Source organism: Sylvia atricapilla, chromosome 9 (assembly GCF_009819655.1).
Source record: "Sylvia atricapilla isolate bSylAtr1 chromosome 9, bSylAtr1.pri, whole genome shotgun sequence".
NCBI classification, from domain to species: domain Eukaryota; kingdom Metazoa; phylum Chordata; class Aves; order Passeriformes; family Sylviidae; genus Sylvia; species Sylvia atricapilla.
Genome location: NC_089148.1, coordinates 100976 through 245154, shown reverse-complemented (window position 1 = coordinate 245154; position 144179 = coordinate 100976). Strand labels below are relative to the sequence as shown.

General features: G+C 38.2%; 1 protein-coding gene across 1 annotated transcript; it reads left to right on the top strand.

Moving 5' to 3' along the window:
* Positions 1 to 41792: 41792 nt before the first annotated feature.
* OLFM3 (olfactomedin 3) lies at positions 41793 to 103070 on the top strand. The gene is made up of 6 exons (XM_066324567.1): positions 41793 to 42129; positions 89151 to 89297; positions 91666 to 91821; positions 92571 to 92790; positions 100312 to 100418; positions 101739 to 103070. The coding sequence occupies exons 3-6, from the start codon at positions 91675 to 91677 to the stop codon at positions 102414 to 102416; spliced, it is 1152 nt and encodes a 383-aa protein (XP_066180664.1). The 5' UTR covers positions 41793 to 42129; positions 89151 to 89297; positions 91666 to 91674; the 3' UTR covers positions 102417 to 103070.
* The last annotated feature ends 41109 nt before the right edge of the window (positions 103071 to 144179 follow it).

Here is a 144179-nt window from a genome sequence, read left to right as displayed (position 1 = left end):
TAATTCCAAAGATACTACTGCAAAGTCTTTTAAGCAGACTGATATAGAGCTACTCAAAAATAGCTTCTTCATGTAGCATAAAATCAGCATTTTGGATTCCACATATTGGAATCATACCATCATACCTGCTTCTCTTACATCTCACCAAGGAAAGCACTGCAGGCTCAGTAAAAAAAGTCATGGAACCATGGATAACCTGGCAGTGACATCAGAGTACCATTTTGTGTTGCTCCTAACAGAAAAGACTGCTCTGACTCTAAAGTTCCATCATGATGCTGAATGCATGGAACACAAGAAAAAAATTTAAAGATTTCTTCTTAAAAAAAGGAAAAAAAAAAAACCCAACTGCTTCCTCTCTCCCAACAGGCTGTTTTTCATGTACTGAATGAAAATATCTATTCCACATAGGAGTATAAATATTTCACAGCATCTACCATTCCATTATCTGAAGACTACCACGAAGATCCCAATTGTCTTTTTAATGATTGACTAGAGAGGAAGTTCTGTATAACTGAGGGGTGAAAAGGGGGTTGCACACAAGCTGTACTCTCTTTTCAAGATTAAACTTAATGATTAGATCCAGCAGTACTTAAAGCTCTACATATTATAGCACTAGCTTGTTAATACAGTAGGAATTAAGAAAGTATTTACAAATGATTTCACTGCTAGGAAATGCTCTACAACATACAATAGTATAGGCTTACCAAGGAACCAGTCTCAGACTGGGAAAAAAACTAAATCCAGGGAAAATTACTAGATACTACATTGTTAGTCTCTGGGCAGTCTCACGCCTGTCTAGTATATTTATAATGCTAAAGTATTCCTATTGATAAGTTCCCATTACTTACAGATATGAGGCAGAGGAAGCGCTAAATGGAGTACAGCTGATCTTTCCCACTGAGCTGAGTAAATAATTACACGGTCCTTGTGATACCAGTGGAGCTAATGGAGCAGAAAAGAGGCCAATTCTTTGCTCCTGAAACTGGGTACATCATCCGAGCAATGAAGGTTAACTCATCTGACATTCCTTTTGAAATACCTAGTGACTAATATTAAACAGGCAAAGAATGGGTTTATGCAGGACAAAAATTAAATTACTTCCCTTGACTTTCTAGCCAGTCCAGACAATGGTCCACAATATGCTGCGCATCTGCCACCTCTAATTCTTCCACAGGACAGTATATCATCTCCTTTGCTACTCCTCTGCCTTTCAGAAGTAGGAAAGAAACCAGATAAACAATGACATAAAGATGATAAAATGCCTGTCCTAGTTTGTGCCTGTCTGGTAGTAGTTCTGTGTTTGTGCCAGACTACACCAGCTAATGCTCAGTGTTCTGTCCATGTATTGCCCCTTTCCTGACAAACTACCTACACATCTTTCACTGAGCTTTCACAATGAGAGGGATCAGTGTACTTTCCCCATTTCTCTGATGAACCATTTCACAGTTCCTTCTTGTGAACCACAACTTTTTCACTGAAGTTGATAATGAATTGATACAAAATGTGAACAGTTCAGATAATGGCCCATATTCAAATTGTTACCTGAGCATTATGATTATTGTCCTCTTGCAAATTTTTCCATTCCTGTGTGATGTACTTAATAAGTTCACTACATCTTAGAAAGCAAAAAACAAAAAATGTTGTTTCAGATGCCCATGAAATTATTCAGTGCTGTTTTATTGAATTCCAGATTGTGGCAGTTAAAATAAGATAAATTGATTAAATATTGTATATTGTTTTTCACATTCTGCTATTTTCCATCATTAAAATCCCATCAAATCACTTTTTGACATCTCACTTGAAGGCCCATCTGCTGTAATTTTATCCATAGTGTAACTGGTAGCATGAACACAGGAATTTATTGTATCCCCAGAAAGCAATTCAAAGCGCTAATCTTAAGAATCAACTGGGCTAAACTTTGCTTAGATAATTTCATCTGAGTACATTGACACAGAAAAAAAGAAAAACAAAAACCAAAAAAAAAACCCAAGAAATGGGAAGGCAAGTTGAAGTCAGTAACATCTGATTGATACTGGTAAAATGCAGAGTAAATTTCATCCAGTAACTTTTCATTAACTCAGTTTTATTATGAAAAATTCTGAGTAGCAAAAAAGCCAAAAGAGGAAGGAAAATACTTCCTTTAATTCAGGGACACTAGAAGCTCCTCCTATTGGGGAACTAAAGGTAATTTGAAAATCAAAGTTGCAGAAACAGCCCAACAGCAGCAGGAGACACTCCAAGACTTTCCAGGATTCCCAGTTCTGTCTCCCCATGTTGTGTAAGTGGCTGTTCTGAGCTCCTTTTCTCCTTTTCTCTCCCTTTATCTGCAGTATATTCAATTCACTGCCACTCTACCACTTCATTCCATTCTCCTTTTACTCCGTTATCAAGGCATTCCCTTCCTCCCAGCAGTCACTTTGCTCGTTGGAAAAATGCCTCACCCACTTTGTGTCTGTCACAGCAGTTTGGGTTGAAAGCTGAGACAAACTCTGCACGTTTCTGTGTTTGCCCGTGGTGTGGCAGTGCCTCCTCTCTGCTGGTAATCAGGGGCTACCAGCATCTACCTCAGTAACTGTACCTGCAACAACCCGGGCAACTCCACACTCGGAAGAGCTCCTGGGCACATGTTCCAATATAAGTGCCATGGCAACTCACTGTGTCTCACCAGTGGTTTGTAAAAACTGAGCAAGTGCTGGTAGGAGGCTGCTGAGTGGTTAATTATATGCTTTGTGGATGCTGAGAGCTCTTGAGCTCTAATTTATACTGCTAGTCTAAACAGTATTGGCCAGCATTTACCATTTTGGCTAAGCTCTGTCAGCATTCATTTATAAGGGAACAAAAGTAATGCAGACTGCAGATACAAACAGAGCCATGGCCCATTTCCTTCTAAATAAAAACTGTAAATTTCTTTTGGAAAAGATTTAAAAAGAGAAATTCAGCTGATGGTGTTTTGTGTCAAATTCCAGAAATATACAGATCTATTTCTACTAAGCAATTGTGTGGTTTTTTTTCTATTATGGACTATGTTCATTTGGAACAACAGAGAGCAGGATCTTTAGGCTCTTCTATGAACATGTCTGTTCATTACATTTTTGTCAAAAGCTGACACAAAACCACTTAAGCATTCACAGATAATGAATAGATCAAGGTAGAGAAACTATCAAAAAAAAAAAAAAGTAATAAGTTTCAAGGCCTTAAGTTTATTTGTAAATCTGAAAAAAGTCCAGTTCTACACACTAGTTTCAACTACTGTAATTTCTGGTGGTCTTAAAGGTGTAGACAAAAGAATTAATCTTAATGCAGGAATTAAGGATTACTGGTGTCTTAAAATGTCTCCAGACCTTTCCAGAAGTAGGTAACAAGGATATCTTCAATGCCTTCACTGAGTTATATTCTCACGTAATTTCAAGAGAAATTCAAGTCAGAGATGTGCAAAGCACAAAATAAAATAACACTAAATTGAACAATTCACTGGTTTGGTTTGAACACAATGCTGATCAATTCCAAACACTCTGAAAACCATGAAGAAGATACACTTACATTTATTTTTGTATTTATCAGTTTAACTCTCCCAGACAAATCTTAATGCTAGTATCCACATAGACAAGAAAATATTTTCCATGGACTCTTACTAAATCAAATTATTTACTCTTATATGCACCTAATAAAGGTTAACCATTCTGTAAAAATTACTTTTTATAATAAGCCCTTCTTTTCCTTCATGTAGCATGAGACCCACTAAGATTTATGGTACATTTGTAAAGATGCTGCCTTCATATTGCCTCTGTCATAGTCCAGGCTGTCAGAAGGGTCCTCAGACTTCCTCTTACAGTGATTAATCTTACAAAGGTCTCAGGCAACAACTCTGGGGCATGTCACATACATGGGACTAGGCTTAGACTAAAAAAGTGTTTTCTTTTAGCATGATGAAACATGGAAAATACCCACAAAGCCTCAAGTCTTTTTCCAGCTGTGATCTATGTTTTGTGCTGGTGCTGATGCTTCTCCATTGTTAGCACATTAAGGCATCATCTTAATTTTTCATTTAGTATATTCAGCTTCTAAATTTCAAGCACTGTGCAGACAGCAAGAGCAAAAAATCTCTCATGTAAGGATTACCACTAAGGTAGTCAATAGCCAATAGAGCCCAAAGGTAAAATAATCAATATCCTAAAGTTGCATTTAGCTTTCTTACATGTATTGTAATCAAATGATTATACATACACATACACACAGGCTGTACTCTTGAGACTACTTTATCTATTCAATTTTTCCTTAATTTAGAGGGGAAAGGTTTTGTCTTCCCTTCTGGGATGTCATTATGAGAATGCTGCAGACATGCTAAAGTTTTCAATTGATAGTAGAGGCTGTGGTGCGTTTTTATCTACTCCTACTGAAACATATCACTTAATACCTACACTAAGTTGCTGCAGAAGGATTAAATAAATGAGAATCAAAACATTGCAAACAGCCAGACAATAGTAGACAGTAACAATTTAAAAAATTAAAAATTGCACAGGCAAGTTTGAAGTACCCATAGCACTTATAAATTACTGCATATATAATCCACAGGAAGTCCATCAAAAGTTTCAAAATCCTTTACATTCCTGACTAAACCTAAACAATTCTAATGGCTTCAAAAGCTGTTATGGCACTGAGTGAGGGGTCACTTAATATCACTTTTTCTACCAATTAAATAAAACAACTGGAGATGTAATGATTCTCAGAAAACACAACTCTCTATAATTGTCCAGTGTATTAGAACAAGAAATTCTGCATTTTAAGAGCTTTCCAAGTGATTTAGGAATTAAGGTCAGAGTTTTTCTTTTCTTTTCAGGAAGAATTTATGCTTCAATTAAAAAAAAATCCATCTTTGAATGTATCTTTGTCACTTCAGCCTTCTAGTCTGCAATCAATTGCAGCTGACTCTTCAGTGTAGTTGTACTGGGGTCTAACAAACCTCAAGTATAACTGATCACCTCCCTTATGGTCATGACACAGCTGGGCCTAAGATATTATTTAGTTCAGATATTTCTTTAATTTTGGCTATGTGCAGCCAAATCCTGAAAGACTTCAAGTACCTGCAAGCACTGCTTCAACTAATCAGTCTTGTTAGCCTCATAATTGCTTCTTCCAATCTTATTGAGGGGGTTTATTTTGCCTTGCTGGATACACTTTACACCAGGAGCTTCACAGAAAATGTAATTATTCATCATTTTTCATTTGTTCTAAAATAACTAGTTAGCATGAATTCTACTCTTAAATGGTAGTCTTAAGGAACCAAGTATTTTTCAGACTTTCAACTTAATGATACACTGTCTACTTTGATAATAATTCAGAAAAACCTTGCAGTGAAAATGTTTTATACCAGAGTTGTTGAAGCCAAGTGTGAGGAAGTGCTAAAACTTTCCTTAAGTTATAACATTGACATCCCACAGGAGCTGAGAAACAGGGGTGAAAAACCTTCAGCAGAAGTTTCACAAAGCAAAGAAATTCAGAGAACAGAGAAACAGTTACTTCTTAAATTACAATGAATCATACCCCATCATTAAAACTACCTTTCGTATACTTTATTGTTCAGATGAATAAAGGAACTCTGGAAATCATTAGCAATACCATATAACTGCTACAAAATACTTCCAAAAATCTTGCTGGAACAAGATTAAAATTGCTAGGTGTACCCTTTAGTTCCTGTAATAGGTTGTCATCATTTAAACACTGCAAGTCAGTATTGTTCAAGTTCTAAACTAATAATTAATATATGCATGGGAAATAGTGAATACCTACCAGATACAAATTAGCATAATATGATTTTTTATTAATAAACTGTATCTACAATGTTATTCAAAAGAATGTATAATTAAATGTATACCATTTGTATTAAAGTCACTATTTACACATACATACACATAAACAGAAGAATATCAAATTGTAATAGCTCTTTCATTTACCTGAAAAATGTTTTCTTAAATTAAAATTTCTCACTTACACAACAACTTTATGGCTTTTTCCTGTCTTAATAAAAATTTGGACCCTTTTTCTAGATCAAGAGTTCTGCTTCCCCCGCTCAGCCATGTATGTTTGCATTCGCTGTATCAAATGCTCTGTTTGGATTCACTATTCTAAGTATTTCTTCAATATGTGATTTTTACATATCTATTAAAAAAACTGTGTGGAAAAGCTAACATATATATGGTGTACTTACATTCTCCCCTAAACAGAGATTACAAGCATTATATTTTTTAAAAAATTAAATTAAAAAATACAACTTTCAATAAAAGCAATCAGTACTTATTCCTGACTTCATTTCTTTATCATTCAATAACTGCTTGCCCATAAATTAACAACATTTGCGTGTTGGCTTTCATCCTCACATCAAGAGGCACACAGTAATTCATAGCAAAATAACTTCAGTATGTAAACAGTGCCCAACTTTCAGTCAAAGCAAAACTTCTGCTGGCATAACCTGACATCATCAGAGGCACCAAGCTGGACTTCAGCTCTGCTGCTGGAAAAGTAAGGTGGCATAAGATTAAAACTGTATTTTTAAAAGTGGGGAGTTTAACACATAATATCTCACGCACATAAAGCCACAGCTTACTGTTTGTGCAAGCATTCTGTTCTGTAATAATGATCTGTATTTAGCACAGTATTTTCAGTTATACTCTGAAGATTTTTTTTTATCCAGCTTGCTTTCTAAATATATTAACATGAATCTGTTTGTCCCAGATGGATTTACTATAATAAGAATATAAATGATTTATGGATCTAGTATTTTTCTACTTATCCCTTATAAAACTTTGAGACAGGAATATAAAATCTTGACAAGTGTCTCTACAAGAAATCAACCTGAGTGTACATCATTTTGGATATTGCATTTGCTCCTCTGCTCTTCTTCCAGTAAGGGGTTTTTAAAATCATTTTTATGGTTTAGTCTGCTAGAAAGTCATACTTTTATATCCATACTTTTATATCTACTAGGCATAAGGAATATGCCTAGTAGAAAGAGCAATATCTTGAAATTCCCTTTCTGTAAAATTCTTTATTTTTTTTAAAGAAACAGAGATGACAAAAACAGAGTTACTTTGACAACACCCCTGTCATCTAAATCAGCCAAGTGATTAAGAAATTAAATGACTTAGAAACCAGATCACAGGACCTGGAATTGCTTCAAACTGAAAGAAGGCAGAATTGCATTAGATATTGGGAAGAAATCCCTCACTGTAGGGGTGGTGAGGCACTGTAGCAGGGTATCCAGAGAGGTTGTGGATGCCCAATCTGTGGCAGCGTTCAAGGCCAGGGCAGATGGGATCTGAGCGACATGGTCTAGTGGGACAGGGCTCTGCAGATGGCAGGAGCTTGGAACTAGGTGATTTTTAAGACCCCTTTAAACACAAACTACCCCATAATTCCATGACATACTCAAGAATTGAGATGCCTAAGGTTCTCGTAACTCCTGAAATTCTGCTCATGCACACAAGCTATCAGAGAGAAAAGCACCTAAGCACATGCCTTAATATAAATGAAACAAATCATGGGTTTAATGGAAAACTAAATAAATTTCTAATTCTTATTTTAAACTCAATCCAGAAAGCCTGACACTTTCAAGTCCCTGGAAAGATTCCTGTGTATGAAGCTAGTACTGGCCAGTGGCTACTTTAGAGCTTTGTAAACATCCATAACTATTACCAGGGGCACTACTACTTTATAGATAATCTCCAGAGCTGGCAAGTCTTTCCTTTCTCTGTTTATAACTGCAGCGCACCTATCCATCACATTCCATAGCCACATGAGTGAAGTATGACAATTCAAACATGCACCACAGCTTCTGTTTTAGAGAAAAACAGTGGCTATTTTTGTCTATGTGCTGTAGTGAGTGATCCAGCTAAAAAACGAGGTATCAATAATGTGATGCTATTCACAGAAATCTTATCACAGAATAACACTTGTCCTGTTATACAGATAATAACTAAAAAGTCATTATAAAACTCCATCTGATGACTGAACCATGTGGGAACAATCAACATATGCCACAACAGAGAGCAAAAGGAGAACTGTCTACTTGCTAGCAAGAACTGAAAGGTCCATAGTAATTATGACCTCTGTAAGCAATCATTAACCACATTAGACACTCAAATCAAAGATAATTTAGTACTAAGGGCTAAGAGATTCCCTTTATCAAAATAATTTGAGAGCAAGGTACCTAAAAGCATGTTTTCATAGAACTTATTACTATTTTATTCCAAGTTCAACTGTAGCCTATTAACTTCTAGTCAACCTAGCTCCCAATTTCCAGTGACATGAAAAAATCTTAAGCACTCAAAAGATTGTCCTGTTTGTTCAGCTTTGATACTAGGGCCAAAAAGTCATTTTTCTTTTTGTATTTCTCTGCAAAAAACTTCTGCCTTATACACAGACTGTCACAGCTACTGCTCCATGACTGAAGAAAGTGGAAGCCTTAGGAGTATATAAATAGTGGAAATATTATTCTTAGTTCAGCATCACACTGCAGTAAACTCAGCAAGGGAAACTGCCACTGACAGCTCCTGACTCAACTTCTTACCACACTGCACTGTGATCTGATATACAGAAGGAAACAATGCAGCCATTCATAATTGACCCCATTGCTCAAGGTAAAGTCCAGTTACATCTACTAACACACTGATTACACATAATTCATAAATGCAGTAGAAAAACAGTTCAATCTCACACATTTAAAAGAAAATGACACTACACACAATTCTGTCTGATCTTTTTTCAACTAATTTTGAAATCTGAGTGGCTTTCTTCAATTTGGGAATCTCGAAATTTAACAAATATATTTGATTTCAGTGTCAGTTTGGACTGTATTTAAATAATGTGGAGATGTATGGACTTATTTTTGATTTGGATGCTATTTATCCCTTTCTCATGTACATCCCTTTCTCTTCCCTACTGCAGAAGTCACAGCCCACAGCTGGGCAAAGACATATAAACTCTTTGTGGTCATGCTCTCAAGCAAATAAACTGTCCACACACCTGGACTTGGGACCAGCTAGACAGTAGAGAGCTGAATGTCTCTTCAGTTCTTCTCCAGCTTGATTTATGCAAGTTGCTTCTCCTGCACCACAAGTGCCTTACAATGGCTTTAACTCCTTCCCTCAGATAAATGCTATGTTATCTGTAAGAATTTCATATTTTCCACATAACTTATGGCAGCTCTTTTTCTCATTCCCTGACAGCTCTGACCAAGTTAATTGGTTTGATTCCTGACTAAGAACACAGCTATGGGACAGATATGATGTCTTTCACAGGCACAGAATGGCTTCCCAGAAGAATGCAGACTTTGAAGTCCAAGAAGCTTCTCTGTCCTGCTCAGAACAAATATCAGTCAAACTCAGGAGTCTGGGTACCATTCACTAATGGTCACTATTCTCCCCTGACAACCATTTTGGGTTGATCTGAATTGCACAGTCACTTTCTGCAGCAGGAGGCAGTCACAACAAGCCGCAGTTAACTCCCTGTGCTTTATGCCAAAGTTTCACATCTCTAATGGATCTGCATTGCCTCTCATAACATCAGAACTGCTGCTGACTTGCACCAATGTCTCCTGCTGCCTGGACCATTCCCAAAATTATTTTCTTGCTTAAAATGTTAGCTAGAATGTCTTTATTGTCTTTCAGCAAGTAGTATCTTAGCTACATACATAGCTCTTTCACAGTTTCAAAGTGTATGTAGTTCAACTTTACATATTTTTGCTTTCCCATGAATTATTTTCTATTAATCTTCATGTTCCTGCTTCACTCCTGCCCAAAACAGAAGGTATTAGTCCAGATTCCGTTTTCGTGTGCTGTACACAAAGGAACTGTGACCTCACTGGTCTGTGAGTTTTATCTTCATCCCTTATTTGTAAACTCAGGAAAGTCAGTAAAACATTTCTTTTGAAACTGCCATAACTTCTGCAAATGTGATTTACTGATTAGATGGCAAAGAATCAGTCATTGACTTCCTTATACACTGGCATTGAAGATCATCACAAGAGACTTACACTTACTTTCATTTATTAGCTTCCTAAGTTTATAGGAAGGCTTTCTGGTTCATTTGTTGTTAATAGTAGTGCTGAATTCCAAACCAAAAAAACTATTATAAAAATCAGACTTCAAACACATTAAATGGAAAAATACACTTTGTATTCATTGAAGAATGAAATGCAAGTGATCATGAGGATAGATACAAACTATACTATTCTATGAACAAGTTTCCTTCCTCTCACCGATGAGAAATGTGAGCTATATAATAAAGGCTAGAGTAGCCTAAAATAAGCACAATTGAGATCAGAAACTGCCTCCAGTGAATTTAACCTAAAAGTTAATTAATCAAAATTATGAACAGATAGTTCTTTCTGGTCTAATTTTTGCCTGGTTTAAAGCAGACCAAATTACACTCAGACCACGGTTGTATTTATATGGCTGGATTTTCCATTGGAGTTTATACCATAGCCACCAAGCCAAAGGAAGACTCTAGAAACAAGAGAGAAAAACTTAAAATAATGTTGAAGTAGTTAAATTAATCATCTGCAAATCAAAAAGCAGCTGACTTCATTTCCTAAGTCATGGAAAATGAGGCAATCATGAAGAGTGCTGAGCCTTTACATCAAGCAATATAAAAGGTGTTTATGTGCTCTAGCAGCTGTTGCATAAGTGCTTCTCAAGGATAGCCTGCAGGTTTCTTCCTGAATATTATAGAATTTTATAATTGAATTGAATCATGTTAATAACCTAAAGAACTTAATTTAAAAGTGGTTTGTTGGGCTGCGTACTAGAGGCAACTTAACAAATTCATGTTTTTCTCTCCATTCTGTTGATGAGTCACATAAAGAAAACCATAGCTTTTCTCACACAGAAAGTGAGAAAATTATAATACTTACCTTCTTCTTTCTCGTCTACTAATGAAAACTGAAATATAAAAACTAAGTACAATGTTATTTATAAACTGACACCTTAACAGAAAAGAATGACAAGCTCTTTTAAAACACAGTGATTTTGATCTTCTGTGTCTAAAGATCATTTAGCAACATTAAAGTTTACCTACATGATAACCCAGCATAGTATGACAAGCTCTCATTTACCCTACACTTTAAGCTCCTTATCTGTGATACCTTTGTTAAAACCATGGCAGCTACTTGAACTAAAAGCAGCTGTTTGTTAGACTTGCTGCCATAAATCCATCCTTTTCTTTTAAATTAATCACATTAGTGTTAGGAACATTTTCACTGCAGTATTCCAGTTGAAACATCCTCTTGTTTGGCACCGCATACTGGGAAAACATGAAATTGCCTTCTGAGGAAGATGAAATATTAGCCAATTTTTCTGAAAATTAATAAATAAGTTGGAACACACTTTGATGCCCTTCTACGATGAATATTAAACATGTATAAAGCCTGATTCATTCATAGTTAAAACAGTCATGAAGTTTTTAAGAAGCAAACTCATTCTAAATATAAATCCAGCTGAAGTCCATGGCATTGTACAAGGGATTTCCTAAATGCATGAAAATAAGATTCAGACTTTCTTATGAATACGGCATTTAGCCATTAGAAATCTGGGTGACCCTTGCAGGCGTGACTGTCAGTCTGACCCAGTAATTCCTTGCATTAGTATTACCCTCATGCCACCTTGGAGAAAACTCCTTTCAGAACAAATTGTCAGCTCCCTTTTAGGACACTGCGATAAATTCTAGGCTCTGACATTGATTTGTAGATCTTTAAACCGGTCAGTGATTTGCTGCAGTCAATGGCTTTGGCTGCAGAGTGCAAAACCAGAGCACCTCTCACAACATGCAGCTGGCTCAATATTTCCCAGTGTAACTGTAATTCTTTTTATGGTGAGGAGATGGACTATAATTCATATCATCTCCCACAATCCCTTCTTCATAACACACCATATGAACAAGAAAAAATGATTTTTAGGTTGTCACTGTCAGTTCTCTAGGGAACAATCTATTTCTACTGCTTGATGGTAAACATGTGCCATAGACCTTAGAATTTTGAAAACATTAAATTTAAAATAACCTTTCTAACATCTACTGGAAACATATGGCCAAAACTAAAAGCTATCAAAATGCTTCTATTTTCACCTTCCTTGTGAATACTCCTGCTGGGGGTACAATAGATGTTCACTATATGTGCATATATATTATGCATATTTTTAATTTCAATTATTACACAATTTTTCATTTACTGTGAACAGACAAGGACTTCAAGATTCTGACAAGATCTCTTTCTAAGGAACTCTCAATTCTCTAAGCAAATTAAGAGATGAAGGAAAGAAAATCATTGCAGGACAAGATCTGCTGACCTGATAGAAATAGAGACAGGCTGGAAAGGACAACTGTATTGATAGTACAGAAGTACAGAAAAAAAGATAAGACAGTATTACACGTGGTTATATTCACCTGTAAATATCTAAAGTATCTGCAATTAAAAAGAAATGTACAGAAGGATATATTTGGAGCTCAACTAGAATTTGGCAGAATACGGTACTCCCCAAAATATCTGACCTGCAGTGTGCAGTGTCAACTCAGTTACTTTGGTGCAATACATGTTGTTATAGACCATTTCTCTGACAGGCTCCTTCTAACCTCAAACTTTTTTCTTACTCTCCTAGCAGTTTAGATTTATGCATATTCTTCTCTAGAATCACCAAAGTATTTTTATTAACTTCCCAAGTTCAAGAGAATTCTAATCTGCTTCTCCCAATTTCTTCCAAGACTCACTTTCTGTCACAAGTAACAAGGAATATAATTTTCTTTAATTGCCACTACATCTCAATTTGGACTTATATGGAAAATTCTTAGGGGTGAGAGGATGACCTGATTTTGATTGTTTCAGAGTGAGGGAATCCTACCAAAGGAACCAATTGCCTAGGGTTTCCAATTTTTAAGCAAATTTCTAGTTAAAATAACAAAAGCAACTTTGCTTTTCTAGGATTCAAACTTAAGTCCAACCAGAAGTCCAAAATAAGCATTTCACTTAAATACGATTCTTCATAAAAAGCAACTAAATGCAGCCCTGTTTACTATGACTGGCCTCCTCAATTCTATAAAATTTTAATATTTGCAACTACAGAAGCTCATTTACAAATATTATTTTAAACTATATCAACTCCAGTTACAGTGTTGCAATACTCTAAAATAAACAAAAAACAACAAACCATCTATAAAAGTAGTTAGATATAACACAAGTAGGAAATACAGATATACTGGAGCATTAGCCAACACATTTGCCCTTGTAACTCTGTTGGTTACCACCCTAAATTACCTGCTGTCCTAGGGCTCTGAACAACTCATCTTCTTACTAACCATCATTTCTCTAAAAGGCACAAAGCTGTGATCATAAAAAGTTCTTAAGTGAGCAGACCACTCTAGTAACAGGAGTAAGCCCTCAGGAGTGAGAAAAATAAAGTATTTATCATTCATGCTTTAACATATTTCACCTTTTGCTAAAATTCTTTTTCTCTTGAAGACTGCACAAACTTGGAGAAATGTACAGTCAGATGAAACTATGGAAATTCACAGTCAGAACACAATGACAATGTCTGTTGTGTTTGCAACAAAATGAGCTGGTTCTACACCTTGACATATTAGCCTGGGGACAGAAACAGTATTATTCAGGCAGATTTGCCTGCAATAAAGCTCACTGTCAGGTGAGCAATGAGCTCACAGGGATGTTTTCTCTTACTGTCTTGCAGCAGAATTATCTGAGGTCATGCTACTTGGATGAGCAGAAAGTTCTAAACACCTACAAGGACACGCAGGGCTAGGACAAACTTTAAACTGAGAGGGAGTAGGTTTAGATTAGACATTAGAAAGAAATTCTTCTCTGTGAGGGTGGTGAGGCACTGGCATGGGTTGCCCAGACATGCTGTGGATGTCCCATCCCTGGAGAAGTTCAAAGCCAGCCTGGATGGGGTTCGGAGCAGCCTGGTCTAGTGGGAGATGTTTTTGCCCACACATCTTTAAGACCGTTCCAACACACACTGTTCTATGGTTCTAAGAGTTCATAATCTACATGCACTCACTCCATGTGACTGTCACCAGGGATAACTGAAAATTAACCAGTTTTAACTAGCAAGTGGCTACCAAATGTTCTGGTGGAGGAACTTTCCCCCAAAAATGAGGAACTAAAAGCATATGAAAGAAAATTTTCCTTTGTAATTTCATGGCATTTGTAGTACCGAAGAATTTGTCATCTAGGTAAAAGCAATAGGGAATTTGTTGCATCTTTTTATTTTGTCTAGATTTTTCTTTTAAAGCTTTTACTTGGTTTCAGGTTTGAGAGTATTTTGGCTAAAATAAGCATTATTTTAAAAATCAAACCCACAATGACTAAAATTAACACATTAGAGAAAGCTGCTATTCAAAGCACAGTGTTAAAATGTACAACATGAGAGAGCCCAGCTGAGAAACAGAAAAAGGGCCAATAATTATGGAGGCAGGTAAAGAAACTAAAAACTGGGAAGAAAAGATAATGCTACAGAGATTAGTCATAGGAAGTGCTTAGACATAAAATTTGTGTCTGAAGGTGATATCAAAGCTGTGCTTGCTCCAGATCTCATTTAGCAATTGTCAAGCAAACGAATATGAAATGATCTCATTTTAAATTGTGACAGAGTTCAGCACACTCCATGTTTTAAAGAAGCTTTCAGCTGGATACATATGGAAAAGTCTAAGCTGAAATAAAAAAATTGCTACTTCTTCCCCTTTTCAGTGTCTTTACCATATATTTTTATGTAAATATTTTTACATGTTTGTAGATAGAGATGTTGAAGGAAAAAAAGGAGATGTTGACATTGGAAAAAACCAAGAAGAGTCTCAACAGTTACAATCTTGCCAACATAAAACACAAGAAAAACAAGTGATGAGCATAAGGCTAGTAATTTTTATTTATTAAAGAAGAGCATTGCAAGAAAGATAAAATGAAACAAGCAGTAAGGAAACAAGATAATATTTTTTGAGAGTATTAAATTACGCAGTTAGAAGTGATCTTTTGAGACATGTGTATTACAAATACACAGAGATTAAATAAGCACCTGGTGCTAAATTTTATATCTCAGTATCCATAAAATTTTTCATGGGAAGCCATTTCTGTATTGATCCAGACAGGGCTTTTGCTTGCCATACTACAGCAGTTTCTCTTACTATTCATCTAGGTTGCAAAGAAGCTCTTTGCTCTGCAAATCATTAGTATTCAGATGCCAAGTGACCAGCTCATGGTGAAATCATCTTAGATGCTGAGAAAGCCACATACCACCAAGTTAGAGTCCTCACAGTCCAAAAATTCAGTAGTATAAGGCACTAAGTAGTACAAGCCCATAGAGTGTAAAAATGAAACACTTCACACTTTAACAAGATCCTGAAACTAAGAAATACGGAGAAAGGCAAAAAAGCCATTCTATTCCTTTGACATAGTGAACACGAAGGTCCACAATCCAAACTACATGGAGAAGCTAGCAGCACCCACTGATTCTCAAGGCCTGAATTTTCTCTTTTGTCCTGCCCAGTCAGATCATCTGAACAGCCTCTTCTTGAAGCTAGAAAGGAGAGAAGTATTTTTTTCCTTCAGAAGTGAAGCTCTTTCTCTGCTTGAACCCAGGGAATTCACACAGGCCAACCATGACATGTTCCCCTCTGTATTAGAGAGGGTCCTTTGGCAATCTGTGCTCTCAGATACTAACAAAACCCCAGAATGTACCATGTTTTCCAAAGCAAGTACCTGAAAATTTTACATTAGAAAACCTTAGACTGCAGGAAAACCACAGACTAAATTTGCTATGAAAATAAATGAAGAAAAATGTGCTACACTGCTTTTGCAAGAGTAGATGCCTGCTTAACCCATAAAGTAGAAATATATTGGGCAACTTATAATTAATATTTGCTTCTCTTGAATACAGGCACAGGTATTCAAAATTAACACAAACATACCCTGTCATCACGTATAACCATTTTGTAATGCAGATAAGACATAATAACAAACGGGCCAGGAATATAGAAACACCTACAGTGGGAGAGGAAAAATAGGGAAGGCTGGCTTTACCCACTATGCTTCCATCTCCTCTCAGCAAAGAGCTCTATAGCCTGATATCTCAATCTCAGTGCCTATGAGCACATCCATTAATCCTAACTGTGGCACCACCATTAATTTAGGATAAGCTTGTTAAAAAGATTTGACTGCTCTGAAGTGCTGACAGTTATTAAAAAATTTTACAAATGAGGCACTGGCAATATGTCTTGTTACTAAATGTCACTCTAGTACAGTTCTCTTTGAAGCTTCAAAGTGGCCTGATTTACCAGATTCTAAATACTCTCATTGCTGAAATCTTTCAATCTCTTATTCCCTAACTTGCACATACTTACATTCACTTGCAGCTGAGCAGATAAGAAAAACATTGCTGCAAAATAAACTGTGAAAATACTGAAGCTGAAGGTTTGGAAACTAATTTTCACCTCACCAAAGTTTACAAGTCTGCATTTCTAGAATTTAGAAGGAAAATACTAACTTTTTAACCATAGTCTCACCCTGTCAGTAAGAGACTTTTTACTGAGTTCTGATCTTCTGCTGGCACTGTAATCATCAACTGACTCCATAAGAGAGTGCAGCAGTGTTTCTTCTGCTTTAGGCCTCTACAGCAACAGCAGCAGCCACCATGCAAGCCCCAGCGTTGATTCCCAGAGGGGCTGTGCTGTACAGCATCCCTCTTCCCTATCTCCTTCCTCCAGCATTTCTCTAGCATGCTCCAGGGCACCTCTATCTCCCTTCACACCTCCCTCCAACATGCAGAGTCTAAAGCACTGTATTCACAATATTTTAAGCATCTTAAAATATTACTTATATTCCTCACAGCTATTGCCTTATGGCTTAGCATAAAGTGGAGATTTTACATAACAGTTTACATAATAGTTTTAGAAAAATATCAATAATATTGTGGGACCAGGCACAAGGAATTTAAGGAGAGAAAAAACACTATTACTGAAAAAAGTGTGTCAATTTAATCTCTAAAGGTCAGGTTAAGCCTGCAGGATATAGGATATCTGCTGCCTTACACCAGCTAACTTCTACACCTACAGAAAACTTAACACAAGGGAAAAGGGGGATATGTGCGCAACTGACAACATAGAAGGGTTTCCTTGGAGAATGGAGGTAGACCCCAGACGTGGCCTGTGGTACACCATCAGAACACGCTATAAATCTCTGGAAAACATAGCAGTTACTGCCCATGCCCACTATGACCTAAAATCACCTCTATTCAATTAATGGGTACATTCCTTCATCGTACAACACTTTCCTTCCTACAGCACTCAGTCAAAGTGGTACAGTGTTAGGAAAGAGAAAGAACAGGCTCACTTCATGCTCCTTTCTGCAGCTGATGATGTGGCTCCTTGTGGCTCCCCACAGTGTTCTGACAAGTGGGGCCTCAGGACACCTCCAGTAGCATGAAGGAAGAACACATAAGCAGTAAAGAGTTCAGGGACACATGGTTTCAAAAAGTTTCTGCTATTGTTTATGCTGCTCTTGTGCAGCCTTTGCAGCCTGTTCTTGACACTGTCTATGCTTCTGTGCAAATGAAATTTTAATAACAATGTTATGAATAGCAAGTCATTAGAAGCAGAGAGAATAAATTAATAAAATAAATTAATGAAAAGCAAAGGCAAGAGAGAATTTCAGGGGTGAAAATGCAGAGCTTTGCTTACTGATGTTTTTCTCTTGCTACATCACTTGGTTCATTTTTAAATGGTCCCTAAAGCATTAAAGAAAATCATGCATAAAAGCTTTATACTGGAGGTGTGTTGTGGACTAGTTGAGTGTATGTATTTGTTGCATCTGCTCTTCTCTAAAAGGTCTCTTGCATGTAATGTACTTGATCAATCCTGTTCACAGAGTGCTGTTGTTTTATTTTTGTGGAATCTCCAAAGAAATTCTGTTTAATCCTAATGCCAGTATGGATTTCAGCAATTTCTGCATTCCATATTCCTTAGAATTAGGTTCCTTATTTGAAGCAGAGGAAAAACTATTAAAGAGAATGAATGTTTCCTGCTTTTAGAGGTAATCTTCCCCATGCAAGGCATCAGCAATAAAACAACAAAACCCAAAGTCAAACTGGCATAAGGAACTGTGTTTTCAATTAAATTTGTATCAGAGTGGCATTGAGGGAGAATGAGATAGCAGTGAGAGCTCAACGATATAAGAGGTCAGGTTATACATAATTAATTTGTTAATCTTCTTGGCATTTCAGTGAAATGTGTTATTTTCCCAAATACATCCAGAAGTATGACAAGCTGTCTTTTCAAGTGGTTTTATGTGCCTCTGCTCCACATTCTGTATTTCAGTAGGAAATAGAAAAGGATGATGATATTCTAACCACTTTTAAACATCTCTCTCAGCATTCTGGAATTTGTTTACTTTGACATCTGCTATTTAATGGCATGTTCATGTTCAGTCAGAATGTTCAACCACAAAAATCTAAAAATACCAAATGGCCTGGGGTTTTTTTCTTCACAAAGAAATCACAGGAAATTGACTCAAAAAGTGATTCCTCACAATCCTTTATGTCTGATGTTCCAGGTGTTTCCAGTATTTGGGGTTTAATTGACAGTTCAGAGGTAAGAATGGAGGTCTTTTGATTCATTTAACAGAACTGGCTTCTTTGTTTTACTAATTATAAACTAAAATTTGTTCAAGGTGTGCTTTAAAATGTAGAAATAGATAATTCCTTAATACAGTGAGGTGTTAAAATCATTTTGTGAGTTCAATATGGGAAATCATCACTTAGATGATGACAGATTTTATGAGGAACACCCCAATATATGCAGGCACTCCTGGACTGCTTCGTTATTTTGTGAGACATTTTCTTGTTTTGTACTTCTCAAATTCTCTCTGAGAAAATAACAGCTATGAAGATTATTTAAAAATATATATCTAAGGAGGAGCCAAATTATAAAGTGGATTTATTCAGGTTATAAATGATTAAACACATATATAACTGAAAAAATACTATAGCTCAGAATGCTCTCTGTCTGCACATAACATCGAAAGAGAAATCTTGCTTCAAATACAAGGAGCAAAACCTGTACCTCGTGGAATATTACAAACAACATTAATAGGAAGAAATTGATGTTGACCTTGAACACAAAAGCATCTAGTGCTCTATGTCAGTGCTGACTCATGGGATGATGTTGACCTGCATTAACATTTGATTACCTTTTGGCACTGTTTTTAGGCTAAGCCAAGATAACATTCAGGCGTTACTAATTCCTTCACTGTGCGTGTTTAAATAGGAGCAATCTAGATGAAAATCAGAGAAAGGAACAAGTTAAACACGCAACAAAATGTACTTACATTTAGATTGAAGAGATACGTTAAATATTCATCATGACATATGTATTTAAAATAGCAGTTTTCTGTTCTCAGCTGTTGCAATCTTTTGTTATGCAAAATGTGAAGTTACATGGCCATTTTTTAATTAAAATTCTGACCAGGTAACTACCTTCAATGCTCTGTCGTAGCTAACACTAGAAGGTGTAGGTAGTAGAAATTATTTCAAGGAGATTATGAATAGATAGATAGATAGATAGATAGATAGATAGATAGATAGATAGATAGATTCACGATCAGTTTATACCAATTTATATCAATTTACCACCTAAGGCATAAAGTTTTAGATTATTAATAATCTTTAGCTGGTTTAGGCTAAATTGTTTCATATCTAGCATGACAACTGCATTACTGCCAGACTGTCAAGCAAGTGAAGAACTTCAGGAAGCCAGAAGTCTGAATGTCCTCAGAATTACACAGGCATTTAAGAGGGAGTCTAGAGGGCATAATCTGGACATTGTCATACTCTGAGCCTAGTGGTTTCCTCAGTCTTCACTTCAAAAAACTCTGGTCTAGAGACTTTTCCTCCTTCCTCACTAATGTTCGCATCAAACACTCATATGGTCCTAGACTCAGCAAACAAAACTGAAGAAACAAACTAAATAATAGTGTCTAGGGAAAGCAGACACAGAATCCTATCCTAAAACCCCAAATACTCAACAATTGTCCTCAACAGCCAACTACCAGCTTCATTGATCTTTTAGTGTAGCTTTATCCCCTTTGGTGTTGAAACTACTTTTGTCCTGCTACAGTTAACCTGCATTTAGTAGATCCATAGCTCCAACGCAAGACAGTGACCTTCATCTATGAATTGTACTTCATAAGTTTTTTAAATCCTATGCACAGAGAAAAAGAAACAAATGCTTACAGAGAGAAATTACATTTTACAAGTGGAAGAGACAGCTTCAAATTAACGTTATTTCATCGATAAACACACGCGGATAAATACAATACTAAAGCTTCTTAAAGCTTCTGTGATGGTTGAAGAAAATTATTACACTACTACAAATGTATAGAAATGTAATTGGATGGGAAGTTGTTGTTTTTTTTTTTTTTGTCTAAAATTAATTTCATAAGCAAATGGAATATATTTAGATTGGTTACAGAAGAAATGCAAATCTGCCTTTGAGTACCAAAGTCTTTCAGTCTTTGTTAATGAAAGCAGAAAGAAGGCAGGAGTCAAGAAGAGGAGACAAGGGAGAGAAAAGGAAAAGAATAGCTTCATGTTACAATAAATAAACTTTTAAGCACAATAATTTAAGCTGATAGCTGTTGAATTTAAATAGAGGCAGACACATCACTTCGAGCCTTGTGATCAGCTGCCAAATGGTGTGGTAGACTTCCAGGGTGAAAAAGACATCAAAAAACAGTGCTCAAAGACAGGAAAAATCATACCTATTACTTGAAAAACTTTCTGTAAAATCCTTAGAAAGAATAAAAAAATAGTTCTTGAACAGCTGGATAATAAATATCAGCTATATAAACCATAATGCTCAGTGCCAAATGGACTAACACATTTCCAGTACCTGCAAAATCATGTAAGACTAGGCAAGTCTTGCTGCTCTACTACAACGAGCAGGAAGATTTATGTGCACCAAGTGAAGTGTCTGTGAAAGAGAAGCATGAATATGAGAATGTCGTCCATGGCTTCTGGTCCCTGAAAAGACAAATCCAAAAGTGTGCTTCCCCATAATCCAATTGTTCCTCATTTTATAAATGGTAACAGGAAAATATTTGGAAATATCTGTATTCTGTATCTGAGTTGGTTCTACTCCAATGAATTCAATATTGTAAAACAAAGTATAGGCTTGATGTACATAAAACCCCACCTTATGTTCTTCAAAAAGGCACACAAGGGAAGGAATAAAATTGCTTCATCAAGCAAAAAGATTCAAAACCTAAGAACTAACTAATAGTAATCATTCCTGGATTTTTAAATACAAGGTCAAACCCATACTTAGCCTTTCATCTTCTTCATAGTATCTACTTTCTATAAATTCCAACTCTCCTTCAGTAAAACACAAAACTTGAAAGGCTTGGATTAATGTTAGCACAACACTTCATTCTAGAAAATGCATAAATTATAATGAGGAGCCACAGAGTATTTGCACAACCTCTCCAGGGAGGCAAAACCAAGGTGCCTCCTTCCTGCTTTCCTCAGGAACTTTATTTGCATACTATTTGCCAACTTCAGAGTCGAAGGTATTTGGGTTTCCTCTCCACATCAGATCAGCAATTTCCCCTCATCATCCTACAAAGAGTGAAGCATGAATACCTCTCTCAGCTTTTTAATTAATTTACTGTATTTTGAGATATCTACAAGGCTCATTTAGTATCCACATTTTCTTCATGTAGCTCACTACAGGTACAACCTTCGATCTTTACTACAGTACTGGAGATCTGATAGGCAGCTAGTTTAGTTACTGCAGTGTAAGGTATCCTTTGAGTTGTTCAAACTGGTCCAGAAACTGTGCCTATGTACACAAGAGTGAGCACTGGAATTGACACTCCCTCTGAAAAACCTTAGTTCTAGTTCTGACTTCCTCTCAAGTACAAAGAAATGACTGAATACACTAAAAACAGTGATGCATTATTTTATTCCATCCATTCTGTTGTTTTATCCATGTTGCACCAATAATTTGATTTCTTCCTTTCAAATTTTAAAAACTATTTTAACTGTACATTAGGATGAGAGAAAAGTAGGAATTTGAAACAATTTTCTCCCCAGAAAGTTTTCCAAGTTGTAATGATCAGTAGTCAATATCTAAATTATAGATATATATACAAAGATAGAACATAGATATATATGCATAACGTAAATGTAAATAGCGATGTTTCATACACAAACTAATTACCAACATAGAATTAAGTTCACAATGAAATCATAAGAAACAGAACTAAAACAACAAAACCACAGGAACACGGAGGATTTAATGAAAAGGACACTATTAGTTCTTCTCTTAGTATTTATCCAGTGATTTTTCCAGTTCAGAGACAATTGTGTATTGTCATGCAGAAGTCTGGAATATCAGAGGCCAAATGAGAAGGAAGACATTGAAGCATGGACAGCACAGTCAGTCACTGTGACTGGAAACCGCCAGAGAGAGAAACTGGGAAATAGCTGGACAAAAATCATAAGGCAGGGAGATACAGCAGGGGCATGAACTGAGAATGCAGGGATGATTGTCAGGGTTCATGTGCTGCAGTATAAATAGGAATAGCCTGCATTCAAGGATACACTGACAACAGAAATGATGACTCAGACCACTGAATAACAAGAAACACAAATTTTCCTGGAAAAGAAAATCAGACACACTACCATATATGACACCATATTTTTGGAGGGACTGGGAGTCATTTTCTAATCTATTAAACTGTAGGAATAAAAATCTCATTGATTATACTTTTCTGAATAGGTCATAACAGGCAATGAATCAAATCTCTAGCAGTTTTTCATGTCTTTAACTGTTATAAATGAGTGGGATAAGATATCCAATTAGAAAGAAAGAACTTGTTTTGCATCAATGAACTGCCTGTAGAGAAAAAAATTCTATGTATTAGTACAAAGGACTATGTATTTCATACTACAAGTCACCTTAAAACAAACTGAAAAAAACCAACTTGCCACACATTTATCACAAAGATATTATGGCAATTTCAACAATTGGAGAAATTTTCTACCACCATCAACCTCTACACCCAATTCTATGCAAACAGTTTATGAAAAAAGCAGTACAAGTCTGCACAAAGGCAGAACTGAGAAGGAAAAAGCTCAACAGGCATACATATACTGATATGGCATTCCCTTTTTCCCTTAAAAGACTAAATTAGCAAAGCATTAAAGAGGTCTTAAATACTCTACCACACGTTGCATCAGAAATGACAGAACACCAGTGACAGAAGTAAATGGAAGAAGGGTGAGTTCTGTTAGCAGGTAGAATTTTAGAAACAACTGCATGATCAGTAGTCAATAGCAGGAGGAATACTTTATAGTAGCATTAGTAGCAGCAGTAGTACCAGTACCACAGTGTTAATAGCTAGTATTAATCTCAGTCAGATCAGCATTTGTCATGATGGATGCATTTTACCAAGGGTGAGAAAAATACCTTTCTCTCACCCTTGGTAAAAAGAAGAATATGTTATGTGAAAGATTCTTAAAAGAACTCATAAGATATAAAGTTTTCACCACAGAGAGAAAAGATTTCCTCTTCTGTCATGAATGTCAAGCATTTCTGAGTCATTACAAGAACAAAGAAGGTGCTGTAGAAAAGGCAGACAGACTATCTTCCCCCTCAGTCCCTCTTGATCCTTTTAGACCCACCTTTCATTTCCCTTTGGGTTTTTTTAGGAGAGGCATTGTTGTGACTGTATAGCTGGAATAATAAAGTGTTTCAGGAAGAGCACTTGAACTCAAAAAGCCAGTCATCAGCTGAAAAGGAGGGAGCTGGTACCCTGTAACCATGCAACAAAGAACGCATGAACATTAATTTCAATGATTCCATCATTTTGGGTAACACAAAACATACTGCTTTAAAGCAAACTGTCCCTGTAATCTCTTCCTTACTTCAACCTGAAAATTTACCACTGAAATCACTTCAGGTTAGTCTTAATTTTTACATTCTCTTTGAATGTGTATTTACAAAGTCTTGAGATAGAAACTTTCCTTGCAGACAAGCAGAATAACTGGGGGCTTTTTATGCATAAAAGCATACCGAAAGCAGCTCTCAAAAATTTTTCCTAGAGTTGTCTTATATCTGGACCTATGATTAAAACTGGTCTTGTACTTTGGGGAATAATTTCAATGATAATAAGCTTTTTTAATTTTTCCAGTATGTTCCTTCTTTGCTTGGGAACTTTTTTTTCTGCACAAGAGAGATATGGGGATGAAGGAAGCAACGTGACTATACTTAGATAACTGTTTGTATAAGATATTGTTAATGTTTACAGAACCATACAAGGGGTTTTTTTTTAATAATAAAGTTACTCAATTAAAAATAATTTAATGTGCTGGATTAGCAGGGTGTTGGGAAAATACTGAAACAGTTACCTGGCAATTGATCAAGTAGCCTATTCTCAAAGAACAATACTAGCAAAAAATTAGCTCATAAATCTGAAAAGCTGATTACTAAAACTGTTGTGGGAGCTTTATTTTTTAGAAGAATATTGAATTAATGAGAAATAATACAATGGGAGAATTTAATTATTCTGAATAGAAAAATTTTCTACCCTGGCCTCTCAGGATAAGTGTGATTATGTAGGTCACATATCTAAAATTACTTTTATGCATATTTCATTAAAAGCCACATCTTTTCATTAACGATAGGAAGCAATAAGCCCTCTTCAGATAGTACTTTCTCTATAGTGCCTTAAAAGAAACCTATTTCCTCTGTGGTTATGGAGCTGTTAAAATGAGCCATCAATAAACACAAAACCAGGCATATCTCATTTTCAGGTTATTGCTTTCACACAACAATAAATTGTTTTCTTTCCCACTCTCTCCAAGCCCTCACAATCATTTCAAGTGTACAGTAATTAGACATTGACCAGGATTCTTAGTCTGCTTGTACCCCTGGAGGGTTACTATCAAACTGATGCAAATACCAGGTAAGCATTTTCATGTTCATCCAAACAATGAAGTCTTGATTCTGAGTTGCTTTGTAAGAATTTTCAATGAAATTTTACACATAAAAATGAAATTAAAGAATCAATAATGAAATTATTGAGCAAATATATTGATTTTTTTAAAGCTGACAGCCACTTTGCTGTTTACAGATAGGAAACATTTTTACCTCTCATTTTAGTGTTTTTCTGCTGTAATTTTTAACTGGGTTTCAGAATTTTTTTCAATATAATAAAAACATTTCTCACAAGATTTACATATGTCAGTGTTTTCAGTTTTTTAATCACTATCGTCACCTTTTCTTAGCTGCAAGACTGAGATTTCGTGTACTGCACGTACTTAGGAGAAATGGTGGAAATGTTTGATTCATTAAGCATCAGAAAGATTAATTACAACCTAAATGATATTTTTTCTGCCTAGTCTTAAAAAGCCAATATGCATAGTGGAGCATTAGAAGGTTGATAAGGTATTGTCACACATAATGCCAAATTCTGGATGTGTCAGCTAAGTAACTGTGTATGTAGTTTATCCGCTATATTTCACTGCTGAACTGAACCACGTGTCTTCACTGGAGAAGACACACAAACTGAAGGTTTATGGATTAATTACACACTATCAAGTCCACTTAGAGTCCTAAATAATTGCTTGCAATTTTGAGGTGTAGGGGAAATAACTTCCCAGGTATTCCTGAACTCTGGTTTTCACAGTTGTTCACACCCACATATAAGGAACAATAAAGATAAAACTGCTGTTGTTAAATTATAAAGCCACAGTTTCTACCACAACTTGATATATATCTTGGGTATGGTACTTCTGAGTCTGAAATGTTTGATGGAGCTTCAGAACTATTCCTCCAAACATCAAATATCAAAATGAATTCCATGATTATTTTTAAGCAGAACTATTTCAGTCTTCAATGAACAGTGTTTTACAGAAAAGGTAGTCGGAGTTGTTAAACAGAAATCAGGAAATAAAGACATAATGCAAGTTTACCTAAGCAAAACATTAGTTCAGCACTGCCTCAAACAGCACAGATCATGGTATATTATTTGGTTGTTTCTCTTGGTAAGATAATTGTCATCAGTGCCTCTACGGTTGAGGCTGCACAGCCTTCCCTTGAAGCTTTTTATCCAATTCCTCCCTCAGTGTTCTAACCCTCCTCAGTACCTTCTTGACTGCCATTGTGGTCTAGTGGCTTATTAAGGTTCTGGTTCCCTTCTGACCAAACTGTGCCAGTAATCCATTACCTGATGAAATGTGGCATTCTGAACTATCTTCTCAATAGACAAGACACACAGAAGGGCTTTGGTTAGTGTGAAGTTTCCAACCTGCACTAACTTGAGAGGAAAAGCTTCCCATTCCCCAGAGAGACTAACATACTTGAAGCTGACAAAACCCCAGACACACGGAAGGGTGGAAGCTGTACTCTTAGGGTGGGACAGAGCTCAAGCCAGAGAGCATAGAGGATTTGTAGACACAATCTTGTGCGCAGAAACCTACTGCACTTACCATCAGTGTTATTCTCATGCCCCATACCACCAAATACTGTCCACTCAGAGAAAACCTTCCTTATCCCTTCCTTACATCAATGTCATTTATAGTCCTCTTCATACAGGCACATGCTAAACGTCTGAAACCGTGAGAGCCCCTCAGATGGTATCTCAAGCAAGAGGAGTCTGCTTCCAAAGGACTCCTGGCTTCCTCCAACAAGAATACAGAGGGCAAGGATAGATAGGGTCTACACTTGGGTCTAGTACACCCAAATGACATTAAATTTGGTCACCATTTCTCCTGACCCATTCTTCCCCTCAGGAATTCATAGGCCTTAGCAGATCCCATACTAGCCCAATATTTTAGTGATTCATACACCAAAAAACGCAGTTGGAATAGGTAAAAAATATGAACTTCTTTGGAGTTGCAAGTGATTCATGAGCTAATGCCCTAATTAAATTTCTACAAGAGAGTGAAAAATTATATGGATTTTGACATGTTTGTTAAAACAAAGACCCTAATGCTATATGCTTACACTTATGGATTTTTTTTTTGTGATGCTTCTTTTTTCCTAATTTTCATGTGTTGTTGATATTTTGAGTATTTAATCTGGCACAGAAATAACTTTTAGTCTGTACAAGACCATACGCCACACTTAGAGAGTAGAGCAAACACAAACAAGGAGCTTTCATCTAATCTTTTATTTAATTTGCAATGATCCAAACCACTGTAATATGAAGGAGTACCATACAAACACCAACAAATAAAATCAGCAAAATACTCCAGAGAGCACACCTGCATCATCAACTACATTGTGTCTGACCTCACCCACATATAAATTGTGACTGGGCACAATGGGGGTAGCTTATCACAGGGCTCAAAAGAAATTAACATTTTTCTAGCAATTATGCATCTGAAATTTTATAGAAGAAACAAAAATGATACCCAGGATCTGTGCACTCGACTGTTTTTAACTGGCAACAATGGTTAGACTTAGTATAACTAGACTTAGTGTAAAATACTGGAAATATTTGATAGTTCCTGGTCTGAGCCTAGTAGAGATACCAGAAGAAAAAACTGCACTAGTTTTTATAAACACAATTAAAAATAGAGAGATAAAATCATTGAGTTTGGCACCACAGGTAAAAAGTAAGAACTGAGTAAACTTTGCATTGTCCAGGTAGACATGGGTAAATTCCAGCTAGTTGTACTCATTCTTTGCTACACCTAACTGAGGTTTAGCTCACATATATTTCCTGATGCTACTTTGTGATAGCAAGGCAGCATATGTGCACTCTTCAAGAGCTCTTTTCAAACAGCTTTTGAGAGAGAAGAAAAGAGAGTCTTCCTTCAATTCTGACTATGACTCAGATGTTGAGATAAAAAAGGGACAACAAAAACATAAACACAAATATTTTCCAGTATAAGGAACACTTCATCAACTGAGCAATTAAACTACATTTTAAGATCACTGTACTTTATACGAGGGATAAAAAACCCAACCATATCCTAAGGGGTTGTTTTCTTCTGCCTGAAAGTTAAGTGACATTAAACATTTCTAAGGCTCTGTGTTACACAATAGAAACAGCTTTCTTAGCCATGTATGCATGTTATGTATGTCATTTACACTGACTGATAGCGACTTAAATGTCAGCATCCAAGCAAACCAAGACTCTTGAGAATGGCATATTGCAAATTAATGATGAGTAGATTTCAAAAGGTTCCTCAATTTCAAGTCAGCTCACCCTCTGTAAGTATGGAATGCCATATCCATAAAAAAAAGTGTGTCTATGACACAGGGTTCTATCACAAGTCCTTGCTAAATAAGAGTAGATTATAAACATTACAAATGCAATTACACAGGATTTTTTTTTTTTTGCATTTTCAATTTTAGTTGGTTGAAACTCAAACTTTATAACATAACTCAAAATAATACAAATTCAGTGAAGCATGTGGTTTTTCATGTGCTTAAGGTTGGGGCTTTTTAAGATAAGTAGGTAATCAGAAATTCTGAAAAAATTAGATAATTTTTCTGGATTTTTTTCAGTTTCTGTTTTGCTTGTCACTCGATATTTTTTGATTCGGTCATTTCCCTCTTTTTTACCTCTGTTCACAGCCTTTCCCCTTCTGTTACCTTCATTTCCCTTCTACTGCTATGTGTATAATAAATATCTGCACTCCATAAACATTGTCTAAAATATTACTCCAAACTTTTTCTAAAAATCTGTAACTGATGAGGCCAGAAAATATCAAGACTAATCAAAAAGATTTCCTTCGAATTCGTGTTCTCTTAGATACCAAAACCCACCATTTTTCCTCACAAATAATGAAAATCTTTTACAAAACCCAGGAATACTATTTCAGTTAGTCTTTCCTCTGTGTACATAAGTTCTACACATATAAAAATAAATTAATATAAACAGTTTCACATGCAACTTTTCTACCAACCCACCTGAAGACTACAGCTGAAATTCTGAAATATAAATAGTAAAATTTTATTTAAGTACTTCTAATATCTTCTTACTAGCCTGGAGAGCTGTGCTATCTTTACAGTTCTTTGTTGTGTTATGCAAAGCTTTTTGAGAAAGGACCTAATGCTTATATCTGGTTTTGGATTTTATGAATGCCTTTGATCCTGCTTTGATCTTGTTTCAGTCAGTCTCGCAGAATGAGAACCCAGGCTGCATTAAAATCCTTAGCATGTTTCTAAAAGCCATCATTTAATACTTTGGATAAAGCGAGATCATTAAAAATCTTTTAGCAAGATTTCTATAGAGCTTTGATTGAAAAATGTAGTTTTTAATTCTTAGATTAATATCAATATAATTCATAGAATTAATTTGCTAAATCTAGTTAGGCAACACATTTTCTCAATTTAAAATGAATAAAAAAATCAAGATCCTCTAGTTCAGTGTTTTTGAACAATCAAAAATATGCACAATGCCTTTAATTTCATTTAGGTGAAGGCAACTAATTGGGAAATTACATTTTAGAACATAGCTAACCTCATTTCTACAGAATCATACAAGGAAATGTCAGTAACAATGGCCTCATGCCCAGGAAGCCTGCTCTTTCAAAGGTAATTGTATTCCTCTACCTAACACAGAACTTAAACATGTTTGAATGAGTGCTAGTTACAGGTCTATAAAATAACACCATTTAATACTATGCTAATATATTTTGTCGCAGACCCATATAGTATACAGATATTGATCAATCTGAAAACTGATACATTCCAGATTTTTTTTCCTAAGCATTTGTACATAGAAACTGGATTATTTCACAAGAAACTATTAAACCAATGTCATTGACTCCAACTGAAGATTCATAATAAAAGATCAAAAATACTTCTAATTCAAAATGTGCTTGGCTTGTTCAAGAGCTTCTCAATATCAAATGCATAAGAGATTCCTTTGGCCCATGACTAGTTCAGAAGTAAAGATATGGTGATCACCTTGCTGGCAAACAGAACAGTGAAATGTAAGATCTCTCTGCAAGCAGTGCTTGTATAGGTCTCTCCCCTGTACCACCACTAATACTTTTCCCCCGAATTGTAATGTTAAAATAATTTCCTTGACAAATCTATCACTCTCAAATTGGGATTAAATTAGATAACATTTCATTTCAAAAGAATAAGGGGAAGATGAAGAATAGAAAAAAACAGTGTTTTTTTCTCTTGTAGAAAATAATCAAAAAACCTCTAAGCTAGTCAACCCAAACATTTTCTAACATAGTTCATGCCTTGCCAGTCTGCTACTGCTCAAAAAGTCCTTCAAAAAGCATCACATTATTTTTCCTCTTCTGGACAATTATTTTCAGATATTTAATGTACTTTGGAACTTAACCTTCATACCTTAGCAAAGAAATTCTATGTCTTGGCAGAAGGAAACAACATCATCTCAACTAAGGCATTTGACGATGAGGTCTCAGCCTCTGTCAGAGGTTTGTCTGGAGCCACTGTGTATTTATGATTTCTAGCACTGTGCACTTTGTGATTTCTAGCATCCAGTTATTAAATTAAGTCAACAGATGGCCATAGAAAATATTTTATTAAGGCAGTAAGGGCTTCAGTAACTTTCCAAATAACCAATTCACATAGAGAATTTAGAAGTCGTTAAAAATTTACAAGCTGTTATCATTCTCTTCCTGATTCACCTTGCAGTTCTGCTCACTCAGAAATTTCCCTTCTTCTTCATTCTATGCTTAACTGTATGTAGTCATTAAAGTATGAAAGTCTACACACAAAAACTGACTACAATAATTTGGATAGTTTATCTCATTTCTCCAAGGCAAACAGAATTTCAACTGGATTTACACGTAAACTATTCAGCAGTGCCCTAGACAGTGCCAATAACTTCTAATTCGATTGCAGGCATCTCAGCACAGCAGAGTGACAGCTATAAAGGAATCAAACTGAAGATTACAGTGGTCCAAACAGTTGGTCTTCTTGGCTGAATGAATTAATCAAAACTAATGGTCATAGACTGTCTGTAAAAAAAACTTTAAAGACTTCCTAGACTAGAGGCAATTATTTTCCTTCCTTCATCTCGTTCTTTCAATGTTACATTATATTCTGAGCTGTGGTTTTATGTGGGCATTTATTTTGTAACAAGATCAAACATGAGAAAGCAAATATTTGTCTTTAAATGCAAATGAAAGAAAAATAGATGTCATTATGTGAATAAAGCTTTTCTTTCTCTCCAGTCCTCTTTTATCAGTTCAGAAATTAATACACTTGAACAAAGATAGGAACACTGATTTATGCATTGTATTTCCTAAATTCTGTCAAATATGTTATGATAGTTTGTTCTTGACTTTTACAGAAGATCCACCTGACTCACATGCCATATTAACCACAGAAATGAATTGGAAATGGTTGGAATAGTTGGAAAATAAACCCATTATGTCCCATAATAAAGGAATTAAATTTTCCAAGGATGGGTCTAGAAGGGGAGCCCCCATAATAACGCAGGATGAAAATAAGATATGATTTCTTTATGGTTCTACTGGAAACCTAGTTGAAGGTTACATGCATCCTTATATCACCATATAAAAATTTTAATAAGGCATCAAAAAATCTTCAGAATTCTGCATCTATATTCAACACAAAAATCTGCAACCAAAACATGGTTAGTTTAGAACTTAATTCTAAAAGCTGGAGAGGAAAAAAATCCCAACAAACCTAGTTAAATGAAGACCCTATTTTTATAAAGATCTACAAACTTATTTCCTCTGAACTGTAATAAATGCAACCACTTCATGGCGACGGAAATACAGACAGGCAACATTCTTATTAACTTCACTGGCTGATGTTCCTACCAACTTTATCTATGACTATAACCATGCATATAAATCTCTTCAGGATCAGGAGCTTATACTGCTTCAGAGAGAACTTAAATTGTTATGAATAATTTTCTCATTAAATCAGTGAGCAAAATCAGCATGTTCCTCTACTGCAAATTATCTGTAACTAGATAAAAATATCTACTCATTGGGAAATTTTCAGTTTTCTGAACAAATTTTAATTGCAAGATTTCTTCTAAGGTATACTAGACCTGGAACAAACCAGCAATATGCACTCATAAATTGATAGTCGCCTGTGTGATTGATTTTTTTGGGTCACAATACAATGATCTCTTTACATTAAATTATTCCAGTATTTCACTAACCTTTCTTACATAAATGGAAGACAGTGAGATATCAATTTTTCTTCGTATCTACACAAATACCATCAGTAGGCCTTAAAATTCAGTTTCTACAAACACACAAATAGAAGAAATGTTTCTTGAACAGCTAAAAAGGAATATTTGCAACATTCAGCAATTGTCAAAGTCTATAACATTCTTCACACAGAAGAGTTCACCTTAAGGGCCCTGGACAAAATTCAGCATAGCTGAAAAATTCAGACAGCATTTTAGATTTTTGTCATAAGTGTTCCATTAATTCTGTTTCTGCAAGTCTGACAAGAAGACTGCAATGAAAAACAGCATGTAGATTGGAAAAACCAAGGGTTTTTTTCTACCTAATATAGCAATTTGTTTTATATAGTTATCCTACGCCTTCATTATTTATATTCAGAATTTGATGTCATTTGATGTCATTTATGCCACACCTGATCTGCTATAATAAAACAGAACCAGCCAAATTCAAGTGACTTGAGTATTGCCATTAAATAATCACAGACAAACATTTGTTGGTCATTCTTTTTTTCTTTCTCTCTCTCTCTCTCTCTTTCTCTCTTTCTTTCTTTCTGTATGGCCTTTCATGGCCTAATCCCAGGCCCTGATCCTGGTGCCACTCTGATATGCATTTGTGGAAATGTCTTATTTGTGTTTTATTTGAAACACTAGGCTTCTGAACTGTACTCTACTGGCTTTATACTTTTTCTTTCTTTCAACATGGTGGTATTCTAGGAGAAAAATTATCTAATTCCACAATTAATTTCTACCTGCTGTGACAGTCAATCCTCAGGGTAAATATGGTATTTTATATAAACACACTGAAAGCTTCCATTGTGATTGACCTTAAAGACACAAGTTAATTACTTTGCTCATCAGTATGGCATGGCAGCTAAAAGATGTGAGCAGATACACAGTTAACGTGCATGCTGCCATCTGCTGAATATAACAAGGGATTTGTGCTACTCTCTCTGAAAGGAAAGCCATGCTGCTTCCCAAGAAGTATGTTATCAAACTCCTCATTCCCAAGTTAAATAAAGACTGTTCATGTTCTGTAAAAGAATTGGTAGTATCTCCTGGGTTTTTTCACCCATGGGTTTAAAACTAAAAGGGAGACCATCTAAGCAAATTCATTAAAACTTTGGAGTTGAGTCCACTGCTTAACAGCTGAAGCTAGGTTATATCCAAAATTAACATTAGATTTATATGAACACTCATGCAGTGCAGATGTGAGAAAGGAATTTCACAATTTACATACCTCATTGTCCACTCTGATTTAAAACACTCTCTCCTGGCTTGGGGCAAAAAAATAGTGGTATTATTGTACAAGCAAAAGTTCCTGTAAAACAATGGTCAGGGACAAGCACAGAGAAGCAACTTTTTAAAATTATTAATTATGAAAGAGTTTGATGCCACTTATACAAAGACAACAGCTACCTTCTTTAAAAAAGGCTTCCAAAACCACAACATCTTCAACTTGTACAGTACTGTTCCTCTAATTTAAATCCATATTAAACTGTTCTACATAGCAATATTTATATATAAACTTTATAATATATATCATATTGGTCAAAAAAACCTACACAAATTGGAAATGCAGCACCTATACTTTCTCAGACATGCTGAGGAATAAGATAGGTGTCTGGCTTCAAGTCCTGCTCACAGCAGAAGAGACAAGCCAGTTTTGTAGACCACCATTCACAATAGTTACAGATAATGCAGACCTCAGGAGGTCTCCAGCTCAAACTGCTGCTCAAAGCAGGGTCAGCTATGAAATCAAACTTCAAAGTTACTCAAAGTTTTGTTCAATCTGGTCTAGGAAACCTCCAAGGACACAGATGGTAGGGCCTTGCTGGGCAACCTGTTTCACTGCTTGGCTTAATAGTGAAAAAGAGTTCCCTTATGTCTTAAAATGTGAGGTATTAGTAGTTTTTACACTCCCTGAATATAAAATACTGTAGGTATGATTCACTTTTTAGACACACCAGTTATAAATCAGGGGTAGCTCTATAAAAGATAACAAAATTACTGGAATGGAAACCATGTTTGAGGGAAAAACATGACATTTTGCTCCAAAGCACAGTTTTATTACAATTATTTTTATGGCCTATTTAATCCAATTGTTCCCTGTACAATTTACAGATAGGCTGCTATCTTACAGAAAATCAAATAAAATCTTCATAAACTTTCTTCTCTAAAGAGGAGACACCATGTTTACTTTGACCAAGCATCAAGGCCAGAGCTATGAGTGGAACTGGAATGAATGGAAACATCATATCCATCCCTCTGTGGCTGTCACCCAACAGGACAGGAAGAAAATCAAAACAGTATAAAAGCCAACTCTCAAGCATTTGAGGTAACACTGGGCAAATGGAATAGGATAAAAAAGGGATAATATGTCCCACATGAAGGTTATAGACTCCTAAATGTGACACTGTAATGAGAAAAAAAAAAAAAAAAAAAGACACTGAACATTGTGGAATGCAGAAGTAGCTGAGCTATTCAGCCCAGCCAGCACAATTCCTTATTAACTCACTGCACTGCTTTGAGACCAACTTTCTAATGCATTCCTTGGATGCCACCTTCCAAAGTATTTCGCCTCCTAAAAAGCTGCCTACCTACTCAAACTGATCTCAGAGAGCACACTGACAGGCTCCTTCTACTGCACCCACATCATTATTCAAAATCTCATCCTAAAGAAGCACCTGGGGGAATTCAGTAAGCATTATCTTGAAAAATTATATATTTTTTAAAATAAATTATATTCTAATATCTACCTTAATTAAAACTGAAGTATCAAGTAGGTGTCAGCTTACAAAAAGTACCCTAAAAAGCACCTGAGCTTGTCATCAGCTATAACAGCCCTTGGCTATATGGGACAGAATCACGAATATTGCAATAGTACCACAAATACCACCACACTGGTAGGTTCTCTTAAAAACTAAAACTTTTTAAAAATCAAAGCAATTAACTACTGTATTACAGAAAACACCCACCTCTTAAGCCCATTTGTCTTTGTGACAAGTTCTTATGCAAAGTTTTCCTTCTCCATTCCAGCAGAAGTTTCTGCACTCAAGAAAGAGATACTACATAAACTGATTTTTCATTTGGGGAAAAATATCAGGTATGATGGTTAATTCAAAATCTTAAAATGAAACAGAACACAAAGTCTATCAGAATGTTTGATTTGTAATCATGACCTAATCTTTCCCTTAATGCACCCTTAGTAATTAGGATAAAGATTGCAACTCAACTTTTGGCAGTGATTATTATTATTTTATTTCTTTGAGACCCAGTTCTGTAAGATGCTGTCCTAGGAAGTCTACAATGATCAACAGCTAAGGATACTCTGGCCTTTCAATTCCCACAAACTTCATGTTGCTACACCAGAATATTGCAAGCAGCCCTCTTTACTATGACACTTTGGTCAATAAATATTCATATAAATGCTATGAGACACAAACTAGTTTGCCTGCTTTATGATATTAGAGAATATGCCAAATAAATTCATACATGTGTCACCATACAGAACACTGGCCCTTTGTTACTTCTGCAGTTGTATTTGCAAAGTACATTAAAAATACATAAATTAGAGGAGGTATTTAATATTGAACATTCTACAGATTCCTGTCACTGGGAGGGAGACTTAATCAGCTACTTAGGCCAACTTTAATTGTGACGTGACAGGCTAAGGATTATGTCTTTTAGAGATAATATTAAATTTCAAATATTGCCAAGCGGGTGTTCTAGCATTTAAAATTGTATTAGTCTATTAATTTTGAGTCATTCTATCAATCAATTTCTAGATTTTTCTATTTGCCCCTCTATTCTGAAATAAAGGTATTTTAATCTTAATTCTCCAAGTTCACTTATTTTACAGGATCATATTTTTGTGATCTTGTGGAAGATAATCTTAATTCCTAAATTTTACAATATTTACAAAATTATTATTACAAATATTTAAAAAATTACAGAAGTCACACATAACCAACAATACAATTAAAGGCTACTCTGAAGGGATCTGCTGTGAAGTACTTGTCCATACTGGAAGGGGAAAATGCCAGAACACTTCTGAGCAGAGTTCCATAACTTCCAGGAAAAGCATTTTCATAGAGCAACATTCTTTATAAATGCTGTCACTTTTACAGAGAATACCCTTCCTACGTTTCACAATGATGAAATATTTAATTATATTTTCTCATTTTCTATTCATAGTGATTCAAATAAAACTGAACTATAAATCTGAATATTCTTTAGCTATATTGTATCATACACTAAAGATTAGGTTAACTCCTAAAAGGCCAGAAAGAGGATTTAGTTTATAGATTTGGTTTCAATGTGTTTATAAATCCTGGAATTTAAAAGTAAATAAATAAGCATGGTATCTGAAGGAAAAACCAAAGCCAAATCACAGAAATGTTTAAAAATATTGCTCTTAGCTTTATATATGATTCAAACTTCCACAGAGTTAAGTCTTCTTTATTTTATCTGAACTGTAAATATGTGGGAATACATTACTAAGGCCACTTCTTTCTCCAATGTAAATTAAGGTCAAACTTAAACTTCAACAAAGTAAATCTAGATACTGATTAGCTTTAAACAAAGAGTTAAAGAGGTGCCTGACTCACTGATTCTTTGTTAAACCTGTCCACATCACCCAGAACCTAAACATTTGTGTCCATCTGTCAGGTATTGGTGTTTGTTGAGGGAGGCACGTAACACTGATGCTGACTTCACAGCTCATCACAGCACAGCTCACACTGGATCAGCACCAGCTCACTGGGAAATAACAGCGCTGCACTTCTGCAGAAAACTTGGATTTTAAACTACTTCCAGTACACTCTGTTGGGGGTAATTTGTCCGTTTTTCACTCTAAAGAATTTTTCCCCATAAGTTATGAAGGAGACCAAGTGTTGGATAAAGATTTTCTTATCTGTTAAGGAGGGGGCAACTGCCTTCTCTATAAGAAGCCAGCTGTAAAACCCAGTGGAGCAGTGCTGCTTATCAGATGGTGCCATGTGCTTATCCAGATGGGGCAGTGTTGCTTATCTCTTCATTCTTCCATTAACTCCATGGGGATATCTTTGTTAATGGACCATTAACGTCACCAATGACATCACACATTACACCATCCCATTGTGAGATGCTCTTCCCAAGGAGGAGGAGCCAAACCATCTTGCCCAGATAAAAAGGAGTGAAAAGTGTCACCAGACATGCAGTTCCCACAGGACTCCCAAAGGAAGACTGGACCCATCTCTGGACCCTTGGTTCCACAGGATCACCGCGGCTTCCAACAGGACCACATCTGCCACTCCAGGAGGGCTTAATTCCTTTTTCCAACACCCTGACCAACAGGGAGTTAGGTTGTACTTCTGACTCTTAGAGTTTTTCTAGGATTTCTTATTTGTTTGTTTGCTTGCTTATTCTTCTGTACTACAACATCTGTATTTTAATATCTCTAGTAAAGAACGGCTGTACCTATTCCCAAATCTTTGCCTGACAGCCTGTTAATTGCAAATTTATATTAATCTGGAAAAGAGGAGGACGGGGGCTTACATTCCAGGAAAAATTCCAATCTTCCTGGCAAATACCTGTCTATCTAAACCTAGACAACTCTTACAGAGATATGCAATGAAAGGCAATGTTCACTTAAAAGTTCCTACAATAACTCTGAGTAAAAAAAATCTTTTGAAAGACTCACCTCCAGAAAGCAGAAAAACATCAACTCATAAGTTCATTGGAATAATTATTTAGTCACCTTTTAATTCTGATAATGTACAAAAAAATCAAAATTCATTTTTCAGGTAACAGTAGGAATTCAAAAAAATTCTCTATTTAGAAAAATAATCATCACTAGGACAGTTATACTGTCAAATATGCTTCTAAAGCCGCATTTTGACTATTTGAAGTAATACAGACTTGGATTAGAAAGCAAGTCATAGTATTACAGATTCCAGAAAATTACTCTGGCTAATATGACTGATAATTATAATTGTACTTCAATCTGATGGCAAAAACTATTCAAATATTAGCAAATTTAATCATTTAATGTAGTCTCACCGTGAATTTCATCCCACATGTACAATATCTTTATATTTATTTAACATCTTTGTACTCTCCACTGGATAAATTAAACTAATTTTTACTAAGTGTTATAATCATCTGATTTTAAAGAACTTCAAGTTTTCCATTTCTGTCATGTTCTTTACAAATGTAAACAGATATAATGTGCCAAAAAATTCTGTACTATTGATAGCTTAATTTTGTTTGTACCCTTTTCTCTCTCTTTAGCTTCCTTAAGACACCCAAGTCTTTTATGTAGTGAAGAACAAATTTGTCCTCTTCAAGAACCTTTCAGAGCAGTTAACATCAACAAGGGTCAGTATTCAATCTTCTTCTTCTTCTTTCCAATTCTCTAAACTTTTGATTCCCACAATCAGGAGAATGCCTAAAATTCAAAATCCAGACCACCTTCTTAACTTAGTAGAAAATTCAACACCCATGAAATATTAGGTATAAGACCAAGTTAATAAAGAATTTTCCTGCTTGGAAAACATTTGTTAGCAGTGCAATTCAAAAGTTTTCAGATGTTACCTGCTACAACTTTCCACAGATGCACACATACAGTGTCCTTTTTCGTAAGTCTCATCACTACTTTCCAAGCTGCCAAACTGGATTGCAGAACTTCAAACTTATTTATTTATGCATAATTTGGTACCCACAGCCAATTTATCAACTTCACTTTCTGTGCACCCAAGTGAACAAGTCTCTGTCTTACTCCAACTGCCAGCAATACATCTTGCAATACGGTGTGAAGAAAAGTTGCTCTAACTTCAGCCACAGACTGAGAACATCCTCCCCCATCTAGACAAGCTATATCCACAGCGTGCCTCCATTCCACTAATCCTCTGTCCCTTGGTGCGTGCAGGAAAGCTTTTGGGTGTCTCTTTTCTTTTCTCTCACAATCATGTATTTCACCCTGACTGCAGCAGTCAGTCTCCATACAAAGACCTCCACAAGAAATGTCATTCATACAGAGTTTCATAGGATTTTAAGTATGATCAAAAGCTTTGCTAGAGAGAGATCTTCACAATCAGGTATTCCCTTGCCACTTCAGGGCATATGCAGAAAACAAAAACTTCTCATGAGAGCTTGAATTTTGTTATATTTTTCAGATAAACTTTAATGAACTGACTTATTTCAGGTACTAATTGCTAATGATTCTCACCAGTCTTCAGACAGTCTTTTCTGGGGAAAAAAAAAAAAAAAAAAAAAAAAATCTTGTCAGGTTGCTAGAGAATAGAGATTAAGCCTATTACATATTTCCATTTCTTCCAAATGGATTATTAAAATCAAACAGAAAAGAATTGGGTCATTTCATGCTATCCTTTTGAAAACATGTTTTGGTACCTTTTCATATATTAAACAAATTATTAGTTTGTAACACATAAAGTATCTGAGAAGCTCAGGAGTTCTGAAGGCTTATGTTTGTAGGGGAATTGCTGGTTTTAGTTTCCAACTTTACTCTTTCAATATTTTACTGATTTCAAGACAGATATTCCAGCAGCATCAGGAAGGGGAAAAACATACTGCATCACCAAAGCTCCTTTACAAAGTTTTCTTTCTGTGATAAATTTAAGAGTTCATATGCTTTTCCCACTTTATCTATGATAGACCGAGGGAAAAAAAGAAGGTGAGAAAAGCATGGGGAAAGTAAAGCTAGGGAAATTAGAGAACTAATCACTGAAGTGCTCTAGAAAAGATTTAAATACCTTCAATCTTGCCTTTGTGGCTTTGAATCTATGGTCTTTTTCATATGTAATTCTTTCTGTCGAAAGCACCACTCACTTTGTTCCTTGGACCAACCTGAGGTTTTCAGTGCATTGGTACCATTATTTTATATTGAATTAGTATGAATCGATGTGGCTGTCCCCTTTTATTTTTTTTTTTTTTTGTGTGCTATTTAGTAGAAAATATGCCTTTTACATACTTTCTACAGGAGGGTAAAAAAATCTCCTTTCTGTATCTTTATATTTTCATTGTAGAAGGTAATTCAAAAGCAGTTGCATCAGAGGGGAGTCTCTTCCATTGTTGACCCTGGAATGTCAATGAAAGCTCATTCATGATTTTCATTCCATGCCATAAGGAACATAATTTGTAGACCTACCTTCCAAGGAAATGAAAGATTGTACCTCTGTAAAAGATACTGCTGATCTTAGCATAAAAAATACATTTAATTCACTCACAAAACAAAATCTAGTTATTGTAATCCTAGAAGCAATTAAAAATGTAATAAAACACTGGAATCACAGGAAAAGTCAGCATTTTTGGTCTGGGTACATTAGGCCAAGGATATGTAATCTTTTTAGATAGACTGTGAGCATAAAATTCCATTTGTCTTTCAGCAGTGGTCTTAGCTCCTGAAGGCAAACACCAATCTTGGAGACTTGGAGACAGTGATAAACCATGTTTTATTCACACTTAACACCCCTCCCAAACCTGAGGTTTTGTTTTGCCTGGATTTTGGTATTTTAACACTTAAGTTTTGCTTTTTAAAGACTATTTTAAGCCCCTTTCCCTTAGTTAAGATTATATAGCTCCTAAAAAAATAAAAAAAAAAAAAGATGAAAAAATTGTCAACTGTAAAGCTAACATATTTTTACCACACAAAGCTGAAAACCACACTTATAATAATCTTGATTGTGTCATAAGTAAGATTACTCTAAGATTACCAGTAAGATTACCATAGATCGTGAGTCTTCTAAAGAAAAAGAATGGAACCATTAAGATTCTTCGCCCTGTTAACAGGACAGTGCCGCTGTTTACACTTTGGGCCTTGCTCAGCTGTGCTGAACGCACAGCCCTGAGGACGCCAAATGCCATCGCTTCCCGTCCTGCGAAACGGCCGACAGCGGCCGCGCCCAGAGCCCCGGCTGGCAAAGCATCGCTGTCTTCACTGAAAAGGGGCTGCCTGATGTAGGGAAAAGGAAACTCCTGGTTGCCCTTGGGAAGGCTTTCACGGGCTCCTCTCAGCAAAGGACTTCCACTACCTGCACCTGCACAGGCTTTTCCACCTCAGCTCACAGACCAAACCAAGGAGACGCAATGGTCCCTTGCCGCCCATGGCCAGCTGCTAAGCATGGGTGGCTCTACCCTCACCAGGACTCAGTCCACCCTGACTTCACTTTCTACACGGAGATTCGATAGGGATTCCCCCGAGGAAAAGCCTCTTCCCGAAGCTCCTCACATCAACCCATCCTTGCCCAATGTGCCAGGCGCTGCTTTGGGGAGAGCGGCTCCTCCCCGCCTGGAGCTGCACTCCACAGAGCAGCGCAGCCTTCGCCGGCCACTGCCGGGGGCGATGATCCCCGGCCCGGCGCGGGGTCTGGCGATGATCCCCGGCCGGGTGCGGACTCGGTGGGGCAGTCCCTCACAGAGGGCACGGCGCCCCCCAGCGGCCCGGCCACGCCTCCCCTCAGCCCGCGGCCGCTGCCCGCAGCCCCCGCGCCCCCCGCCCGCCCTCCCGCCGGCGCTGACGTCACATCCGCTCGGCCGCCCGGCCGGCCGCGCTGGCTCCGCCGTCTGCCCGGCCGAAGTTTAGCGGTGGGCTGGCCGGGGGGAGGGGAGGGGCGGGGTGGGACGGGGCCGTGGAGCCGCTCCGCCAGCTCGGGCAGCGCCGTCCTCGCCCGCCCTCCCCGCGCCGAGGCTGCCCGCGGAATGAGCGTCCCCCGGGCGGCTGCCGCTGCCGCCTCCACTCGGGCTCCGGCGGCGGGCAGAGAGCGCGGCTGCCGGCGCGGGTCGCTGGGGCGGAGAGCGGAGTGAATGACCAAGAGGAGCGGCGCGGAGAGGCAGCCCCGGGATCAGGTGCGGGCGCCCGCCAGCATCCTCAACCTCCTGCTGCTGTCCTGCTGCCGGTCCTCGATCCCTCCAAGGTAGGAGCCGGCCGGCGCCAAGTTCCCAGCGGCGGAGGCTGCCCGCACACGGACGATTGCGGTAGCGGGCGATGCGCCGGATGGCTCCGGGGAGAGGATGGTGCGTTGTCCTTGGCTGTCCGAGCGGCGGGGAGGGAGAGCAGAGCTGGCGTCGGAGAGCGGCTGGGGGCCGCGGTGCCCGCCGTCAGCGGGGCCCTGGGCCGGGCGCCAGCGCAGCTCACCCTCGCAGCCGCCCACGGCCCCCGGCAGCAGCCCCGGCTCGGGGGAGCTGGGCTGTTCCCGCCGCGCAGGGACGGGGCTGCCGTGCCCGGTAGCTGTCCAAGGCCGGTCGCTGTCCAGCGCAAACCAGCGGCGATCCATCCATCCCGCTCCAGGCAAGGAGGCATTTATAGCGCCGGGTGGACTGCACCGGTTCTGGGGAAGCAGCGAGGCGCTGGAAGCAGGATCGGCAGCCTCCGACTGGAAATAAATTGTTTAGGGTGAAACTGGAGGCGTCACGGGAAGACACTGAATTTAGTACTATAGCCATGCTCCGCGCTGCTGCAGTTCTGTTATTTACAAACGTGTTCGAGTCGCCAAGATATCGCAGCTGAAACTGAAATCCTGATAAAAGTAAACAATAGGGTTTTAGCCATGCGGCTGGCTGGGGAAGGAGATTTCAGATTAAGCCGTTAGAAAACCGGAATTGCACTCTACCAGTTACAAGCGGTAATGACTGGAAGCCCCCAGATCTGCAGATGTCTGTAGTGCTGTATTTTATAGATGTAGAACATGTCTCGTTTGTCGGTTTTTTGTGGCATACAGTCTTGTAACTGTGAGCATTATAAAAACGTGACAAGAGAAATCATTGCTATAGCATTGCAGCAGCACTCGGTACCATGTTGCCAGGATTTATATTGCATGGTGGTGAATGTCATATTAATTGATACCAGTTAGGTACCAGACAACCATGAGAGGCAATGCCTCAGCTCTTCTGGCAGGCTTTTCATTTAAAATAAAGATATTAATCTCTACATCTACAAATGGTACTGAATGTCCAACAGTATGGAAGTGATGCTCCTCTTTAAAAACAAAACCTAAAAAGCAATTCAGGGGAAATCTGATTTACAGCTGCAGTATTCTGACTGCTTTCAATCAGTAAGATACGTGACAACTTAAAGAAGCAGGAGGTGATAGAGGATTAGTAGCATGACTGAAGAAATTAGTTATATCTCTATCTAAGTTATATCTCTAAATAAGCTCTATTAAATAAGGAGACTCAGCAGGCAGTGCACAACAGGAGTTTCACAGATATCTGTGTGAATAGCAGTGCATGGTCTCATTACAACTACAGGTTTGCACACACTCATTTTCTTTATTTTTCTGTCTTCAGTTGCACTTAGCAAGATCTACTAAAGAACTGCATAAAAGCAGGAAAAGTAAATTCATATATCCTCTGTCCACAGAATAGTAAAACCACTAATGAAACAAACAGATTCTGGCAGAACAATTCTCTTTAGTTCAGATCCCAAAATAACATTGGGAAAAAATGTTCCATTTTCTGTCTCGGTCCACCATCCAGCACTGAAAAACAGGATGAGGCACTGGAATGAAATGGCACAAATGAACTTTGGAAACTTGGCTTCTAGCCCTTTTTTGCTGTGGCATGCTTTGCAGAGGGCATGAAAATGCCCTTTTATTCTTCACTCTGTGTGACATTTTCAGGGATATTCAGATGTTTTTGCCAGGTTCTTTTGACTTTGTCAAGGGTCAGAAATAAAAAAGCTGGAAAGTCCTTAAGATTACATTCAAATTAGAAATACTGTTTTTATCAGAGCTAATTGGGTTTTCATAAATAAAAAAAGGGAGATCAAGTGGATCCTACACCACATTAAACATAAGAAGGTGCCACATGGCAAACTAATTTAATTTTGTTGACTATGAACAGTATATTTCATATTTCTCTGGAAAATTATATATGTAAAAATTTAAAAAACATTTTTCTAGCAAAAAAGTGCAAGTTCTGACTGAACACACTTCAGAAATTTAACTAGTGCTCAATTATTTATATCTTGATTCATACTAAATTGAAATAGAATAATAATTTTCTGCCCTGCAGGTTGGGAAGCAAATCTTTGATTTGAATGTAGTTGTAGGAAACAAGGGGATGGTAAATTCCTTTCTTCTCCAGAAAGAATTGTGCAGTATGCTCATGCCTAGAAAGACAACTTTCTGTGTGCCCTTGACACTCACAACTATTTAGCTTATGGAGATGAATCACAGAGATATTTCCAGTATACACACACATTTCTACTCATGTCCTACAGAATTTCAGGTAATAATTTATTTATTCATCAAATATTTAAAATAATGCCTTGGGGGATTAAAAAAAGTCTTTCATTTAGTACCAGGCTATCACTGAGTCAGACTGCTGCCTTCAGGCACTCTTACTATGACAGAGAATGTTGTGCTCAACTTACTTAGTTATTTACAGAGAGTAAGTGTTGAGTATCGCCATCTTATGGTAAAATATGTAACAAAATTTAAATAGTTTATTCCCCAATCTCTGAAACATTAGGATTTTATTTCAACCATAGTAATTTATTACCCGTGCTCTGATTTCTTTAAACTTGAAATAAAATATTGATCAACTGTAGAAATTCTTCTTTAACAACTGGAAGGCAGCTCACTAATGATAAACTTTACCACAGTGCTTATTACTGAATTCAGTTAGGATATTATTAATGTTATATTTGTTTACTTTATTATATTTTTTTCTCTGTATTACATATGGAAATTCTAAAAGAATTATCCATGATAATATAGTTCATTAAAGATTATTTCCAACAGGGTGGCTAGACATCCAGCAGAAGCCAGCTACAGTGAAAGGATTTGGATAGAAAATCTTCCTTTCTCCTACTCATAAGTGCAGTATCTTGAAAGAAGGAAGTATCCAGTATTAGGGAAATTTCTAAGGGTTACTGCTAGATGGCAATCTCTGTGCTGCTTTCTCTCCACTTGGAGGTTTCTGTAATGCCCTCACATTATGTAAAGTGGACTTCTTTCATAAGGGTTGCTTTGCTGGCCATCATTTGATAATCACAATGGTATAACCAAGTTGCATTTTGTAGTGTGATAAAGCTGCTCTGCATTGAAATCAAGCTCATATTTTTGAAGTCTAGATGGCATTTTTTAAGTTAAATTTTGTAAATCTAAATAGATATGATAAAAATGTTCATGTTTCAGTGCAGTTAATGACCTTTAGGCCGTTAAATTTTATAGTAGCTTTATATCCTGCCTCTATGTATTTTCCGTCGTTTGAATTTTGCAAAAAAATATTTCAGAAAATGACTGCCAAGTACAATCCCATACAGAAACTAAGTACAGTATTATTTACAGAAAGGAACTGTGATTTATATTCATTGCATGGGATAATGGGATGGTTGGGAATATTAACATTATGAAACAAAAGCTGGTTTGAAATCAGTCATCCGTTTTTCAGTGCTTAAACATTCCATCTTTGTAATGGCTGTGTTTCTAGATTTTAAAACCTATGGTTTTCACACATAATCAGACCATGACAAATAGTCACGTAAAAATCTTTATGTTTCCCAGATTTCAAGAACTTGTCATAGGAAGAGTGCACTGCTTTAGTGTGGTGTTAGTCAATACAATTAATTATTCCTATTGCAAGAATTTGTAATAATACTATGTACAGCAAAGGGTTACCACAACTAACTATTTTGCTGAAAAAATGACTCATTGGAGTACAGTACAACTGCTAAATTAAATCTTGCTACATAGTTGGAAATTAATTTACTTTGTTCATAGTATTAGTAGTTAGTCAGTATGAAAATCAATCATAATTATTTAATTTCAAAGGTTTAAGAGTGGGCTCTAAATAGTTAATTGCTGACTGTGGTCGAGTCTCACATTGGTGGTCTGCTCCCCATGTCTGAGGAACATGACTCAATAGCTGTTGAAGAACATCCCTTTACTATCAATATGCCCTAGGCTGTCTCCCAGGTGTCATTCCAGCTATTTTACTCTCACTCCAGTAACTCTTCAGTCAATATGTTAAGACCTAAGATTGTAGTTAACACTTCTTGTTTTTCCTGCCATAATCAACCTTTTGGTCCTGGGAAAAAAGGGTGCTTCATGTATTTCTGTTTTATCTACACTCAGTAACATACATTCACTAGTACATTATATGAAATAACAGAAAGGTACTCACTACATCATTTTAAGTAATATATATTAAGATATTGGAAGAGAATATGCAAAAACACATGTGAGTGACATCTGCATGAGTGCTAACTCCCCTGTTGCTATCAGATATCACGTGGTCTTTAAGGGCTTTTTTAATGATGCTATGGGAAGAGGTCTTTTTTTTATTCCTCTGGTTAAAAACTGATTCTTCTGTTGCTCATGGCTATTTTGACTTCTACTCATTTGAATGCACTCGAAACCAATTATATGTGTTATACAAAATGTCAATAGTTGTATATGTATACATATACACAGACATATCCTCACAGGAAACAATTATTTTTTTAGCAGAGGCAAATGGCCTTCAGGTAAGCAGGCTTCCACCTTTCTTCTGTGTTTGGCCACATCATGAGCCAGTGAAACAGAATCGATTTACTAAGTCTGCAAGAAGGAAAATGCTGAAGCAGAGAAGGCAACCATCAGGAACAAGAAATGCAGTTTTGAAGCTATTAAAATAATATTAGCTCTAAAAATGGTGTTTCTAGTTGGCCGCAGATTTAACACAGTTGTGTTAAAATTGCAAGTTCAGATATGTGAAATTCCTGAGGGATCTATTAAGAAATGAACAAAGAGTCTTCAGAGAGGGCCCAGTTTATTTTGGGCACTGAAATCCTGTTTTTCAAAACTGCAGTATGACAAAAATGGTTCAGGGCATTACTTAGGCATTCTTAGTGAATCTTGACTGAAAGCCAGGAAAAATTCAAAAGCATTCTGTGAGTCTTTGCAGCAGCAGTGTGGGACAAGTCCTCACAAGGACCATCTTTCAGCAATCTATCCTGCTGCTTCACTGCACAAGGCAGTAGATTCCTTGTCTAGGACCAAACCTAGAGAAAACAAGTTTTTGTGTGCCTGGGTTTGAGTGCAAAATTCTTCTCATGAGCGAGAATTCAGAAACAGTGAAAAAGTAACCTGTAGCCGAGGTTTCATGAAACAAGAGACATGTTTCTGTAAACAAAAGACATGTTTTTGTAAACTGTACTTCGTTTACAGAAAGTTCTCTGGGAAAAGAATTTCAGAAAACCAAAACATCTCAGGCATGAAACCAGGGCTAGAGTAACCTTGCTTTCAGAATTTCAGAACTTCTTGGATTTACTCAGAATTCCTGACCAGATCTATTATTCACATATTTTTAAATCAAGATCGGAGACCCAAGCGCATGGTTCTGCCCACATTATTCATTCCACCTAAGAACCTAGCCAGCAGAGTTTTTAGTGCTCTAAGTCACTACGAAACCAGAAATACAGTAGCAATACATATTCTTCTTAAAAGTACTTTGAAATTTATCTGGGACATGACTTATGTGACAGCATTACTTCTGAGATTCGGTGACACTTCACTCTAAGCATGAACTGCAGCTTCCAATTTTTTCCTTAGAGACTCAAAGAAAACTGGCCTTCTATCAGCAGCATTATTTACTAGAACACTTGAAACGATTTCAAAATATTACTCTTTTTATTGTCTTTAATTCCTGACTTTAAGGGGCTTTAAAGTCTAGACTTGGTTTTATTTGGAATTAATTTATATTTCTGTCTTTAAAAGACACCAAAATGCAAAGTAAAAAGGCCCCCTGCATAGATTATTTTATCTATTTTTTAATAAATAGGGAGATAACTGATGTATCAGAGAAAAAAAAGTTAGTACTATTTGTCTAGTTAGTCATGTGTTGTTTAAAACTAGATGATCTCTAGTCTCCATCTTTACTGGCCAGCTTCTAAAGATGGTTTCCTAATAACTGCTTTTTCTGGCAACAGGACTGATTCATACCAATTCATACCAATTCATACCAATTAACTGAATACACCACAAAATGAAATATTGGTGATACAAGCAGCTGGCATTGAGAAGTAACTGTATCAATGGATATAGGAATGTTTGTGGTAGATGGAATACTTTCCTTTCATACTATGACATGCTACCTTCAGCTTTATGATAGAGGTTTGCACATCAGAAAAGCTAAAGAAACAACCAGGTATATCTTTCATAAGTTGGTAAAAAATCTTAAATTGGATTTTGAGTTATAGCCAAAAGTAGATTGAATACCAGGCCTATGGATATGGCATTTTGTGAATTCCTACCCAGCTGCTTCTGCAGCTATGTCTTTTCACAAGAAAGAAAAACATTTTTTGTAATTACTCATAAAATATGCAGTCCTCTTTATTTAAAGCTGTTTCTTTTTCTCAAGAGGAATTAAAGAATATTTAATATTCTGACCTAATCTGAGCCTTTTTTTTAACTTTTAAATCACTTAAGTAACTAACCTAAAGCAGCCTCAGATAACACAAATGCAATGTTTTTCATCCTGCATTCCCCTGAAGAACAGTCATCTGTCTGCTGCACTGCATTCTAGCCAAACAAATCCTTGTAACTGTGATTTAATGATTCTGTTTACTTGTTTCACTGAAAAGCAAATCAGTCAGCATAGCAACAGCCTAAGCAAATTCTGAGAACAAGTAGCCCTCATCACTGCTGGTGGTTTTTGGGAAATAGTGTTTGCACCCTCCTCAAGCTGGTAAGTAACCCATAAGGGGGCAACTAGAACAACTGGGAAAAACAAACTCCATTCTGAGTGAGAACTGAGTGAATTCTCGTAGTAAGTGCCATTCATAAAATGGTGAATATTATTCTTAAATTATTGGGGCTTGTTATTAAAAAATAGTTTATAGAGATTTTTCATGTACTTCCTTTCTTAGAACCACAGCTAGAGGAATATAATTCAAAATGTGTTTCAGTGTGTCCTTTTCAAGGAGACAACTAAGCACATAAGTGGTTTTTCATGTATGAAATTGTAAATGCTATTTGAGTTTGGACTTAAGATTTAAAATCAGATTTCCACAAATAAAAACTGCATTTAGAATACACATTAATACTTGTGATGACAGAAAATATTATTGATCTGAGATCTCATAAACACAAACCTGTCACACTCTTCCTTACTCATATTAATTGTGATTGTTCAGTCTCAGGCTCCCTACTACAATTCTTTTTTGTATTCTTTTTGTACAACCTCCTACATATTATTTGAACTATTCAACCTTCTTATAATAAGACTGTGCATTTTCAATATATGGTATTGGGTTTTTTTTCCAAGAAAATACATAAAAGGCAGTGTAGTTGTAACAAACTATTGTGCTGAGTAACCAACAGTACACAGAGTAGATGATGGTACAAAAAACTGTAGATCCAGTCCTGAAACCAAGTGTGTGACAGCTTTGCATTTATAATAAGGTCTCAGGTCATTAATTATTTCCTGTCAGCACAGGTGTTTCTGGGCACCTGCATAACAAATATAGAGATGCAGGTCAGGCAGAGTAGCCTAAGTACAAAGATTGCCACTGACCTGTTTTCTGCCCTGTCTCTGAATACATGCCACAATTACCAAAACACTAAAAACGTTACATGTTAGCAATCTCCCATGAGAATCAGCTTTAGCCACAACCAAAGGAGGATGGTCTCCTGCAATTTCTGACTTTTAAAGCCTTAAGTTTCACTTTTGACTCTTTAACCCAGAAGTCTTGATTATACTGCCACACCGTCTGCCTGCCACATAACAGGCAGGAGAATTTACTGACTTATAGATACTTCTCATCTCCAAGAAAAATTTTGCAAATGCTCTTTGCTTTTCTTTGTGATTAATATGTTGATATTAAAATAATACGGACTTTACAATAAGCTCAACGTAGTGCATACTGTAACATGTACAATTAAACTAGATAGCAAAAATATATCTGGAAAGAGCAAATCAATAAACTGAATTATGTCACACACAAAACTTAGAGGTTTTAGTCTTACAGAAGTCTCCTGGCCCTGAAAAATACACTGAAACCAGTAATAGCAAAGATGGAAAGAATAAAACAAGTTCCTCTAAGGTTAGGAGGGCATGTAAATAGTGTGAAGTGGACTGTTCTTTACTCTTCTACTGAATTATCATTTAAACCCCTGAAGTTACATATGCACCACATAATCCTGCATTCTTTGATGTAAAAGGTTCACTTATGACGTCAAAAAATCGCAGCTGTGGCTCTTACAAGTCTCTTAATAGCTGATTTGCATTCTGATCCTTTTCAAGAGAGTGTTTATAAAAATAATTTTGAATGACCTTCTGCTATACTAGTTCTACAGACACTGCTAAAATAAATACTTCCATATTAGCAGATGGTACAAATATATATTTCTACCTTGTTTCCTTTTCATACATCTTGCCATGATCATCACTCTGTCCAGCACAATTCAAGAAGCTCAGATTTCTGTGCTGTAGTTGTTTTTTGCTGATCTCTGCCCTCTGGACTTGCTTTCTCATCAAGCCACATAGGTCTGCTGCTCAAGTTCAAGTCACTGAATGTGAATATCTTCACTGTGGGGATAGAGCAAAATAAGTGTATCCAAAGTTCTGGGTACTGGCCTTGCATTTACATATGGTACCCTGCTTTAAATGGTACTTGTTATCCTTATTTGGAGTGGATGTTGCTGTTACCATTCTGTGAGATCTCACAACACCAGCAATGTTCTGTCCTTTCTTTAAAATGGCAAAATACAACTTTAGCCTACAGACACACACATACACATATACACATATGTATGTATAGTTCATCTCTTATTTGTCAGTGAAAAAGAGCATTCATCTAAAGAAAATTTTGAATGCAAATATGTACTGAATCAGTGTTCTCAGAATGCCTCATTTATTTAGAGCATGGTGTTTACCTTTTTAGAGACAAAGTTCTCCCTGTCTAGGTGATCTTTCTCAAGCACATCAAAAGAAAAACTGTATTGACTAAAACAGTCATCATTAAAAGTATTCATGAAGCAATAACTTGATTTTGTGAGCACCACCAGGGACAAGATTGTAGAATTTTAGAGCAGGCAGAGAAGTAGTTTCTTGTCCCCAAAACACCTTTATTTATACTTCAGTCAGTGCTAGCTTCCCCCTCTTCCACCTCCCACTCTGAGCTTCAGAGAGTAGCACATGAGGATGACCACAAATGCCACTCATCTGTTCTTCCAACTCCTTCAGCATCATCTGTGTGTGGAGGGATTAGTAAAGGCACATCTGTCAGACTAGACAATGAAATTATCCTGGTGGATGTGATGCACAAGGAGAAGGACTGTGTTGTCTCAGTTAGGTTTCTTCACCTTGTTTAGACCCTGAGAACAGTTTCAGGTTTCTCATGTGGTTCCGCAAATCACTTTCTAATTGGATGGTAAGAATGATGCTGATTACTGAAAAATATGCCTATAAACCCTAACTGCCCAGTGCTTCTGTTAAAATAGACACAAAGTTGCATCTTTTCTCCTTCAGAGTTTTCCCAAACCACATACAATTAGATATCATCCAACACTCACATTCCTGTTCTCATTAGCATTCTTGGATATATGCTCTTTGTATTTTGTGATTTTCTTGGTTTTAGTAGCCTCTAATGCTTAATAATGATCAATGTTACCTTTTCACTTTCTAGTCCCTCTGGCCCCTACCTTCAGAAAATATTCTTTTAGGCAAATATTTTTGTGTTGAATTATCGCTCTTGTTTATCCATTGTCATAAATTCTTACATTTCTAATGACTTACTGTATCATATCATCATTAGTTTGTTTCATATCATCATTAATTTTCCAAACTGAGGCATTTTTTATGAAACTAATAAATAGGATGTTTTTCTAGTATTCTGCTTTCTCTGCAAAAAAAGTCTGCTATCATTAGCTGATTTAATACCAAGGTCCTTAGGCGTCTCCTTTCTTCTCTCTCCAAAATGCTGATTGTTATTCTGTACCCACACACTTCTTGTTTGCAATCTTGGAATGCTTTCAGACTAGCACACATCCTTTAGAGATCCCCTAACAGCTAGGGATTTGTGTTTGCCATTCAGTTTCTCTAGACGATGCTTCTTTTCCCAGGAATCTTTTGATACTTTTGGCTTTGAGAGATTTAGAGTTTTGCTAGGTTTTGACAGATGCCTTCTGTGTTATTTCATATGCTGGACTTGCTATTTCTATTTTCTTTAATAATAATTGAAATTAATTGCTTTGAGCTACATAGATCATGTCAAGCCAAATGCACTATTTACCTAGTAAAATATCCCAGACTTCCACAATTCACATGATTGTGGTTCATGCCTCATATATGTTGATTTACTTAAAGTATGTAACACGACAGATCTATAACTTGTTCATTGGACTGGAAGGACTTTCAGCTATCCTTCCAAGGGCATATATCCAAAATTCTGGATCAGTTATTCCAAGTAGTATCAGCTTAATTACAATGCTTTATATCAGGCATTGGGCAGGACAGAAGTGAGAGGCAGGGAGAGTAAGTACCTACCACAGCCTAAAGGAGCCATTTCTATTATTTATTGTTTTGGGACGGCCTCTTATAATACAAGTGTTTGAACAAAGTATTGACTGTAACGTGAGGAACTAGTGATCAGCCCACCTACCACCAACCGAACTTAAGCATTAGGTAAAGAAATATTTTTAATAATCTACTTGTTTTTTAAATTTTTTTTAATTAAAAAAAAAAAACTATCCAATCAGACAGTCACATTAGGAAATCAGTCATATTACTTCAGTCCTCTGCATTTTCCACTGAACGCTTTGAATTCAAAACATTTTAAAATTGGCAACATCCTGTTAGAGACTCTTCACATGAAACAGAGCATGTCCACCTATTTCCAGTCAGTAGGCTTTACACTTGTATTTTCATTAGGACCAGTGTGTCTCAGACAGACACTGATGCTGGGGGAATTCTTTACTGACAAAGTGACAGGGCTGATTCCACAGTATAAGTGAGTGCCATGGTATCTGCTCATTACAAGGCTCTACTTGGAGATCAACTTCTTGAAGAGTAACTGGCTGAAGACCAAGGTAACACGGGAGGTAATGGGGAATTCAGAACAAACCCTTAAATGCCTGACTGTGGATGCGGCTGTGCCACTGCTGACTCTGAAAAGTGAGCTCTAAATCCAGCTCAAATCTATATACAAGACCACCTGTACTGTGTCCCTTGAGAACAATAACTTCTGTTGTTCACATGGCACCAAAATTGTTGTTTGAATTGTACCATTTGGAACAATACATACATTATAAAAATGCACAAGATATGAGCCTTATAGGATAAAATGTAAAATCTATCTCAAATGAACAGGCTGTAAAACTGAGCTTGTGATGAAAAAAAGGATGAAAGTAATAAGCTAAATAATGGACACATTGTGATAAATGTACTAGGTACTCTGAAAAATCGAAAGAATAGGCTTAGAAAGGGAAGATAAAAAGAAATCCAAATGATACAATGTGAGGTTAAAATAAATAATTCTACTGGGAACAGCCTGGAAACACTGAAAATGGAAATATCTAAAAAAATTTGCTAATACCTGAAGACTGTTTTATCTTTCATAAAGGCACTGACCTGTTAATAAAAAAAAAAAGGCCAACAGTACCCAAGTAGTTTGGGACTAGGATATATTTCATTAAAGAATGCACTGCTGAGTGCCTGAAGAAAGCCCTGTGGCTATACCTCCCTCTGCCCATCTATCAGTTGTGAGTTAAAATGTTCCCATACCTTTGGCTGGGTCAGCAGGCCTGTGCCCATCAAAGATTGGACAGAAGATCACTGTGGACAAACACATCAGTGCAAGATGCCTATGAAGAAAATGAAGATGAAAAACAAATTATTCAATATTTATATTTCCTAACACACTGCCCTCAGTAGATAGGAAAGAAAACAAGTAAAATCTTCCACAAATAGTTATTCCAACTTTTAAACAAATGTAGGTTAAAAAATGTTTGTACTACTTCCCTATCAAGCAAAATCAATGATGAAGCAGAATGTTAGGTGAATACTGTAATTCAGAATACACATTTATAATTTGTACTTGCATTTGTGTAAGATAACAAACTTTGTTTACTCACTTAAGAAGTACCAATATATTTATGGCTTATCAATCCAACGTTGCGCAAATTTTAGCATTCCGATTTGTGAATTATTCATGAAATAGCTGTGCACTAGGAATTATTTATAGAAATAGTGCTGAAAATAGCACTCTTTGTAGACTGATTCTAGTAAAAGAGAAAGCCAATTTTGTGAAATTGTTTAGATCAAATATTCTGCTTAGCCTTATTATTGAGAATACAGTGCAGTCTATTTTTAACTAGGCAGTGGGGCTCTCAGCACTTCTGAGAGGAGCAAGATAGAGCCTAACACATACCACTGCTGCTGTTCTGATCACCTGCTGTGAATATGCAACTATGAATGGATTCAGTGTGTGAATTTGCTTTGAACTGTATTATATTTTATTGTGTCTCTGGGAACTGCTAAGCCACCTTGTTCTTTTTCTGTCCAGAGTTTTGTCTTTTGAGGATATCATACATTACTGCAGAAGAAATTAAAGAAATCTCCCATATGAGAAAGAGTAAGCAGAGAAAAAAGCACGACTGTTTTTATGGGATTCACGAGAGATTTCTATAATACAATCTCAAGACAGTAGATCTCCTTATTCTATAGCTAGAAAGAGAATGTGTTGAAGTTTGAGGTACAATTAAAATGTGTAAGGAGTCCTGGGCCAGTGTTTCTGCACAAGGACCGATGTAGTTGCAAAAATTATCTGCACTGCAGCAGGGAAACAGTGGCAAAGGCTGAGGATTGACTCATGGCTTTATCTCTGGTCTCCATTTATAACTGAGAGATGCTGCAGCCCCTGAGCACTGTCAGAAGTCAAACAAGTTATACTAGTTGGAGATCTGACCCTAACTAAATTCCCAGTTGTAATGTTGTGCTGTTACTGAGTCCAGAGTGATCCTGCCATCCTGAAGCCAATAGTTACTGCCTGGGCCTGGGCCTGACATCAGTGCAGCACTAAAAAAGTGAGATCTGGCCATTATTTAATATCCTTGCCCCCATTTTCTTCCTTCCTCCTCACTAAAGGAATCCTAAGCTGAAATAACAAGACATTTTTTTGCATCAATTCTGTCACCAGAGGTTCTCAGAGAAGTCCAGCTGAGTGAGGACCCATTCTAGTGCTGAAAAAAGTCTGTTTCCTGTGTAGTGGAATTCTTAATTGCCTTTTCTCCTCTCCTTGAAACCTTTTTAACAAAGAAGGTCATGCTGCTTTTTACTCCCTGATCATCCTTAGCTACATAAAACTCCATAAATATTTCATTTTGGTAAAACCTTAATATTCAAGTAAACAAACATACTCCAGCAAACACATCCATTGTTACTCAGATCACTCTGAGTTGACTGGGCACATATTAAAGACACTTTTTCCGCCCTAAACAATAGGTTTTTATGTTTGGAAAGAGAAGAAAATAATCCTAAGCGTCTTCATTCTATTTGTCTGGTGAACCAATGAGCAGAAGCAATATCCAGAGAACAAAATTGTGACATCCTTAGTGGTGTAAACTAGGTACATACTGAAGACAGTCACTTCAGGGTTAGCCCTAGATGTCAGAAGACACAATGTGCCTCTATAATTTTTGAGAAGACAGATATGCTTGCATAATACAGTGACATTTAATGCTTAGAGTCTTCACCAGCAACCACCCTAAAGTACACTCAGAGTTGCATTTCATATTCAGAAATGTTTATGGAATTAAACATCATTTACATTCAGTAAGGATTTTGCTCATCTTTTTTCTATTGTTTATCATGCAGACACTTTCATTTTTTGCTAACACCAGGACTGGATAGCTACAAAGCACAGGTATGGTAGTTCAAATTCACACTTCTTGGGGGTTTTTTCAGCTGAATTTTCAAGGACTAGTTTGAGAAGAGTGCAATAGCAGAGTGTGAAAAAGAGAATGGATCCATTCATTCTGGGCACAGTGACAGACAATTTCTTTTACCATGCACACTTGTAACCAAGTAATTAGTTTAGTAAAAAGGCAGTATAGAACAAAATTCTTAATCCTTATCCTGTCTAACTAAGTAAGAATTTAGGGATTTAGCTATGCGTAACAGTTGCTTCACATTATTAGTATATGATTACCTTAACCCTATGTAATGGTGAGAGAATATGTTGTTACCTAGTGTTTAATATTTATTGTATTCAATCTAGAAACACAGTGCATTTATGTGATGTTGTCTCATGCATTTCTATTTCTCTATATGTTGTGAAATAGAATATAAATGTGCTACTTCCTTGTACACAAGTTATATTTTAATTATACCAAATATGCACCTCATGGGATAGATTTCACCACCAGTGTATTCAATTACAATCAATAGAGGTCACTTCCAGTTCTGCCTCCCTTGCTGTCACTCCAGGGTTTTAGCAATTCAACTGTAGGTTCATACCCGTGACAGGAACACGCATTCATCATATCACGTGGAAAGTAACAGGATTTTAGAATTCCTCTTTGTTAGTAGACTGGACTGAACACATTAAAATATTATTACATCCTTAGGTTAAATTCTCTGTCTAAATTAAAATCAAATTATTATTATTATTATTATTATTATTATCAAATAGATACTAAAGAGAAATTTGATACACAGTGAAATGGAAAATAATGCAGTCAGGTTTTTCCAGACTTAGATACTTTCTGTGAATTCAAATTTGGTTGACCAAAGAACCCAAGCTTGGATAACCTAAGATTAACCCATATGAAGGAGTTTTATGGAGTCCCCCTGAGAGGCTCCTTGGCACTTGGGAGCTGTCTGATTAACTGCACTGCTGGGGCAGCTTCTCCCTCCATGGAGTTTCCATGGGTGCCTATCAGGAAACCCACACTGTACTATTAGTCTACTCTTTACTGACTGAACCTGAAAAGGTGAAAGTGCAGTGGAATTACTTGCCAAGTGACCCAAGTTGATCCCTTGTCCTTAATGAAAATTGTGTTCCAAAACCTTAGAGCTTTTCTAGCATGTAGAGTACAACTCATTTCCAGATGAAGTCCAGAGACATTCTTTCTCTCTTTATAAAATTGTAAAAGAAGCCTTTGGAAACTATATAGGTCATCTACTTCCAAATTATGCCCTAGGGATACAATTCTCAATGATCATTAGATTGGTTTACTATTATATGAACAGCACAAAGAAAGAATTGTTTCCCCCTTTAATTCCAAAGATGTTAATTATTGCTATTAATAAAAGAAAGTGTTTACTATTCTTGTCACACTGCCTCATTTGCAATGGCTTATTGTCTTGGGAAGAGAATTGTTTTTGTATTCCTCCCTATTCTGAAATTCTCTATAGCTCCCTGTGGAAAGGACAAAAGAACAGGACTCATTCTTCCTCAGCAGTCACACAGCTGATCTCACAATATGATGCTGAGTTCATAATGCTTCCAAGTGTTTACCAAAATAAGAGAAAGAATGATGTTTGTTGTGTTTGACTTCAGATTATGAGATTTCAGGAGTTTATTCTCCTGTACCAATGAGAGGAGGAAAAACTAACCCAGAATTTGTTTTGGTTTTTAATGTTTCTTGTTCTTTCTATTCTTATTCCTTCCCCATTTACAAAAGGAATAATGTGGAAGAAAAAGTATTTGTAAAGGGACACAAAGGGACACAGGAAGGACCCTTCCTTTGTTCACTCTGACGCTTACTTGGCATTTATTTTATCTCATTTTGGCAAAATTACATTGCAGCTGTCTGGAAGTGATATTTAGTCTGTTATGAACTCTGCATGAAGTATTTTTAGATTTGATTTTGGTGACCCTCCTCTTAGTAAATTATTTCTAATTCATGCGAGTTGCATGAACCCAGAGAGCTCCATTAACCTTCATTATGCCTTCTTCTCACTTCGTAGTCTGAGCTCACATACAAACACAAAGAAAAGATTTAAACGAAGCAGTGTCTTTAAAAATATTACAAACTTAAACTACTGATTTAAGGAAGCACAGCTGCTTTGTCTGTGCTAAAATCCCACCATTGTTCTGTTTGACTGCTTTTAGTGGACCAGAGCCTAACCAATAGTTCTGACATTAGCTTCAGTTTCTTGTCAGTTCACAAGGGGGTCATTTTCTGTCACTCTGCTGCGCCCTCTAAAAACATTGCTCATTTCGATGGTATTTTGGGGGATCCTATGCCCCCTCTTTAATCTCAAATGAAAAGCAAAAAATTATCTTCGGTACTTCAGAAATTTTCTCCTTCCCAGTTGACTCTCTCCATCCCCGAAACAAAGATTGTGCCCCGAGCCCTCATCAGAACACTCACAGCATCATAGAAGATAAACTAGAAAAGAAGCTTCAAAAGGTCTTTGACCCATTCCTCGAAACAGAACTATTTAGGCATACCTGCATCATAAACTTAGCCCTGCATTATCCTAGAGATACAGCCCAAAATATGAGTGCTTATGCTGACAGATGATGTCATAAGAGCATTTCACAAAGTGAAATGAGCACATTAGTCTCAAACCAGCTTTTAACTATGTGTACAGCTGGCTGATGGAACATGCAGGTGTGATTGAGCAGATCTAAATACTATGCTATGGAAAAGAAAAGAAAAGAGCTGATCAAGTAAGATGCTTGATCAAATGTCACAAATTATATGTAGCCTGTAGTTCAAGAATGTTATTCTAAAAATATCTGGCATTCCTTATGTTCTCCCTTCAGGCTTTATATCACTTCTGTTCATTAACTCCTTTGTTAGTGTTGTCTCGTTACAGAAGATGATAACTTACATTGTGACTTTTAAAAACGTGATCCAAAGGAAGGACTTTACCCTGGTTTCCTAGGAAAGTTTCTTGGAGCCCTTCTATTTCAACCAACAGGATGCTGCTTGTATTTAAACAACCTGAGCCCCCCTCCTTCATCACTGTGCGAGGTCTGGGTTCAGGAAGTGAGAGTGTCACTGTCCTCTGGAAATGCTCTTCTCTTCAGTACAAACACAGGATGGGCTTTGTCTGCAAAGGTTTACCTCAGTCTCCTGTTTCAGAAACCCACTGAAACACAGATACCTGTAAGTCAATACTTCGTCATGTAACAGTGCAAGTAGCAATGTACTAATTGATGGAAAGTATGACCAGTTTTATAAATTCATATTATATTTTATAAAACTCTTTAAAAGCTGCAGTACAGGTTCCTCAAATCTAAGTGTTCTTTTCAAAGAGTAACTGGTACTTTGCTTATTACTTCAAGAGCAGAGGCCAAAGCCATTTCAGAGTGTCACACATAGTCCTTTAGTTATAGGATATCCATGAATCTGTATTAGAAGTAGGCAAAAATAAGTGCTGAAATAACAATTAGGAAGGTTCCATAAGGTGAAATATGAGGGTTTCTCATCTAATAATCAATTAATACAGAAATTTCTCTGGTTGTTGATTAGAACAACAGATGTTTCACTACAGCCCTAAAAAGTTTTATTCATAGTTACACTCCTTTGTGCTTCAGTAAAACTAAATCAGCCCAGGTAGGTCATTCTTCCATGGATAGAATAAAAACCATCAAAAAGCCACCACTGTACACACAGATTTCTGTGATACGTGCATACCCCGTTAACACACGACAGGCCTTTCCCATAAATTTGGATCTCAGTACTAACCTGGCATTTCCTGCTGCATTTTCCTAAAAAGAGTTTACAGGTTTGTCTTATAGGACCCTCTGACATGATTCAGTGTACACACTGTAGAAGGACTGACCACGGCCATAAGTCACTTGCTGTGCAGGCGCCTTGGCCTTGCCCCGAGTTCCCTGGCAGCGTAACGCAGCACTGAGCGCAGCCTGTGATATCAGCAATGCTCACGAAGTCCAGGAAAACGGTGAGCGAGAGAGTCGTGGAATGCAGAGAGCTCTTAATGCTCCAGCATCCCTCTTCAGGCACTGCAGGACAGCTAGAGAGTCCCAAAGCATCCGACAACAAATCACAATGCTTCTGAGTCTTGATTTTTGTCAGGACCTTCACTGTTCCGCTTCCATGCTGCTCTCTCTGTGAGAGAGCTCGGTTTTCGCTGTCAGTCGTTTCCTTTGGCCGACAGTAAGGTGTATGTACCCAGTAGGAGTGCCATACTAGACTGAGGAAAAATCTTAAGAAAGGGTCATGTAAAACAAGGAAGTAAAGAATATTATATTGTTCAGTTTAATCTGTTACTTTTATTTGTATTCTTCTTCCCTGCTTTCATGTTTAATCTTATATTAGCATGTGAAGTATTTCTTTTTCCTCTCTTATAATAGATTGCAGACAACTGTTTGCCAATCCAGAAGGCTGAAAGTACAATATGAATACAGACTGTGAATTGCCTTAGATTCTTCATAATTACTGAAGGCGAACTTTGTGCAGCAACTTAACTGTCTGTATAGAATGCTGAAAGGCTTTTACCCTGATGGTTACGTTCAGAATGCATAAAACAGTGTGCTGTGCTGCAGCTACATTGCAGCTCTTATACCTTTGGCATAAGTAACAGTGTTAAGTCATTGGAATATAATCAGTCCTTCAACATCTGATAAAGCACCTTCTTTTTTAGGGGTCTCTTCTGTTCCAAGATACTGATATTCCCAACTGTCAGCCCTTTCAATTTCTTTTGCATTTTTAAAGGATCTGTATTCACATCAGCCACGCTAATTTTCCTCAGATTGTCCTTAGAGATAAATAATATTTGATTATCATCTCTAGAGGCATCTGATATTTAAAATTGAAATTTTTCACCTGCAGATTATAGGGCCAGTTTTCCCAGTTTTTATTATTTGTAAAGTTCCTTGAGAATTCTTTGATCTAATGGAGCAGCACTTGCAGTTTGTGCTACTGAAACAATGCTCTTCATATTCTAATACTTCACCAGACACCACACTTTCTCCTCAATTAAGTGAGGAGAAATGTGGTGTCTTGTGAAGTATTAGAATATGAAGTTAGAAAGTCTGCACTGCTAAGCCAGATTGGTCTTGGGGAAATTGGATATGTCCACTCACTAAAAAGCTATTATAATCACATTCTTTGACTGCCAGCAAGCTGCACTAGAGACCTGATTTGCTCCCTGCTTAATGAATCTGACTTCTGATACCTCCCTTTTGAGTCAAAGCAAGAGCTTTTACCTTTTTTTCTGTGAGTCTCTTGCACCTACTGATTCCCAGCCTTCATTCCTGTACTAGTTTAATTCTATTCTAGTATCCTTGCCAAGTAAACTTGCAGCAATGCAGGAACAATATCTTCCGAATTAAACACTAAATCCTCCAAGACTTGAAGCGCAAAGAGAAAGAGTAACAGCAATAAATGACATTTGTATCTAGATAACATTTGCATTATACATTCAACCTTGGCTTTCCAGCTTTATCTCTAGAGCACAGTGCTCCTGAGGTAAAAGCTGAAGTCTCATCTGCCTTGTAAACCAGAGGTTTTATCTCCTCCATTCTGCTGTCTTGCTCTGGTGTGTTACCTCATCTTGTTACATTTTGAAAGAAATATTTCCAAATCCAATACATTCTGTCTCTAAGACTGCTGATCAGCTCAAGGGATTTATAGCTGTGACATTTCCTGTACATCTAGGAATTCACAGCAGAAATGAAAATCTTCAAGGAACACTGATTGAGATGCTAATTTGTGTTTTCCTATCTGGTCTACCTGTAGTGCACAGTCCAAAATTTATTTATAGGTAATTCATTATACCCTCAAGGAACAACGAGGAAAGTCCAAACTAGGAAGGCTTATCATAATAGTAGGATTTAGGAAAGTTAGTCTACAGTCTGATACCTCAGTTACTTATACAGGTATCCTCAAGCTCTGGTTCCTAGGAGAGGTCTTTAACCCTGCAAGGGAAGAGCCAAAGTTCTTCTGGAAAGAGAATCTCATCTGTGAATCTCATCTGAACTCAATTGTTCTAATCCCAGACGGCAAACTGTAGCACAGAAAACGAATACACATTAAGGGAGTGTTCTAGCTTCATGTATGCATATGAGCCAGGTAAAATTTTTAGGAAGTTGTATCATTTCCTGAACCAGCAGATAGAGACAATGGTTTACTAAGGGAAAAAATCAGCAATTTATACCATAACCAGGAGTTCTGAAGAATCAAAAATACACAAGAGCTACAAAGCGCTTCTGTATAGCTCAGACATGTAATTTAACAATAAACAAACATGAAAGCCAGCAGCAAAACATGAGGGTAAAATTCAGGATAAAATGAGATTGCTTAGATGTCTCCATTTAGGTGTGTTTTTGTAGCCTGCTTTCCAGGCACTGGAGCATTCCCATAGGATGTGGGTATAAGTAATTTGTCAAACAACAAAATAAATGTATTTCAGCTCTCTATCAGTTTTTCAAAAAAATAAAGTACCTAAGCTGATACTTACTCTAAACACTTTAAAAAAGAATTTGTTGCTTAGCTGTAAATATCAATTCTTCTTACTAATAAGCCATTGAATTTATGTGAAATTACTTGATTTACAAGTTTCTGAGGATCATAAAGTAATTTACAGCCTAAGGACTTGTCTTTCACCTATTAATAACTGATTAAGCTTTCCAAAACTTTTTTTCTTTTTGTATCAGTCATATAATAAAATTGCCAGTGATAAATTTAATATTTTTAATCCATCAGAATATTTTTATTCATACTAGAGATGAAAAATGGGCGTGGCGCAAACTTTATCTACTGCGTTTCCCTTTAAATCATGAAGTTCTCTATATCCTGAGTTCACTGAACAATGTATCAAAAATCTCACAGTCCAGAGCAGGGATTAACAATTTGAGCAAAGGTACCAGGAGGATTGTGATAGAGCGTCTGGTGTAAATCATGCTCATCCTTAAACTGATTTTGACTATAATGAGCAAAGACTGTCTGCAGAGTGACTGTCATGTAATTAAGTTACTCCAGAGCTAAAACTTAACACTTTATTTTAAAACTCCCCTTAAATCCTTCCAGGAGAATGTAGTATGAATTCAAGTTGGTTTTGTTGAAGTGCCCTTCAGGAAATCACTTGTTTTATCTATAAAACTTGTGTGGTAGTAAAACAAAAAGATCTTCCAACAGGGATAATTTCAGAAAGTATCATTAACAGTTTTCAGGCTAAAGTTGTCATCCCTTTCATCAGATATAAGACCCGCAGAAGTCTAAAAAGACTGTTTCCTAAACAGTCTAAAGTAGTTGAGAAGCTACAATAAACTGGTTTCTTTGGGTTCATTTCTACTGAATAAGCCAGTGTCTTTTAAATTGGCTGTTACTGCCTGTTCATTAGGGAAGTTTTCCTGTTATTCCTCATGGTCCCCTGCTAATACCCTGCATTAATATGCCTACCTGCCTTCCCCCTTGACCACAAGAGAGTTTGTGGGATATATGAAACACAGACAGGAGGTGTTTCCCTGCAGCAGCCATGTTTTGATACAGTGAATGTATTTTCTCCTTCTTTTTTTCTTCATTATATGCTACACTAAAACCAAAACCAAAACAAACAACAGCACAACAACAACAAAACCACAAAAAAAACACAAGAACCCCACACAAAATCCAAAAACTAATTCTTGCAAATAGCCCTATGGCATTCCATCTGGTCCCAAAGAAGACAAATATTTTCCCAAAGCACTGGCTGAGGTAGATTCCATCTGGAATCACTTTTCTCTTATTTGTGACAGATTGACTCTGTTGTATTCATAAGAAAGCAATAAGCATAATTTGTTAGTCTGTCAAAGAGCAAAAAGTCAATAAAAAAGAAGTATGGGTGAAATGCAGCTTCTTCATTCCACAACTTTTGAGTTCCACAATATTATCTTCCACACTTCCTATTTCTGTCAAACCATCTATTTTAAAATAGATTTAAATATTTTATTCTAGTTATAAATCTAAAATGGATTTGAAAAGCTAACAGTTTATGGCCTGTAGTGCTTGTTTATTGCTATTTAATTGTCTTAACACCACAAGCACCTTGACAATTGCTAAGATTTTTTCCAGTTTCATGTTAGTAGCTTTTCCTGTTATTGTTTAAGGTCTGGTGCTTTTGTAGAAGCAGGGAGATGGGACTCTTGGCTAGAAATACACTATGCAAGACAAAAAAACTTAGGAACGGAATTTTTGCTTGTCAGGACAGAGGGGCTATAAAATATAGATAAGAACTTTATAGTCTGAACTGTACAGTGGCTTTGATTGAAATATCCTTTTCATGTTTTGTGGTCCTGATATGAGTTTGTGCATTTTCTAAAATTTTATTTCTGGATTGACAACACTTTCAAGGGCTCCATACAACTTGTGTGTTCACAGGGGTGTTTTGCCCGCGTACAAATAGCTCTACTTTCTGTAGCACATGCTAGCCAGAGCTGCAGAAAATGAATTACAATGATTCAGTAGAATTATTTTATTAAATTTCTCTGTCATTTGCTAATAAGTTAGTTAAATCTCCGTGTAAAATTAATATCAAATCTTGAAGGTTAGTAAATGCCTTCATTAATCAAAATTGTGGCCCTTTTTTAATTCATTAGATCTAAAAGCTATTAAAACTTCACCAGCATTGCCCATGAATTTTATGCTCATAGTCACATTGCTAAGAAGTCCTTTAAAAGACTCACTGACTTTGTGATTCTTAATTGGTGATTCTTAATTTCCCCTCATTAAAGCTAGAAAGAAGGCCTGCATTGAACTTCTTGTGGACAGAACTTTTTCTCTGTAATGAAATCTTTGCTTTTGAATTGTTCATTGATGCTCACATCCTCACACATTTCGTATTTTTCTCCTGTGAGATATAGTGATGTTTTAATTTTGATATTGTAAACAGAGAATTGTAACTGCATGCAGGGAGATGTGCTGGAGATGATAAAAGGAATAGCCTTAAAATGCTGAAGAGACATTTAAAAAATATAGCTTATGGAAAGTGTCAGTAAACAGACAGATTCTGATGGGGTATCACCTCAGTCATCATCATTTATGCTCCACTGTTGTCAGCTCATTAAATCCCACAAATCTGCAAAATTCCAGTCATGGCCTAAATTGGGAATGACCTTGTTTCCTTTGGTCATAAACTGCAACTGTAAAAGAATGAGCGTAATGTGATTTGATGTGCCTTGGTGCGGTTTTTTAGAATACAGTTGTTCTTCATTTGGAAGATGAAAAGTGAAAATTTGTGTGAGATAAGTCCAGTGATCAGTTTGATGTCAGAAGTGCTTACTGAGCTGTAATAGCTTTGTTCTCTTCCACTGTCACAGCCTGGAGTATCAGACACTGCTCTGTATGACTGCCAAAGCAAGACAAAGCCCTGCTATTTCCCCACCAGCGCCTCAATTTGCTGCAATCCTGGTCTGTAGTAGCTGAAAAAATGCCCAGTATTAGTCCACAACCCAACTTCCTGTTATAAATGAAAGAGCCAATTAAAAATAACAGAAGTTAGTTAACAAATTAAAAAGCAATTAAAAAAATAAAAACCAATTAAAAGCCACATGAAATTGGCAACATCTATCAAATGTTGGGGTGGGCAGAGTGACAGTAACAATGGTACTGTCCAACCTCAACCACCACCCTATGTCCTGGTGTAAGGGTTTTATATACGTTATTTGTCCTGAAGCTAAGTCCATTGAAAGTCCAAATATTGATTGTATCTCTTTATTTCCAATCGAGGTCTTGTCAAGGTTCCGTAAGTGTGAGAAGACATTGATAGTCTTCCTGGATCTCCTCTTTGGGGTGCTGATTTGGTCATCCTCCAGGATCCTCTATCAAGATTGGCATCATATGTCAAGCAGCTGTTAAGTGGAGGCCCATCCCTGATGAATGGGCCATCTCCAGTCCGGCCATGTCATTTCTGTTGCAAATTTTGTGGTTTCGTGGCTTGCACCACAGGTCTGGAATCTCGGAGATGCCGTGGGAGTAGCTTTTAATAACCAAATCTTTGATACAACGAAGTTATACATTACATTTACCACATTCCTACTCAGAACAGAATTCAATATCTCATTTAGAGACACAAAGGGGGTAAAGAGTAACACATGACGGGGTGAAAAATCACTAGTGTTGAAATTATTAACCTTTAAGTACCACCATGCAACTACATACTTACATTGTGAACATAGTTGTTTAGATTATGTCTCCAGTTTCCATTTTCCACAAGTCTGAAAAAAATACCTACATTTATGTCAGTGTTTACTCTGGCTCACAATTTTCTGTGCTAGTTTTACAAGAGCTTTCAATGTACACCACTCTCTTGTAATGAAAAGAACGTGGCTTCTCCTAATAGTTGCCAACTGCTGCCCTTATGGATTTTTCTGAGCATTGTGCTGATGCTAAAAGTCTACACAGTAGTGTGGCAATCACACCTGAGTGAAACCCCGGGTAGAAATAGGAGGAAGGGAAGTCAGAATTCAAATCTATTCTTTCAAAGCAATGTAGTGATCTCTGGTTATCCAACACATTTGCTGAGATCCTGGGATCCTGGAATATGAGCTATATGAACAACAGTAGCCTTATTGGACTCTAAAAAGAGGCAACTAAAACTATTAACCAGTTCAGGATTTTGTTAAGTCTCAGGAAGGATCTCAAGCCTTCACACAGCAAGGGCAGTGTGCCCGAGGTGACAGAATGACCAGGCTGAGGATGTTGCCCGGAACGAAGTGAAAAACACAAACTAACAAGGAGTCAGTTTATGTCGTGCTTTATTCGGGGCCCGGGGTCCTGGGGACCAACGTCCCAATCAGGATTCCCAAAGACCCTCATCAAGACTCAGGTTTTATACCTTTTTACAAAGATTACTTCATCATACTACGTGACAAACAGAAAAATTCTTTGATAAAGCAATGACGTTCAGCTACTAGGTAACAGACTTCTAAAGTAATAAATTCTACATGCTTGTCTTATTTAAAACTATAGGTTAATTACCAAAATTTACTTTTCCCCGTCACTAGACCCCCTCCTAGTAATATTTCAAACTTTATCTTTAAGACGGTTTTCCCTTTCAGCATGTTGCTTCATGCTTTGCTAATCCCTTTGATTATTGTTTCCACAGACCCAACATATTCCCAGGCTACCTTCCCAAGGCCTAGTGCCCTAATGCTTGCCAAGAAGCCTTAGCATAACTACTGCTACACGATTTTCTGATATTTTGGTAACATTTCCCCCCTTTTGAGCATTCTTCAAAAATCTCTTTGCAAGGATGCTCAATTCTTCAAGTTGTGGTTTCAACATACGGCAGGGGAGCAGTTCTTCTAGAAGTTGGAGCCATTACTTCACTTCGGGTTAATTACTGCTTTCATGATCTTCCGGGTATGAGTTCCTTCCCGGATAATCATTCCCAGAAGGCACCTGTATGAGATTACTACTACAATAATGATTATTACAATCATGATCATATATTGTATCACTGAAGAGATCCAACCAGAGATCTGGATTCCAAATGAGCTAAATAAAGCTCCAACCCGATTATGTTCTGCCTCCTTCTCTACCTCCTGGACTTTTGATTCAATTGGTCTAATTGGCTAATATCCCTCTCTACTTCGGTAGTCACATTTGGGATGTGTATACAGCAATGGTCATCCTTACCCTTCAAATACCCCACACCCCCATGTTCCTTGAGTAATATCATATCCAATGCCATACGATTCTGTACTGTCATCCTCGTGGTTGCCTGTAAACTGCAAATTAACATCTTGAATCCTTTTTTTGTGACTGCAGCCAGTCTTTCGGTTTGTCCCATTAACTTATATAACATTCCCTAGTACGATAAGTTGAAATTTGGGCAAACAAAGATTCCAATACTCACCCGAATTTTACTCCTCCTGATGGTTCATGCCACTCATCCTCAGGACCTAACTCATCTCCGGTTTCTCGTCGGGTCCGTCCTTTCATTTCCTCACTTGTTAATTTTGACTGTTTCCAAAATGGACATAAAGTAGGTACCTCTAAGGTTATCTGAGTGAGTGGACCATCTATGGGCATGTGAGTAGTCCATTGTCCGTGTCCCATAATCCAAACTAATTCCCTGGGCTCCTAACCATTGTATTTTTGCAATCCATTGATTGTCCCTTTTAAGGTTCCTTTAATAGTATGGTTATATCCTCGACATTCACATCCCCATTTCAATAATATTAACACTGGTACTAACCCGATTTGGTGTTCTGGACTATCACATGTAAACACTTGTGTGTGCAGTTCCAATTCCCTAATTGGCTCCTTCCCTTTCCGATGAGGCCAAGTCTCCCCTTATGACCCTCCCATGAGTTTGGATTTTCAAACCTTTCCATTCTATACACCATCCTATGTCCCCTAAGTAACGATAATGTCTCCAGTAAGCTTGGTCCCCAAATGGCCTGCCAATTTTCCACTGAACTTTATTTCTTGACATACCAGTCTCATAATAATGCTCTTACAATAGATTTATACAGTTTCCGGATTCATCATATTCACACGCATCCCACGTCCTGAAATCTACCTATCTTTGTAAAAATCGAATTTGGAAGTGCTTTAGCATCTGCACGTTGTCCTGGAGTTGACCACTGTTTCCGAACCACCGTCAGCCGTGTCTAAAACGTTTTAGTTCGATTGTGTATTCAATTCCTACATTCCCGGGTCCCGTGCTTTACCATGGTTGGCATATTCGTCACAGGGATTACTCCCCATGGTATAGGATCTCCAGCAGCGTGTGGTAAAGGTAGACAAGTCGTAATGGTTGTTACATTCTGAATTTGACCAAAATCCCTTATGAGTCCTACCACCAAATTTTCCTGATCAGCACTTCTGACTAAATGGTCAATTTCTGGTGTTTGTCTAGTCACTCTTGTCTCTGTCTCCCAGATAGACACGGTTATTGTCCCCATCCCCCACCATTCATCATGGGCTATCCAACAAATGTAATTTCCTTCATCTACCCCCCCCTGCACATCCTTGATAGTCAGAGTCAACAACTCCGGTCTTTCCTGTAGTTTGTATTTTTCCCCAGAAACCAAATTTCTCTTGAACCACCACCCGTAATCCGAAAACTTTCTTCCCAATTCCAAGTTACAACTGAGAATGACATCTCTCCCTCTGACAGCTTTATAGACACTATGTTGAGGGCGTATCCCTACATTTGTATGTGGTCTGGCTTCCACTTTCCTTAACCCATAATTTCCATTAGTCCCACAGGATACTACACACAAATATTGTTCTTCTGTCCTCCCTATTCGAGGATTAGTGATATTCAACCTCCCTTTCCTGTCATTCCTTCCAACCACCAGCTTGTCTCTTTTGTTTGAACTTTCCCATCCTTGTTCTTGATTCCTTTCCCACCATTTGACCTGTATCTTCCACCTACAAATGCTTTTCTAACCTGAACATACAGCTTATATCCGCAACGGAGGGCCATCCCATATATCTACTACTCGGGGTACTTACCGGGTATTACTGATATTGGTAATCTCCGACCGCTGCCTCATCCTCAGCCAAAACCTTTACTTCAAAATCCCCATATGCAAAACTGTTTCTTATCCAAACGTACAAGCAAATTGACCACCTTGATGTCTCTGAATCCAGGTATTTGAAGGGTAGTATTTCCTCTTTGCTGATTCTCGTCCCAAAATTTTGTGACTTCCGTCCTTTATTACCTTTCCTGCGTCTCCATCCGGCAATTATGTCAGTGAATCCAGCTCCCTGATTGTCAGAAAATAGACACGTTAATTTCAGAGAGTAGCATTTCAGGTATTACCACTAAAGGGCTCAGTAACATCCACTACCACAAAAGCATTTGACAGATATGCAATATACAAAAACACAGTTATCAGTGTTTTGCTCTGAACACCATTCGGGTAGCAAGAGCGGTTGCACCTCCCATTTCGACGGGGCCTTCTTTACGCGGGTATAGTGTAATCCAACTGTCGATCCCTTCGACCTTCAATGCGGTGTAAGTTGTCATTATCACCTTGGTGAGGACCGTCCCATGTTCTTTTAATGGCTCAGCATTCCAATTCTTCACATACACCTGATCTCCGGGAACAATGTCGTGAACAGGATTTTCCAACGGCAATGGCGTTCCACTGCAGAGCTCCTCGGATGGCTGTAAGAGTTTTGTTTAGTGACAGCACATAGTTCATCAACACTTGGATCTCCTACCAAATGAGGGGTTCCCTGATAGGTGGATGCATGGTAAGGTTTGCCATACAGAATCTCGTATGGGCTTACACCACTTTCTCCCTCGGTTTGATTCTATTCTTAGTTGGGCCAGTGGTAAAGCTTGTGGCCACTGGATTTTGGCTTCCTGGCATATTTCTTGATCTGCCCTTTAGTGTCTGATTCATCCTCTTCTACCTGTCCACTCGATTGAGGCCTCCACGGAGTATGTAAGTTCCACATGATTCCCACATCCTAGCTATCTCCTGCACAATTCCTGCCACAAAATGAGGACCCCTGTCCGATGATAGCCCTAATGGCACCCCAAATCTAGGGATTATTTCTCTCAATAACGTTTTAACTACTTCTTTAGCTGATTTGTTCTGCAAGGGAAAGCTTCTGGCCATCCCGAAAAGGTACACACATAAACCAACAAATATTTATACCCCTGTGCTTTAGGTAACTCAGAAAAGTCTACTTGCCAATAGTCTCCAGGCTGTGGTCCAATTTGTATTTTACCCATTTGCACCTGTTTTCTTACCACCGGATTGTTCTTAATACACAAAGGGCACATAGCATTGAATCCTTTTAGCCATTGTTAGCATCTGGTTAGAGATTATCCTCATTTTCAAGAATTTTGTCAGCGCCTCTGCTCCCCAATGGCATTTATTATGTGCTATTTTCCAAAACTGTTTTCATGATCCTCTGAGGCAGTACCACCTGTCCAGTAGAAGTTACATACCATCCTCTTAAATTTTTCCAAGCTTGAACCAAATCTGCCAATTTTTCATCATCTGGCGAGTAGAGGGGTCGTTGATTCCATAACGTGTGGCTGGAATTGATTCGTGTGGGCAGTATACCAACTGAGTCCATACCTCTCGGGCTGCCTGCTTGGCTGTCCGGTCTGCCAACTGGTTCCCTTGGAATGCTTTCCCTTCCTCGTTTCGGTGTCCTCTCACATGCATCACCGCAACAGCCCGTGGCTTATGGATAGCTTCTAAAAGAGCTTTTACTTCTTCCCGGTGTTTAATTAATGATCCTTGGGAATTCAGCAGGCCTCTCTCTTTCCAAAGGGCACCATGTACATGTACCACCCCAAAGGCGTATTTAGAATCTGTCCATGTGTTTACCCTCTTCCCTTGACTTAATATGAGAGCACGTGTTAGGGCCCAGACTTCAGCCTTCTGGGCCGAGGTCCCAGGAGGCAAAACTTTGGCCTCTATCACTTGTTGCAAGGTGACCACCGCATACCCAGCATACCTGGTTCCATTCTCCACAAAGCTTGATCCGTCCGTGAACAGTTCCCAATCGGGATTCTCCAAGGGCTCATCTTTTAAGTCCTTTCGGCTGGCATATACTTGCTCAACGACTTCCACACAGTCATGTGCCAGTTCTCCAGTTTCCTCTTCTGCTCTTAAGAATTCTGCTGGGTTAAGATGATTAGTCGATTTTAATTCAATATCATCCTGCTCTCTCAGCAATGCCTGGTATTGTAACATCCGGCTTGAGGATAACCAATGCCCCCCTTTTTGTTCTAAAACAGTCAACACCATATGGGGAACGTATACCTCCATTTTTCTTCCAAGAGTTAATTTCCTGGCTTCTTGTATCAATAGTACCGTTGCGGCCACTGCTCTCAAGCATCCTGGCCATCCAGCACTAACTGAGTCCAGTTGTTTGGAAAAGTATCCTACCAGGCGTTTCCATGATCCCAATTTTTGGGTGAGCACTCCCAATGCCAATTTCTGCCACTCGGTCACACAGAGTTGAAAATCTTTATTGAGGTCAGGCAATCCCAGTGCCGGAGCTTCTCTCAGTGCCTGTTTGAGGGCCTGGAATGCTTTTTCCTCAATCTTGCCCCATTTCAGTTCGGGATTTTTCACAGCCTCGTAGAGAGGTTTGGCCTTTAATCCAAAATCAGGGATCCACAACCTGCACCACCCCACCATTCCCAAGAATGACCTAAATTCTTGATGATTTTCGTGGGGTAGGGATAGCACAGATAGTCTGAATTCGATTGACCCCCAACTTACGCACTCCTTGAGAAATTTCACATCCTAAGTAGATAACTTGTGGTCTTACCAGTTGCGCTTTTTCTTTGGACACCCGGTATCCAGCCTGACCTAGCATGTTCAGCAGATCGATGGTCAACTTCAAACAAATCTCCTTATCTGCAGTAGCAAGAAAAATATCATCTACATATTGCAAAATCACAAATGAGAAAGGTGACTCCTTTACCTGTGTTGTCTTCCATTCTAATTCCCGAGCCAATTGATTCCCAAATATTGTAGGTGAGATTTTGAATCCTTGAGGCAGACGACACCAAGTGAGTTGTTTCTCTTCCTCCCTGTCTCTGGTCTTTCCCACTCGAATAAGCAAAATATTTCCTGCTTTGAAATGCCAAAGGGATGCAGAAGAATTGCGTCCTTTAAATCAATTACTGAGAACCACTGAAATTTTTCTGACACAGATGTTAACAGGTATAAGGATTGAGCCACCACTAGATGAATGTCCTTAGTGATATTATTAATGGCCCTTAGATCCTGGACTAACCTATACTTACCATTTGGTTTTCTTACTGGGAAAATGGGAGTATTAAACTCAGATTCACATTCCTGCAAAATACCTATGGTCAGGAATTGGGATATCATCGGGGCCACTCTTTCTTTGCTTCCAATTTTAAAGGATATTGCTTTATTCTTACCGGGCTGGCTCCTTCTTTTAATTCCACTACTACTGGTTGTGCAGCCTTAGATTTTCCCAGAATAGCTGTTTCCCATACCCAGGGGACCGCAGCCAACTCTATTTCTTTGGGGACTTCTACTGACTCCACTTCCCTAACCAAAAACAGTTTAGATATGTTTTCTTCTGGTATTTCTAATTTCGCCCTTCCTTTTTCAAATGTTATTTTTGCTTGCAACACAGACAGCAAGTCCCTTCCTAATAAAGATTCAGGGCTATTGGGCATATACAAAAACTGGTGGTCAAATTCTTTCCCCCCAAATTTAATGTCCACAGGTCGCAAAAATAGTCGTTCTTCTATTTGACCTGTTACCCCAACCACTTGGATTTTAGAATCACTTAATGGCCCGACCTGTGTGTTTATAGCTGAGTATGTGGCTCCCATATCTACCCGAAATTCCAGTGGTTCCCCCTCTATTTCCAGAATCACCTTTAAATCCCGGTCTAGTCAGCTTTGATTCTGATAGCTTCCCATCATAAAGGCTTGAGCGACACCTTGCTGTCCTCCTTGGAAAGGACTCCTGTCACTCAGTTGGCCCGGACTCCCCATGGACACCACCCCGTTATCTCCCATACCTCCATTAAGGGGGCATTCATTCTTCCAATGTCCTCGATTTTTGCATAGGGCACACTGGTCAAATCCCAGTCTCGATCGTCCCCCAGTCTGCCCTGCCATTCCAAATCCCCCTCTCCCACCATTTGCCACCATACCCATTCCTCTTCTGCCCCTACCGCGGCCTCTTCCTCTCCCTCGGAAAGTTCCTTCAGCAGCTTGCTGCAACACAGCCAACATGCTAGCTTGCTGGCTTTTAGCAGTTTCCTTTTCACGATTATTATACACCTTCCACGCCACTTCCAACAATTTCTCCAAATTCCGAGTTTCTTCCCCTTCCAACTTTTGTAATTTCTTCCTTATATCCTCCTGTGACTGTCCTATGAATATCAATGCCAGCTGTAACTTCCCTGATTCCTCCTCTACTTCTAAATTAGTAAATCGCCTAGCAACCTCTTTCAACCGTTCCAGGAAAGCCGATGGGGACTCGTTCTTTTCCTGCCGCACCGAATACAACTTTGACCAATTTCATGTTTTCGGGATCCCCACCCGTACCCCTTCAATCAATAATTCCTGGTAAGCCTTCAACCTCTGGTATCCTCCGGTCGAATTGGGATCCCACTCCGGATCCTCCCTGGGCACTAAATCATTTAAAGTGCCATTCGCTACTCGCAATCGTAGCATTTCCCGAGCCTTTTCAGACATTACTCTAAATACCATTTCTTTCTCAGTGGAGTCCATAACTGTATCTAACAATACCTGCAAATCATTCCAGTCAGGGTTTTGAGTCTTTATAACCATTTTTACCACTCGTGCGACCCGATCCAGGTCCTTGCGATACGAACCAGCTGATTGTTTCCAAATCATTAAATCATTCGGGGAAAAGGGCACTTTTACCATTATCCTGTCCCCCTGCGGTCACCGCTTCTCGCAAAGGAGCCATCAAAGAGGGTTGTACCATCCTCCCCCCTTTCCCTCCTACCCGACCTCTCCTGGTCCTTTCCGATAAAGGAGTTCTAGGCTTTTTCTTTTCCCTCATTTTCTCTCTACTGTCCTCTTCCTCTGAATCTCCCTCGTCTGAAGACTCCAGAGGAGGAGCACTGGGTGCTACCAGCATTGAAACATCCTCCTCAGGTTCTTTGAATGTGACAGAACAGCACTTACAATTTTCCCTGCTTTTACAACCTAAACATTTGTCATCTGCAGTAACGTTCAACACCAACAAACCACACTCTTTCTGCCACTCCGGCTTTCCTTGCAAATAATAAAACAAATCCAAATACGGTATCTCATCCCATTTCTCATTATTCCGCAAAAAGTGCATCAAAGGAGTAATAATATCAGAATTCAAAGTACCATTCCGGGGCCATTGCATTCCCCCAGTCTCATATTGTGGCCAAACATAATAACAATAGTCCATTAATTTCTTTTTGCACAGTTCTTGCCCAAAATTACCCACTTTCAAATTTTTCAGCAAGCATCCAAGTGGAGAATCATCGGGGATCTCCATACCTACGGACGCCAATGCTTTGAAGTTTTTAAACGGCATCATGACACACTTAATCAACAAACACTCATTCACAATTTTATTATCTCACTCACAACTTGATTATTCCACCTATTCCACCAATTCTTGCCTTTTCTCGTCACTACGAGCGGCAAGTGCTGGTCCTGCACAGCTTCCTTGCCGTGTCTTACGGCCAGCGCCTAGGCTTTTGCCACAACCACAGACGTCTTTTTTTTTACCCAGCCCTGCGGGAATTACTCTCCCGTCTTATAGGGCGACACCTTTATCAGAGGAATAAAGCACTTGTAGGGCTTACCTCACAGTCGTCCGTCAGGCGCGGGGTCGGGCACGGGTTGATGTCTCCCCAGAAATCACCTGGTGCCGGCGTGGAGTTGATCAGCTCGCAAACCGCCCCAGCAGCCTTCAGAGTCCTGCCGCGGTCGCCAGAAAACTGTTGCCCGGAACGAAGTGAAAAACACAAACTAACAAGGAGTCAGTTTATGTCGTGCTTTATTCGGGGCCCGGGGTCCTGGGGACCAACGTCCCAAATCAGGATTCCCAAAGACCCTCATCAAGACTCAGGTTTTTATACCTTTTTACAAAGATTACTTCATCATACTACGTGACAAACAGAAAAATTCTTTGATAAAGCAATGACGTTCATCTACTAGGTAACAGACTTCTAAAGTAATAAATTCTACATGCTTGTCTTATTTAAAACTATAGGTTAATTACCAAAATTTACTTTTCCCCGTCACTAGACCCCCTCCTAGTAATATTTCAAACTTTATCTTTAAGACGGTTTTCCCTTTCAGCATGTTCTTCATGCTTTGCTAATCCCTTTGATTATTGTTTCCACAGACCCAACATATTCCCAGGCTACCTTCCCAAGGCCTAGTGCCCTAATGCTTGCCAAGAAGCCTTAGCATAACTACTGCTATACGATTTTCTGATATTTTGGTATCAAGGATGGCCACACTAGCATGACTGCCACTGTGTCCATACATAAATACTAAATTTATTTTAAAAGGTGCTTTGAATTGTCTTTTAGGCATCTTTCTTTTGGTATATTCAACTGACAAGCTAGGAGGAAAGAGGCAGTGATCCCTAATAGCTCACCACTAAGTATGTCTCAGTTTTTTCGGAGCCATTTTTCTCCCATCTCTTCCTTCCTGCAGTTTTTTCTTCCCTCCTAAGAATTTTATAAAGTTGTTGTAAACTTTTCATGTTCAGAGTAGCTTTTTGCAATCTTGCTTCTCGCTCATATGCAGGAATCTCAATCACCCAAATCAAAACTTAGAAAATTGTCATTTTATAATTTCAGGGAAATGGTAGCCAAGATGAAACCACACATTATTTAGTTCTTATATATTTATACAAGCCACTATTACTGCCTGAGATATAAGAACACTGATCTTCAGAAGACCTAGGACGCATTTGGGGGATTTTTTATATTTGTATTTGGTGTTATTTTTTGTGCATTACAGAATTCTGTACATTACATGTACAGAAGTACAGTACTACCTTCAGACAACAGCACCAATTTAATAAATTCCTCTTTTTGCTCACAGGGGACTGGAACAGAACTTCAGACCTTCAAATTTGACACTCAAATTGCTCATCCATGAGAAGCTGAAATTGCTAATAACCCTCTGGCCCTCAGCAGCCCTATGGAGGGCAACACCCATTCCTTACAAAGATGGATTTAACTCAACCCCTCAGGGTCACTTACCAATTTAAATTATTTCAGTAAAAAAAAATAAAAAAAAAATAGGGTAGAAGGGGAAGATTAACAGAAATGAGTAATTGAATCCCTTAAAGTGAAATATTATTTAAAACTTTTATTTCTGTTCTGTAAAACATAAATAGGAAATTAAAAAGCCAGCAAGAAAAGCAGTAAACTTCAGTAAGGTTTATGGATATTCTCTGTTATTTTTCTTCAAGTAATACAATTTTGATTCTTTCCCAAATAAACACCTTCAGTTCTTCTCAGCATTATTCAGTTCAGAAACTTCCAGGATTTTTCCAGCCTTAGAAAACAGCAAGTGTTTGTTTTTGATAGCCTTATTTAAACATAAAAGTATTTTACAGCATCTGGGATCATGCTTTGTGGCATATCCATTGTTTTACCCACTATTGAAATGTAGCATGTCTTACTGAGCTGAAACACAGTTTCAGCTGTTTCATTGTATTTCACAGTTTCATTGTATTCAAAGCACTACACAGCATTTAGAACAGGTTAAGTATCCAACTGAAACTGCAAGAAGCATTTTACTAGACAGAACATAGCTAACTACTGGAAATTGGCCACAGCTTTTGAATTAACACCTCTGTCTTGCAGGCACGATTGCCCACAGAACTTCCTCAATGTTCACTTACACTCTTTTAAGTTTTCATCCCTGTTTAAAAGTAAACTAGGCCTTCCAGGATGATGTCAAGAAGCAGTATACATTAAAAGTGGATTTGCTTGTGATGGGATACATTCACAAAATCTTGATATTTTAAGATGTTGCAGGTAACGTGTGGTGCTTTCTGAACAGAAATGTAATTTTCTTTCTTGGACTTTCTGCCTACAGAAAAAGGTCTTTATATCTCAGGAAGGAAATCTTAATGCCACCATTGTTAGAAAATCCAAAAATGAAAATGCTACAGCCTTTAAATGCCATTATCAGTGCCATGCTGTTTAAACCTATAGACTCTTGGTTAGTACTGTTATAAATTACTAGAAGCCAATTCAAAATAACAGAATTTATTTAGCAATTTTCCTAAACCAAATTAAAAAGCCACAATAAAATCGGACATCAATCGAATGCTGGGTGGGCAGAGTGACAGTGACAACAGTACCATCCAACCTCAACCACACACACTGGGTCTTGGTGTAGGGTTTTTATAGAGTTTATTTAGCCTGAGGCTAAGTCCATTGAAAGTCCAAATATTCATGTATTTCTTTAATTCTAAGCGAGGTCTTGAAAGGGGTTCCCGTAAGTATGAAAAGACGATTCGAGAGTCTTCCCGGATCTCCTGAATTTGATCCTCCTCCGGATTCCCCACCAAGATTGATATCAGATGTCGAGCAGCTGTGGAGGCCCATCATTGATGAATGGGCCACCTCCAGTCCGGCTGTGTCATTTCTGTTCCAAATGCTGTGGTTTCACAACTTGCACCACAGGTCTTGGAATCTCGGAGATGTCCTGGAGTAGCTTTTTAATAGACCAAATCTTTAATACAGGAATTTATCCATTACATTTACCACAGTACTGTAGCCTGTGGGTTGCCAGACCACTGGGAGTAAGCTCAACTTTAAACTTCTGAAGAATTTTTCCCTATTCCATCTCTACAGAAAATATGACAGGGATATATTATAAAAGGGTATCAGCATGATGTGGCAGTTGAAGAGACTTGCCAAAAGAATGTATGGAAATGGGGGGATGAAGGGCAAGTCAGCAGGATAACCCTCCTCACCTTACTTTTTATTAGTCAGTCTTGACAATTATCTGCATTGGGAAATACAGGGGAATACAGCCAAGTATTTCTGTGATGCAAAGCTGTAAATTTACAAAGAACAGACAAAGACTTGCTTGACAGAATGCAACAGAAATCAAACAGTAAATGGTTCCTTTGCTCTCAGGTCCAAGGACAGCACTTGGCCAAATGCAAATACAGCTGTGCTGCTAAATAAAAAGGAGATGAGCTGGTTTCTGGGCTCTGAGGAACAGCTCCTTTCCATACAGCAAAACTGGTCTTTCCCTCTTGAAATGCTGCATCCATGTCCAAATCATCTAACCTGAACCATACCCAGGCATAAAAGGAAAAGGTAACTACCTTTGTGTGTGGCACCAGCAAACATTACAGTTTGCTATGGGCCAGCATTCAACCCTATGCCCTAAGCCAGTCATATTTATAAGTGCAGACATACCCCACTAAGTCTTCCCAAAGACAAAACTCCTCTTCGACAGGGAATTTTGTTTTGCAAACCCTTTCCACTTTCTTCGTTTCTGTCTTCAACTCACTTGCAAAGATTCAAGGAGATTTAAAAAAGGCACTGAACAAATTTACCTGTATCTATTGAATGCGACAGTCCACAGGCAAGCTCCAGTTCAAGGGTGTTATAAGCGAAATAGCCGAATTATTTTATATAAAGAAATTTATTAAAGTCAATTTGGTTACAAAGAAATAAAAAAAGCCCACCACCAAAAATACAATTGTTTGTTGTAGATGTTGAGCCCCGGGACTCGGCACCTGGTGAGACAAGGTTGGACTAACGGTTGGACTAACGGTCTATCTGGTAAAACAGTCCATCTCTTGTTCACGAGAAACTGCTGCTGGATCTTAATTTTTTATACAGTTTTTGTGCCCTCAGGCTAGATCCAGGATGTAAAATCTCCTCAGCCGTCCCGATATGGTGTTATCTCTTGCATTGCATAGTTGTTTACTGAAGTCTTTTCCTCTCTTCCCTCTGGCCCGACGGGGGTCCAGGTGGCGTGGGTGTGGTAGTCAGATGATGATCGCTTCTTGTCTCGTTTCAAGAAAATGTTGTTTCACCCTGTGCCTTCAAGTGCAAATGAAGTCTACCACCTTGGTTCTGAACTTTGCTCTGTGCTTTCAAATGCAAATGAAGTCTCTCCCTGAGTTTGCAGTCTGAATTTTACAAAAACGGTGCTTTGTATAACTTTCAGCACTTTATATAAAATATTATTATAGGCATGAATTAATTCTCAGCCTCCCTTATAACAAGGGTGTGTAAGTGCTGACTGCAAAGCTGTAAGCTTACATTAACCAAGGGAAGGGCCAGATATACTGCCCATTTCCACAGTGTAAATGCACTTTGGTTCTAAGTAGCTTAGGTCTCTGTTTTCAAACCACTAGTTGCAGTCAGAGCCAGCTGAAACCACTTATTTTATTAAATTACTACATAATTTACTGATTTTCATGGCTCAAGCTCTCTCCAGGATTATATATTATCTAACTTCATGGGGAATTTCAGTTGAAGCTCCTTTAATTTCTTAAAATTTACTCTCAGTAAAAGCCAGTTCACCTACCTCACCCAGCATGAACAGAATAATATGTATTTCGAGGATGGAAAATCAAAATTGTACATTAAGCATGATAATTAATCCAGGAGGAATTCCGTAAAAATTCTCATATCCAATCCATACAGTTTTCAAAGGAAAGCAAAACTGCAACAAATTCTAGACCCAGAACCATCCAACATTGCACCCTGCCATTCTGTGAATGCTCAGAGCAAGATAAGGGATACCAGAATCCTCTAAAAACATGCAGATTTCCAGCCCCTGTTGAAGGAGGAAGGACTGTCTGCACAATCTTTAGTCATTATCTACTAAATAGATGTTTCCATGTATTTTAGAAAATGTGCTCTTTCTCCCATTAGATCCATCATCTTATTACACATTTGAGGGAAAAGCTTATGAGGTTTTATTAAGTACCTATAAAAACGTTATTAGAAATTAAAACAGGGGGAAATCAACAGAAGAAGCTTTTCTTTTCATTTCACTTAACCACTCTTTTGTTTTTCCCAGCTGTTTCAATTAACTGCAAAATTTGCTAATGCAGACTCCCCATCCTACTTCCTGTTTCAGTCAATTCTCATAATGAACTAATTCTTCTGTGGAGACACTACTTTGTTATTCTGTACACTTGGGATATGCTAACAGCAGAACACAAGAGAATAGGTGTGAAAAAACCCATGAAAATGTTCTTTAATGTCTTCATTCAAAAGAAGCTCCCTGAAGCCTGGTAAACGAACAAGCAGATAGCTAAGACCACTTCAGAAAGGTCACCTCAAGAGCATTGGTACAAAAACATTTAATGGACAACAGACTAAAAATCCCTTGCTCAATACTTCTCTCGGTGGAGACACCTGACTGCAGAATGTCACTGTGTATGCACTGCTGAGCTGTGGAAAGAGATTTTCGGGAAAGGGCACAGACCTCTCAAACTGCTCTTAAAAAAACCCTGGATATTGCTACTCACAAGTAGCACTGCAAAGCCACTGGGTTTTCTTGAACAAAAGCAGAGTAAGATGTAGAAGGCACAATTCTCTAAATTCAGAGAACTGCAGTTGAACTGATAGCCCAAGTCTGTGCTTTCTCAGTCTGTCTGCAGCTCTATGAATGTTAATTGCCATTCCAATTCTGAGGACTTTGCTTTGTGCACGCATTAACATAATGTGAATAAATAATCAGGCACAGGAACATGACTAATGTGCTGCCATTTTTTAAACCAATGTACTACTGAGCACAATGTATCGCATGAAGATGTGAAAAACGAGATTCACTTTTTGGTAGATTTTAAGAAATAGGTTTTAATAAAAAGATAAGACAATTAAGAGATAAGGAAAAAAGCAAAGTATGGTCGGCTGGGTGACTTGGCATGTAGCCAAGTCCACAAATTGTTATTTCACAGGCTTTCTTTAAATACCCTTTCTGTTGCATCAGTCTGTTGAATATTCATATTTTTCCATAAACTAGGTTCCATATTCCAGGGACTGTTTTGCATGGCCCCTCCTTGGGTCCGCCTTTTTAGAGCATGCGTGTTTCTTGGCTGTGTCTTCATTATCACCTCCAGATTGGGCCTTGGTCCGTGCTTTCTTCAGATGGGAGATGCTGATAGCTGGTGTATAAATAGCAGAGTTGTCTTTATATGTTCACTGGATGTTATCCCAGCCAAACAGACAGTTTAAGTATACTATATCACTTCTACCACTATGCCTAATTTTCTTTACTAACAGCAGAAATAAAAACTTATATCCTTACCACAAAGTTATTAATCATATAGCACACATCTTGCGAAAAGCCAACTTTATAATAGTCATTTATAACAAAGATAAAGAACTAAACACACTATAGAACAACAGTGCAATGAGGGAAGCTTTGGCTTTTCTTCTTGAGCTTACTTTCTAAACCTAATCTGTCAAACTACAAATTTACGGAGAGTTAGGATTCCTGATTTTGCTCTGCTTCAAAGGAATGTAGTTAAGCCAGCTGAGCCATAAGTATGCAATCACTTCTACATAAAATGCAAATCTTCAGGTGTTTACGTGGTAGTATTTATCCATGAACACAATTTTGAATTGTAAGAAAATTTTAAAGTAGCATTGTTTTTTACATACATTAAATACGCTAACATCAGGGTTAAGTGACTGCTGCTGATCTTCATCATTTCCTCCTTCTTACAACAGTATTTTCTTCTGGCCCGCAGGTAATTAGCTTTTGGGGTGAGTGGCTGGGTATATTTTCACAAGTTGCTGACTCAGGATGTTTTCTCTAGGAATAGTTGCTATTCCTAATACTGATGTTAATTAGTTTTTACAGTACAGAGATTTTAGTAGACTTAATCCTATCAAAACGTAACAGTATCTCAAAGTGAAAGTAAATATCAGAGACTAGAAGAGCCTTCAGACTATTAAATAAGGATCTTAAATAATACCTTTTAAAACCCTAGTAATTTGTAACATAGTAATTGAATATTACAGGACTAGCATACAAGAACATTAACAACATTGAAATTGCTACAGATTGACAGACTTTTATGTAAGATCAAAGTATGGCATCTGAAGTTATTCTGTGTAGATGCTTCAGCTTCTACTGACTTTAGAAGAAGTTAACTAAAAGAGGAAGTTATCATACCATCAGAATTTTAGGGTAATAAAGAATACTGTTCAGATTTTAAAATTCCTATTGCATTCTAGCTTTTGTTCAGAAAATTAATTCACAGCAGTTAATCATAAACTAGAAATGTGAAATTGCAGCTTTAAAAAAATACAAGAAATAAGGAGCTGAAAGAAAACACAGATCACGAAGTTTTGTTTCTACTTCCTAACAATGTGAGAATAAACCTTTAGTTATTCTGTGGCTTAAGGTATGATCTTTGTATCTGTGGCCTCAGATGTGATGGAAAAATTTTCTACTGTTTGCTTGCCATTTTTTAATTTACTCAAATATTTATGGTAAAATACAGCTAAAATTACTTTATAATTTTATTTCCTTAACAAAAAGGGGGTTTGAACGCTGACGCAGTTCTGGTAAAAACACATTCAAAATATAATTTCATTGAATATTTCCACTGTTCAGGAAGGAAACCTTTTTAAGACTGTGTTCCCATGCACATCTTCTCTAGCAATAGTGCCCTGAAGCAATACTTGACAAATGGGTGCACAAAACAGGAAATACCAGATCCACAGAATATTGACAATTCCACAGAGCACGCTCTGTCCCTGTCTATGTAAGCACACCCAGGGCTGGCATTACGTTTGCAGCAGCCCAGGATGGAACTGCCATGTATTTGCAGCCCCAGGAGGAAAGCCCTGGGCTCCCAGAGAAGCTGCCCTCATCCCTGCACTGCAGCACTGGGGGTATGTGGAGCCCCTGTGCAGCTCCAGCAGATGTGACTTCAGCACCATGGGCATGTTACATTATATAACCAGCCAAGAGGATTGGAGCATCACTTCCTGCTGAGTTCTGTGGAGTTGGATCCAGCAGCAATGTGGAGAATCACATGGCCGCAAGCTTTCTCTTTCACAGTTAAACCGGTTGGAAGAAAATAAAATGCTGAGCTGCATTAATGAATATTCTGTCACTAGAATCAAGGAGAATGTCATCTGTTGGGAATAATCATAATAACTCAACAAACAGCATCCTTTCCAGGAGCTGACACTACCCTGGACGAAGAAAATCAGCAATAATTTTTAATCTGTGTATCAGAAAAGTCTTATTGCCTTTTGAATGTGTTTTGTGCAATGTTAAAATTTAGGAGGGGACCAATTACATTCTTCTGTGAAACAGCAAATGTTGAAGAGAAGAAAACCAAAAATATCAAAAGCTGCAATTCAGTGTGGTAAAACAAAATTCAATCGTTGCATTCAGGAAGTGTCTTGGAACTGAGGGATTTACTGTGCTTATTAAACTTTTGAAAAAGAGGACAGGAGTAAAAAAAGGTGATTAAACTGATGAATTAGAATACTTTTTCTGTATTAGGTCTAGATAGGATGCTGAGACACTTCAGAAGAATTTAATAAAACTGGGAAAGTATCCAACATTACCAAATGTTACCTAATCCATATTGGAGGTAATCAGTGGAGGTGCTTGAGAAATTGACAAATTGGCGATGAAATGTGACAGTTCAGCAAAAAGCCTCACTTTTCATGTCTGTCTGAACAGTTCAGTTTGCATATCTGTTCAGGGGACAGCTGTGAGCCCCTCTCCACAGAAACCCTGACTCAGGGAAAGGCTCAAATGCCTCCACCTCCTAAGCCCTTCATCAAGGCCTGACTCACCTGTCAAGTCTCCAAACCACCATATCAAGGATGGACCACCGGGACTCTCTCTACAGAGAAATGTACATCAGGCAATCCAAGCTTACAGGAACTTTATCTCCTGAAATGCAGAAAATACTCTGAGTAAAGCAGCTGTGACCACATAGCATTCCTCAAATTTGTGATGTATGCACAACTTCTAGTAACGTTTTTCACAAAAGACGTCATTCAATTGTGGAACTTCCTGCAGGTGAATGTTGTGCCTCCTGAAAATGCAGATGACTTTAAAAATTACTTGATAAATCCAGAAGAACCCATCATGAACACAAAGTTGCAAAGTCTGGCCCAGTGAGTATCAGTTTGCTGGCAGGTTACCCCAAGGAGTGCATTACTGTGCATCTGTTCTGTTCTTACACTCCTCTTTTAAGCACCCACAGCTGATCATTGTAGTCAAAGGAGCTAATGGACCAGGGAGACTGATCCAGTGCAGCTTTTCTTCACTGGGATGCTTTTCTTATCAGAAAAAACAGCATGTTTTCTTGTTCAGAAAAAAATCAGAAAAAAAATCATGTTTTCTTGTTCAGCAACTATCAGTTAACAGTTTCAAAGCAATTCTAGTTCTCTGCAGAAAACAGCCCTTGTGCGTTAGTTTATTCCAGGATTGTAGAAAAAGTATGTGAAATAAGTCAAAAAGCAGGTAAACCAGCGTTTACAGTCAGTATGCTACTGGGAAATAAAACTAAAACATATTTAGTATTTAATTATTTTCATAATTAGGTCTTTTAATACAATGTTTATATATACAGGGAAACTAGCAAAAGCTTATTTTCCTGTGCAGAAGCTTTACATAAACTCATCCTTTCACTGTATTCAGATGTTTCTTCAGTGGATTAGTTTTTTGAGTATTTGAAACATTTCACAGCTCATGTTACTGTGTAACTACCACAAGATGCTTAATACCTGGATAGACAGATTTTATATTTCTGTTGCTGAGTGGCTCCTTAAGATAATGTATAGTTTTCCATGGGTTTTTTCAATTTCTTTTTTAAAAAATAAGTTTATATGTGTCCTCCTTAAGCTGCAGAGATTTATGGAAATCATTCTGAATGGATATTGAAAGAGACCTGTCAAGCCTGAGTTGGTAGACAAGCTCTGAGAATCTGAAAAACTGTTTGCAGGGTCACTTAGCTTTAATAACTACATCCATGATGACACACACCCATAAACATACATGCCTTCAGTTTCATTGCATGCAGAGTTCCTTCATAGAACTGCCAAACTCCTTAAGAAAAGTAATTTGCCTTTTCTGAAGCAAATTCAAAACTAAGTCCATAACTGCCCTGGGGAAAATGCAGTAGCCTGTCTCTCAGCAAACTTTATGCAAGTTTTCTCTTAAATAACTGCCATTAGAAATCCTCACTCAGCACTTCTTTAACAAATAATTCTTACAAAGTAAGAACTGCCCTATGCACACAGTGATTTCTAGACTGTTTTTCTGCTGCTTTCTTTTCACCCCCTACACTCAATATATGAGTAAGGTAAATTGCTACAGAGCCTGCAGCTCATTCTACAGCACTAGGGAGCAGTAGATATAAGAGCAAATGCAAAAGAAGTTGGCAAAATGTGTCATTCCCCAATTATCTCCCATCCCAGCACCAATGACAACATAGTGAGTCTGCCAACCCTGGAAATAATGCAAGGACTCATGGTACAAAACTTGTAAACTAACAAGAACACTGAGAAATATGACTCTTCACGGCCTCAGTGTTCTTTTATGAACAATAAAGATCTTAACAACAAGTTCTGCAAATAATGAAGTCACTGGTGCTTGTAATTTATGAGATCAGCCAAATCACGGGAGGTCCAGAAAAGTTTCTGGTGCTCTGATGAGCAGGTTGACAGTCTTGCCCCTTCCTCATGGACAAGTGCAGAACCATATTTACAGACAGACTCCAGCATATTTCTGCCAAAAATGAGAAATTAGAGGGTTCTTTGTGCTCAGGCTTTTGCCTTTCAGGCAGGACCACATTGCTCTGCCTGGACTGAACTAATTAAGGGCTAATTGACTGTCTAGCACCTATAAAGATAATTCACCCACGCCATTTTCCACTGGAACTGCAATGACTATTAGCATAGAAAGGATTTTGTTAATTTAGTGATAAGCATAAGACAGTCAGAAGTATTTGTTAGTAAGAGCAGAAAGAGGGCAAATGAGGATAGGAATGTTTTTAATGCATGATTAAATCTGGGTAGCTTGATCTCCTTTCATGCTGTGGATGTGTGCTGCAGTCACGCCTCTCACTGCCAGCCCCTGCACTGGATGATAATCACTCACTATGAAAACTCATTAGCTACACAGCAATGAGTCCTCCACTGCGGAAGCTTGGTGCTGTTCTTAGTACCATGGCAATGATCTCTAACTGGATGTCCCAAACTCCTCCCTTCTCTGGTAGGACTAAATACCACCAGAATAACCACTTCAGACACTCTAGTAAGTAGCTGTTATTTGTTGCAAAGCCATCTTAATGCTGAATTAGTATTTAAGTGCCAGCAAAAGTGCTAGTTTGTTGCCTCTTTGTAAATCTCTTTTCTAGCTACGAATCTTCCTATCATCTCTTTAATGCATGCTTCTTATTGGGCATCATAAAACTGCATGCTGGTGAACATGTTGTGGTCTTAAAAGGGAAGGTTTTAAAATAGTATCCTTAAATATGTAAGAACAAATGCCTTTATCTAGAGCATGAAATGCTAAAAAGGGTACAGCAGTGCCTTTTCGTTTGTCTAGACTGCTCTTCCTATCTTTACTGGTCCAGAAAAATGCATTGCGTTGTTTAGAAAAATTGTATCTGGCAGTAGCTTTCTCTTTGAAAATTGGATAATGTTACCTTGTAACTGTTCACTACAGTATTCAAGGGGTCTGAGTCCTTTCTATTTTTCTTTACTGGAATATAGTTAAACAAATAAAGAGCTGTTAGAAACAAAATAAAAACGGTACTAGGAAGTTAGATACCAGAATTTTTAAAAGGCTGATAATAGGAATAATACAAATGACAGAAATATCACTTTGTATCATTGATGCTCATATACAGCAGCCTCAGTTAATAAAAACCGACAGGAAAGCTGCGAATAGCTATGAATTCATGAGAAGCCTAAAAAGTCAAGTAACACTTTAACTGTATAAGAGGGAACACTATCCTGGTATTCATATATGAAATTAGTGCATCACTTTCCTAAATGCTTAGTAAAACACCCTTGTCTATGTATCTTTTTGTATAACTGCAATCAGATGTTTACATAATTGTAGGTTATGTAAAATATAAATTTATTGTATAGTAGTTCACAATTCTCAAACTCAGAATTTTAACTAAAAATTATGCATTTGCTAACCAACATGTAATAATTGAATGTATGCATGCAGGAAAAATACTACTGCAGAAAATCACTGTAGTCTATAAATATTACTACCTCAAAATTAATTATGTTGTAAGAAAAATCCAATTATCTTTTAGAGCAGCAAGATGAGAATACAAGAAATGCTCTATTTTATTTTCCTTAAGTGTAATTTCATGTCACTGAGTTACAGTATATATTGGTAGTTCTTGTGGCTGTGTAAGTAGAAGTTCCCTATCACATTTACATCCAAGTTTGAAGTTATAACTGAGTAACTACAAGATGGACACTAATTATTATGAGATATATATATTTATACACACACAAATATATGTGTTTATACTGATATGTTCAGATTCCAAGTAGTAAAAAACTGTCATTCTCCCCTTGGCTACAATAGTGCACGGCTGATAGAAATCCCTTCTAAATATTATTTCAAGAATCTTCTTCACTCATTGAGTTGAGCTATATCCATACTTTTGTTTTGATCAGGTGGCAGTAGTGCCAGTAGAGCGGGGAAAGTGATCACAAAAAAACTTGATTATCTGAGCTCAGCCACATCTGCCAAATAAAGAAATCATGAATTTCAATCATGTAGGGTTTTTTTGCACAAAACCAAGCACCACAAATCTGGTACCTTTTTAAAAACTTCAGATATTGGTTGAAAGTGTTACCTTGCTCTGCAAACAAATATGATTTTTATTTTTCATTTTTTCCCCTTTCTTTCTCAGTCATTGTTGCTGTAAAAAAGAGCAGGTTAGAAATTTCCAGATTTCTGCTGTCCAGTGAAGGACATTCAGTGTCTTAATCACCCTGTGGCTTACCATGAGCCCCATTCCCCTTGGCTAACCAGACACTTTTCCATCCTGCCCTGAGCAAGCCTCTGTTCCCTTGACTAAGTGCAGTGGAGAACAGTGAGGCGCAGCTTCAAGAGCAAACCTGTCCCCCACATCCAAACTGCTGCTGAGCCAATTCCCACCTGTGAGTCATACACTGTGCTCTCCCCAGGCTCATATGTTTGTTCTTTCCTGTCTTTGTTGTTTCCATTAGTCTAAAGTAAAAGTCATCCAGGTTGAAAGGACATGTTTGTTCTCTGCTGATGAAAAACTATAATGTCCCTTTGCAAAGAATTAAATCACCAGGTTTGTGCTGAATCACAAGCAGAACACTGTCCATCTGCCCCGGAAACTGTGTGTGCTGAACTCTTCTAGAGAACTATTACAAAGGTGTGGGATATGGCAAAACTGGGAAAATACCAACTAATTAGTCAAGAGTAATAATTATTGACTAGTAGGAACCTCATTGCAGACATGTACTGCAAAAATGAAAGTATTTTGCTGCAGTGGTTTTTTTTAAACAATAAAAAATTCAATTCAGTTCCTTTGACTATTACTGTTTTGGTGTTACAGACTCAGATTAGCCCCAAGGAAGGGTGGCAAGTTTATAGTTCAGCCCAGGATCCTGATGGCCGCTGCATTTGCACTGTTGTTGCACCTGAACAAAACCTATGTTCAAGAGATGCCAAAAGCAGGCAACTCAGACAGCTACTAGAGAAGGTAAGTCTTCCCAAAAAATTCCTCCTCTTGGTCATTAAATTTCCCATGGAAATCTACTGCTTTCCCTCTCAGTTAATACGTAATGAACAAATGAAGTTACCTGATCAAAATTGTTCTTTAGGGTATATCCCTTACCTGTGTTCTGATTTCTGGTTGTTATTTATCTGTTTTCCTTACATCACACCTTTCCCAACCCTTTATGTCTTCTCTCTTAGTCACTCTTCCCAAATTCTTTCTTACATAAAACAGGATAGATTTTTCTGTGTAAAACCAGCTACAAATCCCACCTCAAACTGGCTTGGTGCTGTGGGACTTAAACTACAGCTTCTGCTTCAATCATATGAGACTGCTGAAGGTAATTTCTCATCTCTTATCAAAAAAATAATGAGAGAGACACCACAGCATCTTGAAATCAAACTGCACAGAACATAAAAAGTTCTAATTTTTTCGTTGTTTCTTTTCGTCAAGTGTATTAATTTATTTTCTAGTGGTGCAAATTTTTCCCAACTGCCCAATTCTTAATTCCAGGATTATTCACTATTGCATATATGGTGAAACCAATGAAATCTTGTTTTGCATCAACAGAAAAAATGCTGCAACTATGAAAACACAAACATTCTGCATTCCCTATGTAAGTAACCAAGGTTGTAGTTCCTGTATCACAGCCAGTGGTACAGAACCTGAGGCCTGAGAGAGTATTTGAACAGCAGCAAAAATCAATATAAAATACAGACTTTAAAATGCATCTTTAGCACACAAGTATCTTTCTAGCTATAGAAAAATCAGTCCAGTATTAATATAGTGCCAGATCTCCATAGATTTTTGCTCCCTGTGCTTTCATAATCTTCAGAAGGGACTGTTTCAAGTTGACAGAGCCCGTAACATGGAGAGGACATTGATGGACCAGCAGAGGGAAAAGGAGCTGCCTCTCCTCATGCTGTTTACTTAAGAAAGGAATACTTCAGTTCTTGCTCCAGCACATTCCCCAAATACTAAAATATTACTGGAAAAATAACCACATTCTTTTGAGGTGGGGGCTGGAGGGGTGTATAAGATCACAAGACAGTTTTTGAGTTGCTACAGAAATGAACCTAAATCATCAGCCTCTAAAAGCTATTTTCTTATGATTAGGACTGTGGCAATCATGGGTATGTAATGTTGTATTACTACTTCCCTGAGTCTATACAGTCCTTTTATTGGAACCTCTATGTGAATGTGGCTTCTGCCAAATGGAAATTTTCAAAGTTCTTCCAGCATGCAAAGGACTTATATTTGCCTGCTTTCAACAATTAGGTAACAAAAGGGGGAAAAAGACTGGTTTTTTCATCAAAAATCCTTTCTCAGAACTATTAATGGCAACTGTAAAATAACCAATGTATACTATTTTTAAAAGTAGTTTCTAAATCCATACCTTCTGTAGATCATAATGAGCTAGCTCCAAACATGAATATCCATTCAAATATTGCATATTCTTGCAAACCATGGGAGTATTGCTGGATTTATCTTTTCTTGGGAAGGTACAACGTATTTTGTTTGAGCCACAACTTCAATAAAGTGCCTAATACATTTACAGCGGCCTAGTTTTCTCATGTTTTAGGAAAACAAAACACTGAAATAGAATAAGTGCACTGGAAAATTAGTTATTTTTATGGCTAACAAAAGCATTGCTTTAGTAACAGAAACTTTTAAAAGTATGTGTAGTTTACTCTGGATGACATTTACTGTTGCATCCCTGTGGTAAAAGTTCTCACTATAGCTACAAAGTCAATTTCTCTACAAAAGTTACCTAAACATTCACTACTTTTCATCTGTAAAAGAAAAAACCGATAGAGGTTATCTACCACTGAGACAATTGAATAAAATTTCTAACTTTACATTTACTTACAGAATTATGAGGAAACACCTCTGTGGTCATTGACACACCCCAGCTTATCTCTGGGTAGTCTTATGAATGTCTTATATTGAATGATTCTATAAATGCCTACTAATAATGGAAGTCATGCTCCTTGTACTGACGAAAATATCCAGATTTCAGTCCTGTCCCTTCATATGCTATATGAGCACCTTGTGAACCACAGACACATCTACTACAGGTCTCAAAGTACACTGTATTGCCTGACAGCCTTTCCCAAGCCCAGGGAAAATGATGCTTAAAGGACCTCTCTCTCTTTACATCTGATTAGTCCAAACAATTTATGGCTTCAAGGTCTTGCCCTGTTCCCCAGTATTTGTACTGTCAGTGTAGAACTGTGCTGTGATAGAAATTACTCACAACTAATTGACAAAGTGCATTTCATTGCCTGACATTTAACCAGGAATAAAAGCAAAGCAACAAAAAATGCATTTAGAGATTGTTCTATCTTAACAGGTTCAGAATATGTCCCAATCTATTGAAGTTTTAAATCTACGGACTCAGAGGGATTTCCAGTATGTTTTGAAAATGGAAACACAAATGAAAGGGCTGAAGGCCAAGTTTCGGCAAATTGAAGATGATCGGAAGACGTTAATGACAAAGCACTTTCAGGTGGGTTCCATTTTACATCACCTTTCCAGCCTGCTGGAAACAAGGTACTAAGTAGCACAGACTGCTAAGGTCTCATCTCAGCTTGAAATGCTCCCACAAAAGCACCATTCAAAAGAAAAGCGTAATGAATCTTCGTTTATGATGATAATTTTTTGCTCTGTTTACTTTAATTGTAATTGGGAGGAATGATTAATTATTAAGTCATTAGAGAAATGTCACTATAAATAGATTCTTGTTCTTTCTGTATCAATGTGCATGTCGTACTGAGGAAATTATTTTTTTACAAGCTCCAATGCTAAAGGGGGAGATCCAGTGGAATTCATAGCAAACAAGTAGAATTCTGCATTCATAGTGTTGCATGACATTTACTGCAGCTGAAGGGAAGAAAGGCTATAATAAATCAGTTTGTTGTAATTTTTATCCAGTACAATTAAGATCTAATTTCACATCAGAAGGTCTGCTCATTTGAATTTGGGATAGGGAGGAGGGAGAGTCAGTGGTTCAGGTCATTTGAAGATAACTTTACTTTCAGTAGAAAGACTATTCTCTCATGCATTTTATTTACTGCTTACTGCAATTATGTCTGAGGTGTCTGAGACTTTCATAGTAGACTAATAATAGATCTGCAATTAAAATAAATAATCATTTTCAAGTTGTTTTAATAATCTGGCATAAATCTTACATTAAAGGAAATTAGGGAATTGAAATCCTTTAAACTTCTTTAATGAACATATGATTGCCTTTAACAGGAGTTGAAAGAAAAGATGGATGAGCTCCTGCCACTGATTCCAGTTCTAGAACAGTACAAAACTGATGCCAAGTTGATCACACAGTTCAAGGAAGAAATTAGAAATCTGTCTACTGTGCTCACTGGGATTCAGGAAGAGATTGGTGCTTATGACTATGAGGAACTACACCAGCGTGTAGTCAATTTAGAAACCAGGCTTCGTGACTGCATGAAAAAGCTCAGTAAGTTAACAAGTTCATGGCAAATTTGGTCCCTTGGCTGTACATTTTTAGTTGTCTCTCTTTAGAAAGAATAAGGTTTGGAGGGAGGGGAGATTTGTTTGCTTCTTGGTTGAAAGATTGCATTATATTTTGACCTGTGCTACCCTAATAAAAAAGAGTAACTTGACCTAAGGTCAGTTATATCATTCTAAGTATGTGACATAATGTACTGCCATACTGTATACAGAAGAAATCAGATGAAAAATCATAACAGATAGCAAATTCAAAATCGGAGGTTTAAACCACTTGGAGAGTTACAAATATTCTTTCATAAAAGCTCAGACACTGCTACTAGAGTCATCTTTGGGCTAATACTGTGAAAAAAAATAGTGAAAAATAGATTGTAATCAGTTTTGAGATGTCCACATCATAACCCCAGCATCTTACTGTATCACCTGAGAGGCCGCTCTGACTGTAATGTCTTTAGCCTGCAATATTAGTGTTAAGGAGATCTCCCATTCTCCAATTCACATTACAAGCTAACCAAATTTTCCCAACTAATTTAAAGGGACCATGATTTCTGCAAGATAAACAGCAGCAATCCATTGCTACCGCTGCACCAGGTTTACTTCAGGCCGCCTCCTTCTTGGCTGCTCCCGTGCTGCCTTTAGTTAGAAGCCAAATATTGAGCATTTTTGAAAATCTGCACTAGCTCAGTATCTAAAACAAGGAGCTGAAGGATCAATATCAAATGCTAGCCTCAACTTCCATTAGGGATAGGTAACCTGCCTGACAAACACAAGGCAGTCTCCCCTCTTCCCAGTCTATCCATGTATTTGGAGATTTCTGAATGGATCACTGTTGCAGCCTGGATAACTACAGCAAACAATCCAGCCTTTATGAAAAATAAGCACTTTGCAATTGAACACTGAACATGAAAAAACTTGAAATTTCAAGGTTTAGGCCTGTGATCAGTGTCTCAATTATCAAGTGTAGGATGTTTACTTTTAAATGCTACCCAGGACATTAGATATCTTCTTAACTGGATAAGCAGAGCCTCCTCATTTTTGTGATGCATAGAGTGAGAAAAATCTAGGTTAAGTTAGCCTCTTAAATAATTTATTTCTTTATTTTATTCTAGAAATAGCACAGAGATGATGTGTTAAAATATATGACAGACTTCTTCAAACAGAAATTTCTTATGATCCCGTTTTCCCTCAGTACACACACATAATAGCACATTACTGCATTCACAGAAGGCCGTCAGAAAAAAGCAGCTGTGGTGCAATACTGCAGCAAACAAGAAAATTCCTATGAATAAACAGTATTTTCTGATAGTGAGTGTTCCAGTAAGTTATTAGATATCAAAAAGCATCAGTTCAACAAGTATATTGTTTTTCTTTGTTTTTACAGCATCTTGTAACCACAGATAGTGAAGCAATGACGGTGTGAAATACATTTTGGACAACAGAATTACTAGCTGTATTAACATGCATCCTATCTATCCTGGATTCCTGCAACACATTCTAATCTCTTGATGTACCTAATGAAAAAAAAAAGTTAAAATTACATATATTAGCAGTAGAGAGAAAGTTTTTCTGTAAAATAAATTATGAAGCATATCCATTATCAAAAGGGAGTGGACCTTCTTAAGATTCATTCATCCTTATTGGCATTATTCCCTGGTCTTAAAAGCTTAAATGACTTTTATGATCCCCTGCTAATGGGTTGGCTGTTTTTCTGGCCTATCCTTGTGTGCCTTTTGAAGTACAAACAGCCTCAGTTTGGCTTCCTGTAACTGCTGAGAGCTGGGGCTGTGTGCTCAGATCAAAGAGCACGAGGGGAAAGCAGCTCTCATGCCAACACCTGCTTTGTGGCCACATTGGCCACTCTAGAGGTGGTCCAGCTGTACCTGCCCATGCCAGCCTGATAGCCAGAAGCCAATGGCCCCACTGTGCCACAGGATCTGGCTTGAATCTTCACAGATTTTGTTGCATTTCACAATACAATTTTCTAATCAATGTATGCAATAGTTATTCTCTATTCTTCTCCCTAGCAGGTGTTTTTCTGCAGTATAATGCATTATTTATATTGTCCTGGCCACTTGAAAGGGTTCTTCCATCTGCACTGGCAACACTTTCAACACTCATTACAGTGCACTAAGCAGTTATCTTACTTTCACTGAAGTTTAATGATTACAACAGCTGTGATGACTGATTTTGTTCCTCTTTGGAATAAGCGGAAATTCAAGATGAAGCTGCTGGGAAATCAGTTGACAAAACTTTTAAAGGGTGTGTGCACCTTTTACACAGGAATAGAGTGCATGTGATTACATACACCCCAAATTCACATCTAAATATGCATGTATGGGTTCTTTGCTGATAGTCATCTAAGTCATGGGTATTTAAAAGAGAATGCAGATTGTACAGTATGCTTTGAACCCTCCTATTTTTGTCATGACATGGTTATGAAATTGGAATAAAACTTGCATGGGTAGCATTAATAGAAACCAATACTCTGACATATAATTAGAGTAGATATATATTGGATTAATGTCTAGCTACATCTGATTATAATTTAGACTCTGAACAATATTTTACAGTAACATTTTTGTAAGAAATTCAAAAGTAGAATATTCTATGTATCCAAAGAATTTCTGTTACATCAGTGGCAGAGGAGCTATTAGTGCAGACATGAGACTATTGATATTGATTGCAGTGGTACTTCTACTTTCAAAGCATTCTTCCCTTTGGGATTTGAAGAACTTTACAAATATCGTTTAGTATAAAACTGGGCAATAGAGATATAGATTCTTATCCCTATTTTGTAGATGAAGGAACAGGCACCCCAAAAGTATAAATGAATTTTCCAAAGATTACACAGCAAGTCATGGCACTCATTCGGAAAAATCCAGGACCTTCCTCTCAGCAAACTCTAATAACCATGTTATGGTGCTTCCTGGATTCATTTAATGCAGGAAAACAAAGATACATTCATTAAGAACTAATTCTCCATTCCCTCATATTAGTATGTTATGACAAATTTGACCATTAGCAGAAAAGTACAAGCAGTAAAACACTTGTCACTCATTTGTACAAGTGCCAAAGAAAAACTCACTTAATCTTCCCCTATTTATTACCTAAAACAAAACAAAAAAGCCATAATAATGATGCTTATGAACATTTCAAGAGAATGTTGTGTTTTTATTTCCCTTGCCAGTCCTTCTACAAATGATACCCTCAGTTGCTCTATATGGCAGCTACCACTATTTAGTCACATCACAGAGAATGGGACTCTCTAGCCATTTCTAGCTATTCCAAAGCAGCTCCTCTCCAACTGAGCTATCACAGCCTCCTCCTGGTACTTTCTCACCTTGGAGCTTTCCAGACACTTTCTGCCCATAGACTTTCACAGCCCACAGGCTGTACAAAAGTACATCTGTTTTCTCTTTCTAATGATCACTTCATGCTCAACTTCTTCCTTAATATAAAAAAATACTGGAAATCATGAACAGACTTACAGGAGTCCACTATACTGAATTGTTACAGGGGAGGAATCAAGCCAGAAACATCCGGATTGTGCATATGATGTTCCTTGTGCAGCTCAGTTTAGGATTTAAAAAGACTCTGTGATTGGGCTTTTCCAACTACTACAATCAGTTATGGGTGGGACTTTCTAATGTAGGCAGCTGTTTCTTCCAAAGCCAAGGGAAAGAGGCTGAGGGCTTCTAAAAATCCCACTGCTTTTCTGTGTAACCCCATCTGAACCTCTTAGAGAAGGGAAAAAAAAAAAGCCTAGAAATATCACGTTTTTCTTAGACTACCTGAACTTCTTCACATGTGCTAGTAGGGGGATATATTTGACCTACCTTTTCACTAGCATCTGGTCCTTCTATCATGGAATCAAATTGCTATAAACCAAAATTTTTCATGTGTTCCCTTCTGCCAGGGAAAAGAATTCAAAAAAAAAAAAAAAAAAAGTGTGGGCAGGGAAGGAGGTTTGGAGGTTTTGGCTGTGTTAAAAAAAAATTGCATAGGCTAGTTTTAATTGTCACTCCCCTCACTACTATGGAAAATTCATAGCTCAGAGGTGATTTCCAATTCACATTATATTTTTCTCTGTTCTATTTCTCTACATACAAAATGAGCTAAAGAAATGCCTCAACTGGAAGCTAATTGGAATTTTCATTAATTTCAAAATCCTGGACTTTTCATGACAGAAAAATTTTAGGTAAATGATCTGCCTTCAAAATGTTAGTGTTACCATTCCCTAGCAAAAAACCCTCTACATGCAAGATCAACTTTAATACAGCCCCCCAAACAATTAAAAGGCTCATTCTGCAGCTGCAAATACAGACAGGGATTAGATCACTACTCTTAAGTAGATAAGAAGAAGCTGTTACCAGTTTTGGTGGAGGAGCAAGGAAAATTTCTTGGACTGAAAGCAAAGTTGGAAGTGCTTAAAACCAAGAGAAAACTCATCTTGTGTCAGTGAACTGTTAAACATGACTTTTGCAAAAGTTACTTGTGCAGCCTTAAGCAGCTCAAAACAGCATCAGCTGATTCAAGTTGACCATTCAACCAAGACTTGCTTTGGGGCCTTGTCCTTTCAAGCAGTACTTTCTGAGCTAAGAGGACTTCCTGACTGGTTTGAGTTCTTTTACTTGCTCATTAAATAGAAACCCAGTCATAAGGATCTCTCAGCTGTGAGAAGGCTGAGATCACAAGAGAGAGGTGGGCTCTGACAGCTCTGCTGCTTCTTTTTTACTGTCCATGCTATCAGCAAGTAGGTCAGCAGACCTCAGGTACTGCTGGGGTTTACAGAAGCAGCTTGCTGATGGATATGAGTTATTAATACAACGGGAATGACTTACCATATGTGGAAAAAATATTTGTAGTATTCTTTAGTTTTAAATACAAGTTCCATCAAGTTATGTCATAGAATAAGCAGATCTATGGGTTTCTATTTAATGAGGAAGAAAAAGAAAAATGGGACCTACTATAGGGCAGGAGGGAAAAAAGTCCTCATGCTTCCTACAAAGTGCACTGTTTTGTCATGCCAAAAAGGGAAGCTTTATCACTGCTTCAGTCAACTGCCCCTTAGTTATACAGCAGCTCTCCTAAGAGTTTCCTTTCTTGATCACTGCATGCTGTCTGGGAATAAAAATTTGATCAGAAAAGTACCCTGACTCAAACTGCTGATCATTTAGCAGCTGAAATACAATGTCATCTCTTTTCACATTGAACAGCATCTCAATACACTTTGAAAGATCATTCTCTAAAAGCATCTAACTTCTGTGACAGGGAATCACAGCTCAGTTATATAGTTTAAACAAAATGAAGGCTGAAGAGATTCATTAATTATGAACACTGTGTAACTAACTCTAATCAGTGAGCTATACATTCAGGATAAATACAGTACAACACAGGAACCACAGTACTGGCGCTTCAGCATACAAATGTCTCAATTGTTCCCAAACCTCCAAAAGCTCCTCACACACAGAGCAGCACCCAAACAGCCCCAGAGCTGTGTCACACCCCACAGGGACTCCTAACACCACCTGCTTTTGCCCTGTCCTGCTGCAGCTTCAGAGCCTTGAGCTTGCTGTGTGCCCACGCTGCTTGTGCCATGCCCTGGCACTGCTGAGCCCAGCTGGAGTGCCCACATACCTGCCCTGCCTGGTGTGTGACACAAAAGGTGGCTCTGGGAGCCCTCACAGCTCTGCCAGGGGCTCTTCCATAGGTTTTGCCCATGCAGAAGCAAAGATTCACAACTCATTATAAGTCCACTTTTAGCTTCCTGGATTTCTTTTTTTTTTTTCATAGAAGAAACAGTGCTTCAGATTTCTAATTCTTTTTATGCTTTCCCACTAATTGCAGTACTATGTTGTAAAGGCACCAATTAATATTAGCATACCTTATAACTCATGCATTCACTGTGTTTTAATTATCCTAGAAACCGCAAGTTCAGGAGTAATCGTTATTCTGATTTCTTTCTGCTTATTAGTTTTCTGATAACTCATTCCAAATTAAGTATTCCATAATCAAACTCAAACCTCCAGTAGGGTTATCTCTTGCCCATTTCTGAGACTATTTACTAACAGACCACCTGAAACAAAAGCCTTCACCTTGATAGGTTATAGTCCTCTACCTTTCAAGCTAATAGCAGTTCTGTAGAAAAAGAGCACTCAGCACACAATGCTAGCAGCCTACCTACAAAAAAAATCTAGAATAAAAAATTATATCCTATCATAACCAAGTATTAAAAAACCTGCAAGATTCCTTAAAATGGGAAATTCCAAAATATCTTCAAAGTACTGCAACATGCATAAATTGAGATATGTCTCTTAATAATGTCTCTTAATTGACACAGAAAATAGGCACAGCCTACCCTGCACATTGAGGTCTCAGCATGCATTCAGTTATCTTCGTTTCCAATAAGTCCAACTTCCCTGGCTGTGAACAACAACTACCCAAGCAGCCTCTGAGTTTTCACCACAGCATTAACCCCATTCTAAATGACCAAAATAGGTTGGCATAATACATTCCTTTCCAGTTACAGAGTACAAAATTCAGGCTGGATGTAATCCTCTCTTTTGAGCTGAATAAATTCACTCTCAACACCAGATACCATTTGTTTTCTACATTTCCTAGATAAGTACAGTTATCAGTATAGCACAACCATGTAGCACAGATAAGCACTTGTTTTTAAATTTAAAAAAAAATCCAGTTCTTTTTGCATTCTTTTATTTAAAAACATGCTATTCTACCTAATTACATGCACACCACTGTGTGATATTAAATCTTGGTAAACATATGAATTCCATCAGGAGCTTGTGACTAATAGATATCTTACTAATGTCCCCTAAAATATAGATTTTTGAGTTATTAGGAAGGTCAGCATCCGAGTTGGTATCGACTTTCATTATTTCCTCCCAGACAGTCAAATGGATTAGAAGCCAACCAATACAGCCAAGCTTCCTAAATAATTCTCATACTCACCTTCTTCAGGCAGCCTCCAGTACAGAAAGAGCTGTGTGTGTGTGTAAGCAGGGGGCAATTGGGCACAAGCTTTGAGTACAGCAGTGTTATCTGTGCAAGCTCATTTTTGTGTCTGCCCTTCACCCCCTTGTTATCCTGGTCAATGGAAAACTGAAACATCTGTGAATCCCAGCTTTGTGCTGAGCTTTCTGAGGGCAAAAGGGAGGGTGGGATTATGTCTTCATTTCATTCATTTTTAAACATTCTTCACCTCAGCTTAGAAGATATTTTACCAGTTGTATTTTAGCTTATGCCCAAAGACTATAACTGTGCTTCAAAAGATCTAAATACAAAAATCTATACCAATAAAATTCTATATGTATATTTTTGCATATTTATATTGCTCTTCAGTATGGAAATGTTCCTCCAGTGAAGGTAGCAATCAATCTTCAACATAAGCCTGAATCCCCTGGAATCACCATGTAGTTTGGAGGATTTGGTCTTGTGCTCTAGCTGATGTCAAGAAAAGTTATGATTAATTCATTTGTTTTTTTGATTTCAGCATGTGGCAAATTGATGAAAATTACAGGCCCCATTACAGTGAAGATATCTGGAACCCGATTTGGAGCCTGGATGACGGATCCATTGGCATCAGAGAAAAATAACCGAGTATGTTAAGGCACTATCTTTGTGTCCTGGAGCCTTACTTGCTTTATTTTAATCTATTAAAAGATATTTTCCCCTATGAAGTTACATTCCCAAGCATGTTTTTCAACTTCAGTCATTTTCACACTCAAACATCTCCAGAGAAAAAGCAACAGTATTTTTGGAAAAATGTCCAAAGACAAAAGTTATCTAAGCACTTTTGTGCCATTTCCTTCAACCTTTTCAGGGTTGACAAACATCTATCAGAACTGACAAGTATTTTTTTTTTTTTCCCTAACATATTTAATTGTGCTGAGGTCTTTCAAGAACCAGAGTAATCTAAAACAAACATCAATGTTTTTACCCAAGAGTAGGACCCATAATGCAGCACAGTTAAAATTAGCAGGATTATGGTCCGTGTAGGCTCTAGTCAGATCATTTGCTCCATCACATCCAAGTTATGTTATTGTTTTGTTGTTTGAATCTCAGATTTGCTACAGTTTTGAGACTCTCTCTCCATCAAAGGAAGTCAAAACACTAGGTTTCATTTGTATGAAACCCACAACATTAATTTTTTGAATACAGAAAAAAAACCCAAAGGCAACAGAAAAGGCAACAGAAAAATGACAATAAATAAAGGTTTGTGTGCAGCTCTCCCATGCCTGCTGTGTCCATGCAGGTTTGCTACTGACTCCAGAGATGTTAATTATCTTCAGGAGAGCAACAAACTCTGAGAAACTAAAAGGAGAAAAATCAAATTGTATGAAGGAAAAAATGGGAAAATGAAAGTTGTATAAAGAACATTAAAAAGAAGTAATAATTCTGTTTTAAGGAGAAAAAATGGCTTTGAGACTTTACTGGTTTCATCGCTATTGTTTTTATTTTCCTTTACTAAGAAAAGACTGTTTTTCTTGGAATAAAGAATCAGCTGAAAAAAAATTTAACCACATTTATTCCTAAGTATAATTCAAGTTTGTCTCACATGCCATTTCCCATCTCTCTTAGATTATTAGTCTCTGGAAATATCTTTAAGCAAGCACCATATAGCAGAGGCCCAGACACTGAATAATCCAGAATTAAATTTCTCTGAAAATGCATACACTGGAGTTAGGAACAGTTGTGTTGAGAGTTCACCCATACAGGCAAGTTTGATTCAGAAATTCAAAAGTTCCTCCTGCTTTTGTAACATGAAGGAATGTGAGCAATATTGCACTTTGATAGCCTGCTGCACATCTAAAACTTGTTTTTCTTCTGTTTGTGCAATGTCTCCACCATGCCATATCGTGATCACGTAGCACACACTGTGTTCAAGATGTTCAATCCCAATCCTTGTTTTCTTTCCAGGTCTGGTACATGGATAGTTACACTAACAATAAAATCGTCCGTGAATACAAATCCATCTCAGACTTCGTCAGTGGGGCCGAATCAAGGACATACAACCTTCCATTCAAATGGGCAGGAACCAACCACGTTGTCTACAATGGCTCCCTTTACTTCAACAAGTACCAGAGCAACATCATCATCAAGTACAGCTTTGACACGGGGCGGGTGCTGGCGCAGCGTAGCCTGGAGTACGCTGGCTTCCACAACGTCTACCCTTACACCTGGGGTGGCTTCTCAGATATCGACCTGATGGCAGATGAGATTGGGCTGTGGGCTGTGTATGCCACCAACCAGAATGCAGGCAACATTGTCATCAGCCAACTGAACCAAGACACGCTGGAGGTGCTGAAGAGCTGGAGCACGGGCTATCCAAAGAGAAGTGCTGGAGAATCCTTCATGATCTGTGGCACCTTGTACGTCACTAACTCGCACTTAACAGGAGCCAAGGTCTACTACTCCTACTCCACAAAAACCTCCACTTATGAGTACACAGACATTCCTTTCCATAATCAGTATTTTCATATATCCATGCTTGACTACAATGCAAGAGATAGAGCTCTCTATGCCTGGAATAATGGACATCAAGTCCTGTTTAACGTCACCCTTTTCCACATCATTAAAACTGAGGATGACACATAATTTTGTTTCCCTTACATCCCTCCCTCAAAGCAGTCTCATTTGTGATTAACTCAAAAGCATCCATCTCTCTCAGTTCCTTTTAATTTACATTTCTTTCCTCATTAAACAAAAGCATTTTCTACCGTGTAATGCATTTCAAATATGGCTGAACCTGTAAAAAATGACCTGTCAGAAATAAAAAGCAACTTAACTCATGATTCTGCAAGGTCTGTCAAGACCTTGTCTTGAAAAGCACTAAAGAGGATTTAAATGGCTAAAGTTTTTAAAAGATTATGATCTGCCTTATTTTAGAGTCAGAGACTAATGGTGGCTTAAATGCATGAATGTCTTTTTTTACCTCATTTTTTTGTTTTAATATATTGCTTAACTTCAGGAAACATTTTGGTAGTGTCAGACACATATGGCACATTGTATTTTTTTATTTATTCTGAAAGAAAGATTTAGAAATTTAATTTACTTAGACAAGGAGTATGATTCATTTTGCCATCATCCAATTTCAGATGTGGTGCTGTACAGTATGTTTTTAAATCTCTTGCAAACATTTTATCAACAATATGTATTTCTACCATTGTAACCACCATTGTGCAATTGTATCTCTTCACTTATGTGAAAGTAAACTAAGTACTATTTTTTATAAAATATATTGAAGCTTAATTGCAGTTCTGGCTATGAGTCAATTGAAAGTGGTAAAAATCTGATAAAAGGTTGTTATTTCTGAGAAAGACCAGTAGCTTCTCAGATGCATGATTTCTATTCTCAGCTTTGCCTCCTAGATCTCCTCTTCACCAGCTGTGCTAACTGGCACATTCGCAACTTTGAAGCTTCGTACCATTTCCGGCTTTAGAACTCTGCTCTGCCCAGTTTTTAACTCATGTTGCTGGCTTTTCTCTCTCTCTCAATCTTTTTCTTCTACTTTCTTCCCTTCTACCATTTGACTGCCCTTATTTATGTTTATCCCTTTACAAGCCAGAAGCTGGAAGGGGCTGGTGCCCTCCAGCTGAGAGTGGGAGTGCATCCCGTGCATGTGCTGCTGTGGGACACTGAGGAGCAATGGTAAAAGCCAAGCTGCTGTCCATCTGTCTGTCTTCTTATTCATAATAGGAGAGCATTTATCTGTCAACAGAACTCTTCTCTGGGATGACAGTAATCACAGAAAATACACCATGGTAGCTGCAAAGCCCTGATGATCATTATGGCCCCTGTATTCACCATAATTCTTGTTAGGGAACAACATCAAGGCCAAGCTCTTGCAAAGAGGTTTGGGGCTTGTTAGCCATAGAATTGCTACGCCCAAACTGATGCCTTCAGGAAACAAATATTTCTGAAAGCTGTGTGGGTTGCTGTACTATCTCTTCGGAAACTGAGGGGCAGGGAGAGGTGTGCATAATTGAGAAAAAATATATCTCTTCTAGCAAAAATAGAAGCAATAGTAATCAGACCTTTTTATTAGCTGGGCTCTAACATATGGAAAAAGACAGGTATCTGAAAAATTCTGTCAAAGCTGTGTTCCTCACACTATCTGAGCTTCTATTTTTTATATCCTTTGAAACTGAAAAGCCAGACATTTTATTTGCTGGTTCTTCCAATGTACCAGCTGAGACCACCTAGAGTCTCATTAATGTTTTCATTATTATAAATGTATGTGTCTATATGTTTACAGATATGTTTTATAATACAAGCCCATGTGAAGCTGAACAAATTGCCTTATTTTTCATACCAGTTGCAAAACAAAAAAATGCTGATAAGGTTTCAAGAACTGATAAAGGCGGCAAAAAATCCCCAAAGACAAACAGCAAGTTATATTACAACGTGACCAGAGAAAAGTTATTTTCTTGCTCCCATCTCCCCTCTCCTGTCTAGATGAAATGGTAGCTGTTATCCCATACAATCAGTTACACAGAATTTGGACAGACTCAATTCAGCTAAATAGACAAATTAAATCACTTCCCTCCTGTAACCAGCTTTCCTGTATTGACAATGAAATCTCCTCTGTGACATGTGAAAATGTATGTGACTACTCATTAAAGAAAGGTATTTTATGTCATACAGGGATGTTTTATGAAAATTGAATATGTTCAGATTTTTATCAAAACCGATAAAACAATCCTCAGTCTTTCCTCTGTAGAGTAACTTCAACAAAATACATGCTTTCTCAACCAATACAGCATTTGTAAAAACACTAGTCATTAGATTGAGAAATTAAATTTCATTCTACTGTATCATTATAAACTAAAAGAAAAGTCATGATCATTTTATCTGAAAATGATGATTACTACATATTCCTTTATAAGAATTTTATAGTGTATAATTAGCATACATACAGTAATACAGGTTGATAACAGTTCTTACAGTAAGATTACTCTCACCTGATTTCATACCATCTACAGGGTAACACCTTCCTATTAGTCAAAGGAAAGAAAGAAACAGACACTACTACAGGTTGCTAGAGATGGGTGGAAAAGAGGGGTAAAAGCACCTTTGTAAGGTGGTTTGTCATACCAAGATAAATCCTGCCCTTCTAAATTAGTAACAATGAGTTGGATTCCAATATTTAAATACAAAATAACAGCTTCCATACAATCAGTACAAGACCTGGCAAGACATTATCACGTAACACAACTTTCTGCTAGGGAGCACTTGTTTTTCTTTGAATGTGGTGATCACCTGTCTTTTCAAAATTGGAAATTCCAGAATAATATTCCCATAAGGCTGAAAACACCATGCCTCAATACAAGCAGATTTCTGTTACAAGCCTTGCCTTCATAATTGGGCAGCACAAGCAGAAAATCTTCATAACGTAGAAGCAACCTACCAGTTTTACAGGTGAAGTATATGCTTTTTATTATGTTATGGGGGAAAAAAAATCTACTTAAACATGGGGAAATTAATTGAAGAGTCTGTTTCAGTATCTTAATGACCTCTTGTTTCAGGGGGTAAACTTATATATAAGAGGACCATGTCACTCCTCCACCCAAAACAGGATACCGAAATTTCACCAAGCTTTGCTGGCAGCAGAGAGGGATGCAGACAACCCCAAATCTAGCCCAGGAACACAGGTCTACCAATCCTCCAGGCATCCTGTCCCCAGGGAGCCTAGGGAATGTGAACCATGCACACCACAAAGCCCATAGCACTCTCCCTGGAATGCACTGACTACTCCCCAGATCAAAATGGGCAGAACAAACCTTCCCAGAGAAAGCTTCCTGGAGAGTAATAATCTTTTACAGTCTCTTCTGGCAACTTGTGCCAGCGAGTAGCTACAAAGTCTATTGTTACCAGCAAAGGTTGTGCAGCCTGCCCTGTCTGTCACAGCGTGCCAGGCAGACCACTGGAAAGGGTGACTGTGGAGTCTCCCCAACACTACAATCCCTGTTAGCAAAAGATGGGATTCAATTTGAAAATTTAAAAGAAAATACCTGAGTAAGATGGACTGATACAAGGTTTTAATCACAGATTGCTTGGATCCAAGAGTCCTCCTTTTCTGACAAGATCAGGGGCATTACCTGTCACTCAGCCCAGCAGGCTGGATCCACAGCAAAGGCTGTTTGTTCCAAAGCACAGCCTGAACAAACCTGTTACGTGGTAATTTGTCATAATCAATTGCTTAGAAAATGCTAGACTAGAGATGATCAAACCATTCACAGCAAATTACCCATCCAGTAAATTGTATCCTGTTCCAGTTCAAAAACTGCCAGGGAACAGTCTTGATACATACTGATGTTTGTGCCAGTAAAAACATTTTTTTAAAAGCATTTGGATAAGCACCTCTTCCTATAAACCACCCAAGCATTCCCTGCTGTGAGTCTTATATCCTTGACATACAGAAGGCAATGCTAAGCATTTGGGTATCTTTTCCACAAAAGGCAACAGGGGGCTGCAGCTGCAGATCTTTAGGGCAGAGCTGCATCACAGCCTGCTGTGCTGACCAGCTTCCCACACCACTAATTCCCAGGAGAGCAGCTCCTGCACCATGACAGTGTCACAACTGCATCCCATCAGAATCTCACACTCAAAAGGACTCAAGCATGAAAACTATCTTCCACAGATCATACAGCCAAATCCTGAAACTCACTTCCCCACCAAGAATAGAGACCACGCTACTACCAGAACTAAAAGCAAAGTCTGTTTTCTAAGCTGAACTTTCCTCAGTAATTCTCCAAACACATGATCATACATACATGAACAACAACATGCAAGCACATAAATTAACTATAAGAGTCCTAGAATTATAGAATAACGTTATTTTTCCTACAGAAGACACCATTTAGATTAAGCAAAGATAATTTTTATGAGGGTTTCTACATTCTTATTGGGAAACACTGAGGAAAGACAGGTACCCATCACCAAGTTGTGGAAATTTTACAAAATTGATAGTTTTTTATAATACAGCTTTTGGCTGGCTCTAGAAAATAGATATTCTATATTGATGTAGTAGCTATGACCACAGATTCACTAAACAGGTGTGCAGGAATTTTCTCAAAAGTGCAAACACATCCTCCTCCTGAATATTCTGGTGTTATGATTAATTACCATCCTTATAATCCGTAGACTCCTAGTTGTGGTTAGTGTATTTAGTAAGCATTTCTAGATAACTTCTATGCTCCTATATTTCTCTCTCTTTCCTCAGAAGCCTCTCACACACATAACAGACATTGTGTCAGGTCATGAGCATGACAAACACAAGGGATACATCTTTTCTGCAGCTCTCATTAGTCTGGAGGGACTATTCATAAATATCGAGATTGACCCCAGATATCAAAACTCTGTTCCTTCCAACACCACCACTGGAGGAAATCCTCACTCTTAAAATACAAATAATTTTTATTGATTAGTTGCACCAGCTTTTCATTAAAGCATCCAGTCTCTCAAAGACCAAGGATATTTGTCACTGTCTTTGAAATACAGACACCGAAGAAAATTCACATTTTCTTAGAATGAGAAATTTCTACTTGACCCATATGCTTCTTGCCAGCTGAGCATCAGCAGAAGAGCCTGTGGAGTTTTCCTGTATCTGCTGCTTCAGAGCATTCAATTAAAGTCTTTGCATTGCAGAAACATTTCATCTGTCCAAGTGAAACAAAGATTCCTCAGGATTTTGTTTGAGAAATGGCAGAGTTTCAAACACAGCTCCCTATAAATGAATACAATATTTAAATCAGCTGCATTCTGGCTCCACTTCTGCATCCCCTGTACAGAAGTACCATTTTTTCCTACAAACTGTGTGACTGATATACCATAGCAGCATAGCGAAAAAGTATATGAGGAGACATGAAAATGGCAGCTAACAGGTCAGATTTGACATACCAAAGCATAATCTATTTTACTCTGCCTTTTATATAGACGTTTGAATTTCTGTTTGCACAGTTCTTATAGTGAACATGAATAGGAAGACTCCACTGGGCCAAAAAACCTCATTTTTCCCTCACACGTTTTCAGCCACATGCACAGACCACTCTAGCTTATTTTTCTTTGTATTTTCTCTTCTTTTATAGGTTCTAATCATCATGATCTTCACTTAAACCTGCCACAACCCCTCTCATCTTGCAGTATGTTTAATTAATGGCTCTTCAGATAAAACTCAAACTGCACAGAGGATTTATAGTACAGCAGGTTTCATCTGGGGAAGGTGTAAATTTATTTTTCCAGTTACATAAAATTTAGCTCTAGCACACATAAAACTGCCTACAAGAAATACCAGTTGTATATCATGGATCGCTCTGCAGAAATCATTTAAAATAGATTCAAGATAACTTTCTTACCTTTTATTTCTTTTAAAGGAAATATTTTGTTTCGTATCTGTCCTGGTAAGAAATTATTTCAAGTTAAATTCATCATTGTCCCTAGTAGTTTTAGACATCCACTTCTTCTTTCTGGATGACAGCCTCAAGGTGGTCAGCAGCACTTCCAACTGCAGGAAATCAAGCATCACAGTAATTGAGTGTGCATGCTGTCAAAGGTCCTTACACCTTTCGAGTTAAGCTCCAAATAAATCTGTATCATACCATGCAAAGGCCATTTATTTAGGCTCCCCTCCTCTCAGTAAATTTGGCTTGCTGTCACCTTGAAGGGCCTCCCAGACTGATGTGGCTCAGGACTGTTCCTGTCAGTGCAGCACTGGGAGAGACAGGTGCCTTTGGAGGTGAGCTGTGGTTTCTCATCCTTGCAGCTCTGACAGGGGCTTATTCCAGGGGAAAGAGCACACAGCACCTGCCATTCCTGCAGCAGCCACCTCGTCAGGGCTGCAAGGTAATGTACAGACACTAATTCAGACCATTTCGCACTCTGTCAGGAAAGATAGGACACTTAAAAATCTCATTGTTTAGGCTGAGCACACTGGACACAGGAGTGCTCAGCTCAAGCTCAGCAGAGCTTCTTTGGCTCATCAGCAATTGATGTCAGATTTTCAGTTCTCAAGTCAATGTATCACTCATTAGCTCACTTCTGCTGAGACAAATATATGTGCCTCAAAGTTCAGCTCCCACACTTTTACACTGATTTTTAATGCTTTCCCTGATTTGGTTTTGGCCTAGTAAGGAGGCCTGTGTCCATTGGTAAAGTGGCTGGTTAATTCACAGTCATGGTATGCCTGCCATGGACTCCCCCCAGTAATTTCTGAGGAAACAAATACCACTTTCTATGGAGCTAGTTAGTTCCCTTTCTGGAGGAGGAATCCAAAGGCTGCTCCCACAGCCAGGGCAGTGTCAGGGATGGGCATTAGCTGGGACACAGACCTCTGCCATGAGCCACAGCTCAGCCATGCTCGGGAGGAGCAGCGGGTCCCTACCTAAACACATTTTAGGCTGTTACATCTCTGGACCTGTTGTGGTGCATTTTGGACTTTACCAATTTTCTGCATGCTTTTGTTCTTTGTTTTATAATGGTTAGTTCCATGTACCCCCTGTTTTACCCCATTATGATTTACCCCAGTTATTGTTATTAATCAATCATCGTTTATGTGACACCTGGGTCCTGTCTGTCACTCACCCTGATCTCTAGAAAGTTCTGGGGAGGACGTCAAGTGGTTGGTGGGGTCCAAGTCCCCCTTCCCGCTTTGTCCATTGATTTGTCCTATAAGTTGTCATTTATGTACAGAGTCACTCCCTTCCCATTCTGGATCGGTTCCAAATTGAATCCTCCCCACTCCCCCACCCCCATATTTAAGGTAAAAACCTGTGAGTTTAGTGAGCTTCAGTGGGAAAGGAAGTCGTGAGAATTTAATAAAACCCAGCTGAAGTCTCCCACCAGACTTCCATCTCTTTATTTCTCGCATTGTTCTCCTGAGGGAAGAACCTACAGGATGGGAACTGTATTCCAGAATACAGGACCATGCCGGTGGCAGGGCTGGCCAGGGAAAGAGGGCGAAAGCCCCGAGAGAAGTGCCACACCATCACGTGGACCAGCTCTCTTCACAGCACAAATCTCATCAAAGTATTTACAAAAGCAGTTCTGTTCACCAGGCCAAATGAGGGAGGAAAACATGACAATTTTTATATGCTTTGACACATATTTGGGAGCTGAAGTAGGGTTTGGGAGATTCACAGGCCTCATCCTGGCCCCATGCCCAGGAGTGAATTACACTCTGAAATACTAAACTGCATGCTTATGGCAAAAGCTAAAATGCTGTTATTATAATAGCAGTGCAATATCATGATAGAGAGCAGAAAAATGACACACAGCAGAGCTCCTAATCTGAAAGACAATAACACTGTAAAATACAACATATTAAAAACAAAATCCCAATTAAGTGTTCCCCAATTAAGCTCTAGCTTAATAACACACATAGTTTTTCAACAGAATATACTAAATACCAGTTCAGTTGATTTTATTGGTATTACTGAATAATAATATGCATTGCATGAATACATAATTATGGAATTGGGTATTTATGTACCATCTAAAAATTAATACTTATGTCATTCAGCTGACTCACAAAAAATTTTAAATTTCCATAATTATGAGCATGGAACACTGCTTATTTGCCATATTAGATCAGAACAAGAAAACACAGTTAAATAGAAATATTTTATGCCATAGTGTAGGATGATATTTCTATTAAAGATAAAAATCAGAAATCAGTGTGTGTAGTGCATCAAATACTTATGGATGAAAGATCTACAGAAATTTCAGTTTTGTGTTTTCCTTTCCAAACTGCATTCAGAAAAAGCACAAAACCAATTTTACAGATCATATAGACAGATGCAGATGTAAATACAGACACATGACTGTACCTGGGTTGGATGTGGTATTTACAACTCTGCCTGGAGAGAATATAGCATGTCTGTGCAAGAGCTTACACACTGACTGAAGCATTAACAGCCAGAAAACAATCCATTATGCAACATAAGAAAACTACTCACCTGCCAGCCAGACTTCCCAAACTGGAGATATTTCTTCTACCTGGAACAAAATTAGTCATGCCTAGCAGAGGCTGCAGCCAGCCAGAGAGATTGGGACAGCCACAGCCCCGTGTCCAGGCAGTGCCACCATGCACTGCACTGCAAACAGCAATATATCCATCCTGTGGAAACTGTGAAGCTCTCAGCAGATAGTCCTGAGAAATCCTAATGTCTCACATAGTGGTCACCTGAATTATCAAAGGAATCTTTGCAATAAAGCCAAGCAAACTGTACAGTGTCACAGGCTTTGTAAAAAAACAATCTTGGTGTAAACAGCTTCTATCTAAGTCATTTGCCAAAGTTTCGTGCCACTGTCTAGCTAGTCCACTTGGTGGCACAGACTCAGGAACTTTTTGCCCAGGATTGCCACCTGGCCAACCAGAAATTAGGGGGAAAAGACTGGGGTGATTACTTAGATTTATTTCAGAAATTCTGATAAATAAGCAGATAGCTACAGTGAGTCTAGAAACACTAATTAGAGGTTTTTACAACTTTTTTTCTGATTTGTATTCTTTTGGGATACCTTAGTCATCTGCTACTAAATAGAGATTTCTCTGGCCTGACAAATAACCCATTTAAAATAGCATACACTTACATATATTGAAGTGGAAATTGGCCCTACTGTCATGCCTGGATGTCTTATCTGTGTGAATCCACCTATCAATATTAACAGCTAAATTATCTTTCACTGACACTACTGGGCCCAGTCCTGTAAAATTTCAGAGCCCTTTTACAAGGTGTTTCACTAAGTTATGGAAAAGGGCCTTTGGCATTTCAAGTAATTAATTAGATATCTGCTCAACAAACTCTTCTGTTACCCTTCTACATAAACAATGCTAGCTATTAACTTTAAAAGGGGCATTAAGAAGCCATATCTGAAAATACTTGCATACCAATAAGAGCTGTAAAAGAACTGACTGAATTATTTGTGTACCCAGTGATGCTGAGAATGTGTGAATGGTGGGAAGAATCACCTCTATTTTGCCTCAGTCAATCCCAAACCATTGGATTCAACAAAGAATAAACACTGGAGTCAGTTGTGGAGAAGTGTAATGGTCTGTGAAATAGGAAAGGTCAGATTAGGTAATGCATTATTCAGTATAGATTTACACTCTGACTGTATGAATCTCTGACAGATTTAGATCTAAAGCATTTATCAGCACTTTTGGGTGCACTCTTCCATTTAGATTTATAAAGACTGTATAAACACACAGCAATGCTTCAAGAAACATAAAAAGATCAAAGTTTAAAAATTGTCTCATCGATTTGGACTTTCCTCTACTTATGGAAATCACTGATCTAGAAAGTCACAAAAAACTTCTTAGGAGTAACCCTTTGTGAGCTTTTCCTTCAAAAAGTCAGCTAATGTTAAACCATGGTTACTTTGCCTGCCTTTTGGCAACATAGATGATGTACCAGCATTTAATCAATTTTAACAATTGTTGTTAACATAAAAGTCAGACTGGGAAGTATATTGGATAAGTGATTTACTTGTAAATGTTGTAGGATGATTTCTGTTTTTTTCAGTGACTGTTACAGACTTGCCAGGAATCAAGACTCATCACAAACTTTTAAAGAGTATAGTTCTACACTTCATTTCAGTAGTAGTAAATCCAGTTAAATAGGTTCCCACTTTTCCTGTCTGTTTCCAACTCCCTGCTACTGCTCACAGCCGATTTGTTCAGATACAACTATGTGAGGTTCTGTGTAATTGACAAATGGAATAATCTAAATGAAAAAAAATAATGGGTGAGGGGAATACAGAACATAGACAACTAGACAGATATTGCCACATAGACACAGCCATAAGTGTCTTGTGCCATATACATGTAGAACTCATTGATTTGGTTTACAAATTAAGTTAAGCAGAAAGAAAGATTTTGGGACATGATTACAACCTTGAATTATAGATTCTTCCAGGCCTCTATCTTGACTACCATAAAGTTAACATGGCACATGGAAAAGCAGTGTTAAAGCAAAAACCACAATAGTGGGATGCAACAAATGGGTTTTCTCTTTTTTTGGAGAATTTTAAGAAAACTGCCTTTAAAAAAAAAGGATGTTACAATAGTTCTGTAGAAGGAGAACACAGACAATGGTGAGCAACTGATGGATTAGGCTGAGTAAACCTCTAAATCTCTTTGGGTATGGCAAGAGAGAAGCATTACAGGATTATCTGAACTCCACCAGTCCCCACAGCAGTGATTCTCCTGAGTGACTCTGCCCTGCCTAGGTGCCTGTCCAACAGAAAAAGCAAATCTCAGGCAGGAGATTCACCCTGTCCCAGCACGGCTTACAAAACCCAAACAGATTAAAATAACCACAAGCCAGATAATTTTGGCAGGTATTAGACACCAGATAACCTGACCTTAATCACTGTGGTTTGTGGCTGGTTTGGGCTTGCAAATGACAGTCGTCTTTCCTAACCACCACTTTTTATTTTACAAATACACAGGAGTGAGTTAGAGATCTCCAAATTTCCATTTAATTTTATTATCAAAGAGAGAAGCCCAATAGTTTAAATTGTATTTTTTGTTTGCTTTCATCCTTGAAGATAGTAGTCCAATGAGAATATTTTCTTTGTCTACTCAGCTTCCAAGTCACTACATTAAAATTCTATGGATAGAAAGATTTCCAGGAGAATATATAAAGACACCAGTTTTGCCTTTCTGATTATTTCTGTGGTATCTGAGTTCTCTTCTTTCTAAAATAGCTATCACTTCTTCAGGAAGCATTTTCTTGAATAAATGATCCAGGCCCATCCATCTAATTTCAGCAGAAAAGGCTGAAATAAATGCCTTTCACACTATATTACAAAATTACATGGACTGTAATTTAGCAGATAACCATGAATTTATACAAAACATCTATACGAAAAAGGCACTTTATCAGACAATTTTCTGGCTCAGTAAACCATCCAAGAATCTCCAAACCTGTACTAAGTAACCAATTGTTACTGTGTCACTGACTCATGGCAGACAGATTTTACTGCATTAATATTCTAAAGATTCTTCCATTATTTCAATTTTATGGAGCCTATTCATCAGTATCACTTACAACAATACCAAGATGCTATCCTAGCATTCCACTACAATTTCCAGAGGTGCTAAATAGCTTTTCTCTTGTTAATATTTCATTACAGAAGCTGAAGTTGCCAGACCCTATCAATTGTGTTGTCTATAACCATTGAGGTGGAGGCCTTTTGGGGGGAAAAATGGTCTACCAGCTTCACCTTGTGGAAGCAAAAGCCTGTATAAATAGTCAGTTTTCCAGCTGAATTTCTATCTGTACTGTCACAGCAGGGTGTAGCAGCTGTGTCAAACCTGTCACTCCTGGAGAGAAGGTATTCTCAGGATCACTGTCGATAACAACCACACATCTTAAAGAAGGGACGCAGCCTGTATGAGGAGTCCATACTCCATCCCTCTTTATCATCGACCAGTTGTGGAAAATTTCATTCTATTTTTACTATTTTGGGACTATATCAAGCATAAATTCAAATACTGAATTAAATAAAGTCAATAACAAGAAGGAGAAGAGGCAATCTAAAGCCTTTAAATAAATAATCCCACATTTTATGATCAGGAGTTTAGTATGCTGCTTCTGTAAAGGTCTACATTTAAATACAATAATACTTTGATGGGACTTACTTTTTCTGCTTGAGAACTGGATCTGTATTTTGTATACTTTAAAGTATCTAAATGCTTATAAAATATCTTTGGGAAAGAAAATTCCCACTAGAACTTGCATATTAAGTTACGCTTTTCTACTGAGAATATTATTAAATCCCACTAAATCCTATTTCCATTCAGTCATCAGCAGCTCTGTGCATAAATACATAGAAAGAATGCTGTAAGGGATTATGTTTGTGAAAGAATATTAGCCAGCATTCTTGGCTTGTTCCTTAGCAACAAAATAATGATGATTTCTAAAAAAAAATTAGTTTTAATTTCCCTAAATCAAGAAGTTTCTCATAATAGCATTGTAAATCATTTAAGTACCTTTAAGAACCTTAGAAAAGATCAAAGTATGAGACCAAGTCTTGGAAATGAGCACTTTTCTTGCTGTAGCTTGCATAATGGCCAGGAATACAGAATAAGGGATTATACTAGATTCCTCCCCAAATACTCTGAATGCTAAAAATTAAAGATGTAGTTCAATGCATAGAATGATGTACAAAAAAAAAAAAAAAAAAAAAAAAGCTTTTGTATTTTTAAATACAGTGTGAACTTATCCAACAGGGAGAGAGATTTCCTCTGAAACACTCATGACAGGTGAAGAAAGAAGATGCAAGACATAAAATATTCCAATAACATGTTCTAGAAAGAAAATGCTGGGTTTGGTGCTATTCTTTCTTTTCTCTAAGGATACTTCAATGTCCTTAGAAAGTGTTCAATTCAGTACCAACACTGAAACAGTATTTTCTTTTAAATAATGCCCTGGTGGTGGCTGCACAAGCAGCTTACCTTTGCTGCATGACTAAAAACAAGCACCCGGAACCAAATGTATTTCTTGTTTCCAGAGACTGCAGGTTAAGAAAAACTCTATGGATGCACATTTAACCAGTCCAGTGTAAGTCTTCAGCTTTCTGAGGAACTTCTTTATGGCATTTTCTATGCTGATTTCCCCATGATTAAGTTTCATATTTTACAGTTTTAATGTACCTTTGGAGCTTCATTTTGATAGCTGATATCAACAGCCTATTCCTACATCCCATAGCAATTCTAAATGCTCTTTTTGTATGGCCATATTGAAATTCAAAAAAACTATCCCAGTTTCTTCACACTGGCTAGCAGTAAGTATTTCAATTAATGTTTGAGGGATCTTTAAGGGGCTTAAGAGATGTATTGATAAACCAGAAATGGTGGATTTCTGTGCTTTTGTGGAATTCATATGACACATGACTGAAAATTACAATACAAGAGAGCACATCATACCACACAGGAACACCATGTAAAACAAAAAATCAGATCATTCAAGCAGCATAAATGCAGCAAACATGAATTGAAGCCAATGTTATTTGTTTAGCCCAGATAACAATTCAGTGTGTGTCATAGGAGTTAAAACCCTGAATGAAAGGGAGGTTTTGGCTCTAAAATACTAAATGAGAAATGAAAGAGATGTGTCTGTGTGTGTGACTTCAAGAGCAACCCTCATCATCTTGTGCTTGTCTTATAATTTTCTAGAGGCACCTGGATTTAAGACCATTTTCTTCAGCAGTTTCCAAATTCATATTACTGAAAACCAGAGTGAGTGACAAGATACAGTTAACTGTGTAGTCTACAGATTATTTCAGAGGTGCATACCTTGGTCATCGCTGATCATGAGGAGAAATAAGACAAATAGATTAAATGTACACTCTAATGTCAATTATATTCATAAAATGAAAAGTGCAGTGAAGGTTAACTAACACTGAAGTCCATCCATTCACTTCAGTGCATTGCAAAATCATCACTTATGATTACTTTAATGGAGCTCATTTACCCTACAAGGTGTCTGATTAAATGAAATAACTTTATCAAAATATATAAGTAAACTGTAGTTGGCTGAATCTAGATTTTATTTTCCAGTGCTTTAGTTCAGACAAATATTTTTCATCTTCCTCTCCTAAAGCTGTGGCATTTTTCTCTTCTGACCTTTATCCAGCATATATGATGGATAGACACTGCATTGACAGTACAACCATACATAAATTTAAACTGCCACGGCAGGAAGAAAAAAATGTGTTAAGAGTAGTCAGAAAAAACTGCCAAGTACTGTATCTACTCTTTTCCCTTCTTTGAACTCAAAGAGCCTGTAACTGAAAGCACTTTAAATACCTGTCTTTCATTAAAAGATGACATGGAAAATATTTTGAAAATCGAAGTGTCACAATTTTTTTTCACCTTTGGAAAAGCAAAAGGGAAATTTATACTACCTATATGAGTAGATAGAGACACAAACTGTATTTTTTTTTCTCCAAGAAATACTAAATATGATCAAAAAATAAGTGTCATTTTCCTACATAATATCTGGCAATAGACATCTATTTTTCAAATTGCAAGGAGAAATATTTAGCAGTGTTTACCTTAATTCCTTTTTATTTATCCAGTAGTTAGTGTTGTACGTCAAACAAAACAAAACAAAACAACAACAACAACAACAAAAAAAAAGCCAAAAAATCCCAATAGAATAAATCCAGAATCAATGTTTCCTGTAACAAAATCCTTTTCTAATTAATAAGACTTTCCGGCACTCTAGACTGCCAGAACTAATTGGGCTTTTTGCACCTGCATAGTGTCTTTCCTGCCCTTCTGTGCATTGATACAGAGTAGCAACAGAGTCTCAGGCAGTTTCAAATTCACTTCTGGAAAACAGCAAAGACAAGAATGAATATCTGCTTTAGTTGTGGAACAAGGAGTGTTTTGCAATCATGTCCTCATACAGCAAAGGACATTGGGGCAAATCACCCTCTGTCCTTTCTTCCCTCATAACCCCCAGGCTACTCCAAGTGCTGTTGTTTTTCCCAAATCTGTGTTTAGCCTCTCCAGGACAGGATCCCTTACACACGCTGAGCAGTAGAGAACATGTGTAGGGAACATTACACCCTGGAATTCCCATGCCATTGCAGAGAAAAAAAGAGATAAAAGGATAAAAGTGAAAATAAATGCTACCTTCAATTCCCACTTATACATTGAAGCTGAGGGGTACAAAAGGCAAACCAGATCAGGTAAATGAATGAAAAACACAGACACCATGTACATGTGCCACACCATCCCTCCTCCCAGTGACACCACCTCTCTCTCCTCCTGTCCCATGAACACAGCCATATTCAGCTTTTTGTGCTCAAGCTACAGCCTTTTAAGCATCACTAAGAGATCCACTGGCCAAAAGTTGCTCCACCCTTGGAAGAGCAGAGATGCCTGAAGAGAAATATTCCATGTGAAATCCCTTAAATCCCTCACTTAAGAATCAGAGGGTTTTTCCAGTTGGCAAATCTTACTTCTGAAAATCAAATGCTGTGTATTAGAAGCCACAGTTAATTATGATTTCATAAAAGAATTTTCAGATATTTCTAAAACAGTACAGAGCTGACTCCCTAAGGTGGGATGGTTACCCTGCAAAGAAATCAGATCCATGAAAAACAAATCTATAAAAAACACTGCTTTGGTATCTCTAGAAAAGCCCCTCTGCTGGTGCACATACCTGTGGATACACACACTATTCTTCTCATTGTTCAAATCTAAAACCATGTGAAGCAGTATCATTAATATTTCTACAATAAACATAAGAATTTTTGCAGATAAAAAACACCATACATAAATACTTTTAAATAACACTAAGAAGTAACATTTTAACAAGTAGTTTACAAGCTTAAAATTCTTCAAGAATATCTCTCAAATAATAATTCAACAGGGTAAATGCAAGGGTCTAAGGAAAGTGACAGTGTTTTTCTAACAATAACATAGCTATTTAAAGAAACAAAACAGCCTGACAGTTCATTAATTTAAATAACTCATTAGCTTTTCCATAGGAAAATTTCTATTAGCATTAGGAATATAAAGAATACTAAAGGGTAACGGATGTCTGCAGTCACTGTTAGCAAACAGCTGAAATGTCTAATTAGGGCTTTCTCAGTTTTTCCCATTTGTGCCTCAGCTAGGCATATATGGCAACAGTAATTATTGCAGCAACATACGGTGTCTCCTGTGTGCCTGATATAACACAGAATACCCATTCTCTTTCTTAATCAATGTTTATTCATTTCCTCTCCATTTGCATAGTTGAATGAAATGTTAGTTCTAAGCAAAACAAGAACTGTTCCAAACCTCCAGACAAAAATCTTGCCTTCAGTACAAAGTAAAAGAGAATCTTCAACAAGGCATTTCAGAGACATCTCATCTCCAGTGTTTTAGCCAGAAAACTACTGCTTCTCAGATCTGCTCATTTACCACATACACAGGCACATGTATTTCATCGCTCCTGTTCTTTGTTCATCACACAGGTACTGAGCTTTAAGAGACCAAAACTGATTCTGAGTTTGTAAGGACATTTCCACTAACTAGACCACAAGTATATGACATAGTCTCCCTCAGGGTGTAGGAGAAGCATAGATGTGCTTCTCTAATATTCCAGTCAGATTTCCAAGTCTGTAAAACCACAGGCTGACAGTGAGTAAGAAAATAATTAGAACAGTATATCCAAGATCAAATCAAAGTCAGGGATATAATCCATCTTGCAGCATATATTGTTTCTTGGATTAGTGACATAAATTTTAAAAATGTGTCTAGAGCAAATAAAACCTCTAAATTTTTATATGTTCATGACAGTGATCATGTGTGATGCTTAATCAAAATCTGTCCAACTACTGACATTTCACACAGTCAATGAGAATGATTTAAAAGTAAAATATTTTAACAGTGTTTTCAAATATCTACTGAAGCCAGTCTCCATTGACATTTCCTTGCAGACAAATTTTAAAGAATTAAAACTAGTAATATCAGCCAACTTTATTACCAAGACAATTTGGCTCTGTCTGAAGTGAATTGCACATATTGTTAGCACTGGCTGGAAGGCACTGTGCTAAATGCAGCCTTTGGTAGCACTTCTCATTTTTAGCAAACATCATTGCAAGGCACCTCTGTCAGACTTTGTCCCTTTAGGACAAGCAGAACAAGTAATGTAAAAATATTCCTAGGCCTAGACTCCATGCATACAGGTTAATTCAAAGAGGTCAAACACTGCCAAATCTGAATGCAGCTGGATAGCACCTCATTAAAGTAAGACAATTTTAGTCAGTTCTGCCTAGAGCCGTTCCAGCTTTTTAAGCGTTTAACCCAAATTATTAACCCGGAGATGTGGCAACCCTGAATCTGCAGCGATATGAACTTGTCCAGTCCCTCAGGATAACAACTTCAGGGAGCTCTAATCTTAACTTTGGTACTGCAGTTCCCTGCCTAGGGACAGCTGAGTTTAACTGATTCCCATCTGCACCAGTACAAGGTTCAGGGCACATACGTAGGTCAAGGTGTCTGCTCGTGGCTGTTTCGGGGAGAGTATTTTTAGCAAAATACTATGTATTTTGCTACTCATTAAAGGGATTCAATTATAGGAATACAAGGAAAAGGAAAATAAACATACTGGCACAATTCAAAATGTGCCTGAACTATCAGTTATACAGAGCCTGTCTATACAAAACTGTCTTACACTGTTTTCCAATCATGCAAGCCCAGAAATAGTTTAGGCACACAGTAGCCATGCCCATTTTGCACAAGGAACAAACTTCTCTAATGAAGACACGGCCATTTAGGCCGTTTAGGCCTCAGCTCTAACCTCATTTGCATTATGAAATCCTTCTTCTATTCTATGGTGGGGGGTAGGATGGGGGGCAAGTATGAAATAGAATCAATATAGTCCAATAGATGTGAGGATTAAGTAGTATTTTCAGGCTACTATGAAAATACAGAACAGCAATGGCAGTTCTGAAAGAAGAAAGTTTACGGTGTTATTCTACAGAGGAAAAAAAAATTAAAACTCTCCTGCTGTGAAAAAAAGTTAATCAACTGCACTAAAGTGCATGCTGATACAAGTCACATAGAAGTAGAGGTGTTAGACAAATACATACCAAATCTTACAAGCTCTGGGAATTCATCATATGGGCTGTAATGCTGTATCTAATTTGCAGCATCCCATTCCAGCAAGATGAGAATTAACAGGGCAAAGTCAGATCATCACATCATCTGAAATCTGGAAAGTCTGGCCTCTTCTTGAAAGAGTTTGGTCTTTTTCCTGTAGGGAAAATTAAAACTTGAGGAGTCAGATGGTGATAGGTGATTATGAGACTGCAATGAAGAAGATAGAAGTAAACTCTGCTCCATGTTCATTGTGGGAAGGATGAGTAACAACCTCAAACTGCAAAAGGAGGTTTAGGCTACAGAAAATATTCTCACTAAATAGACAAGCTGCTCCCAAGCCTCATCTATCTTTCTCTTGTTGAATAAATTAAATATGTGGCCAATTCTAACATATTTTGAAGTGAATGAGTTTATTAAAAAAATATTAGGCATGGGAAAGGTTCACTAAAGAGAGCAGCAAAAAACTCCATCAACTTTTATAAGTTTAGGATCTTGTCCATTATGAAGATTCAATGCTGATATAGCTGTTTCTCATTTGATAATGTGTAGAAAGAGGTAGAGTAAAAAATATTTTAGTATGATCATAATCTCCGCAATCTCTCCAGCAGAAATTAATGTAATAATTGCAGAATGCATATATATTTACTCTTTTTTTTTAGCCAATAATTCATCAAAAGCAATTTTATAGTGCTTGGAACAAATATATTATTTTTTTTCTAAAATTAGAGCCACGTGTGTTTTGAAACATAAAAGGCAATTACTATACTGTTTAATAGGTTTCATGTGGATTATGCTACTCTTTCATACACTTACTTTTCCTGATACAAAAAAAACCCTTAAAATAGCAGAACCTTCACAAGACAGCAAGTGTTAAACTGACAATTTACAGTTTTGAAGGCTGATAACCCTGTTCTGGTGGAGTGGTTTTTACCTTTATGGTTCATCTTACATAAAATCCAATTTTATTCAGTTTTCTTAAGTGCCCAAAAAGCAATATCCTGGTAAGAACATTGTTGAAAGTAGTAATTGAGTGAAACAGCTATGAATCCTAGCCCTGCTTTCATCTAGAAAATACAGGGCATTACAGAATAATTGTCTTCACATTGCAGATACTCCAAAAGCAATGTTTTACAGATAAATGCAAAAACACAGGGTGAAAAAAAAAGTTTTATTTTTCAGCATTACTTGAACAAGAGCTCAAACAATGCCTTGTAAGTTTTAACAATTTTACCCCCAACTTTGTACATTTGTTATCAGACAATTTCAAATCAAGTCACACTGAAGGTTTGTACCTGAGCTATCCGTTCAAAACTGATGGGATTTTTGTTACAAAAGGTTTTCAATTACTCATCTTTCTGAATTTATAAGGAGAAAAACTCCATCTTGGGAGCAGGTTTAGATGTGCATCACCAACAGTATTTTGATTTGATTTTTTATAGATATATTTTTTATTTGAAAAGTACAAATAATTTTTGAATAATAAATTGACTAGTGCTAAGGTGAGAGGTTCGCAAAAAGCCAGTAACAAATGACAGCTAAATATGAACATTAAGAATTTATTGCAGAATACGTCACAGCTAAATATTTGTTCAAGCACACAAAAAGATCAGCAACATGCTGAAACATTGTTACTGTGTAATGCAACTTGATAAGCGAGGCAGTGGTTTCCATATATACCTAATTTATTATATTTGGGTTGAATTAAAATAGATTGAACTGATTTAATTTCTATATTTAATCCACTGTTCCTATTCATAAAGCAAACATATTGGTAAAATCAAGGCAAAGCTGGGTTCTGACCCATCCTTTCCTCCTCAGAGTCCCTAAGGCCACAGCACTGCAGCAGCTGCTGAGGCAGCAGCTGGTTCTGAAAGGGGGTAAATGGAGACAACATCCACGAGTGCCCACGGGTGTGCACTCAGAGCAACTGCAGATTAGAGAGTCCAAACGCTCCTCTGAAACACTGGGGTTGTTGTTTTAAGCTTTCCTCTCCACCCCAGTTATGATGTTCTTATACCACCTTCAGCTTATGCTGCTCTGTACTGGTACTGTACTGGTGAATAAGTGCTGATTCTGTGTTATGTTTGAGGATTACAAAGAGCACATTTGAATGCTAAAAAAGCACAAGAGAATGCTGCTTGCAGATGTTCTTAAAGCATTGCAAACATGTCTTAAGTTCACATTTAGATCTTCTGGATATCTTGATAATTAAAGCTGAGAACTAGGCCTAATCAAATTCAGATTAACATATGCTTCTGTCTGCTTATATGTAACAAAGCCACCCAGATAACATGTGTTTTTAATTGAAAGTTAGATGTTGAAATTCTTGTGGGGGTTTTGTTCCCTCTGCCACCACTCTTTGCCTATAACACAGGACAACAATCATTACTCCTTCCACATTTTTGTGAAGCTTAGACTCTGAGTTTCTCTGTAAGCTCAGAAAATATCTGAGCTTACAGAGTTTTACTGAACAGGCTTCTTAATTTTCAGAAGGTAACCACTGTATCTTCAACCTTTCTTCAGGAAAAATTAACTCTTATTAATTTTAATATAGTTTGTTGTACACTGATTACACTTGTTTATATATTCTGGCAAAGACATGCCCAAATTTTTTATATTTATATTTTTTTATATTTAATATTTTCCTTCTGAAAAATAAAGATTTTAATGAATGTAGCTAAATTATGTCTAACTATTCTCTTGAATTCAGGCAATAAAAAATTTGTTTATTTCATTAGGTCCTCAGTGTTGATTGCCTGCTTCTTTAATCAATGAACTAATAAACAAATAAACTAAAGTATCAGCCAGGTTGTACTACATACCCAAACAATCTTGAGTTCAAAAAACTGGAGGATGTTGTGAGAACTTCAGAACCACAGAGGTAACACAAACTCCAAGAGAAATGTTTGTTGTCTTAGGAAAATATTTTTTGAGTTAGTATTATTCTGGCACAATATTCTGCAAAATATACTAACCCCCAAGGCCAAAGAGTTCTCCATAATAGAGAAAGGTTATCTATTTGCAAAGTAACAATGCTCCCTTTGCAGTGAAGTGGCCTGACAGGAGAGCAGGAGGCTGTCCCAGACTTGTGTGCACACCAGCTGTGAGGAGGCTGTTGGGAGGAGCTGGACCAGGATGAGAAGCCTTAGAGTCATCTGGGCTCCCATTTACATCTTCCCTTGCAGGCAGGATGAGAACTGGCAGATAACTACTGGGAGGCCACAATGCCACTGTCTGCCTCCTCTCTTGTTTAATTTTGGTCAAGCTGAAAAGAGGAAAGTATGAAGGGAACACAAAACTTCCACTGCAATCTACAGAGTATATTTCAGCTCACTCTTACTGCACAAGCAGTGAAAGCAAAGGAGCAGACTGCTCCTTTTCCATTTTTTGTAAAAATGAGATTTTTACAAAGGCAGATCTCAGTCAAGAAACTGAGAATAAGGATGAGAAACACCTAATTCTGCACTCAGTTAAGCAGAGAACACCGTATCTACACATTTCCTAAAAGAAGTTACAGACCTACACTGGTAGGGGCTCTTTGGCCTTTCAGGTTTCTCCCAGGATAGCAGCTAGAGATATGAGCAGGTGTTAGAGTCAGGTTCTGTGTGTTCCCCAGACCCTGACTGCTGCAGCTGCCTTTAACTTCAACTTTGACTTTAACATTTGGCTGTTAACAATACTTCTCAATCAAATGGTGCAAAATGGCACTAAAGTATGATTTTAAATGCTCTACAATATGCCCCCAGATATCTAAATTTATGGTCCCTTTCAACACAATTGGTATTTGTGTACACATATATACGATCAAGTAATGTTAATGAGTTTACTTATTAAATAGTGTAAAATATTATAAAAGTAGATGGTACGTTAGACTTTGATATAGCATATGTCAAAGAAAAATTGATTCCGTTCTTCAGCATAACATACTGTGCATATTGTTTCCATTATACCTGTACAAAAAGCTGCCTGAGAGAGACTGGTCAGGCTAATGTCTCATTCTAGACAAAGGAAGATAAGAGTATCTCTCATCTCTTCAACACACAAGTTTTTTTAAGCTCTGCAGCTTTTTCTTTGTCTGGATGCCCTGCACAAGTGGAGGGAATGAAGACACCCAAGACAAATTGCTTGTTCAATAGTTAATTTTCCATGAATATTGCAGACACAGAAACAGATGGAAAGGCAGAGGCAACTCGACATAACTAACAGCAGCCTAATGTTGGTAAAAATACCTGTTTACAAGCAAATTAGAGAAGCTGAAAAACACTTTCACACAACAGCAGGATCATGTAAACAATAGGTTTCTAATGTGGCATTTTACATTCTTCAGAATGATACAAAGATTACAAAATTTTAAAATATGCTAAAAAAATGCTGCTGGCAAAAAAAGAAACCACTTGGCATGAAAATTCTGTAAATATTTTCAGCTACAATATTTTAAAAACAGATTAAAATAGGGATGGCAGACACTATCAGATACGTTGTCTGTTAGCTTTTTCTCCTTTCACTACTTCTCTTTGCTGAAACATAAAATCACCCAGCAATCCATGTACTTTATGGTATAATCTCTCCAAAATTAATAAGGCTATAACCATGACTCAGCCAGCTCTCCTCTGTTAGTAAATCTTATTCAAGTATCTTGTCTGCTGAAGTCCCAGGCACAACAAAAATCATACTTTACTACAAATACATCTAAGGTATAAGATGTCTTACAGGTTAGAAAATCCTTAGCAACCCCATCTACTCCAATATGGAAGCCCAAAGTAAAAGAAATTCTGATATGCTGAGTTAATTCAAAGACATTCCCAAAATCCATAGGGTATTGAAAACCAAAATCTTTCTTTAATGTTATAGGCAAGCTCAGAAAGCAAAAATTAACTACCATTTGCACAGCAAAGGAAAACAATTTCAGGAACAGTCTCATCCCCTGTGATGCTTGCAAGTTTGCACACAATCTGCAGAATGGAGGTCAGAGTTTCACCACCTCTCTGAAGTGTATGAAGACGCGAGCACAGAACCTGAACTGCAAACACAGAAACCGGGTTGGTCCCATCTGTATCTTACAGTAAGGGTGACCATGGAAATAGATCCATTTTCTAACTCTCCAGCATAGTCCATTCATGCAGAGACTTTCAAGTATTTCGGTCAGAAACACCAAAGTGAAAGAACAACGTTTGAGGGTGACTTCATATTTTATTTTTGTAAGGAATGTTACATTTTCTGGAATAGATTCATTATGATCAAGCCCAAAAGGTTCAAAATGTTGTATTTTTAAAATGGTTTTGCCCAGAGGTTGGGAAAAAGGGATTTTGCTGACCTAACAAAAAGCCTTGAAGGGACACACCAAACATACTAATTCTCTGATATAAATTAGAATAGCTTCAAAGCTATACTAAATTCCACTTTTTCTGCAAAATCCAGGGAAACTATACCTGTCAAGGGCTGCTACAATGCCGTATACTCTAAGAATGAAGAATAGTGCAGACAGCTAACTTACCTTTTTTTCTGCGTAGGGATTCATTTTACCAATAGGCAACCTTAGCTGTCTAAACTAACCAGTTGCTAAACTCTCATTTTTAACACAATGAATGTATATAATTTAGCAGTTCTGGACATGCAGATATGTTTTTGAAAAACAGGATGATAAAGGGTTATATGGTGAGTGCTTTCTTACACTGATCTATAGAACACAGTTGTTTAAAAATGCCAGATCACAGTGAAAAGGCATCACTTCACCCCAGACTCAGTTGCAGCAATTTCTTTATGAAAACCCCAACTGGGATTTGTGATTATGTGCAGTGGCCCACAGGTCATTTCAGACTCTTGAAGAGACACTGCAATAAGCCAGAAGAAAGGTTTCAAAAGCATTCCCAGATGGAAAAGCACCTGCACAGAGATTACCACTAACATTTGGTTATACAGGCTTGGATCACTTCCACAGTGTTTTATAGCAACTCCAGAAATTAGGATTTCTCTTGGTAATCCTTTGTAGAAGATTGGATAATATTTTATAAAGACTGCAGCCTATGCTTCTAGCTTACCCCTGCTCTACCAATACAAAAGTAGTGACTGAGTAATTAATAAAGTACAGCCTCTTCCTGGGCTGAATTTCCACAGCAGGGATTAGATTTAAAAGTTATGAAGAGGGATCTAGGAGCTTCATCCTTCTCATATGAGTATAGCCTCAGTATAACCTCAAGGAAGCTCATGGGGGTAAGCCTCCAAGAGAGATTAAATATGAGCATTATTAGATCTATTGTTCTTTTCTTAGCTTAGGTGGGAAATATAATTTTCCACAATCAGTCCAGTTCCCTTCATCATGCCTACAAAGAATTGCACCATTTCTGATCACGGTCAATGGAGAAAAAGCTCAAGTTCATAAAACATGACAAGCTTGAGTACTTCTACAGAAATTTGCTTTTCTTTCCAAAACAAAATTTTTGAAGTGTCCAAACAGCTTGTTCTGTGAAATATGCCCAAGTGTTGCTTTTCACATCTCAGATACCTAATTTAAATGAAAATAAAAAATACCAAGCACAAAGCTGCAGGCTGAACCCTGAGACTAGTCTGTCCCAGCACCCAGAAAACTCAAGCTAAAGGCTTGTGAATATTCATTCTGCACTAGGTTTTGACTATCTTATGCATGCTGAGCAGTATCTTATTCCTCATATAACTGTACTGAAATGGAAGTATCTGTACAGTTTATATCCCCACATACTTGTTACTTCACCTGGGACATATATTGCTGATAGGAAATGTTGAGAATATTTTTGTCCAGGCATTTTTGCCAGGCATTTTTGCCATTAAAAATACAATTTATTGTATTGTTGTGTTTTGATGTCATACTTTGACAAGACACGTAACTGCTGAGAGGAAAGGCTGTGCTGCAGATGCTACTGCTGGATACAACTGCCCAGATGTATTTCCTTCTGGCAAATTAAAGCCTTCAAAGTTATCACAGTTATTACCAGTGTTTGGCAGTTTGCTGAATTTCTAAACATTAGATGTCACAAAACTTCCGATGTCTTTTTCAAACTACACTCAGTGGCAAGACAGACTACTGTCCACCTTCAGCACAGATTTTCCTTAGGCAGGAAGTGGGAAAGCCTAGTGGCTGTCTTTGCCTTCAGAACAATGGCAGGGGCTCAGTTCAGTGGTCTTCTGTACATACCATGGAATGTCATCAGTTGTGCTAGTCAGGAAAAGAGAATTGTCATCACATCCTCCCTTCCCCACACTGTGCAGAATCACATTACCTCCTACATGCTCTTTGACTTTTCTTTCTCCTGGTATTTCTAACTTCCTTTTGCAATAACAATGAAGAAATAATGCAGTTGCCTTGGGGAACACAATGCAGAATGGCAATCAGAGATAGTAAGATGCTCAACCACTCCCTAATTTCCTCATTTATGTCTGCATTGTTGTTGCTGTTTCTTTTCTGCAACGGCGGTGGCCTGTTATTAGGAACGACAGCACGGCGTACACTTTCTCGCGTGTCGCCGGGCTTAGCAACACGCTTACGCCAATTTGGTGGACGGTTACAAGCGTTTATTATCTCAAACATGCAGTTTAAATACTCTGGGGTTCTTCACTACGTCAGAGGGGTCTTGCCACACTTCCTGAGTTAGTAGGGAGAATGGAAAAGTACCAGCACGTGTTAGTAGGCTACATTCTTGTGGTGATAGCTTATCTTTGGGGGGTTGGAGTGTTCTCTGCTCTTCCCGTTACAACCGAGATCTTCCGAGTGCCTGTTCCTATCCAACCACATCTCCCCCCGCTTCTTTTACAAAAGAACAAGGTAGTCATATATATATATATATATAGGCACTAAATGAGGTAGAAGGTTAGGATTTAATAAGGGAAAAAGGAGTTTGGAAACCTGAGTAAGTTTTTGCCAGGCAAGTTTGGAAAATCTTGTGACTGGCAATGTTCCCTGATTAATTCACAGCATTTCATGTTGGCCTATGAACAGAATGTTAGTCTGTTCTAGGCGAGCTTTAACAAATGAGACTATCTTGTTCAGCAGGCATGGTCCGAAGGTAGCAGCTAAAAGTAGCATTGCCAATGGGCCTACCAAAGTGGAAATTAAAGTGGTTAACCATGGGGATTGGTTAAACCAGGATTCGAACCAGCCTTGCTGAGCTTCCCTATCTTTCTGTCTCTGAGCCAGTCTGTTTTGGAGTTCTGCCATGGAGTCTCTGACGACTCCGGTGTGGTCCGCGTAGAAGCAGCATTCCTCTTTCAAGGCGGCACACAGGCCTCCTTGCTGCATGAACAGGAGGTCCAGTCCTCGCCTGTTCTGCAGGACCACTTCTGAGAGCGAGGAGACTGACTTCTCTAAGTAAGAAATAGATTTCTCAATCCTCTGCAAGTCCTCGTCTATGGTCATTTGTAGCTGAGACAGACCTTGATGTTGCGTTGCTAGGGCCGAAACACCTGTTGCCATTCCGGCTGCTCCTTGGCCGAGCAACATTGCGATAGTTATACTTGTCATTATCTCTCTTTTGTGGAGTCTGTTGGATTATTCGAGAAGGTTGTACACTTCTTCGTCTGAGTGGTACAGGACCCTAGGAACAATCAGAACTTGGACACAGAAGTCGTTAGAATCATTGAACTTGGGATGAAATACACAAGGACTTACTCTAGATCTCTGACAAACCCACATTGCTGACGCAGATGGAACTACCCACTTATTGTTTTTTCTGCTGGGCTTTACAACTCTGGTGCAGACATTCCCTTTTCGCTCAGCTAGGGTTGCATTACCAAAACATTCGCCTCGACCTGTGACTTGACTCAGGGTAATACCTCTGCGGGGTGTGTCCCATCTGCACTGGTGAGGTGCATCAGCTGTGGAGTAACTGAATGGGGCGTTTAAAGCAACTCCTTCATAGAAAGGGGGTTGGACATCATAACAAAGCCAACAGGAATTGGTTAGGTTAGGGTTAGATTCGTTCAGGGATAGGAAGGTAGCTTCTAACATACGAAGGATTGGGTCCGGGTCTGACCTGGCTAAACGGTCTATCTGAAGGGCTTTTGCATCGCTAGTTGGGATTTTGGTGACGCTTGTGGGTACAGCTTTGGGGTAGGTCACGTTTCTCTTTGTCTGCGTGCTTTTAATCACTTTGTTGGGTCCAACCGCTCGGGATGCTGATGGTTGGAGCCTGGTAATTCGCACATTCACCCACTCTTTCGACCCTTGAAGGACCACTGTCCATGCTTTACCCACTGTCCAACTAGGATGATTGGGCTGCAAGACTGTCATGTTATTCTATGTGACCCTTTTGCAGTTCCCGTTCAACCAGTTCTAATAATGCTGCCACTCGAGGCTCTGACAGGGGCCACTGCTCGACCCATACAGGGTCTGATGATTTCCAAGTCAATTTGATTGGCAGCAGAGGGTGTACGGCAGTGGCCCTCATTATAAATTTGTGATCCTGACTCCGAGCATAGCCAGGACATCCCTTCCTATTAAGGGTGGAGAATCTTGCAAAATGTAAGGGTAAATTGTAACTGTTTGTTCTGGTCCCTTTTTTGTGTGAAGTGTTATAGCCACCAATTGGGTGCTTTTCCATGCCCTGGATTGTCCCCCCACCCCGTTCACAGGAGGGACTTCTTTAATTTGCCAATGTCTGGGCCAATGTGATTGGGGAATAATCGTGCAGTCTGATTGTAGCAGCTGGTTTCCACTCAGCGCATGCTACCTTTATCTTGCCCCAATCAGTGAGTTTGTACTGAGTTTGTTCCCGTACATTGTTAAAAGCTTTGCTTGGTTTCTCTGGAAACCTCATAAATTCTGTTATCTCCATTTCTGTATCCGTATCGGACTCGGAGGTCTCTATAGAGCTAGCTGTGGAGGTGTTGCTCCCCTCAGTATCGGAAGCGGACTGTTGGTAGACTTCCGGTTTGCTATGCCTTTTTGTCGGGCTCCGCCCCCGTTCCGCCTTCCGTGGGTGGGTTCGGTCTTCCCCTCGGGTTCAGCCCCATTCTGCCTCCCGCGCCCGGCCCCTCCCCTCCTCCCGGGGGTGGCTCCGGCGCGCCTCTTGGGGGCGGACCCATTCCCACCCCCTGGGCTCGCCCTGCCCCCCCCAAGGAGGGGTTTCTCCCTTGTATGGTAGCATTGGGAGTGGTTTCCGATCGCGTATCCGCCCCCCATCGCTCTCCCGCACGTGCGCGCCAGCGGGGGTTCGCACTTCCGGGTTTTCCGCGCCATGCGGTCGGCCGCCCCGCCCCCGCTCTGGACAGTCGGCACCATCTTGGCCATATGGAGGCGGCGGCGGCGGGGCTTCCGCTTGCGCTCCGGCGCCGGCTTTCTTCTCGGCGCCCCTTGCCTCCCGTGCGAGCTCTCCCCAGAAAAACCGCGCTCATTCTTCCGCCCGCCGCACCGGTTCGGCGGTTGGGGAGGCTACGATCTTTTCTACGGACTGGGGGGGGGGGGGGTGCTGCCCAGCGCTCTCCGTGAAAGCGCCGCTGAACTCGGTGGGGTGCCACTGCCGGACGCGCTCAGATCCTGGAGGCGGCAGGGAGGAACGGTCGGGAAAACCGCGGTTTTTTCGGGGGGTTCTGCAGGGGTTTTTGGATCCGGGGTGTCCCGCGGGAAGGTCTGAGGTTCTCCTATGGGCTCCAGGGGGTTCAGGCATGGGCTCGGAGAAGGGTGTAACGCACCCGCTCCCTGCATGTTCCCGCCATTAATTTCACTATCCCCGGGGGGTCCCACTGTGCTGTAGCTACCCCCCTTTTGCTACGTAACGGCAAATAAACATGTTTTCGCAGCATTCCAAGTTTCTTGTTCTTCTATTGCTTTCCGCAACGCTTTCTCAACTTTTCCCCATGCTTTTAAAATTTTTCCACTGCCGGTGGCTTTAGTATCTTCAGCCAGAGCAGCAGTATAGCTCTCCCACCCCTCTGATTTTAATATATCTACGGGGCGCCATATCGCGCCCAAATCCAAAAGCCTTGCAATAGCAAGATATAAATCCCTTTGGTCGCACCGTATTCCCCAGTGGACCTCCATTAGACTTACAACCTTTGCTAGTGCTTCCATGCCGTTCGCGGGTTCTTGGGGCGTGCCCCTGTCCTCCGCAGTAGATCGGACCAGCCGCTACTGCCGCTGTCTCCTTCCAGGCGAAAATCCCGTCCGCTGAGGTTTCTTCTTCCCGGGTTTCGGCACCACTTGTTGCTGTTTCTTTTCTGCAACGGCGGTGGCCTGTTATTAGGACCGACAGCACGGCGTACACTTTCTTGCGTGTCACCGGGCTTAGTAACACACTTACGCCAATTTGGTGGACGGTTACAAGCGTTTATTATCTCAAACATGCAGTTTAAATACTCTGGGGTTCTTCACTACGTCAGAGGGTTCTTGCCACACTTCCTGAGTTAGTAGGGAGAATGGAAAAGTACCAGCACGTGTTAGTAGGCTACATTCTTGTGGTGATAGCTTATCTTTGGGGGGTTGGAGTGTTCTCTGCTTTTCCCGTTACAACCGAGATGTTCCGAGCGCCTGTCCCTATCCAACCACACATTGTATTATTACCTCATGTTATGTATAGCTCCCCATGATGCAAAGTAATGGAGAAAGCACACACATAATTACTTCTAATGGATTGTATTTACATGATTTCTGTCTCTAATAAATTAAGAAAGGTTTTGTGAAGATCACCTTGTTAATGCAGAGACACAGGACACACTGTTACCCCATAATTATGCAGAGTGGAACCACAGCTAATGAAATTTGCAGTTTCTAGGTGGAGGGCTCACCCAGCAAGTGCTCATATTTTGATGCGGAATGTGTTTCTGCCAATTTCCTCTGAATTGTTTTTAAAACATTTTCCTTAGTTGCTTTATGTGGAGAAAATGGTTCACATTTTAATGGTTCACGTTCTTAAGTCTTAAAAAAAACAGTTTAAACTGCTCTGCAAGAAGTACCAAGTAGTCAATTCTTAGAATTTAACACTCATTATAAAAATAAATAAATATTAAAAATAAAGAAGAAATTAAAACAATTAAATAAATTCATATTAAAGTGTCGCTGGAATTTTTTGCTTCCAGGTAGATTGACTGACAATGCATACAACGGTGTGCTAATAAGAATTATAGCAGAAAAGGCTATTTTATGTTGAATAATGTCCATGACAAATTTAACATCTTCAGGGAGATAATTTAAAGAGATGTTATTCAAAATAGTATACTGATGCACTGCTGAGACAGAAATTTCAATCCACGGAACTCAGGGAACTTCCCAACCCAGGGCTTGTTCCCATAGCAACTGGAATTACAGAGCTCTACTTATGCATTATTGCCTTTTCTTATGAGCTGTCAGAACAGAGTCTGGCAGTCTAAAACTCTACCAGGGCACTGCTTTTACTCCATTTGTAACTCTGATCTACAGGTGTTACTATATTCCAAATTCTTTAAGTTATTTTTGCACCCTATTCTGAGTTACATTTGATCTTGAAAGTGAGGAATTTTGGCACAAATCCCAAATGAAACAGTAAAACCACAGCACCTCAAATCCCACAGAACACACAACCCAGAGCAACACATAAAGCTTGTCCCATATGTTTTTTATCACCATAAGCTGTTGCTACCTTGTGATGGACAACACCTCCCCCTTTCTTTTATTAATACCTATTATTTTCAAGAGTTGCTATTCTGGAAACATTAAGTTTCTCAGAATCAAGCTAGACAAGGAAAACAGTATACTTCTGTTGGTAAGGAAATTCTCAATTACAGGATGAACCAAAAACTGAAGGAATGAAAATATTTGACTTTAAGCTCTCAAAAATCCCTTCTGCATTACAGATTACAGAAATGCCTTCTGCATTACAGATTATAATAGAAACCTCAGCTAAATATGTTGGATTTTTACTTTTTTGTTGTGGATGTTGGTTTGATTTGAGGTGAGCTTTTTGGGGTTTTTGGCTGGTTGGGTGGGGTTTGGGCTTTATTGGTTTTGGGGGGGGGAGTTTGGTCAGTTCACTTTTTTTAATAGGGTTTCATTAAAGGATTTTAATCTAATAGGTTCTTTATTTTTTCAAGGAAAAGAGTGAAAAAAATCAAGTTATCAGTAAGCTGTATGAAATAGTCTGCTGTCTTGTGGTTTCCCAGCTACTTGCTGATCACAGAATTACTCTCTCTCCCTTTCTCAGTTCCTTTCTTTGAGCATATGTCAAGTGCTGGCATGCAGGCTGCCCAAAGGGAATAGAATATCATCTCCAGAAAGTTGTTAACATCGGCTGTGCATGTACCATTATTATGACAGTTTGCTCTAAAGCAGAAGAGACAAGCAGAACAGAGGGAAAGTGCACAGCTCCTCTTTCTACCACGTCTCCTGTTCATTCATTCCTTAATATTAACCTTACTGAGGTCTCGCATACAGGCAACTGCAAAGCACAAAGCCCTTCAGCAACTCAGTTTGCTGTAGCTGAGTTTGCCCTTTTTCATTACTGACAATTAAGAACAATCTTCTCCAAAGGCTCCTGAATTGTTAACTTCAGTCAAGATACACCACAGAAGCACCTTGTGTGAAAAGAATCTCCCAGCTCTTCCCCTTCTCTGAACGATGGGATCATTTGGGTATGAATTGCAAGGATTTCCCATACTGCAACAAGTAGTAACCTACAGCAAGAACCCATTCACTTGGTATTTCTTGAAGTGGCCAATCTGAATCAAAATCAATTAACAAACTTGCTTCAGATATGTTATTGCTCCTCAATTCTTCTACCTCATAATATTCCCATCTCATAGAAGTAGCCTGGAAATACTTGAAAACACATGACTTGCATAAATATCTGTCCTGGGTTGTAGTTTAGGATGTATTCTATCACCATCTTCGGTTAATGGCCCATCAATGACTTGTGCATGACTCATAGATCACTCCCTCTGGGACTTATCTCTCTTTAATGGGCCATCAAGGACTTCCTGTATGACTCATCATCCCAGTGTGAGATGCTCCGTTCAGGGGGAGGAGCCAAGCATTCTCACCTGGATATAAGCTGGGATTTGGGACAGTAGAAGCAGCCTTCACTCACTGGATTCCCAGAGGACTGGAGCTACCAGACCTTTCTACGAGATCACTGCTTCAGGAAGACCACCTCGTCTGGACTGCTTCCATCACCCTGATCAGGTTTTATTCTGACTCTGTCAGTGGTTTTTCGCTTTGTATTCTTGCATTTATTTTATTTTATTTTTTTCCTTTTCTTCTCATTAAATTTTATTTCTGACTTGGACTGTCTCATTTGGTTTGTTTTCAAACCACTACAATATCTTAAATAAAATATTAATGAATTCTTGTTTCCATTAGCTTCTTGAGTATTTTCTTCAGAGTGAACACTGCAGACTTGAAATATTCAAGAACTGTTTCTGCTCTCATATTGCCAGTTCCTATCAGAGCTGTGCTCTGCTCCTTTCCGAACACTACAGCAATCACATTAGCCTCTGGTATTCCCTGCCCTCATTCCATAATAGGCCCCAAAGAGACCATTTTTAATTTCCTTTCTACCACTTGCTTAATTAAACCAGAGAACCCCTGTCTTCCGTTCTGTGATTTAATGAAATCAAGCATGGTAGAAGCACAATATTTCTCACCTATCAATACTCACATTTGCCTCCTACAATTTTGTACCATTAGTGTTTTTAAAACTGAGTTGATACATAAATTTGACTGGGTTGGGTCAATAAGGCATTCCTCTCCACCTTTTGAGAATTTGCTAAAAAATAGCAATTTGTGTCCTTTATAAATAACATCAAAGGCAAGGATTTCCTTGGGTTTGGACAGAGTGCCTAGTCAGGAGAGCAGAGTTGGTCTCAGGAATAGGGATCCAGGAAGCCCCTTCCATCCTTATCAGGATACTGTCTTAGGGGCCAGAGGACAGGTCCTCTCCCTACAGGAATCCAGCAGCTCACAGAGAGGGCCGGCTGTTTGCAGGTCCCTACCCCTCGTGTAGCATTTATTTTGGGATAACCCTTTCTCTCTCTTTTATGCCCTTGGCACAAATGTTCCTGCTATGTTCAGATAGAAAATCAAGGACAGCAGCTAGATCTGAATATATTTTGCATAATGAGTCTTCCAGCTAACTCACATATAAATCAAACCAGTTCCAAAAAAAGATATTTTAAGCATTGCAAAGGTACTGAGTTTAAAACATCATACTATATAATTGGTTTTGGGGTGGTTTTCGTTAATTTAGTCTTAATATAAAGACAAAGATCAAATACAAAACAATAGAAAACAAGTAACAGACAGGTGCCAAAAGAGATCACTTCAAAGAGAATACCTCAGACTGGTAATATTACTCATTTTCTGCTTATTTCTGGGTTTTATCTTATAGATTGTCAACAGACAGTAAGCTCTACAGAAAGGAAAAAAAAAAAAGAACCACCACACAACAACCTGAGAAGAGGATCTGGTGTGGTGAAGGACCCACAAGAACAGACTGAGCCAAATACTGACAGATGTTCACAGACTACTTCAGCCAATTTGCATCCCCAGCAAAGGACACTTTCCTCTGAAATTACATGGGCTGTACTTGAAGCACATTACCATCTTTCTCATGTTTTTTTGTCTTGAATGCTCTTCTACTTCATAAAGTTAAATTTAAGGACATTTTCCTACTCTCTCAACTCACATTTCTCCAGTATTGAAGACACTGGAAGTTTGTACTATAATTCTCACTAATAGAGCCTTTCTTTATACTCTTGCACATCTTCACAAACACTAAATAATTTCCTTTAAAAAACTCAGTTATGATCGCACAAAAATATATTAAAAAAAAAAGTGAATCAAATAAATGATTCATCCATAGCCCCATCCATGCCATCCTTATCAAACCAGATACTAACACCTACTACAGAAATTAAATTCATCACCCAAAGGCTCCAGACTTCATGAGCAGCAAAAGTAATGCCCATATCTGAGGGAAGAACCATATATGGACATTTATTTCCAGATATTTTGCTATATGCATATGATCTCATGTTTATATAAACAAGCACTGGTCAGTGAGAGGGAAGTCTTGCCTTACAATCAGAAGAGACATTAGACACCAAGCATAAAGGCACTGTACAGACAGGGAATAAATGAAGAACATACGCATGGATTTCTGTCCAGTGCCAGTATGGCTGATCCTTATGATTCTGAAAATTGGCATTTGCTTTGTATTAGCTCTGGGAGTAATTGGTTGTACTAATTTTGGCGTTAGCTTTATGCTAGTGTAAGATCTCATAGTCTTTCAATCACAATTTAAATTATTAATTTAAACTTAAATTATTAATATTATTAATAGGAAATACAGATTTTGTAAAAAAAATTCTTTAGTTCACAGTTTTTAATAACAGAGATAAAATAGACTTCTCTAGAGGTTTTGATTAGTATCTAATTTAGAAAATTCACTGAACAAGCTGATTATCTTGAGGTATTCTTACCACTGTAGATATTTCATTGAAACAAGAAAATGTACTCTTTCATCAACATTTTTGTGCCAAAGAACTTAGCAGACCATAAAAAGCAAAACATCTTCACAGCCCTGATCTTCCTGTGGCTAAGAGCTAGTATGTCCAAAGTGGAGGATGACAGTTGCCATCCTCCCCTTAATCCTACAGGCACTAAACACTGAAAAATCATTTGAAGACCCCTTTAACTCCAGTAAAGTTACTGCACCTTGAATTGTTCTGTTGCCACTCATGCTGCCTGCATTACAAAACAAAAAGAAAAAAAACAAAAACCAAAATATTACTTTATGTTATCTTTACTATTTCATAAAATCTTTTGAATGGAAAGTGACTTCAAATGTCAAGGATTACAGAGGAAATAATATGTAATAACTAAAAATGTTAAGCTAGTGGAGGGGAGTTATTTCTTCTTTTTTAAGGAAATCTTGAAACAATTTGGGATGGTTCTTGTTTAGCAGGTAAAATAACTGCTCTAGCAAACTATAAGCTTGTGGCTATTTCTTAGCAAAAATTCTAAGACCTTCTAAAAAATTTTGGTTCCTTAACACCCATAGCTTAGTAGTTATCTACCCTGACCTGATATGTAAAGAAAATGAACTGAGAAGTTTTACAGAAATTAATATATTGTAGCAGAAATATACAAAGTCCACAATATAGTTCTCCATTGCAAAGGTATTGATACATCTTGATCCCCCCTAGTAGTTGTGCCCTCTAAAATAAAGGAAAGAAAACAAATAAATTTCAGCAGAGCTTGTTCACTGTGTAACTTGCTTTGAGTTATTTTTAAATGTAATACTGCATGCAAGTAAAGCCATATACTTCCTAGCCTTGTTTTAGTCTTTTAATTACCTTGCACTTCTTGGAAGACAATTTGGACTGTAACAGAAATGGATTTGAAACACTGATTAATTTCTTTATGCCTTCCTGTCTAAAAAAAGTGTATTATTGTAACCTTGACATTAGCTTATTGAAAAAATGGTTTTGGACTCATAATTAAATACTCTGTCTCATAGCAAAACAATATTAAAACAATAAAGAAATTATGTATGCATTTGTTCCTTCCTCCTCTGGAGATTAAAAAGAGTCTGAGGCAGCTCATTTTCACAGTGTGTTTGCTGTCAAGGGGCAATGAAGTGCAAATAGAAGCCAATCGAACTTGCTGATTTGTTTACTCAGGAAGACAACAGCAGAAGAAAAATGGAGGATTTTAATAATCAGCCAGTCACATTAGATAAGAGACAAACAGGTATATGATATAACATTATTAATAAGGAGACATCCTTTGAGGGATTAGAGAGAATGAGTAATTATTTTCCTTGAGGATCAAGAATTTGCTTCACCTTACCTGAGTTTGCTGGTCCAAGATATCCTTATCTGTTTTTTCCCAAGCCCTCAGGCAGCACAGACATCACAGGTTTTTACTTCAAGATTCACAAGCCATTTGGGTATACCAAATAGTCCCTGTTGTCTCCAAAAGCAAAACTCTGTAAAATGGAAGTGTTTTTCTGATTTCATGGTCTATATCTGGTGAAATTAAAATTTGTGTTATCAGGCATGTATCAATGATTTCTAAATATGTGGTGCAGCTCAATTATCCCCTACCTATTGGCAAATACAAGGGACAGGAGAAAAAATTATCCATTAAAATGCCTGCATGCAAAATGCCTAATCCAAAATCTGCTGCAGCAAATAGAAACTTTCCTGACATACATGTAACAGGGGTTTATGGTTAAATTTATGGTTAAATTAATTAGCGCAACAATTTTTTTTAAAACTGTCTCGCATTTATTTGCCTCATCACCTCATGATAAAATAATCTTACTGTTTTCTCCATTTTATCATGATAATCTTGTTAAAAATATCTGACAGAAAAAAAGTTCAGTCTTTTTCTGCTGATAAACTGGTGTCATACTTGAAAGAAACTTGTATCTTTTAATCTAATGGCATTCAGAGGCAAACAGCCTAATTTGAAGTTTACATCAAACTATCGGTGATTGATGAAGAGACGGGAAGACTGATTCATGATCAGAATTCGATTTTATTGAGGTTTTCCAAGTCTTATATAACATTTCAGTGAGGTTAATAATTTCTACTACAATAATTAGGTTAGAAGATTATACAAGCAACTCATGCATTATACAACATCTTTATTGTAGGGGGTTGATTGAATCTTTTCCCTTAAACAGGTTTTAATCCCATCTTCTCATAAGCTCAAAGTTCTGTTTGTCCTTGCCACGGCATCCTAGTCACTACACTAGTTATGCTAGTTAAGTCTGTCTTACTCTCGAACTTGTGTATTCCCACATCTCCCCCTTCTGTATTAACCAAAAATGCTCCTTTAACAGCCCTATCGATCAGTCTCTGCACAAATTGAAGCAAACAAGGTATCATAACTAATATAATTACTATTAAAATTATAACATGCATTCCTATTCTAAGAAAATATTTTATCTAAGGTGTCAAACCCTAGCCACTAAACAAGTTATCTAGCCAGGATCCAGATTCTACCTTTAGTTTAAACACACTATCCTTCAGCAGCTGAATGCTTTTATGGATAGATTTTGAGTGATCAGAAAGATTCATAAATAAGTATAGCATCTGATTCAATCCCATGGTTTTTTGCTTGTTTGTTTTGATCTATGTTATAGAGAGAAAAAGATTCCTTTTACCGTATTTCCTTTTTAAAGGTCAGTCAAATATAAGGCACTCACTTAATTGTTTTGTCTGCATTTTAGTTTGCAAATATGGCTATTTTCAGATTTCCTCAATACTTGCCTCCTGAGTGTTAAAAATGGGCCAGGAGACCTGCTCCTTTGAAAGGCTTTTATTAGTCAGCTCTTTCAAGGGGGAACTCGAGGGGTCACCTGCGCCGTCGCCGCTCCTGTCACCGTTCTCGCTCGGGCCGTCGCTGAAGAGGAGGTGCCAGTCAAATCTTCTGCTCTTGCCGCAGAATCAGGAGTTCCAGCCTCGCGGGAATCCCCAGGAACTCAACTGGGCTCATGTGGTCTAGGGGTGTCACCTTTGCTCAGTCTTTATCTGATCATGGCGAGGCAGCAGAAGCAGAATCAGTCCCTAGGTAGCTGAGGGTCTTCTTGGTGTTGTAGTGTCTCCCTTTTATTTGGATTTTGTGTGTGGTCGTGGCTTTTGAGTCTTTTTGCCAGCAACTGCACTTCGGTTTGGAGCGGTGCACCATGGAAGTCCTTGGATTTTCCTATTAGGCGGGGCCGGGAGTTTGAGGAGCTGGCTGGGAACGGCGACAGTCTAGCCCGATGGAAGGTGAAGGGAACCCGGGGTTTTAGGGGGGGTGTACAACATGGAATAAGATTTTGAGGGTACAAATTTTGGTACAAACAGCATAACTTTCTTAACAGACAGGGTACAACTGGCATAACATTTTAAACAGCATAACCTTCCTAAAAAATGACAGACTGTGTCAAAAATGGGAGTTTCTTACATTGTATTCATTTCACTGAGAGTAGGCAGGTGAGGACTATCTTTTTCTTGTGCCCTGCTATAACTAAAATTTTAATGGCTGTTTGCCTGAATTACACCAAAAGGACTCCGTAATATCTCTAGTTTTCATACCCTTTATACTGACACAAAACTGAAAGTTCACAGTTTCCTAGACAGGAGAAAAGAACATCAGCTGCAGTCCGGGTGGAGTTTCTCCTCTTCTTCCTCTCCTGTGGACTCGGTGGTGTTGGCTGCCGGTAGAGGTTCTCGGAAAGGTTTCGCATTCTTTGCAGGAATCCAGCAAGGTCCTCTTTCTGAGGAGATACAAGCAAAGCCCCTCCCCCAAGTGATCAAGGGGTAAGGGCCCAGGATTTTATCAGATTCTGGGTCACGGATTAGTACTGGTGGTTTTTCCTTGCAGGAAAGTGATGTGGATGATGCAAAATGCTTAGTCATGGGAGGATTCAAGTTTGTCATTGAACAGTTTAAGAAATTAAAAACTTATAGAGCTTTGCATAGCCTTTCAGCGAGGGTGTCTCCAGCTCCCCCCTTTTGTTGTACCAGAAGGCGTTTGAGACCTTCAGTGAGATAACCTGGGAGGTTGGAATATGACTTAATATGCATAACAAGGTAAGGAGCCGTCCTCTTGTCTAACAGAGTAACCAGCAGTTTCAACTAGGAAGAGTGTCACTTTTAACATTTTTCAAAACAGAATTTTCTGCTCTTTGAACAATAGTTGAAACATATGTGGAGTCAATAACCAGATTAAAAGGTATGCTGAACTTCTGAAACACTCTGACCACAGCGGCTAATTCCACTATTTGTGGAGACCCTTCAACAACAGCAATATCAGATTGCCAGGTTCCAGTTTCAGAATCTTTCCATACAGTCACTGATTTATGGGTTTTCCCAGAACCATCTGTGAATATTGTCATAGCTCGCAAAGGAGTCTTGCTTCTCTTTGGCTTAGGGAGTAAGTTAAAACAAGAACTTAACAATTTGTGTTTAGGTGTATGGATAGATATCTGTCCTGGGTAATCTGCTAAAGCAATTTGCAATTTTTCAGACATCTGTAGCAACCAATTCAAATAAAACATAGTGAGTGGAAGAAAGATAGAGTCAAAATCTTTCCCAGCCAAGGAGGTCAGCCTTTGATGAGCCTTGATAATTAACATGGCCATAAGTTCATCCTGCATGGAAATCATCTTGGGCATATTATTAGGCAAAAAGACCCATTCAATGATTAGGAAAGGGTCTGCTTTTTCCAAGTCCCACTGAAATATTAAAGCATAGGGTTGCTTGCTGGGGTTCAGAACAATTAACTACAATGGTAATTCAGGAGGCCAACGGGCTGATTCTCTCTGAGAGATAGCATCAGCCACGTTCTGAAGCGCAATCTGTGCTTCTTTGTTTAAATGCCTAGGTGATAAAAGGTCGGGCTCTCCCCCCAAGAGGGCAAACAATGGCTCTAAATCTGCATTTGAAATCCCAAGCAGGCGACAAACCCAATTTATCGTTCCCAGCAGTTTCTGTGCATCATGTAAAGTTTTGATTTCAGTTGAAATTTGCAAGGGTTGTGCCGAAATAGAATGCATGCTTATTCGCCAGTCCAAATATTTCCAGGGGGATGTCTTTTGAACTTTTTCAGAAGCAATGGTCAGGCCCGTGGATGTAACAGCTCGGCAGACTGCTGGCATTGCTTCCTCCACACGAACCACAGTTTCTGCAGAGATAAGGATATCATCCATATAATGATACAACAGAACATCAGGCTTTTTTCGTGTACTGGACTCAGAATTTTTGCCACATACCATTGGCATATGGTCGAGCTGTCTCGCAATCCTTGAGGCAGTACTAACCAATGATATCGATCAAGTGGTGCCTGCACATTAATGCTTGGCACAGAAAAGCTAAATTTGGGTGCATCATTTAGATGCAGTGGTATATAAAAAAAGAAATCCTTTAAATCAATCGCTACTAGATGCCAATTTCTAGGGATCATAGAAGGAGAAGGGAGCCCCAGTTGTAGGGGCCCCATTCCCTCAATTACCTCATTTATTTTCCTCAAGTCATGCAACAGCTTCCACCCCCCAGACCGCTTTTTAATTATGAACACGGGAGAATTCCAGGGACTGTTTGATGGGATTATATGTCCCTTTTTTAGCTGTTCTTGTACAAGTTTCTGTAATACACACAGTTTTTCTAATGACATGGGTCATTGATCCACCCAAATGGGATTGGAGATTTTCCAGGTTAGTTTGGGGGTGTCGCGCGCACCAATGACCCTTATGCAAAATTTGACTGCATGAAAATTCCCCACTGTGATAAAAAATATCTCCCCCACTAGATTAGGGGAGCTGAAACCACAAAGGGTCTGACGGTAGCTACTCTCCTCTCAGGTCCTGTAATTTGCACCAAGTATTGGCTCTGATAGCTTTGACTGTTCCCACCCACCCCTGAAAGGACTTGGGGGACCGGCATTAGTGGCCAATCCTTAGGCCATTGACTTCGAGAGATAAGACTAATGTCTGCGCTGGTAAAAATAAGTCCGGTTAAAATTAACTCTTGCCTTTCAGAGACACTTTGCATTGGCATGTGGGACGCTGAGAAGTAATATGTTGTGTCCAGAAAATCTGTGGCACCCCTTTGGAACCAAACCAGTCCCCCCTCTGTGTAGTTATTGGGGGTGTGGACAACGGGGCTGTCGGGAAAAGTACAAGCTGAGCAATTTTGCTGCCTGCAGGTATGATAGATTACCAATCAGTAATTGTTCACTGAACAGTGCCACAGGAAGCACCTGGTATTCTCGCCAAGACCCTCTCTTCAAACATCCGTCAAAGCAAACAAAAGAAAAACTGAGTGACCAGTTTTTTGCAGGGTTCAGAGCCACATTCCCACAACCACCAGACCACCAACTACCGGGAAGCGGATAAAGATCCCTCCCCAGCAGCACTTTGTGAAAACACAGGAGAAACAGAAAAATACACGTATCACAGGGAGCTGCAAAGTATAAAAGCAGAGACTCTCAGATAGTGATCGTGGACTGTGGTGGAGCAGGAGACTCCCCCGGCCGCCCAGTACGCTGTTTTGTTTACTGTCCCTTGCTCAATAAATTCCAATCTGATTTAATTGAGCTTGTGTCCAGTCAATTATTGGGACACACATATAACACAGGGATCACACAGGGGGGCTGTGGAGTCCAAGCCATAATTTTTCTTTTTCCAACTACATCAGAGTCAATGACTTCTGGCAAAACAAATAGACGTGTTACTGAGGTATAAGATCTACCTAAGAGAAAAGCATGGTAGCCCTGCAGTAAAGGACTACCAATTCTCGTGTGGAGACAAAATACAGAACTGTTGGTTAACATTATTGTGTTACTGGTTGATATGTCCAACCCAGTGCTTCCTGGAGTGTCTGCCTGTAGTTCTGTGATAGTCCGGGTGGCAGGGGCTGGGCTGGCTGGAAACTGAAGGGTGGTTCTGGCAGCTGTGTCTGGGGAGGCTATGGAACTTGTGTCTTCATGCATCGCCATCCCACCCTGCGAGATGAGTTTCCCTGCAAAGGCTGCCCATTTTTGTGAAATTTAGAGCGACAGGAATTAGCAAGGTGAGGACCCTTCTGGCAGCGAGGGCATACATTCGGTGTTTTTGCTTTTTGCGCCTTTCGGCAGTCTTTTTTAATGTGCCTGGGCTCCCCACAGCCAAAACAAACCAACTGCTTTCCGGGCAATATTTTTAAAGCAGCAAAGGTATCAGCTATACCTTGTCCCACGGCTTGGTAAGTAACTGCTGTTGTGTGCTGCAATGTCTCCAGGCGATTGCAAGCCTTAATCATTTGTAGCAATGTGGGCTCTG

What these genes read in the sequence shown, in the direction of transcription:
- OLFM3 (XM_066324567.1), top strand. Translation starts at nt 91,675, where the DNA reads ATGTCCCAATCTATTGAAGTTTTAAATCTACGGACTCAGAGGGATTTC. An exon ending in TAATGACAAAGCACTTTCAG is followed by an intron (nt 91,822 to 92,570) that starts GTGGGTTCCATT and finishes TGCCTTTAACAG; the next exon opens with GAGTTGAAAGAAAAGATGGA. An exon ending in CATCAGAGAAAAATAACCGA is followed by an intron (nt 100,419 to 101,738) that starts GTATGTTAAGGC and finishes TTTTCTTTCCAG; the next exon opens with GTCTGGTACATGGATAGTTA.